At 30.8% G+C, this 144,179-nt stretch overlaps 1 protein-coding gene across 1 annotated transcript; it reads left to right on the plus strand.

The window, feature by feature from the left end:
* The first annotated feature begins 9,985 nt into the window (after nt 1–9,985).
* LOC129957449 (uncharacterized) lies at nt 9,986–117,953 on the plus strand. Its single transcript, XM_056069766.1, has 15 exons — nt 9,986–10,373; nt 75,776–75,953; nt 77,725–77,801; nt 77,997–78,095; nt 89,536–89,724; nt 90,967–91,076; nt 92,592–92,709; nt 92,926–93,133; nt 95,330–95,397; nt 95,932–96,012; nt 97,779–97,943; nt 112,195–112,289; nt 113,511–113,619; nt 113,745–113,912; nt 115,632–117,953. Exons 1-15 carry the CDS (start codon nt 10,307–10,309, stop codon nt 115,763–115,765), a joined length of 1,866 nt encoding a protein of 621 aa, XP_055925741.1. The 5' UTR covers nt 9,986–10,306; the 3' UTR covers nt 115,766–117,953.
* The last annotated feature ends 26,226 nt before the right edge of the window (nt 117,954–144,179 follow it).

The raw sequence follows: 144,179 nt of genomic DNA on the forward strand, positions 1-144,179 counted from the left end.
ACTAATTGGCGAAATCGATCCCGTTATTGAGACTCTGGTCTTTTCCTTTTATTTTGTAATATGCTTCGAAACTAGAAGGTGAAAGCAGGGGAAGAACAGGTGACTTTTGATGCCATGGATCATAAGCTTTTATATGAATTAAAAATTAGCGAACTATTTGCAATTGGGTTGTATTTCAATACTAGGACTGTAAAGTAACATGTTTGAACTTTCACTCAAAATGGACGGAAGGAGATTTTTAAGGATTGGAAAAAATCGTGTATAATCTATTTTGGCGCCAAAGTCGCCTAATGGTCACCAAGTTTGTCGCCAAGCTCTGGGACCTCCTATGGAAGCAGCTATGCTGGGAAGCGGCATCACAGGTTCGTAACAATATAAAAGCCATGAGCTGTGTTATAAGAAAAAGTGATGAAATCGGACTAGTATTTGGGGCTGGTTCATTGGTTCTGCTAATTTAATTAAATGTATAGATAAGATTATAATAGATTTAAAAAACACATATTAAATAAAAAGTAAAAAGAAGCTTTTTGCCAGATTTTCATTATTTTTCAGAAATGACAAAGCTGTTGCATCAGATGGAAGCTCTGCTAAAGCATTTAAAATGCAAAAGGCTCTGTCGTACCCAAAATTGATTAATCTATAGCATACTATATATATTTATAAAAAGTTAACATACGTGGAGCAGAAATAGCTTTTTATTACTTTTTGTATGACAACAATCAAATGCAAGCAATTCGTTTTACGAACATTTCAAACTGCTTCACAAAGCGTTTTACAACTCCACTTATTCAATGCTTCGCTCATTAATGAACTTTTAAAATATTATTAGAAATGCTTTGGAGCTCGCCGTATCACCAAAACCTCCATTCATTCAGAGAGAAAAAGATGTAAAAGAAATCAAGAAATGAGTGTCAAATAGAAAATTCAATAGGCTTCAATGTCACCAGATGAGTAACTGACGATGAAAATTGATGATCATATATCCAAAAATTATTATTTCACAAAAATGGCTTTTACATTATTTTAAAATACAAAAAATTACCTCTTTAAGGATACGAATTTCATTTCTATGCAATTGATTCTTCGCTTTTAATAACTAGCGGAAGTGGTCTTCCCAAAACTTTCTCGCATACTCTCTAATAAGCTTGTCCTGCCAGAAATTGTCTTGGATGGCATTGGCGTGTCATTGTCACGAAATATTAACCTTTGGGGTCCATTTAGCATCTTTTCTCGATCTTTCGTGTCATCATTGGCGAGTTATTTGGCGATTAATCCATGTCATGCAGTTAAAAGTATCCGAGGTCAAATTTGCGTTTTAGATACGTTTTTCTCCACCGAATGGTATAAAAATTTTATACAAAACTACACTTGTAATCACGAAATCCCATACCAAATTTAATTCGTTGCGTTTTTTGAGTTATCATATTTATATGTTTATGAAAGTACAGACCGACAGACGATCGACCCCCTCACCATATTTGACTCAAATTTTGAAAGGCTTCTACACTATAGATGATAAATTTGTGTACCGAATTTTATCTTTCTAACTCTCCATCTCTCTCTCTCTCTCTCTCTTTGGAGTTATCATGTTAACGTATGTTCGAACAACTGGACAGACTTTCTCTGAATGAAGCTTACTCAAAATTTGATAGAAATCTGCAAATTTGGTGTAAAGACCGTATACCAAATTTCAACAGCCTAGCTCAAAGCGTTTTTGATTTAGTGTTGTCGCAGACAGATGGGCGGGCATTTTTGAAAAATATGTTTTTCGAACTCAGGTAGGTCTACAACGTGGAACTTCGTCAAAATGACGAGTTCGAATCTTTTGATGATTACAATACTTTCTCTATATTACGTATACAAAAAAGTTAAAGTTTGAAAATATGATAGTAAATAAAAATAATAATAATAATAAAACAAAACAAAAATTTCTGAAGGTCATCTCTTCTAGCTGTTCTATAAAGATGAATCTGTCTTTGATTCTACCATTTTAAGCTCAATTTCAAACTTTTAACATTATTTCATGATTAGATTATTTTACACATATTAAAAATTAAGAAGTTGTGTCCATTTTTATTTTGTCGCTTTTATTTGATCGATCTTATAAAGAAAAAAATATTGGGTTCAAAATGGATGGAGACCAGAAAATTCAATTACATCGCTTATGTGATCTCAAAAACAGACAGAGTTTGTTAAGCGTCATTTGGCAACAACTGACACGTTTGAATTGTTTACAAACTATCTACAAAGCGGTAAAATGGAAAAAGACGTGTTTTTTTAATTGGATAATACGAAAAAAATTAATATAAATCGAGCTGTTTCGATTAAATACCGAAATAGTTGAAAATGAAAAGGGATAAAGTGAAGAATAGTGTGTTCCCGAGTTTGTCGCCAATATTGCAACCCATCGGATCGCTCTTCTAGTAACCCTAATGCTGTTTTGTTTACTACTTTTTGCAATGGTTGAGTTGTACATAAACTACAACTATATTATGAAAAATGTTAAATTAAAAATATTAAAATAATTATTTATTATAATTAAAAGTTTATTAAATAAAGAAAGTTAAGCTTATAATTAAAAGTTATTTTCTTTTTTCTTTTTTTTAATGTGAATACGAACAGAAAATATTTATTCTTTTGCAATTTTTAATTCTCAGTATGCGCTTTAAAAAATCGTCTGCATTCTCACTTTAAAAGACAGCTGCAATGGAATTGTTCGCAGTTCTCGTAATTCTTTTGGTGTTCTAACGGTTGGTTCTCTTCATAATTTGTTATGTCGGGAGTATTTCGAACCTATAGAATGGATGGTGAGTTAAATGTGTATATATATATTTTTTTACGAATTGATGAAGTTAGGAAAGGATGCTTGTTTAAAATTTTGTATTGAGAATGGTTTGATATCGAACCGGCAGAATGGATGAAGGGTGAGTGGAATATATTTTTTTACGAGTTTGATGAAGTTGGGAAAAGGATGTTTGTTTGAAATTTTGTATGGAGAATGTTCCTTCTTTCTCCGTTCTTTCTTTTCTTTTGGTTATGTACTGTTTCTGTTATCCACACAGTCCTTATGTTCAATGTGCTAGCGAAGCTACTAGGTTCCGGCTCCCACTTCTAGCGAAGTCGTAGGATGTTTTTTTTTAAGTTAAAGAATTCTGCCCGGTGCCTTCTACAGATAGGCATCGAGAAGTATGGAAAAAAAATACTTATCAGTAAAAAGTCCTAATTATATGGCGGGAAATGGTAACCGTAACTGTTCCACGGAAGTATTTGTTTATTTTGTCCGCCATCTTTATTGGCGACTTGGCATTGTTGGCGCAGCAGGGTGCACACTATAATTCACTTTTACCATGAAAAGTTAGGACAAATGAAAGTGTTAAAGAATCCTTCACGTGAAGATCCAGGCGGAATAAATCTATGCATAGTAAAAAATGAAGTCTCCTGAAAGCGTCTGTATGTTTGAAAGAGAAAAACTCGAGAAATATTTAACTGATACTGGAAATATTTGTACCATTTTGTAGGGCATTTATTGGGGAAAGAATTAGTATATTTTATAATTGTGATTTTATAATTTAATTTAGAGTTTTATAATTGCGATTTCAATTGCGATTTTTGCGATGATTATTTTCCTACTACGATTCGCGCATGCAGTATATGTTCTTTGCATTTATCCGCGCATGTGCGAAAGCCTCAAACTGCGCATGCGTAAATAGCTAGAGCTGTGGTACGCATATGTGATACATTTCTTTGTTTACATCTGATTTTAAAAAGCGATTCAAAACTCATTATAACCAAAAAAAAAAGGAAATCCAACCTTGGCCGGAGCACATTAAATGCCAAAACGCTTCGTTTGTTGCGCGATAATGAAAATGCTCCTATTGAGCGAAGTGACCGTCTCTCTTTCAATCGCACTACAATTGAATTACAGAGACAGAATGATTCAGACTTAAGTTGAAAGCTAATTTTTCCTCTTGGATGTTATACCACGAACAACGCTGTGCGGATACTGCAAGTAAATAAATAAATAAATAAAATAAAAATGAAATCTACAATCCCAAACTTCAAGTTATCATGCGAGAACATTATTGCGAGAACTCTATCCCCCCCCCCTCTCTCTCTCTCTTGGAGCTCGGCCGATTTTTGAGATGGAAAAAAAAACCCATCGTTTTTCAAAATATCGACGCATGCGTAATTTTATAGTCTCGTGATTGTTTCAAACCGGTTTAAACTGGTTAATGACTTAAATTCATTAAGACAATTCGTACACTGCGTAAAAAAAGTAGAAGGACACTTGATTTTCTAACAATAACCGAAAAATATTTTATTTTTACTAAAATTTTTTATTAGAAACATTTAACAAATATTTCAAAAATACAATTTTAACATCAGAATTATGATGTTCAAACATAAAATATTAATGGCAACAAAAATAGTTTCTCTTTTTTGAAGCTTTGTAAAAAAAGTAGAAGGACAGCGTTATAATGAATGAAAAAATAGTGACTTTAATAAGGAAGGGTCTTCCCATTGGCCTTTATAACTTCAAATATTCTGTTTGGAAGTGAATTGTATAGAGTTTGAATTTCAGTTTGACAAAAATTGTCCCACGAGTCATTCAATGCTTTTCGAAGCTGAGTTTGCGAATCAAATTGTCTTCCATCAGCATAAACTCGACAAACTAGCATTGTCCAGATATTTTCCTCTATATTAAGGTCAGGACTTTTGGCTGGCCATGGTAAAACATCCACATTATTTATTAGGAACCAATTTTTGACTCCAGTCGCGGTGTGAATGGAAGCTCCGTCTTGCTGAAACTTCCACTCTTCACCCCCCATGTCAGAGGCATAAGGAAGAAGCTCGGAATTCAGCACTTGAATGTAGTCTGTATGTTTTTGCCTACCATTTAAGAAAACCAGACTTGTCCTTCATCCGTATCCAACAGCCAACCAAACCATTAAACTCCCTCCTCCCATTTGTCGTGTTGAATAGTATTCGCCTTCAGTCCCCAGACAATGCCAGTAGTGCTGATATCCGTCTGGACCGTCTAAGTTAAATTTCTTTTCATTGGAAAATATCACAGAAGTCCATTCTGTAGTCCAGGACATGTGCTCCATAGCCCACGCTAAACGGTTATCAATGTGAGCTTGTTTCGACTTAGGATGATGTTTCCGTTTTTTGAAAATGAATTTTTTTAGATCTTTTAATATAGTTGTAAACTGTTTGTTTCGTCACATGATTAAGTTCTGCTTGATTTCTTGCCTTTGAAACACTTCCTTTGTTTTTCTTCAGCACACGAGCAAGTTTTCTTTCATCACGTGGTGTTAACTTCTTCGGTCTACCAGTCTTCTTTTTATTTCCATTTTTATAAGGATTTCTGATAAAGTTTGAAACTGTATTGGGGCTCACCTGCAACAATCGAGCAATCTCTTTGACACCTTTACCATCATTTTGATAGGCGGAAATTTGCCCTTTTTGCAAATCGTTCAAAGGTATTCCTTTAGGCATTTCTGAGAACGAAGAAACAACGTAACTTTTAAACAAATTAGATTTTTTTGACAGAAAAGGATAAACGAAGTACAAAATCACTATTTAAATAAAGAACAACTCACTAAATTAAATATATTAGCAAGTATCCTTCTACTTTTTTTACGCATCGGAAATTATATATACTAATTTTCTTAATAATATTAGTGGTAGATGTTTAATTTTTGCCTAAAATGAAAACAAAGGTCATTAAACTAAATCTGCATAAATATCTGGTAGTTAGGAGAAAATAAGAGATATTAATTGGCAAAAAGACACTGTCCTTCTACTTTTTTTACGCAGTGTAAGAATTCAGAGAATAAATAATTTGGAAATCAAGTTGTAACTTTAGTTGGCGATAAATCGCCAAATGTGACAAACATCTGCATTATTTTCTAATAACCCTAAAAGCGAAAAATGGATGCCTCAAAAGCGATAAATCACCAATTTGTTGCCTACGTATTTTGAGGCTTCAACAATTTGTTGCCTACGCATTTTGAGGCTTCAAAAACCTCAAACCAAAACAACATCATTTTCTCACATGATAATCAGAGGTGCATGCGTTTTAGTTCAAAGAACAAAATTTCCGCACTGTAGAAGCATTGTTAATTTTCATCGGCACTTTTGAAACACTCAGAATGCTCTATTATTGCTCAACTATAATGAATTGTTGTCTGAAATAGCTGAACAGTACAGTTCAAATTGACTACAACAGTTTGTCATAAAAATATAAAACATTATATATTTATTTATATTATTTTTATTGTATATTATATATTTATTATATTATTTATTGATTTATTTATATTATTTAATGATTTATTTATATTATTTATTGATTAAAAATTATATTTATTTTTATTTACATTTTGGCACAAGCAACTCAACTATAAGCTGTGGCCAGCTTTTTAAAAATTAATATAGTTCTGAATGCAATTATATTACATTGATATGTCGAATTAATTTAAAATAATATGAAAAAAATGTAGCATTTTTTCGATATAAATTGCAGTTTCACAAAGCTGATTGACATAATTAAATTTATTTTACTTATACTCAACATCTTCATTGATTATTACTATGTTATTAACATTATGTCCACTGATTTTGATGAAATACATCTTTTCAAAATAAGGGAAAAGAAATAAATCCAATTTTGATTTTTAAACTTTTTTTTTTTAGATTTACATTAGATTAATCAATTTAAATTACAATCTGAATTTGACAACTTTTAATTTTAGAAATTTATGATTTAGATTTGATGACCAATGGAAATAATACTAACAGTTCATGCAATTTAAATAATTTAACTTTAATTTTATTAATGAATATATTTATAATTTCTTATAACTAGCAGAAATGCATAATTACATGACGAACAAGCAAAACCAGTTGGGATCACACAGCGATCTTCAAAGAATCCCACCTTGATTCTTGATAGTTATTTTAGCGGAGCTAGCAAAGGATATAATCCACTAGCTCTGATTAAAAATTGAATTGTTACTTTAATTATTGTTTTTAAATTTAAAATTATAATATATTTAAGTTGGGCTACATACCACAACAATAAAAAGAAAATTATTCTCTAAGTCACCTTTGGATTCAACTATGTTAATAACCTTAACTTTGATTATCTCGAAGCTATAATTTATGATCTTATGAATTTTAGCTCTGAACGTCTTATCAATAAATCAAGTACGTTTGTAAGATAAATTCCCAATACAAATAAAGTTAGTCAATTTCATTTATATATGATTAGAAACTGATTCTATATTGTTATGAATTTGGAATATCGTTTACCTGCCATATAATTTTGTACTTGAAATGAATAATCTACAGAAATTATTAATAGATGCTGAATAGATAATTCAGTTCAATAAAACTTATCAACCCTTGGGAACTTGACGTGAACTTGGCAACAAGTTTTGAGAACTGCAAAAACTATGAACCTATTTCTATTAAGAATCAAGATCTAAAGATTCTTCTAGCGAATTTCTTGTGACATCATGTCCCATCAAGAGACTATATAAAGGCGAGGTGTTCATACGAAGATTAATTCTCTTCAGAATTGTGTTCGCAGAGTGAACCCTCGATTTGTGCATTCTGGCCATTATTACTGTATTCTATTTCACGATTTTCTCTCTGTCAAAATTCAGGAAAAATTTGAGTGAATGTAGTAGACAATTGGTATCATTAGAAAGAATTTTTTTTTTTAATTTTTAAATGATTTAAAGTTTTTTTTTTTTTGTGTGTTATATTATTTTCAGAAGTTATCGCTGAAAAACACAAAAATTCTGTTTAATTTTTAATTAATTAAAATTTCGAAAAAATTGTTCCTTGGTTTAAGTTAAATATGTGCCAAATTTGGTAGTTATAGATCGAACGGTCTGGCCTATAGAGCGCCAACACACAAACATACACACACGAACCACTCTAATTATTTCTGAACCACTCTAATTATTTGAATCTAGAAGGATGGTTCCATTTGGGGAAGTTGTTGCTTATTCATAATAAGAACAAATTTCATAAAGAAAGTTTTTCAGTGATTGTAATAGATTAAAAATTTGGAGCTAAAAAAGTGCTTTGACACCAAATTAGTTCAATTGCATTTAACCTGTTGTTGGAAAGCTTTTATCAGTCACATTCTCTCCCATCCTTTTTCATCAACATGCATTCAATACTTATAAAATTTAAGGATATAGCAGGAAAAGGTAAGGTATTCTTTTATCCCAGACATTAAGGGGAATTTATCTTCGTCTTTATCCGTCTTACCGAAAGGATTTTTTTTTTAATCAGTGTGAACATGATTGTGTTTTGAGACTCACATGTGTTTATTACATTGCATGATGCATCATGCAAAAATTGAAAGCTTAATTGCCCAGTAATGCAATGCTCTGCAGGCCAAGCCTTTATACCAAGAGCTACCAAATTTAGTGAATAGTTGCTTCTGGGACAATAGGAGCTCACTAAGGAAAGTGCTCTCAGAATGCAATGCTTAATGGATAGTATCATAACACTGCAAGCTAAACCCTTGCACCTAGAGCTATCAAATTTGGTACATAGTTAATTCTTGAAACATAGGAGATCACTAAAGAAAGTGTGCATAGAATACAACACATAGCGAATAGTATTGTAATTTTTGCAAGCCAAACCTAGAGCTACCAAATTCGGGAACATAGTTACTTGTTAGGACATAGGAGCTGATTAAGGAAGTTGTGCTCAGAATGCAACACATAGTGCTGAATGGAGAAATACTCTGTCCGGCAAACCTTTGCACTTAGAGCTATCAAATTTGGAATAAAGTTCTGCTTGGGACATAGGAACTCACAAAAAAAAAAAAAAGGTGTTCTCAGAATGCAAAGTTTAATATTGTAATGTATTAACAGTATTATAATGCTTTGCAAGCCAAACTCTTGCAACTAGAGCTGCCAAATTTGGTAGATAGTTAATTCTTGAAACATGGATCACTATGGAAAAAGTGCTCAGAATGCAACGCATAGTAAATAGTGTTGTAACGAGCCAGACCTAGGGTCACCAAATTTGGCACATAGTTACTTCTTAGGACATGATAAGGAAACTGTTAATCAAGGCAAAGGGCTTAGCTGATTAAAAAAGGTGCGCTCAGAATGCAACTCATAGAGCTGAGTAATGCAATCCTTTGCAGCTAGATCTAATAGATTTGGAATATAGTTGCTTCGCGGGACATATGGACACAATAAAGAAGATGCGCTTGGAACGCAAAGCTTTGTGGACCAGATCTTTGAACCTAGAGTTACCAAATTTAGCGCATAGTTACATTTTGGGTTATAGATACCCATTAATATAAAGGGTTTTTAAATTTCAAACAGATCTGTAAATCATTAAAAATTAAATTAATCAAATCTAAAACGTTATTACTAAATTCCTAACTAGAAGTGTCCCCCTCCCACCTGAGAAGAATAGGTTTTAATTATTATTGTTATTTTAGTAAGTAACACAAATAGAAATAACTTGACTTTTTTTCTTTCAGAAGTTCGGGTATTTGAACTATTTTAAAACCGCCAATAACTGACAACTCATGTGTCAAATATTTTTATAAAAACCGCACAATATATCTCTACCGCTTTGTTTTACCTCACATTGCAACATAGTTCACATACTCTCAAAAAGATGGCGCTATGGCTTGCAGACATTCTTCATCCACCACATCCGCAATATCACAGATGAGAAAGAAGAATCCAATAAAAGAACAAAAGAATCTTCCAGCTTTTTTTAATTGTTTTCTTTCAACCTGAAACAAATCAATCATCCCTGTTCCTCCACGCAGCAGACGTATGAAAATCACCTATTCAAAATAGCAAATCTTCTTTGTTGACCGGTGGGCCGATCTCTAGTTGCCATGGTCACCGGATAAGAAGGATTCTGAGAGGTTGGAGAATGGAGTGGGCGGAGTTAAGACGTAGCAGACGAGTTTTCTTTCAGCCGGCTTTTTCACGTACCTCACACAAGCACGTGGTCGAGCGTCTGATGAACAGACCAGGAAAATCGTCTGCTGGATTTATAAAAGAATCATTTCACTTGCATTCATTGATTTTGAGTGAAAAATCATAATACAACTGGCATATAAAATTAAGTGATAAATTTTAAAACAGCTTTGTTGAAGACGTGGGCACTTTTGAAAACAAAAAATTATTTCAGAAATATTGGAGACTGTTAGAAAATATTTTTCTTTAGATTAGATATAGAGTTTGAGGTGATACATTATTGTTTGATCTTTGGAATTGATTAAATTTATTCCATAAAGGACAGAATGTCCACCATGAAGGATCCAAAATGCCTACTCAGGGCAGTGGTCATTTTTGCTGTTTTTTATTCAGGTAAGAGTTTTCACTTTTTCATCAAAACAGCAACAATATTTTTCTAATTCTATTGTTTGATTCAACGTTTCTTTTTCTTTTTTCATAACCGAATCGGTTGTTAATTGAAAAACACATATTCGTAAAATAGTAAAATAAATGAAATGTTTCATAAGACTGTAATTTATGAGGTTGTTAAGGTTTAATTATGAACTGAAATTGAAGGATTTTACAAGAATGTAGGAAAAAATTTCGTTGTTAATTATTTATTTTTTTGTTCTTATCGTTTGCTTTTTTATTATTATTAATTGTTGAAATCAGAGATATGACGAATTTAAATTAGCAACAAATTATAAACATTGATTTATTGTTTTCATTGTTCCATATCTAACATATGTTGATGGAATAAAAAAAGAAAAAAAAATAGTTTTGTGTTATTCAGTTTTAAGATCACAAATATTTTTTTGAGAATGCTAATCAGGTTCGTAGAATTTAATAAATTATATTATTCAAAAGAATAAAAATAATAAAAAGAAATTACAAGAATAAATTTAAAGAACAATAAAAGAAGAAATAAGGAACGCATAATAATAAGAAAAAGAAGCTAAAACTTTTATATTATTCCTAGAAATTCTCAACGCCATGTTTAACTGTAAACTTCGAACAAAATTCGAAATTATACCCAATTCAAAAGCTAATTTACAATTCAAACCTGAACTCAATTTTTATTTTTAGTATTAAGAGTAAAATGCAACAAAGGCTTATCCTTTCACAAAGCAAGAAATTCTATAATAAATTGGAATTTTTCTATAAATACTTAAAAGATCTCATAATCTTTTCATTCATAATCTGGAAATTTGGATATTGAGAAAAGTCACCATTAAAGATATTTCTTTAGATTTAAATTAATTATTTTTGCAACACAGAAATAAATATCATATTGGGTTATGATTGTTTACAAAGCCAATCGAATACCTTTTCCGAAAAAGTTATATTCCTAATGTTTTACGCAAACTTCATACAATAAATGTGATTGTAAAAACTGCTTAATTTTAAGTGCATATCAATTTTATTAAATGACAATGAAAAAGACAATGAATTCATGAAACTAATACCAATGGTATTGATATATATCATTTAAAACTATTCTGATGCTGTGATTTGATTTTTCTTTTTTATCCTATTTTTTATAAGATTGTGCTTATAAAAATACATCGAATCATTTTTTTTAAAAAAATCATCAAAAATGTACAAAATTATTAGTACGAGAAATACAACTCCTCGAAAGCAGTAATCCATAGACATTAAAGAAATAAACGAATAAATATCGTTTTAAATTTCCCGGAAAAATTCGGATATATGGAAAATAAAAGAAAAAAATTGTCTTCCAAAATCGTTTGCATATTAGAATGCTCGATACGATAATTTTTTACTGCTTCATATTTTAAAGATAATAAAACTAAAAAGCCTTTTTTTAATTATTTTTGTAGAATTAATTTGAAATCATTAAACTAATTTATAAAAAATATTGAATTTATTAATGATGGAGCTTGAATTATTGTCTTTCACGATATTAAAAAAAGTTGCTTAAAAATTGTGCAATGTAAAGGAAAAGATTATATATATGTGATTTTTATTTTATGACGTTCTCGCAAATTCAGACTCATTAATTCATTTTAGTTGTTTTCCGCTGTTATAAATCAAAATGTAAAAAATCGCAACTAATGATTTAGCAATTTACCGGAATGTCACGTCTCATTGCGGCCGGAAGTTGATATTCTCAGAATTTTGTATAAATTAACTGAAAAGAGTTATGCGTCATCAATTTGCTGAAATGTGACGCCACATTACGACCGGAAGCTTATTCTTCAAAATTCTCGTATAAAAAATTGGTGAAAATATTTGAAAAAATAGAATAGTTGCTAGTTATTAAGAAAAGTACCTATTTTTGCATTGTTTTTGTTTATTTTAAAAGTATCTCGTATTCTTTTCTAACTTTATTTTAAGTTACTGAGTTAAATTGTCTTATCATTGTGAAAAAAAGATAAAATGTTGCTTTGTCCTATGTATGTTAGAAATTTCATGACTCTTGACATTTCTGCAAAAGTTTAGTGACTTGTGTTGGCAGTCAAAAATAGCCTCTAAGAGGATTGCCCCATTATGCAATCTGCGGAGGTTGCGATTTTTTTAAAACTCCGTCCTGAGAGCTATAAATTTGTCCTCTACTACCTGTCCTTACATTAACCTTTTCAATTACAGAAATATTCAATATTTATGTTCTGAAAGAATTTTGAGTAGAAAGATCTTGTTTTTCTAGTTGTTCGGAATTGGCAGACGATTGTTACAATTTCTTTTTCATTAAATTATGCGTCAAATTAACTGCTGTTCACGAACTAAAACTTTTTTTTGCAAATAATTAAATTGATTATTTTTTATAAATTTGTATTTTTGGTAAAAAAATATGTAGAAGAAATTCGCTAATGTAAAAATTTCAAATCAATTTTGCTTTCTGCTTTCTGAAATATATTTGTCTAACTTTCAATGATTTTATTGTGGAAAAAATATTTTTTAGTCATGTTGCTTTGGACTGTAGATTAAAAAAAAAATGGGAAAATGATTGCAAGATTTTTTTTTATTCGTTTGCGAATGCCATGGTAGATTGTGAAAATTTTTTAATTTGGATTTTTCTGATACTTAAAATTAAGGAATAAGCATACATATTCCATTGAAATAAAATAGTTTCTTCATAAAAAAGATTGAAATATTTATCGTTCTTTTTAAAAATTGCTTTGATTTTTTCTCATAATCGATTATAATTTATACTCATTTTAAAACTAACGCTCTTGCGAAGTGTTTCTTATTTGATTGAGAAATTTCTTGTAAAATTAATACTATTTTGAAGGGTTTTTTAAAAGTGTATACGTCTTAAAATCAAAGTAACTTTAATTGCGAATCATGCCCTTTAAATTCATCAATATTAGTTGACAAAATTAATCATGGGAATTAATTTTACTTAAAATATTTCGTTAAATTTTTCTTAATAATTAAATCTAAATTCTTCAAATTTTTCATTAGTTCCATTTTCATTTTATGGTGCATTTTTATAATTTTATTTTTAGTTATCAAAATTTGCATTACATTTTAAATACACAATATTTTTTTCTCCACTAAAAGATAGAGGCTCTTAAAAATATGTCCTTGCATAAGTAATCAGTGTAACTGGGGCTAAAGTCAAACCCAAAATTTAACCTTGGTAATTGGGGGTTGTCAAATTTATAATATATTTATAATGTCTGTTGCTATACAATGTGTGAGATTAAATAATAAAACCAGCGAAAATGAAATCTATGAATAAAGGTTTCCTTCATGAATAAAACTGCTGACCTTGCGCAAAACAGCGAACCACTAACACTCAGATTTTTATTTTCAGTGTCTCGTACATTCGTTCATGAGGGTTATTGTGCACGGATATCATTTTTTTTTGGGCCAAAAGGAGCCAAAATTTGGCTCACAATTATAATTTTATTAATAAGATCACATACCGTTTTTCATTTATCTAAATCTTGAGTTTTCGAGCGATCGTATTTACATACATAAGAATGCATGCACCGATTCTTAGTCAACTCTTTGACAAATATGGCTCATAATGATAAATAACTATACTTTGAGTGAGTGATAAGTCTCTGTACCAAATTTCATGTAGCTACGTTTACTTTTTACTTTATATTATACCAAGTACAGATAAAAAGTATTGTCACATCAAAAAATTCAAACTCGAGATTTTGACGATCTCCACGTTCCAAACCTCCCTGAGTTCGAAAAACACATTTTTGGCATTTCCCCTGCTCGCAGTCTGTATGTCTTTTTGTGAATATGATAACTCCAAAAGTTGGATGCCTGAAATTTGGAATATCAAATTTTTAAATTTCTGTCAAATTTTGAACGAAATCTATTAACAGAAAATTTATCTATCTGGCTGTTAAGAGTGTAAGTGAACTAACTTCTACAAGGATAAAACTCAAAAATAAAATTTGTTATACAAATTTATATCTAAAATATTGGGTTATCAAATTTTAAATCGAAATTATCAAACGGTGGATCATTTGTCGATCTGTACTTCCGCATGCGAGTAAACGCAATGAATCATAAATGCAAAAGATATACAGAAATGATATTTGGTATGTTGTCTTTTAACTGTAGTTATAGTTCCCTGTGAAATTTTGTTGTCATTCGGCCGGCAAAAATGCTTCAAAAATCGCCACTGATTTATTGAAAATGTTAAATTCTTGCCAAAGATCTATATTTTGTAACTATCGTTCACCAATGCCATCCAAGGAATTTAAAGCCTTACCTAAAATCTACAAGCTTATGCAAATGAAGGGGGTTTGTTTAGTTTAGTTTAGTTATATTAATGTCCCGTTTTAAAGCAGCATTAGTGCTATTTCGGAATGGACTTCGTAATTTTGAATCGTGGTCAGAGGATGGAAGGGGAATGAGATTTTTATTAGAGAGCAGGCAAGACAGTTTCGGGCAGACCACTTCCGCTGGTTTAAATTTGGCGACCCACTTTTTTAGAAACCGTTTCTTTAGCAGACCATTTTATCATTGGCGCATTTCATTTTTTCATAGATAAAAGGCTTTCTCATTTTTTTTTTTTTTTTTTTTTTTTTTTGTAAAATGTTATATGGGTTAAAAAATATTTTAATTCTTGAGGAATAAAAAAAACTTATTACTCAATATAATTTTGCAAAAAATTATTTCTAATAAAGAGTTTGATAAAAATTTTGATCCCAGATCACATTTTCGCAAATTATGGAAAGATATATATATATATACATGTATTTAAAATCTGGTCACGCTCATCCAGTGGGTTGTATAGCCCACAGTTCGAGTAGCTCTGAATTAGTTTATTTAAAAAAGCAGGAAAAGAATAAAGTCGCATAACAATATATTTTGCTATCGCTTTAATTATCTTCTCGTCATGTTGATTAATCTGCTTTAGGTTATTAAGGCGACCATAGTCTGTTTACATTAACTTATTAAAGCGACCATATTCTATCTAGATTAGGTTATTAAAGCTACCGTATTGTATCTACATTAGGTTATTAAGGCGACCATATTCTACCATTATTAAAAGTTATGAAAGAGAATTCTTCAAATGCAAAATGCAAATTTTACAGATTGAAATTAGTTCATATATATATTAATGTGAGATTTTCTTTGATAAGTAAAAATTGAGGAAATTCGAAGGATTAAATTCTAATTCGGGACACTTATTCAAGACAGAAAAAAAAAAGCTGAAAATTGGTACTCTCTCGAATAATTTGTGATGTCAAATCCCTTTTAAAATAGACAAAGTTGTTCATTTTAAAATTTGTTTCTTAACTTAGTTTATAAAAAAAATTATCCGCGTTATGTTTTTGAATCTAAAAATTTTACTTATAAGTAAATATCGGAAAAATTTGGACGCTTAAAAATTTTTTGGAACGGTTCTCAGTAAAAGACAGTTAAAATTTCTGATTGTTCCTACTAATCCTGAGCGAGTGATAATTTCATCAATTGTTTCATTTCTTCTTAATTTTTCTTTTTATATTCGTTTCTCATGTTTTGAAATGCGTATATTCGAGTTTAGATGTTCATATAAACATGTGATTTTTTTTTTTTTATTTTTTTTCGAATTGTCAAAATTTGGATGAATTTCATACCGTCTTTTCCGAAACGTATGGCTACTTAACAAAATATTGTCTATCTTAAATTTTTTATATCCATCATTTTTCCATTTTTTTTAAACGTATACCTTTGGTATTAGTGTCCATACGGTAGCTACTTTTTTTCGATGTTTTTTTTTTGTTTTTTGTTTTACGAAGTCACAGTGGAGTTTGATTCATTCGAATGCTTTTGCAAGTAAATTCTGTTTTTTTTTTTTTTTTCTAAACACTTAGTTTATTATTATTATTTTTTAGTTAGTTGATTTTATTGTTTTTTCTTGCTGTACATGTTTAAATTTTCATTTCTTAGATAAATTGAATTTTTAATGGGGTCCCGCTAATGACGAATTTGAAAATTTTCTTTGTATTTTAATTTTAATTATCTGTATTTCAAGATTTAAAATTCGTTTTTTCATTCATATACAATTTGGTTATAGAAATTATATTTGTTGAAATGATAAATTTTTAAACTGATTTCTCTTTCTGTACTTAATTTTTAGTTCCACTTTTTTCTTAATTAAAATTCAGTTATAAATCGAATTTTTACTATGGACCCATCGAATTCTGAAATTCCATTTCATGTAGATTTAACCACACGGTACTTGAAAAGCCATTATTTGCCCACTTATATCCAAGATCGGTTAAAAGATCATTACTAATATCTTTCTGATGACTAAACTTGCCTCATGACGACACATTTATCTATAACCTCGTCGATCTAATTGTAGATGTAGCAACTTACGAAGATGGAAAGCACGTGTTTTTCTGTTTACAGCGAATGCAGATTCAAACCGGGCATGCCGCAGCAATTCACGGTCGGCATTGCGACTTCCTTGGGAAAGGAGGTCTTACTCACTTTCCTATCTGACCTTTTTACCTAGTTTTCCTCTTTTTACCTCTCTCTTTTCAACGCCGGATCTGATTCTCAGCAAAACTGGACGGGTGTTTCGTCATACAAAAGCGATAATCGCGTCGTTTAAATGCGTGATTATTTAAAATCTCGATTCTTTTATGATTATTCAAGATTAGACTTGATTTGTTATTGTTTTTGTTTTTTCGAATGATATGTTAATTTTTATTTTTTAAGCAGAAAGTAGTTCTATTAAATAATCCAAAAATTTATAAAATAAAATGGATTAAAGTTTAAATAACTCTTTTAATATTTAAACAAAATTCTCGCTCTTTTAAAGTTTAAATAAAATTTGTGAGTTTAAAGTAATTCTTTTAAATAATCTAAAAATATGTAAGTTTAAGTTTATTTTAACATAAGCATTTTTTTTTGGTAAAATGTGGATAGGTCAGATTATTAAGTTGCCAAAATAGGCAGTTGCCTAGGGGCTCTAACTCTAAGTGGGCCCCAAGCATTCGAGAGCTTTTTTTCTTTTGTAATATTTTAAAAGTTATTGAATTTTGTTCTTTCACTTGTTTATAAAAACTACGCACTTGAACTCATTCATATTAAAATCAAGTGCTGTCTAAATTAAAATTGGAATATTATTCTAATAATATTCCTAATTAATTACTTGGAGTCTGTGTTTTATACAATTTTATTTTATAATTCTCAAAAAGGGGGTAAGATTTTATAATTTGAAAAATTACTAATTAAATTATTAAAAATTATGAACTATTATTAAAAATAATTTAAAATTACTATGATTCTGTTATTAAATATTATTTAGACTGTGTTAAAAAATCTTTTTTTTTCTTTTTTTTTTTACTATTTTACTACTTTACTTTTAATTTAGAATTAATTTAATTTAATTTTACTAATTACTTTTAAATTCAGCTGTGCAGTTTTTTATAAATAATATACTGGACCCAATTTCTTAGGAAATAATCTGAATTCAGTATTTGCTATTTGAAATTTTCAAAATGTGCTAATTAAAAATATTTGCATAGAGATTAAATTAAAATCAATAGTTAAAAAATATTTGGTTTTGAAAATTTGAAAGGAAAACATGGCGCTTAGATATACATTCCCTAACGGCTCCTAGAACGCATAATCCGACAGTGCATACAAGCGATAATCGGACCTTTTAATGCGTGATTATTTAAAATCTTGATGCCAACGATATGGTTATTCAAATTTAAATTTGACTTGACGTTGTTTTTGTTTGGTGGCATGTTTACTTTCTTTTCTAAACTGAAAATAAATAGATTAAATAATCTAAGAATTTATTTCTCTAATGTTAATTAAAAATATAAATTTTTACTAATTAATTTTTTTGGTAATAAGTTGGAAACATCTTGGAAATAATATGATTAAAACACGTCTTGTATAGAATTGATGCATTAAAGCGTAATATTTGAAAAATTTCAACTGACGGAATTTAATTCAGCAGGAATCTATCGATTTGACATTAACACATTTTTAATAGATAAGTCAGTAGCGGCTTGAAGTTCATAGATAACAGTATGTACTACATAGATACCACCAATTTTTCAATTCCGCTGTAGTTGGATTCCGCTGTATTTTTCGTTCCTAGGTAATGCACACAATATGAAATCCCTTTTTTTCCTTCCCTCTGACTTATTTGACTTTAAATTTCCAACAAGTTGACAAATTTTCAATAAAAATTCAATGTTTCTTCAATTAATTTTCATCGCTTTCGTATTATAATCTTTAAAAAATTGGAACCAGAGATTTTGACGAATCGTCATTTTCTATATATATATATATATATATATATATATATATATATATATATATATATATATATATATATATATATATATATATATATATATATATATATATATATATTATATATATATATATATATATATATATATATATATATATATATATATATATATATATATATATATATATATGTTCATTAATCATTGTCAGGGTTTCCATACCTCATAACTTTCGAATAAAAAATATTACTCAAAAACCGATTACGTATTCGTAAATTACAACTCAAAGAATTTTATTAATGATATTAAAGTGCAAAACTTGCACAATTTGTACTTTGTAGGCATTCAGCTGAAGGCGATTCTTTGAGTTGTACTTTACGAATACATAATTCTTTGAGTTGTAATTTACGAATACATAATTCTTTGAGTTGTAATTTACGAATACGTAATCGGGTTTTGCGTAATATTTTTTATTCGAAAGTTATGAGGTATGGAAACCCTGACAATGATTAATGAACACCCTGTATATATATATATATATATATAAGTTTTTATCACAATCCTCCAAAAATTGACTCGTGATCAATTTGTATCATGAGTCAACTCCGCTCTATATTACTACAATTTTTATTTTGTTGTGATGTCATTTTGGTACAAATCTATATTCTTGAATGATCGATTTTTGCGGAAGGAACATCCATAATAATGTGTCAACTCTCCATATAATTTCAAATCAATAATTCCACGTCAATTGCCGATGTAATTTCACGTCAAACTTCTCAATATAGAAAATTGATCGCAATTTATTTGAATACTAAATTAACAATGAAAAAAAAAATTTAAAAACCAGAAGTAGTTAAAGAGAATGGCGTGTTTGTTGTAAATCTGTTTTTCCATTCTGGTCGATTCGATTCGATGAACCATAACCACCTGTTGCTCTTTGTCCCTGCATTCTATGTCCTTTTTCAAAAAAGTCTAGTGCCGGTGCTGCTGCCATCTTATTTGTGAATGGCACGAAGATCGATCGATTTTCGAAAGAAAAAGAAAAGCAAAAACCACTTTAGCTTACCGCAAATCTCATTTTACGAAAACATTCCATTTTGCTCCCGAGTCCACCCCCTGCGACGCAACAGATTGCTCTTAAAAGTACTTTCTTTGCCCACATCAGTGCATCTACTAAGAACATAATTGTCTTAGCCGGGCGAATCCAAGTGTGAAAGATAATTTTACTCCATCGGAACTTTATGGGTAGGGAGGGGAGGGAAAAGAAAAGTTGTTAAAACTCATCTCTACGCTCCAAAGATTCGAACTACACCCCAAGACATTGTTTTCTCAGGTTCACTCGTTCGTGGAGGATAAAACAGAGTCAGTGATTGTGAACAGAAACAGCATTCTGGTGCTTTAGAACTTCTTTGTTCGTATCTTCTGCCTGCCCCCCACCTGTTGCTGGTTGTCGGAAGATCCTTGTAGATGGTCTCTGAGGATTACGCATCGATTATCGTTTGATGTTGCGTATTGGAAAAGGGGGAGGGACACTGAGAAATGAATAATCCGTTCCAAACGAAAAGAAGTCGTTTGTTTGACATTGCTTCGAGTTCACGCTTCTTTGGTAGCCCAGAACGAACTAAGTGGGCGATTATTTGGAGTAACTGTAACCGCTATGAGTGGGTTTATCTAATACTTAACTAAAGAGGATTCTACCAGTTCGTCATGGTTAGTAGTTTAACAAATTTCTGCATTGTCTCGGAATCATTTTCCCATAGGAAGATACGATATTATGAGAATAACTCTAAAATTGTTCTATCTAAAAAAAAAGAAAAAGAGAGAGGCTATTTCTGACTGCATACCGTAAGATGGCTGTCAAAAGATATAAAGGTTAAATATATCAAAATGAAATCTAAAATAAATTCGAATTAAGATGATTGAGCGATTTTTTTATTCATATAATATTCACTTTTCAAATTCAGTTTATTAATGATGCCAAATTTTGTTAGATAAGAGATGAAAAACATGGTAGATAATTTTCTTACTTTTTCGTATGCGTAGTATAGATAAAATATAGTAATCAACAAAAAATTCAAACTCGAGATTTTGACGAATCTCCACATTGAAAATTTACATGAATTCGAGAAATACATTTTAGGAAAATGTCTTTCTGTCTTGTATGTCTGTCTGTGATATATATATAACTCAAAAACGTTTTGAACTAAGTGGTTGAAATTTGGCTTACAATATTTATACCAAATTTACAGATTTCTGTCAAATTTTGAATAAAATCTGTTCAGAGGAAGTCCATCTGTCGGGCTGTTCGATTATAAGTTAACATGATAATTACAAAACGAAGAGATCTAGAGAGATAAGATTTGGTACACAAATGTAACATCTATAATATAAATACCTATCAAAATTTGAGCCATATCCAATAAAGGGTTGACTGTCTGTCAGTCTGCACTTTCAGAAATATGTAAATGCGATAATTCAAGCATGCAGTGACTTAAATATATCAAATTTGATATGGGATTTTACAACTACAAATGCAACTTTGGATCAAATCCGTTTCAATCGTTTGAGAAAAATGGGTCTAAAACACAAATTTGATTTTCGGATGCTCTTAACCACATGCCAGGGATTAATCGCCAAATAACTCGCCAAAGATGACAGAATAGATTTTAGTAAATATGCTAAATTTACGGGAAAAGTGAATATTTCGTAACTACTGTACGCCACTGCCATTTAAGGCGTTCTTTGGCATGACAAGTTTATTACAGAAAACGCGAGATAGTTTTGAATATCATTCTCGTTGGTTTTTGAAACGAAAATGCAATTTATTATTCTTCTAAAAATATGAATATGTTTCGAGGCAAGATGCGTGAGTGTATGCTATTCAGCGGATAATATATATATGAAGTCTATAAATCGCCAAAAGATTGGAATTTGAAATTTTGACAAATCTCCATATTTCAGACTTTCCTAGGTATAGCCGAATGCCAAGGATTAATCGTTGAATTTTGTCTGTCTGTTACACATCTGTGAGTACATTTTTGAATTATGTCTGTCTGCCTGTGAACATGATAACTCAAAAACGCTTTGAGCTGGACAGATGAAACTTGGTATATGAATTATATATTAAATTTATGTATTTTTTTCAAACTTTTTTGAATGAAAACCATTCAGCGGAAGTCTATCTATCTAGCTACTACAGTAGAAATGAACTGGATAACTACAAATTATAAAGAACTAGATAGACAAAAGTTGGTATATAGTTTTGGTGTCTAAAATATGGATTTTTTATCTAATTTAAAACCAAATCTGTCAAAGAGTTGACCGCCTTTGGTCTGTTTAGTTGCATGTATCGAAATGTGATAACTCAGAATTACAATGATTTGTCCAAAGGAAATTCGGTGCGTGATCTTGTAACTATAATTGGAATTCTTTGCTCAATTTTGGCATCCGAAATGTGGGAAAACGTATGTATATCTCCAAAGTACGTAATTCGTTTTCTAGCATTTGTAAGTTAGCTCATTAAGAGGCTCTTTAATAGCTGTTATTTCAAAAAAGCACAAGTACCGGTTTTCTTTACTATATTACAAAGCACAAAACTCTCATGCACGGTGCTCGGAAAATAAAACTGAGCTCTTGCTGCGTTCAAATCTGAGCCCTCATTATAAAAATTTTGATCACACTGATCTGCAATCAACTTTCAGAATATGATAAAAGCTTCTAATATTGAAATTCTGTAGTTAACCCAAGACGATTTTAATTTGAATACATTCGAGTACATGGATTTTCCACGTTAAACGAAAGCATAAAATTAGATTATCTCTTGCAAATACTCTAAAATAAACCTGCAACTCCATGAACTGTATAATTGCGACTCCATGTATTTCCAGATTACTAGATAAGTAATGTAGGTAACTACTATATCTTTTAAATTTCAGAACGTTATTCTTAGAATTCTTTTTTCAAAACTTAAGGATAAAATAAGAAGAAATGATACAATATAAATAAATATAAATAATTTCAGAGATTTTAACAGCAGTAATATTAAATTTAAAATGAATGAACAAAAGTAACCGGATTTGGATGTTAAAGAGAGCAAATGAATCCTCTAAAACTCGTGATGGTAATAATAATGCTAATGGTAATCCATAATTAGATATTTCGTTGTCTCATTACACCAAGTTATTTATTGCCTTTTTATTGCTTATATCTGTATTATAGAGTAAAACTATACAGTATAAATAAATATAAATAGCATAAACGGTTTTAACAGCATATAAAAATATTAAATAAAAAAACTAAATAGAAAAGTAACAGATTTTGGATGATGAAGAGAGCAAATGAATCCTCTAAAACTCGTGATGGTAATCCATGGTAATGATAATCCATAATTAGATATTTCGTTATATCATTTCACCAAATTATTTATTGCCTTTTTATTGCTTATATCTGTATAATAAGTTAAAATGATACAATATAAATAATATAAACGGTTTTATCGGATTTATGAATATTAAATAAAAAAATTAAATTGAAAAGTAACAAATTTTGGATGTTGAAGAGAATAAATGCATTGCCTAAAAACTCCTACCAGTAGTAATCTGGCCTGGATAAAATGTAGCCACTTCTAAATTAACACTTTAAATAGATGGACGAATATCTGAAAAGTCGAAGGCAGCTAGTTATTCGTAGAGTTCTAATGAATTTAGTTTCATTTACTGGTCCAAATAAAATAAACCATTGCCCAATGGCTAACAGGAGAAAAAATACTACAGCAGATACTTTTCCATTTCATTCTTTTCTTTTTTTCTTCAAGTACATGAAATCAAAGCTTTATCTGAAGATATTTTCCCAAGATCTTCAAAATCTTTCTCCGAAGAAATTCCCAACCACTTAGCAGATACCTGCCTTACCCGCATGCATGGGGGTGCGGCAGCTAGAAATGGGTTTTCAAGAAATCTCCAAACGATAAATCCGTGGTTCCCACACCCTCTTCCTCCTTCCACTACAACGCGTGTGGCAGTACTACGAGAGGAAAATATTAGGGGGGGGGCGGTATAAAAAATATCTGAGGAGGGGGGAATCAGCTGAGAAGCATTTCAGCGAATATCCGGTGGGGAGTTTTGGGTTACTTTTCTTCCGCCGTCTTCAGACGATTTTGGAAGGCATCAATGGAACATTTTTTTTTTCGCTCGTCCCCCACCAGTGTCTCCCAAGAAAAGTTATTTTTAGTTTAGTATTTATTTATATTTTTTTAACTTTCTCGTTTGGTACAGGAAATGAGGTTTTTTTTTTTGTTGTTGTTGTTGTTGGAATGAGGGAGGGGGAGGGGGGGGTCTGTCAGGTTAAATTGTAGCGGTGATAACTTGTTCGGAAGATGTGCTGAGGTTTTAGGTGGAAGAGCTTTAACCTGATGATGGGTTTCTAAATCGTAGTACCGGCTGCTAGTTTGTTTTGCAGCAGAATTCGAAGAAACTGGGAGATAAACAACATTTTAGAATCCACGCCATTAAAATATTTTGAATTCAAGTAAAAGCTTTATTTATTTAAATACTAGCTGAAATTCTCGCCGTTGCTTAGAATAAAGACTATTTTATGTCTTTTTTAAATGCATATAATGTTCTCATAATAAAATATTATAACACACAAAATTACATCAATTAAAAATTTAGTGAAAATGAGGATATCAATTATACCAAACGATTTTTCACCTTCATAGTCTCTCGAAAAATTAGAGCTCTTATAAAGTCATAAAAATATTCTCAGTTTAAGTAAAAGCTTTATTTACTTAGATACTATCGATTATGTCTGAAGTTATGTCTTAGGATAAAAGCATTTCCATATTTAATTTTTATAGGGGTATGCAGTAATTATAATAGTAATATAAAAAATAATTTTATACAAAATAACGAACATTTTTCAAAATTATAATGCTTTTCATTTTTTTTAGAATTATAAAATAACATGAAACTTGCAAATAGTAATTAGTTCTGAATATTACTAAAATAATCTATTTCTCTCTCTATATATATATATATAATGCTTACGTATGTCTTGCAGGAATCGAGCTTATTACTAATTGTTGAATGGCAGCATTCAGATGTAAACAAACCATTATACGAATTTCAAACTACTTCATTGAACGTTTTTACAAATGCAGTGAATACAGCGCTTTGATTAGCTAATTAATGGAGACGTAAAATAATATTAGAAATGTTTCGGACATGGCTCACTATGTCACCAAAAATTACATTCTGACAAAGTAAAAATGATGTAAAAAAAAAAAAAAGATAAAGGAAGAGGTTTTAAAGTGTAATCGAGCTCAAAAATAGGCTTAATCTCCGACAGATAAATATAATCTCTATGACTTGCCTGCAGAAATTGATGTTCATATCACCCGAAACAATTATCTTACAAAAATAATCTATATTATCTTAAGACTTAAAAAGCTAGCTTTTCATTGACATCAATTATCGAACTCATCAATCAAAATATTCAATCGCGTATTTTTACCAATCGTTAATTCCGTAGTAGGATTTTCATTTCCGCTTTTATTTCGTAATATATAAACTTTTTAATTTGTAATAAACTGATTCAATTAAAATCATGTTTTCAATTGTATCAAATAACGATGATGAGATGGGTTTTTTTAATGCATTCTATATTGATTATTTGACAGATTAAAATAAAAATCTATAATCTGGGCGAACAAACTGGTCGTCAAAGGCGTATAGTATTTCAAAATTAATGTAATCAGTACTTGATATTCATTTAAAGTCTAATTTTCCCGTGAATTATATTTAAATTACAGCACAAAATTTGATGGCGTCCTGGCATAGGGGTAGCGCGTCGTCCTCGTGATCTGGGTGTCCTGGGTTTGAGTCCTGGTTCGGGCATTGTTGTTCTGTGTTCTATCTGTGAGGTGTGTGAATCTGCCCCCCTGTAAAACGGGGTTGTGCAAGCGAATGTGTGTGATTTTAATCTTCGTATGAGCTAGAAGTCAGACTTCTGCCCTCGGGTGCTCAGGGGTCTTTACCCTCAGAAGCTACTGCACCCCCTTTCCGTGGTAACGCGGACACGACATCATCATCAGCACAAAATTTAATTACTCTCAGAATAAAAAAATATTTTTAAAATAACTCCTCTCGGCAAGTTGGAATGCAAAGACCTTTACATCAGACCTTTACCTCAGATGACCCTTACATCTGAGTTACTATCTGGCTGCAAAAATTGTTGATTTTAGAAACAGTCAACGTTGATGTTGTAACGCTAGGCCCATTAGGGCTTCAAAATCACTTTTCAATCTCTAACTCGAGTATTGCAGTTATAGAAAAACTTCAAATACAAAGGTTGTTCGTCTTAATGAAATACTAATTTGGCTGCTTATATTTATTATTCTATCTTCAGTATTAAGAAAGTTATAGCAAAATGAAAATTTCAACACCTCCCCTCATTAATACCACCCCGTTTGAGCTAGATGGGCCATTTACGAACTTGTCCGAGATTTTTACATTTCTAAAAACATGTTCCAAGTCAATTCAAATCCAAGCAAAATTATTCAAGATAACATGGGCAAAGTGTTATATGCATGTTTATATAAACCTTTGAATGGAGCATGGATTTGGGTTCTAGGGATCATGATTGGAAGAAGTGAAGAAATTTTCCCGAAGTCTTGTCATGAGGACCATTACAATAAGTAGTCTTCCTATAGAAATCTTTTTTTTTTTTTTTTTAAATGGAGGAATCAGTTTTTTTTTTTAATTTTGGGGGGAGGTCCTAAGTAATTGCCTACTTTGGCTGTTTAAAAAGTAACCCGGCTGTATTAGAGGGTGACGGAAAATTTTTCCTTCTTGGCTATACTATTTACAGACCTTGAACCATTTGAGGAACAAGTACTGTTCGTATATGATCTGTCACCTCCAGTTCAACAAGTGGTTTTTAAAACCCTATGAATGATTACAAGTATGAATCAAATCAAACCGCAAAGACGATTTTATCGCTTTTAGAATCAGAAAAATGGTTCTTTAATAAAACCGGTTGAAACAATGAAGAATTCTAACCATGCTTGACATGGAGTTCAAGAGCATTCCATAAGCTGCAGCTTGCACAGTTGGATTTTTATTAATATCATATCTTTAAAAAAAATCACAATTCATTGAAAGTTTACTGTTAAAAAGTATTTAAATAACATTTTTATTTTGTGTTTATAAAACTCTTCAATAATTTGAAAATTGCTTAATTTTGGAGTTGGGAATTTAATCGACTAATTTATAAATGATCAGCCACAATAGTGATGTTTCTATTTCAAGGCTACATATTTTTTGTTTCTGCTTAGTTTTCAATGACTTGTTTCTCTTTTTTTCTTTTCTTTCTCAAATACAAAGTACATAAAGAGAGAGTTTTGTAATTGTCTCCTCAAAATTTTCTCGCATGCTATCTAATAAACTTGTCAAGCCAGAAAACGCCTAATTTGGCACTGGCATGCAACCATTATGAAATATTAATTTTTGGCGTGAATTTACTATTGTCATCCTTACCGTATTATCCTTGGCTAGTTATTTGGCGATTAAGCCCAAGCATACTGTTAATAGTTTCCAAAAATCGAATTTCTATTGTAGACGCGTTTTTCCCAACCGATTAGAACAAAGATTTGACGCAAAACTGCACTTGTAGTCACAAAATTCCATACCAAATTTGATGTATTTAAATCATTGCATTTTTGAACTATTGCGTTTACATATTTCTGAAAGCATAGACGAACAGACAGGCAACCTGTATTGTGGTATTATAACGCCACTTTTTTATTCGTCTCGTAAACTAGACAAATATTAAATTTCTTCCTTAGCTTTCAACAAGATTCAGTGGTAGATAATAAAGCAATTTGATGAAACAATGAAAACGGTTTGAATTTCAGGGTAACAGTATAATCTATTGTTGGAAATCAGGCAAAAAAATGATAATAATAATTCGCCAAATATAAAGAAAATTACTATATAGCAAATTAAATTAACATAATTGAAAATAATTTTTTAAAAAATGAAATGATCCAAAGTTATATTTGTGCTGTAATTTTTTCAGAAGCTATCGTGGAAAAATAAATAATTCGCTTAGTTTTTAATTAAATAAAATTTTAATTAAACTTTAAAAAATCATTCCTATCTTTCAATGTATGTACTGGAGAACTCGAAAACACATGCACTTTCATCTTTATTATTGGAAGGGATTGAATTATCAGAGCAACAGTAATTTTATTTCAGAATTAAAAAAGTTTTTTTCCTCATTAGTTGCGATTCAGATTGCGAGCAATTTTCCATGTAGTCGCGTGATTGCTTTAGGAACAAATTCAGAAACCATGAAACAAATTGTATCCCACATTTAATTGCATTTATTCATGCAGAAATTCTAGCCCCCAAAAAAAAAAAAATCGCCAAAACACGACCTTCGGACAGTCAAGCCGCCTCCGCAATCGCGGCTTCAATCCAACCAACGCAACTAACTCAGCAGAAACACTTTTACCGTTCTTTTTTTCGCAAAACTTCAATCCCGCTAAGGTGGAAATAAACATTCCACTCAGGTGCGGAGGGGGAAGGGAAAGAATAAAAAAAAAAAGAAAGTAAATGAAAAAAAAAAAGAAAACCAACTCAGTCCGAAATAGAAGAGCCATCCAGTCGGGGAGTGCCACCGAAATATCTTCTCTCTCTCTCCATTTTTTTTTCTCTCTTTTTACTTCCATCGTTTTCCCATTGAAAATGCTCGTGTTTGCGGATTGTTGAGTATTTAAGAGGGGATGCCGAACGATTTCGTTCGATTTCCTGCTGCGTCCCAGCATGGCATCGCTTAATCCCACTTTTCAGCAGTTGGGCTGGGACTATTTTCGTGTTGACGTGTAGTTCTTGTTGAGAGGATGGATCTGGTTTTCCAAATACCGTGCTTATCTTTATCACTGGCTCTAGCTTCTTGGTTTTTATTTATTTCGTTATTCTCGGCTTTGAATAAAGATCGTGTTCTTGGGATTGGGTGCATATATCATCTGTTATCCGCCAGGAGGTGCTATTATGGATATTATATTGCTGGTGGAAATTCCACTTGTTTGGATACTATGTATCATTTAGATATATAGTGCCGTAAAGGGTTTGTGTTTAAAAAAATGTTGCGCCTAGGAGGATGTGTTTAAAATAAATAGAAATGAGTATGGAAATCTCCGAAGAACTTTTTACTTTCTCGTATAAAATGAAAGAATTGTAATTCACAAGAATTTCGAATTCAAGATTTTAATTTATCTTCATGTTTCAGAACTCACAGAATCCGAAAAATGCATTCTTGGAATTATATCTAGAAGTTATTTTATCTCTATATGAATACGATAACTCTCCAGAACGTTCTCGCATAATCTCTAATAAACTTGTCAAACCAGAGATCACATCGCATGGCATTGGCATACTATAGATACGAAATATTAATTTTTGGCGTGAATTTAGCATTTCTGCTGAATCTATCGTGTCATCCTTGGCGAGTTATTTGGCGATTGATCCTTGGTATGCGATGATGACATTCGAAAATCGAATTTTTATTTTAGATACATTTTTCTCAACAGACTGATAAAAAAAATTTAAACAAAACTGCACTTGTGGTCACAAAATCCCATACCAAATTTTCTGAAAGTACAGCTAGACAGACAGTCAGCCCATAGTTGGATTTGGCTCAAAATTTCACAGGTGTCTATACTATATATGTTAAATCTGTGTACACAATTTCATCGATCTAGCTGCCTCCGTTTTGTAATTATTGTACTAAATTATGTTCGAAGAGACTGTTATCTTCTCAACAGATTTTACTCAAAATTTGTTAGAAATCTGCAAGTTAAGTGTAATTTAGTTCAAACCGTTTTTTAGTTATCTTTGTTGCAGACAGACAGACGGACGGACATTTTTTAAAAATACGTTTTTCGGGCACAGGGAGGCCTGAAATGTGAAGATTCGTCAAAATGTCGAGTTCGAATTTTTTGAAGATTACTGTACTATTCTATACTACGTTTACGAAAAAGTAAAAATGTTTTGAACATGGCAGATAAAATTTCATACATGGACTCTTCAGCGACTTTGTAGATTTTTGTCAAACTTTGAACGAAATACATTCAGAGGTAAGATATCGTCTGTCTGCCTACATTCTATCAATCTCGGACCTCTATAGCAGACATGTAGCGTGCATGATCCTCATACACATTAAATCTTCCACACGTTTGGAATGGTATCATTTTCTTTAATCTTTCACATGTTTGGAATGGTATCATTTTCTTAAATCTTCCACATGTTTGGAATGGTATCATTTTCTTAAATCTTCCACACGTTTGGAATGGTATCATTTTCTTAAATCTTCCACATGTTTGGAATGGTATCATTTTCTTAAATCTTCCACACGTTTGGAATGGTATCATTTTCTTAAATCTTCCACATGTTTGGAATGGTATCATTTTCATCATTTGACTGTGGCTGATATATGATAATTCTTTAACAAATTAGACTTCCTATAAATTCTTAACAGAAGTTAATCGAACGAAGCTAAATTGAGAAAGACTAGATTCGCAACTGCAACTTCTGAGTTGATAGAATATTTTAAATCCTAATTTAAAATAATGATTAGTTCGCCACTGAACTCATCCAGTATAGCAAGGAAGATACGGTGTTGATATTTCATAGATGATTTTTATATACATAAAAGAAATTGATAAAATTTTCTCTGACTGAATGAATATGGCATTAGGCTTTTGCAGATAATGGTGTACGTATCTGTAAGAAGTGCCATATCGATGCACATCATAGAAAAATCTGTAACAATCTTAAAGATAGTCTTTATAAACCAATAGGTATTAAAACTTCATATCTTGAGCATACCTTATCTTAAATTTATTATTGATTTATAGCTTACGATATTTTATCAACTTTCTTAGCCTTCTGATTATCAGAAACTAAATAAACATTCTTCTAGGAATCATCCTAGACCGCCCAAGAGGGTAAACTCACCCTCTGGCCAATACTACCCGCTCTAATTCACTAGGTAACCGGTTGACTAACACTTAGCTTTGCGCACTGACTATTTAGTGTCCAGCCACTTCAAAATCACTTGGTCAACCCCGAAAATGTGACTGGAAGATTTCTTTTGTCCGAAACCGATTCTTATCATGCGTGACCTCCATCCCCATCGTCGACCCACAACCTCTGACCTCAGCTACTGAAAAAGAGAACGAAAACATTCTTTGGCGATTTCAAAGGGGTCTCTGTCTCATTCAACAGGTATTTCCGATAAGTTTTAGTCCCAGCTTGGGTATAAAGGAGTGGTGGCATTTTTCCGGTCTATTGTTGATCTTGAAGCATGCTTCTGAGATGCTATTTTTGGCATGGCATGGCAATCGAGGAATGCTTTAGTATTCAGTTTTCAAAGCTAAAGAAATTTTTCACTTCTGTTACCGATTATGGTTGACTTTGAGGTAGGTGTATTTAAGGCATTGGTTCTGCATATGAGGGAAGTGAGGTCATGTTGAAACATGAACACGTTTAAAATTGATTGCTAGGGTCATGTCAACTACCTGTTAAGGTGTAAACAAATTTGTGGATTTTTTTTTTTTTTTTTTTTTTAAGTTAGACAACTTTTTTTGTACTACGATGAAATTTCGTTTCACAATATGATATATTATTTATCATTATATATTATAACACTATATGATTTTAAAATATGGTTATATGTACCTGATTATTCATGCACAGTTATATACATATACAATGTACAATCATATACAGTACCATTAATTATATATATATATATATATATATATATATATATATATATATATATATATATATATATATATATATGTATGTATGTATGTATGTGTGTGTGTGTGTGTGTGTGTGTGTGTGTGTGTGTGTGTGTGTGTGTGTGATTTTTTAAAAAAAGTTCAAACTTGAGTTCCAGAAATGGAAATGAAACTTAATTATATATATATATATATATTTCGAAATATAAGGTGTGATAGAAAGTGAAAAATTTGAATTTTCAACAGCAACCGTTTACAATCATTTTTATTTTTTGCATACAATGATACTCTTTTTTTTTTATACAACGATACTCTTTTTTTTTTATACAACGATACTTATTTTTCCAAATTAATTAATTTGACTTATACGCTAATAACATGTTTTCAATCGAACTCCTTACTTCCCTTATTAGTCCATGGATATTACTTGGCTGTTTGCTTAATTGGAAACTTGTCAAAGTGTAAATAAATAAAATTTAAAAATATAGACACATGCTATTGTAATGGAGAAATTTCTCTTTTATTAAGTAACTTTTTAAAAATTAACTAATGACTTTTAAAAGGATTTATAGCAAAATTTTGTCTGTACGAAACATTTAATTCATATTCTAGATTGCCCCGACTAAATTAGGATGCCTCGTCACTTTAATTCGATATGTAGAATAATCGGTTCCTCAGTGGCGTAACGGAAGATGCATATCACCCGAGGCTTAACATTTATTTTCTCCGCTTTTCGATGTCTGTCATCAATTTTTTGACTTTTGAAATGTAAAATAAACTCAAAAATATTATATTAATGCCACTTTTCCAAATTAAAGACAGAAACTGAGGATTTCTATACCCTTTTTGCCCACCCCTTGCTATGCTTCTCAAAAAAAAAAAAAAAAAAAAAAAAACGAATAAATTTGGGGTTGTCTTTGCTAACTTTTGAGACAGAGCACCTTGTACTTTAATTGCGATTTGCAGTATAATCTGTCTCTCAGTGGCATTACTGTAAGTGGACAATATTTATTGTTACCTCCCTTCTTAGTCTTAAAAGGGTGTATATTTACTTTATAAATAAAATTTGTGTCTGTACAAAATATTTAATTCATATTCAAGATTGTCTCAACTAAATTAGGATGCCTCGTCGTTTAGGTTGTGTTATATAATATAATTAATTCCTCAGTGGCGTAACAAAGATGAATGCCACCCGAGGCTTAACATTTATTTTCGCCCCTTCTCGATCTCAATCTTCAACTTTTCATTTTTGAGATGTGAAATGAACTTAAAAATATTATATCAATGCCCCACCAATTAACTCATCACCAAATTAAAGACTGATGAATCTTAGGATCTCTATACCTCTTTGCTCACCCCTTGCTACGCCACTGAAATAAAATTTAATACTGAAAACATCTGAGATTGTTTTTGTTAACTTTTGTGATAGGTCTTGTATTTTAATTGCGATTTGTAATATAATATAATCCATTCCTCTGTGGCGTAACTGTAAATATCGCAGAGGGCTTAACATTTATTATTTTGCTTCCCTCTTGGCCTCATACGTCGACTTTTAGCTTTTGAAATAAAAAAATAATAATAAACTCAAAAATATCATTTTCGTACATCCGAAAGACTTAATCATCCACTATATCTTTAGGCGGCAAGTATCTGGATATATTCTACGATATCTCGTTACTTTAGTTGCAATATCCTTCGAACTCCATTCCTAGAAGTTGCAATACAATAAATTTGTCAGCAAGTAAGAACTTAATGGCCTCTTATCGAAAGAATAATAAATTCCAGAAGTCACAATCGAGAATGCCATTTCCGTAACTCATCACCGAAAGAGATTTTGCAATGGAAAAAAGTGTCAGGCATTCTCTTTTCTTATCATGGAGCCCAAAAAGTAAACACCTTCATGTAACTCATCACCACTTTTTTCTGCCTCAGATATGTTCCTCGTCGCTTCTCTCTAAAGAAACCGACATTTTTTGCACTGTCTTATTTTTTTCCCCCAACACATTCTTAAGCATACTTTTGAGTAACGCCTTAACTCAACACCAATAATTGCTTTTCCTTCCTTTTCGTCCAAAACTTGGCAGTAAGGGGAGAGATAACACTATGTCCTTCCCCCCAAAACACCATGGTGAAACACACCCTTGCATAGTTCTACTTGCACATTCTGTGCCCATGACTCCAGAGTTCGACCACCGTCAAAGATGCCCCCACCCTTAACTCATAGTTTTGCTGACTCACGGTTCTTTATGGCATTATGTGCTGTTGCCATTCGCGCCCACGCAAACTTGGGGAGAAGAATTCTGTGCTTTCCCACCCAGTGAAGAATGTGACCAGCACTTGTGACATGATTGGAATTTGAATGCAAGCAATTTATATGGTAATTGCAAGTGAAGATCGCAATTAACTGAAGTGAGGGAGTTTTGCAAGTAATTTGCGGACAATCTTTGTTCAGTCATGCACCTTAATTTGACTGCAAATTTTTGTTAACTAGGGTTGAGATCTCATTTTGAAATCAATTGATGTAAGCTTTAATTTCATTTAAGGTTATTTATGCTTTATTTCAAACATAACAAAACAATTATCACTACTATTATTTATCTCAATCACTGGATCGCTGGAATGAGTTTTTGTTTGTGAAATATTACTCATTATTCATACAAAAGTAATTTTATACATTTCGACATCTTAATTTATTACTAAAGCTAAATTGGAAGTTCAGAAACAACCATATAAACTCGACCCCAGAGGAGAAACAACTCAGCAAGTGCTTGCAAGCCGTTTCATTGGTGGATTTCCAATAAGGCGAACTAGGCAGCTGCCTAAAGCTGTTAGACTGGAAGAGAGTTTATTAAAAAGACATTATTAACTTATTCATCAAATGAATATATTTGCAAAACGTACAAATTCTTGGAATTAAAAGAATCTTGCGATAATATTAACACTTTGTCAAGTAATGTCAAGTTCCTATAATGTTCCTATAATTATAATGTTCATGCAATATTTATAAATATCGAGAGTCTTCTTAAATAATATGATATATAATTTTAATCATGATAAATAAATAAAAAAAATATATTTTCATGAAGTTATGAAAATATAAATGTAATCTAAAATAAATAATTAATTTGCTTATTAATGCAACATAAAATAAATCATTAATTGCTTATTAAGTTAAAAATATTCTGAAATATAAGACCAAGTGGATCAACTTATTTATGAAGTGGCTTCATAATGCGCACTACTTTGGATCGTAAAATGGCTAAATTCGCTACTGAGATGTCCTATTTTTTTTCTCAATATAAAATAAATGTGACCATTTTGCTACCAAGAAATCTTCCAAAGAGGCATTCAAATATCGATGATTAGATTAAGAGGAAAAGAAATCCTCAAATATATTTCTAAAACAGCTTTTCTCGCATCTGAGTGAGATTCTCTACTGGGTTATTAGAGGGCAAATAAATTATTTCTTAATGACTTTAGATAAAAGTCTTGGCTTGGAAGGCTTGATAAGTGTAAGAGTCCTCCATATGGAAAAGATAAAATTAAAATCTATTTATATTTGAAATGATGGGGTTGATAGGACATACGGTATTTTCAATATTTGTAATCAATTGATCATTAAATATTAGACATTAATTCATATGAGAGTAACTAAAGGGCTCCGAAAATTGGGGATTGAAAATACTGCAATAAGCTAAACCACATCTAATATAAATCCGAATAAGAAGGACAATTCCTATACATTAGACATTAATTCCATCTGAGAGTAACTAAAGGGCTCCGAAAATTGGGGATTGAAAATAATGCAATAAGATAAACCACATGCAATATTAAGTCCGAATAAGAAGGGCAATGCTTATAAATTTCATTACTATAAATTGAAATATGTTATGAATCGGATAGAACGGGCAAATTTTTGATTTAAAAAAATCTATGCTAATTAAGAAATAAAATACTCAACATGACTACGTCCCCCCCCCGAGTGAGCTGTGTCAATAAACCTATAAAAAAAGGAATAACTAATTTGTCAACAATTTTTTTTCCTCCTGGAATAAAAAAGAAAGAAGGGCGATTGGGAGGAATTTTCTGGTTTCTTTCGCAATAGCCCCTATGCTTACTCCATCGATATGATTCTTGGAACTTCCAGGTAGGTATCTAGCTCCGAAATCAGCGGTTCTTTTATGCTCACGCTTCCACTCAATACAGTCGTCTGAAGTCCCCTGACAGCCACCGGGGGTGACAAATCACCACCAACTCTTGTCACCTGCAACGCGGCAAGACACCTACCGAAAAAACGGTGACAAATACCATTTTCCGACCCACTCTCAGGTATTTTACGGCCCTTGAAGTGGAAAAAAGAAAAAAAATTTGGGGGTGGTTAGACCATTTCCTTTCTTAAACACCCTATGTGGGTACTCTCTTTTAGGGTTTTTATAGCGAAAGTGGTTCACTTTGAAGTATGCCTCGCACATACAGATTTTAAAAGGAGAAAGCAGTATTAAGGGTGGGGGTCCACAATTTATTGAGGATGGATCCGTTTTATCTTGTCACTCCTAGGCGGAGGTCGATTCTTGCCTTATCATTAGAGAGCAGGGCGTACGTGCAGGGTGTTTAACAACTTGGGAGAGTTTCACTGGCTTCTAATTTAATTCACTGAAGGAGACATCTAGAATGGAAATGTTTTTAGAAAGCATGTTTTTACGTGTTTATTTGGTTTTGTATTAGGTTCTGTCAATATTGGAACTTTGTTTTTATTTTCTTGTATACAACTATACAAAGAAAAATGATTGTAATCATAAATAATAATAATAAAAAAAAACGGAATTCAAGATTTTAACATATTTAAATGAAAAAACGTTTTGAGGTGGATGAATGATATTTATTGTATGGACTTAACTTCATTTGCATCTGTAGATTTTTACGAAATGTTCAGCGAAATCTATTTAAATGAAGGACTATCTGTTCGGCTGTCCGAATATAAGTTTACCCGATAATTACAAAACTAAGAGATGAATAAAATTCGGTACACAGATTTAAGATCCGATGTGCGTCCTGGCATAGGAGTAGCACGTCTTCCCCATGATCTGGTCGTCCTGGGTTCGGGCAAGAGTTTGTTCTAATTTTTGTGTTGTATCAGTGAGGTGTGGGAATGTGTCCCTTGTAAAAAGGGGTTGTGCAAGCGAATGTGACGCATGAAGTAGCTAAGCCGTACTCTTGACTCTAGTTGGCGCTACTGAAAATACAAGAGGCGCATACTCGGCTTAAATCGCTGACAGATAACTGTCAACAGGCTTGTAAAGTGCCATAAGTCCATCCATGTAGGGTTTAATCGTTTGTCTGTCTGTTCTTTTCCATGCACACAAATGCGATAATTCAAAAATGTAACAACTAAGATAAATAGAATTTAATTCGCAGTTTTAGAATCTAAAGTATGGATCTCATTAAAATTCTGAACTACATCTGTGAAAGGGTTGTCAAATAGCCCTAGTGTTGCTTCAAACGGGACATTAATATAACTAAACCTAACTAAACCAACCAAAGGGTTGTCGGTCTGTCACAGATATGCGAACGTGATTACTTCGGTAAAGTAAATTTGGTACGTGATGTTGTGACTTCAATTGTAGATTCTGTGTCAGACTTTAAATTCAATCGTTTGAGAAAAAGAAGTCCAAAATACATATTCAAATTTTCTGGTACTTGTGTGTTTCCACATTCAATGATAAATCGCCCCTCAAAATCACCAAAAATGGATGCCATTTGGCGGTTTTGCAACTATTGTTCGCCAATAACATGTGTCTAATTATACAAAGGTACATTTAGTAGAAAAATTGCTAGAAAGTTTCGGAGAAACGACTCATTTAAAGAAGCCAATTACGATCTAACAACGTATGTATTTTACTTAAGAAAGACTGGGGACTCTTAGATATTTTTGCGGATTATTGACTAAGGATTATGAAACGTTGTTTAAATGTATATCGTAATGTAAAGGCGTCGAATATCATTTCTAAAAATTCTCTTAAATTAAACACTTTATTACTTTTTTAAATTAAAAAAATTTTAGTATTTTGAAATGTTTTAAGAGCTTCAATTTTAACTCGATATACTTTCAATTTTAACTTGATGTTTTTATTATTATCTCATAAAGATAAATTAGAAGGAAAATTGGATATTTTTTTTTTTATAATTTCACATGTTGAGTTGATGTTCTGGAAATATTTCCACGCGTACGAGATAAATTTTTCGTGTTTTTCTCTGGTTCTTTGAAATAAAATTGGCTTATTACAATACGAAAAAAGAATCAAATTTAAAACACATGTCCGGGTTTTTTTTTTATATGAGAATAATCGTTATTATAATTTTTATATAATTATTTTATGCCACAAAAATTAATGCCTTAAATTATTCTAATGGAGATCATTCCGAAAAAAAAAAAGCATCGTTTGAAAAAAAAAAAAAAAAATAGAGATTAAAACATAATTTTTTTTTGAAATCACTAATTATATATTTGATTTAAAATTGCATATTTATAATGCTATTTTATTCTTATATGAGCCGCTCAGAAGCCAATGCGGTTAAGTCCATTTTTTGATATTTTCTGATTTTTGGAAATTTTGATGAAATAAATAATAATCTTCTTAGTTATTAAAGGATTTACTTGTTGGTTACTTTTTCTAGGTTAGACAGCCCTTTTTTTAATAGCTTCTGAATATATTGTATAATAATTTCAGAAGCCATTGTGAATAAGTCCACCGTTTATCAATATTTTTTTACATAAACTTTGAAATAAAAATTAAATTATTCTTCTTTCGATATTTGTTGGTAACACTGAAAAACAAGAAATCTATAGTAACTGTAACCGTTACTTCTAATTAGAATTGTTTGAGTTTTAGGCATGTGCGTCAAAACACAAAAATATTACGTTGAAGTGTTTGCGAAAATTATTGTGTTATCAAAAACATAAAATAAATTTTCTTTAATAACTGTAAAATAAACATAATAATAATAAACGAATAAACATAAAACTTATGACAATAAATGTTATTTTATTATTTTTACATAAATTTCTTATTTTTTTTCAGCTGCCAAAAGGTATAAGTCCTAAAATTTTTAAGATGCTGTCATTATTTCAATAAATACTTACGTTTTTATTTACACATCCTGTACATATCTTGTTTTTTTGCAGAGTTTACACCTCGAAAAAAGACTTTATACACTTTTCTAATTAAATTAATAAACCAAGAATTTTAAAAACTAATGTATCAAAAAACATTAATTTTCTCAATTTCTGTGTTTTGGACTTAACCGCATTGGCTTCTGAGCGGCTCAATATGCATTTATTTCGAAGATAAAGTGTTGAAACTAATTTTTTTATTTATTTCATATTGTGCACTATTCTCTTAATTTGCTGTATCATATCTTAAAAATGTAGATAAACATTATGATACATTAAAATTCTTCAAACTTTGTAGAATTTGCATGTATATATATGTATGATTCAATTGAAAAGAATTCTAAATCTCCTAGAAATTCAGCTACTCTATATATTGATTCCTAACTACTATGACAACCCTCATAAAAAGAATCTTAGAAAACCAGTACATGGCACCTCTCACTTTAACCTTGCACTCTAATGACAATGATTCATCATCAGTTATTTAGACCAGTGTTTCATTTTGCTTGAACTTCCTTGACCTTCACTTGCCCTTGATATTAACCCAAGCTATTATTTAACATTACCGGAGGGTTTTTTTTTGTTTGCAAATAAATAAATAAATAAAAATTCATTATATCTTTTATTCTATAAATATCCCTCTAAATTAACCACACTCTATCTACAACAAAGACCAGTTCTTCATTTCACTTAAATCTTCTTGAAATTCATATGGCTTTGCTTTTGGCATGCCCAAAATATTATATATTACCTTCCAAAATGATTGAAAAAAAAATCAAGGAAATATTTTTAATCATGATATTTGACCCTCAGTTCAGACTCGTCCTCTGAAAAGATGTCTGCGACAGATGATCTACCAACAAAGATCATTTCTCCAATTTTTATAAGCCTTGAACTTCATACGCCCTTGATATTGACCGACCCAAAGAGTTATGTAAACCCTTCCTAAATGACTCCTGAACAAGTCAATGAATGCTATTTTTAATCATGATAATTGATCCTCAGTTTATACCCATCCTCTTAACCCAGCGATAGATGATCTACCAACAACGATAAATTCTCCAATTTTTATAAGCCTTGAACTTCAATCGCCCTTGATGTTGACCGACCCAAAGAGTTATGTAAACCTCCCCCAAATGACTTCTGAAAAAGTCAATGAATAATATTTCTTAATTTAACATTTCAGTCTGACCAAGATAGTTGATCTTGGAGTCATATCCATTCCCACGCACTTCAACAGCCTCTTAATTGTGAATTAGCAAACGGAAAGTGCATTCTTGTGTTACATCCATACCACACGAATCCAGTGGGAAAATATTCTGAACAGCATGATACACAGCTGCTCAAGCTTCTCCAGCTATGGTGGGGGTTGATGCACCATCATGAGCGCCGTTCAGTGCGCCTATTAACAGAACTGAAGTTGAAGAAAAACGTGTGATCGTCGTCCACACTTCAACTCAGATCAGCCCTCCCACTGCAACAACCCTCTGTGTCCTAAACGTACTGTGAAATGTTTGCAGATGAACAAATGCAACCTCATGCCGGTTTGTGTTGTTGCTTCTTTTTTTTAAATTGCTTTCTGTCCTTTTTTTTTTTTTTTTTTTCCCTCTTCTCATGGAATGGGGTGTGATTCTTCAGCCGATTGTTATGCATTCGTTGAAGACCGTGAAAGGATATACGCCACGTTTGGACAGAGAGCGATTTATGCCTGTTATGTTTGATGGAGTTACTAACTATTGTGGGATTGAAATTGATGATGCAGCGAAAAAGAGTGTTCTTTTTTTTCTTCTGACGAAGGAGTCTTATTCTTCAAGTTTCATTCTTACATTTTTTTTTTCTTTTTGTTAAAATTTTTGTCATACTGGCGCTCCGAAGAAATATTGCCTTCGTGGTATTTTGATATGATATTTAGAAGTATTTATCAAATAAAATAGTTTTAATATTTGAGTGACGGTCGTTAAAAATCGTCACACCGATTAACCCGCATGATCAGAGGACGATTTATATCTTTCCGCTTGTTGTAGTTTCTAAATATTGTGGAACTGAAATTGATGATACATCCCCCCCCCCTCGATGAGTAAGTTTTATTCTGGAAGTTCCATTCTCACAATTCTTACATTTTTGAAAATAATTTTAAAATTTTGGCTCAGAAGAAATATTGCCCTCGTGATATTCTGAATGACTAATATGATGTTAAGAAGCGTTTTTTCTCAAATAAAATAGTTTTAATATTTGAGTGACGGCCGTTAAAAACCGTCACGTGGTTTACATCTGCATGACAAAAGAGCAACTTATGCCTTTACGTTTGTTGTGGTTTCTAACTATTGTAGTGAGACTAATTAATAATTCAGGGATAAGGGAATGATTTTTTTTTTTGCTATGATTTCTAATAAAGAAGTCTTATTCTTTAAGTTCCATGTTTTTGCGCTAGAGTAGCACTAATGCCCCGACGAAAGATTGCCGTCGTAATATTTTGAGTGACTGATATGTTTAGAACTGTTTCTCAAATGAAATAATGTTAAAATTTGAGTGACGGTCGTTGAAAACCGTGTGATGGTTTACACCTACCTGCATGAAGATAAATAGCGATTTGTGCTTTTACATTTATTATAGCTTCTGACTATTGTAAATTTGAGATTGATAATACAGCGAAAGAGAGTATATATTTTTTTCTTCTCTTTTTTATTTCTTCTGACGAAGGAGTCTTATTCTTCAAGTTTCATTCTACATTTTTAAAAAAATAGTTTTTGAAATACTTGTTCTTCGAGGAAATATTGCCCTTGTGATATTTTGAGTGACTAATATAATGTTTAGAACAGTTTCCCAAATAAAATAATTTTAATATTTGAGTGGCGGTTTTAAAAACCATCAGGTCATTTGTGTAATGTGAAAAACCATTCATTAAAAATAATTATCCAAATTATCTTGACAATTGGTAAGAATAAAGTAACATTTAATAATTTAATTCCTTTTATATTATGGCAAATACTATTTATATATTAATATAGTTTATTAAACTGCCATGGTTTTGAGAAAAAAGTGAAAGTTAAATAATTATTGAATGCAAACGCCATTTTAATACTATAAATAGAAAACGATTATTGTATTTTATGAAATTTATATTAACGTCCATTGATTTTGTAAATATCTTTCTTAGTTTAATTTTTTATATCAATATTTAAATAATTTTATAAGTAACCAAAAATAATTACTATACACTCTCGTATAACGTGAATTCGAATAATTCGGCGAAATATTGTGATAATTTCCCATACAATTTCATATTTTGCGTGAGATAAAATTAACATTTTCATAATGTTTCATTTTTTTTATTTTAATAAGCAAACCAAAATTCATTTCATTTATCTTTATTTATGTAAGAAAAGTAAAACTGACATCTTTAATTAAAGCATCATTTCATAAGTAATATAAAGCGATACTAAAATCTAATTCTTATCAGCAAAAAGGTATGAATATTTAAAATAAAAGATTAAAATGAATTACAATTTGCATAAGCCGAGAAAAAATTGCAAAACCTACGAATAAAATGCAATTATATATATCCGGAATTTAATAATTACCTCCGAAAGATATACACAAAGGCGTTAGGAAAGATAATAATGTTTATGTAACAAAAGAAACACTTTGCTCTGAACACACCTGCTCAGATCTCTTTCAAAAATCCAATTATTTTGTTAAGCGGCAAAGAGCTGTTAGCAGATGATTTTCTAGTGCTTAAAGGGTGGCTATCGGAATAAAAGTAATTGGCAAAACAATTAATGAAAGCGATTTTCTTTTAACAATGTAAGATTATATTTTGATGAATCGTGAGATACGTGGGATCGTATCTTTTGTATCATCTGTAACGCCTCTTTATATTCCATTCAAAAGGTTTGAGTATTGACTTGTTTGTGTATTGTAATTCCTGCACTTTTATTCATCAGGGCTTTTAGTTATATAATATAATGAAAGTAAATACATCAACTTTTTGTTTTCAGTTGATAAGGTGAATGTTTTGAAATTACGGGATATTTCAAAGAATATTGAATAAATATTTATTCATTTTTGAGACACAACATACAACTTATTTCACTCGATAAATGTTTTTTTTAAAGTAATGTTTAAATAATTTATCTAATGATTCCTAAGCTAATTAGAAAAATAAATAAATAGTTTACACGTGAAGCATTTTACAATCCTTTTTACTCATTTCGTAATATCAGTTTGAATCAGCATAATTTTTGAAAAATTATTAGATTTTTGAATAATGAGTAAAAAGCATTATTATTTATTTTCATCGCATAATTGTTGTACTGTGTGTGAGATATATACTAATGTCTAAACAACTGTATGAAATTTATTCCTTTATTTTTTTTTCTTTCGTTTCATGGAAAAGTATAATATATTTACCATGCATGATTAAATAAAGAAAACTAAATAATTATTCTCCAGTCATCGTTTTGTTCTAAAATAGATAAACAACAACAACAACAAAAAATTTTCCACTATTTTTCGACGATGAAAATTTAAAGTATGTGATTTCATCCTTTGTTCAATTAGATGAACTGAAGTAAGGATTGAATTAGTATAGCTTTAAGGTTTATTTTTGTACAAATGATCAAATTTTAAAACTGTATAAAAAGATGCCATAGAAATACTTTTATTTAGTTTGATTTGTTTCATGTTTCTAAAATCGTGATTTTGTAATCGATGAACTCACTTATGTACTAGAATTTTGAAATTCTTTACATTTGCACGTCCTCGATGATAGTACGTTATTTTAATACCTTCATGATTTAATTATGAATTAATCAGAAATTAATTAAAATTTTCTTGAGTATCAGTATCGCCATATAATATAGAACGTGAGACTAATTAGTGCCAAAATTAAATTCTAGAAAATAATTATATTAATAATTCCCTATTGTTCATTATGCTGGAATTATATCATTTTAACAATATACTTCATTATATTGTTTAAAGCAGCTTTTATCTAAATTTATTTTGTAATTAAATTTCTTCAGTTTTTCTATTTATTTCTTAATAGTCATTTTTGTTAACCAGTTGGTTCGCCGGGCATATTGGTTCCATTTAGTTACAGTTAAGTCGGTTAGCTATACTTTATATCTATGATTTGTTCAAACTGTTAGATACTAAAGCTATGTCATTTTAACTATCTTTCATATGCTCTAATTATTGTGTGCGTGGGCATTTCTTTCAAGGCCCTACTACCTAATTATAATTTTCATTAAATATTTAAACAATACTGACAAAACAAATTTCCAATGTCATGGATTTTTTAAAATTATATTATATATTGTCAAAATACTAGAAAAATACACGTATATTAAATTACCACCATATGTGTGTGTGTGTGTGTTAATTTTGCTAGAAACCGTGCGAAATTCATTCTGTTCTGTAATATTTTTTTAAAAAAAATTATACCAGAAAAGCGCCAAAGATCATTTTTAATTAATTAAATCTTTGATAAAAATTTAAAAAAAATTACTCCAAGATACATATACCCAAACTCTAAGATATATAGTGCCAAATTTCGTAGCTGTATATGAAATGGTGTGATTTGTAGAGTGCCAACGCACACTTATTTTTATTATTTGTAGGTATAGAGATTAGCTTTTAATATTTCAATAAAAATTGGGACATTGTATTCAAAATGACGAGGAAACTGAGATATTTCCTCAAACCAGAACAGGGAGAAATCGGGACAATTCCGGTTCATCCGGGTTGCCTGGTCACTGATGTTTTATTTTAATGAAAAAAAATTTGTTTCCGTTTTTTTTTTTTTTTTTTTTTCCAAGGATGCATGTTTAAGCCTTGGAAACATCTCAAAAATGTTGGGAAAAAGGTTACAAGAGCGATGTCAGAACGACATTCCATTAATAACGCTTTCATTATAGCTAGATTATGGGGCCCACGTACGCTTTTTTCAGACAAAAAAAAATAATAATAAAAAGGAAAAATAAATCAAGTCAGTGCTCAAACAATCGATTACCCCAATGCTGGTTACGGATGAAAATAATTACGACTTTCTCTTCCCCCCCCCCTCCTTGAAAGGGCTACCGATTTCGCAGACGATATTTTCAAAGATTGCTCCACCCTGGGGCTGTTCGTGATGCAAGGGGGTGCCCGAACACTCACCTGCACGCGCCAGGTGCACGTTTGAAACATCCCCTGTCCTACCCCCAAGGCGATGGATTCCAATCGGCGCGTTGTTTACAGCAAGTGTGCCGTAATTACCAACTATCACTCAATGACCGTCCAACCCCGATTTTCGGACTTTTATGTCGAAAGACCCGATTTTTTGGAGAAATAAACTTGTTGGTAAATTCAAAGAGGACAATGACCAGCTGTCCTCTGCATTATAAAGGTCAGCTGTTTGCTTTGTCACTCTTTTTTTAAAGATTAATGCCATACAAAATAAATCCATTGCCGCCTCAAAAGTTTCTTCATTTTTCATCGATTTTCACTTCAAAAACGTTCCACTAGTCCCTTCTAAGACTTAAAAAAAGTATAAATCCTATGCTTACATTTATTTCGAAAAGAAATATCTGCTATTTTGATGCCAAAACCTGAATAAAATTTTATTTGTTTAACTCAGTAACGGACGTAATGCATCCCGTTTAAAGGTTTCACCCGATTCCCCGCAAATTTTCAAATAATTTCGTATTATTGTAGTATTTATTATAATTAGTATAAACCGTATGATGAAATTAAAAAATGCATTCCCAATTTTTTTCATCATTTTAGTGTTAAATAAGTTTTAACTTATAAAATTTTTTCAGCCCTTATTGAATTTTATTGTCAATTGCTATGGCCTGTCATTTTTGTTGTTGTTGTTGCAGAAAAGGGAAGGGGGCATTCCTAAAAATGTTGGAACAATTTTGTTCAAATTGATTCTTTTTTTGAATCGCCAGACGTAATATCATTTTTTTAGCCTTTAATGAATTATACTGTAAATTTTGTTGGCCCTTCATTTTTGTTGCTTTTGTTAAAAATGAGGCATTCCTAAAAATATTGGAACAATTTTCTTTTTTTTTTAATTGTTATGTTCATAGATAGACAAACAGAATATCATTTTTTAGCCTTTTATTGAATTATACTGTCAGTTTTGTTGGCCCTTCATTTTTGTTGTTATAGTTGAAGAGGGAAGGGGGAATTCCCAATAATGCTGGAACAATTTTGTCCTAATTTATTTTTTTTAATCGTTTTGTTCAAAAATAAGCAAACGTGATATCATTTTTTTTTTCCTTATTGAATTTTATTTACACTTTTGTTGGCCATTCATTTCTGTAGTTGTTGCTGTCTAAGAGGGGAGAGGGCATTCCTAAAAATGGTGGAACAAATTTGTTCTAATTTATTCTTCTTTCGAATTGTTATGTTCATAGACAGACAAATATACTATCCTATTTTAGCCTTTATTGAATTATACTGTTAGTTTTGTTGGCCCTTCATTTTTGTTGTTATCGTTGAAGAGGGAAGGGGGAATTCCTAAAAATGCTGGAACAATTTTGTTCTAATTTATTCTTTTTTTTAATCATCTTGTTCATAAATAAGCAAACGGGATATCATTTTTTTAGCCCTTATTGAATTTTATTGATAGTTTTGTTGGCTATTCATTTCTGTTGTTGATGTTGTTGAAGAGGGGAGAGGGCATTCCTAAAAATGTTTGAAAATCTTTATTCTATTTTATTCTTTTGAATCGTCATGTTCATTGACGGACAGGCGCAATACCATTTTTTTTTTTTTCCGATTCATCAGAATTTTGAGATTTTTTTTTTTTTTTTCGACTTGCAATATTTTTCTTTTGTAAATTCCGTATAGGAGAAAGTAACATGAAACATTAATTATTAACAGGAAAAAAGAAGAAATTAAACTAAGCACAAGTTCGTTTTTACAGTCCTATGTCTCAGGCTGAAGCTTTATTCTGAATTGAGTGTCCAAAATTGCTTTGTTTTGCATTTACGAGATGGTATCAAAAAGTTGGGAACTAGTTCTGTAACACGTCAACAGAAATCAGTACAAAGCATAGTCATCAGTTACCAGAAGCACCAATATTCATAAATTAGTATGCCAAGATATATCGTATTATGCGATTTAGTAACTGCGCAGCTGATGGTTAAATGAACATGTGTTGTGCCACATCAACATGGATAAAAAATGTAATAAAAGTATGTGTGAAAAGTATCATTACACAGACATTGCACATGATGCATCCATGAGTATGCAAAGCGTTTTTTGGGTGGCACGTGTATTTCAGGAAAGGGAAATATCACTAGAAGATGATCACAGAAAGTTCCACAGATCACAGGGATCTAGTAGAAACATTTGAGGAAGATACATCCAGAAAATAGTAGAAATATTATATTGCGGTATAAAGAGAACACTTTAAAATCGACAATGTAAACGAGTTTATATATCAAGCAATTTCTTGACAGCACTTTGTTTTTTTAAACAGCTGAAACTGGAAAAATGTTAATAGCATTTGATTTTTTGCTAAGTTAGTGTCTGGAGATTTCCACTTCCAGCAAATATATCAGAATTAACCCAAATATATCAGAATTAACCTAATAGAATAAATATTCATGAATGGGTTCGTATAAAAAACAAAAATAGTTTTAGAAACCTAATTATTTATGCTTTTTTATCTCTTGATACATCTGTGAATTTAAAAAAAAAATAATATGCGATATTTTTACTAAACGAATTTTTTATAAACATTGTATTTATTCATTCAATAATTTACAAAGAGATTAAAAAAATATATCAGACCTGAAAATTGTAAATAAATTGTAATAAAATTGATTGTAAATAAAATTCTAATTTTATGTGTAAGAATTTGCAGACGATTTTAATAATTTCTTTTACACATTTTCAATCTAATAAAAAATATTTTCTTTATAAAATACTTCAAGTACCGGATCTTATTGAATTAAAAGTACCAGATATATATAAACAACTTTACATTATTTTCACTGAAAAATATAAATAAAAAAATATATAAATAAAATTCTCAGAATGTGAATCCGAGAAAACCGCAACTATTTTTACAATTCCATTTAAAATTATCCTTTATTCTTCTTTATAAAGCAGTTAAATTGGAAGGGCAAAAAATTTAAAAGAAGGAAAAAGTCACATATTCTAGCTACAATAACAGGAAAAGACATTTAAACTGAATAAACGAAGAGTAAAAGAAAAAAACCATTAGTAGAAGCGTAGGCAATTTTTTTCATAGAATTCTTAGAATTTAGGATGAAAATTTTTCATAAAATACTTATAACGCAAAACATTTTTCATATAATAATATTAAAAACAACAACTATTTTCTTAGTTAAATTTTTCTCGGAAAAGTTTAAAGAACAATTCACATAATTAACATAATTGATGTTTAAAAAAAACCACAATAGAATAAACAGCAAAATAACTATATGTATATTATTATATAATAAAAAGTAAGTTATTCACTCTTTCAAGGATATATTTACAGATCATTAGATAAAACTTTTAACGGAAGTTTTCTCTATTTTATAAAAACCGAAAAATAAAGTTTATGGTGTTACTGGATTGCACGTAAACCTCATTATAAAATTCGTGCCTTATTGAATATGATGCCTTATTAAAATAAACAAAGACATTGTGGCTGATTTTTTTTTTTTTTTTTTTTTTTGCTGGAAAACGTACTCTGTATTTTATTGCAAACCTTTAGGCTGTATCTTTAAAAAAATCTTTAACAAACTGTAAGCAGAATTATTTCTGAAAAAATCATCTACATTTCAATACTTTATTAAAATTTTTTAAATGGCTATTCGAAATTGAATTTCGTTTTATTTTTTCAATTATTAACGTTTATTTATTTATTTAGTTTTAAAATTTAATGATTGAATTTAGATTTTGCACATGAAATGATTTTTTTAGCAGCTGTAAGCAAAATTATTTTTGAAATAAATCGTCTGCATTTCACATGCTTTATTTAAATTTTCTGAATAGCTGTTAGAAATTGAATTTCGTTTTATTTTTTCAAATATTAACGTTTATTTAATTATTTATTTTTCACATCTGGCGGTCGAATTGAGATTTTGCAAATAAAATTGCTGCTGTGAATGAGAAGAGTTAAGCTTTTCTATTTTTTCAGGAAGTATGAAAATTTAATTTATTCAGAGCAAGTCAGCTTCTGGCATTTGTAGATAAATAAAAATTAAACATTGCCGTGATTTCACTCAGACAGATGAAAATTTTGGTCGATGAAGTTATTTTTAGCTTTTTAAATTCAAAACCGCAACTTGTATAGCCAGATAAACTTGTATCTATAATAAAATGACTAAGCTGAATTTATTGAAACATATTGTTGCACCTCTAACGTCGAAAAAAGAAAATTGTGTTGAAATGAAGATTATTATGATCCATGAAGCAGAAGCAAGAGTACCCATTTTTTCCGGAACATTTTTTTAATGATCACATTTCACATAAAACAAACACTAATATGAATGACAAGACATGACAAGATATTAACGCTCGCAACTCAACAGAACAGCATCTCTTCTCATTATAATAACAATCGCAATGCCCTATCGGATGCGTACCTAATGAGGCATCGCCATCCATTATCCAAAAGAGAAGATAGAGTAATGCAACTGATACAAATTTACATAATGTAACTCTAAAACTGAAGAATAATATCTGAAATTAAATTATGCTATTAGAAAAATGCACGCTATACTAAAATAAAAACAAAGGAAAAAATTTCATGAGTATCTATAAAATTAGCTCAGATATTTGCGATTAAAATTATGAGCTTTCCGTGACTAGAGGGAGAAAAAGGGTTCGTTCTAGAATGAAAAATGCTTTCTCTAGTATTATCTTACAGTTTACAGAGTTAAGCTACGGCGAAGTGAATTTAAATAAAGAAGAAAATAAACAAAAAATATAATTTAAAAAATCTGAACGATGCACTCAGGTAGGAGAGGTGGGGTGCAAAATACACGAGGGTGCCAGGTGTGAATGACTAAAGTAACACGTCAGCTAGTTTAAACTCCATGTAACGAGGAAGCGAAAGGATAATTCTTCTGTTGTTTGCTCTTTATGGTTCTCTATAATGACAATTTTCGGATCAATTAATGAGAGTGGTCTCTACGAAACTTTCTTGCGCAATCTGTAATTAATATATGCATGTTTATTATTAGTCGTGTGTCTTTGGCTAACAACAATTATGAAAGAGTCTATTAGAGAGCGATCTTTGACGGTTAATCGCTAAGATGCCATTAATTTAAAAGACCAGAAAACCGATTGCGTATTTTGGAGGCCAACAACAAATACACATTTTAGATTCTAAAACAATGTAACTAAATTTTATTAATCTACATTTTAGATTCTAAACCAATGTAACTAAATTTTATCAATCTAAATATTTAGATTCTAAAGCAATGTACCTAAATTTTATCAATCTACATTTTTAGATTCTAAAGCAATGTAACTAAATTTTATCAATCTACATTTTATATTCTAAAGCAATGTAAATAAATTTTATCAATCTACATTTTAGATTCTAAACCAATGTAACTAAATTTTATCAATCTACATATTTAGATTCTAAACCAATGTAACTAAATTTTTATCAATCTACATTTTTAGATTCTAAAGCAATGTAACTAAATTTTATCAATCTACATTTTTTAGATTCTAAACCAATGTAACTAAATTTTATCAATCTACATTTTAGATTCTAAAACAATGTAATTAAATTTTATTAATCTACATTTTTTTTAATTCTAAACCTTTGTAACTAAATTTTATCAACCTTTGTTTTGAAGTAGTCTAATCCACTTGTACTCGAAAAGCCAGCCAGAAAGACTCCCTCTGAATGGATTTTGTACAAAATTTGTAGAAATCAACAAATTTGGTTTCAAGTCTGCACATACCAAATTTCATCAGTCTAGCTAAAATTGCTTTCAAATTATCTTGTCCACGAATAGACTTAATTCCGGGAATGTGCTTTTCGGACTTGGTGAGGTCTGAAACGCGAAGATTCGTCAAATCTTCGCGATCGTCAATCGAAATATTTTAATTTTTTTTTTTTTTTTGTATACTTTGTGTACGAAAAAGTAAAAAGGGATGCGTTGAGAAAAATTCCTTTACTCCCCCCCCCCAAAAAAAGGGATTTTTTTATTTTTTTTACGTCTTTAGAAAGGTTATTATCTGCCTCTCCTCTACGTCGTGGGAGAAAGTCCAGAAAGCACTGGTACAGACCGTCAAAATAAACAAATCAAATTTGACTGGCTCCTTTCCTGTTTGAAGGACATTGGAAATAATTTATAGCCCTCCTTTTAATAGCCCATGGAGTCGAAATTGGTGAATCATGAAAAGTATAAACAATAAATCACTGCCTCTTTTCCTAAGAATCCGCTGCCGAATCGGTTCAAGATGTGGTCATCACATTCCATCTCTTAGATTGAACATTATGGAACGATCACGTGACCGTCCCCTGTGCACCGGACTGTGACAACCCGGATGACACCGTCGATTAACGTCCGGTTAGGCCAAAGACCCGAATGATTCGGGGGGGGTGAGGATCAGCCCCTGCTTCCTGTCCGTGTCAGGTTACCGGGCGATCTTTTACTCCACATTTTTTAGACGATTCCGAGAGGAAATCGAGATGGCGCTTGTTGGAGAAATAAGGCGATTACTCGATACGGATTTGTTGGACTGATTGTTTGATCGGGAACAAAGAGATAGTTTTGAATGAAATCGGAGAAGGAGAACGGATTTTTTTCTTTCTTTCTTATTGAACGGTTCGGTTCAGGGACAGGAAGTCGTTAACCTTTAAGGTCATAGTAGAGATTTTTACTCTTTGTTAAATTGTTTGTGTTCGATGATCTCTTTCATATATCCTCTTGAAGGTAAAATAGTAGTAAACGCTTGAATAAAGAGACTGTTAGTTCATTCGGTAGATTCCTATAGGAAGACAGCCTATGGCAATGGTTCTCATAACAAGACTTCGGAAAAATTTTCTTCAATTCTTTACCGATCATGATCTCAACAATCCAAAACCACCCTTCATTCAAAAGTTTATGCTCACACGCACGCACGCACACACACACGCAATCTTATGATCAGGATAACTAACCTAATTTTGTTTGGATTTCAACTGACTTGGAATATGCTGATAGAAATGAAAAAAATCTTGGACGAGTTCGTAAATGGCCCATCTAGCTAAAAGGAGATGGAAACGGTATATGTATGTTGTTAGAAATGTAAAACCCGCTATAATTTCCTTATTAAAGATAGAAAAGTTAATCAAATTAGCTGAATTAACACCTCATTAAGACGCACAACTTTTGTATTTAATGTTTTTCGATAAAAGCAATATCCTAGAGACTAAAAAGTGTTTTTCAAGCCCTATTTTTGACTATTTCTAAGATCAACAATTTATATTATCTAAAGTTTTGAAGAAGAAAAAATTAACTTCTACTTTTCTTTCATTTCCATAGTTTGAAATTGTTTAAATGCACGTGGAGTGAAGGTTAAAAGCTTGAATAAAACTAATTAAATAAAAATGAAGAAGAGAAAAATTTAATGGCAACATTATGTAAAAATAATGAACTTAAAAATTTTTAGAAGCGAAGCGTTTATTATTTCTTTATATATCTTTTTTTAATGAACCTTGTTTTTAGTTAATTAATCTACTTTTTACATAATGTTTCTGAGATCTTAATGTCTATCATCTTCTACAAAGTTTGGCATGAGATTTTTGTGACTACAAGAGTAGTTTTGCATCCATTTTTTTGTTCATTCGTTTAGAGAAAATGCGTCTAAAACACAAATTCTATTTTTTTGGATACTATTAACAGCATGTCAGGAATAAATCGCCAAAAAATTCGCCAAGGATGACATAAAATGGGCTAAATTCATGCCAAAGGTCAATATTTCATAACTATTGTAAGGCGTTCTCTGGGATAACAAGCCCGGATAGCATGGTTGGTAGGGCGTTGGATTCGCAGCCCTGTCCTGGAGTTCGAACCCCGCTGGCCTAAGACTTTCCATGTGTATAATGGCTGCCGCATGTATAAATCTGTTGTGGTCACAAAGTCCTCCATGTCGACAGTAATACCATTGGGAGGACTAGTTCAGAGGTGATTGTTCTCTGATCCAGGTCTAAATTACGATTTGAGGAGGAGTGAATGAAATGCATGAATGAAGTCCGTCCCGTGAAAAAGGGTGTGACGCGTGAGTAGCACTCTTGGTCCTAGATGGCGGTACTGTAAGACAAAAGACGCTCTCTCAGCTCAAAATCGCTGATCTAGTCAGCGGGCTTGTCTATGACAAGTGGCATTAGAAACCACACCACATCTGTATTAGAGAATATGGGCGAATGCTTTGGGGAGACAACTTATATAAAGCACTAATTTTTTTAAGCATTTGTATCGCTGTATTTTTCTAAACATTCAGTGTTCGTCTAATACTTGAATACTAATTAACACATTCATAACATTTGTATTGTTTTAATATAAAGCATATTATTAATGAATAAGTTTTCTATTTCATAAAAAGTTCTTTTAATAATAGCATTTGAATTTTTATGACTGAATCAGAGGAAATGATAAATACGTTAGTTAGAGAGGTCAACGCCATCTACTACATAGAAAGCTTTTATCTACTAATTGAAAATTATTTATACAAAAAAAAATTTTCTAGATCGATTGGAGTATTAAATTATAAGAATAACATCTGGTACTAAACGGGACTAAAAGTCTCTTAAAGACTTATAGAATGAATATCTTTGTGTTTTAATTCTACATAAAGCAAAAATAAGGAAATGGACAATTTCTGCGAAATACGAGCGATTTCATTCATTTTGTTTATCATTCCAAGTCTTGTTATGGTTAACCATAAACTGGATATTTCTTTTGTTTAATATAAACATATGATTTCTTAACATCTAATATAAACACAGACAGACTGACTATTATAAGGTTTAACAGCATCATAAGCATTGTTTGCATTTCATAATGTTGCTGTTTCTTATGGCACTTGCCATGGACAAGCCCGCTGGTACGAAGACAGCGATTTGAGCCGGTGGGGGAACGTCTCTTGTTTTTACAGTAGCGCCAACTAGGGCCAAGAGTACGACTTTGCTACTCACGCATCACTCATTCGCTTGCACAACAACTTTTTAGGGGGGGGGGGCACACATCTCACAGAAGAAGAACAACCATGCACAAACCGGGACTCGAACCCAGGACGCCCAGATCACGGAGAAGACATTCTACCCGTATGGCAGGACGCCGGCGAATTTCATAACTGAACCGTGTATTAAATGCAATAATTACGTAATTTCTGTTAAAGTCAAATATTTTCAATTTCTTAATTCGTTATTATTTTTTTTTGATGGAGGGTGGGGTGGGGTGGATGCTGTTAACAAAAATTTCAATGCGCTATTGAAGTGTAACGCATAGCATGTTAATGCACAAATGAGAAGAATTCTAATTGCAAACAATAAAATATATTTGCAAAGTTCGGTTTATCAAAAAATTTTACAAAGTCGTTTCTTATTTTAAGTTAGCATTGCTCTGGCAATAATTTTATTCGTTTTAAGAAAATGGATTATTTAACCAGTGTGACTAGTCTCCCCCAAACTTTCTCGCATACTCTCTAATAAAGGTGTTATATCAGAGAACGTCTTGCATGGCACTAGCGTACAACAGTTACGAAATATTAACCTTTGGCGTGCCGTAAATTTTGTACCAAATCCATTAATCGATTGAGTTTAGTTTGTGTTCTGTGAACGTAGTATCTCAAAAGTGCAACCAACTACAGATATGGATTGTGGTACATTTTTAGATATCCCCCAAATTTTGTACCAAATCCATTAACTGTTTGAGTACAGTCCTTGTTCTGTGAACACAGTATTTCAAAAGTGCAACAAACAAAGATATAGATTTCTGTGCAGCTTCCAGATATGCGTTAAATTTTGGACCCAATCGATCTACATGAAGAAAGTCTAAGATTATTATGAGAAGCTCAATATAGTTAAGCGGCAAATTTTGGAAGTATTCAAGAAAATTTAAGATGAGGCTGATTTTCATTGAATGATGCTATAAAATATCTAACGCCTCTTTCTGGAGTCGCTACCAAAAGTTAACAAGATAGTAAACCATACTAAAAATAAAAAATAAAATTCTATCAAGGAATAGAAATCGGGAATAAAACGACAGGCATTTTCCAAATGAGGGAGTTTTTTTTTTTTTTTTTTTTTTCTCAATGCCTCCTTTTTTTATGCCATATCTGCAATCTTCGACCATAATGTGTCTAAAGGCATTCATAAACCAATACATCATTTCATAGCGGAAGGTGGGCATTTTACTATCGTTAGCTCTCAACTAAAAAACGTGAGTTACATATTGAGCTATCACAGAACGCCCCCCCCCTTTGCCTCCCTGTGAACAATATCGTGATCACTGACGCGTGCAATGCGTAAGCGAAGTTGTTGGGAGTCCTCACGCAAAGTAAAGTAAAGATCGTGACTTGGTGATCAGCTCCTTCTCTTGACACCCCTACCCCCCAAAGGCGGGGTGGTTCATGAATCGGAATGAACTCTTACTTCCGATTCGATGGTTATGGAGGCATAGGATTCGGGTTGCGGGGTAGATGAAAAGGGATGAGCCGTGAACAATGGGTAGAGAGGTTTCCTGTTGTTGGATGGATACTTAGCATTGTTTTAATTGTGGCTAAATGGAGAGTTTACGAACTTCAAATTTATGAACACGCTAGATTTTACGAGCAAATATATATAGATATTTATGCATTTTTTTTTTGTCTAGTTAATGAAGATTGTGGCGAACTGGAGTCATCTTTTCCGCACTGTGCCTTTTAAAATCATAATCACCCCCTCCAACATTGGTTACCTAGTCATCAGTACCACTTCTTACTGATATGTTACATATAACGTAGTATCAATAAATTACTGCAAAATAGATATTTCTAAAGAATTGTAATAAAATAATAATTAAATCAAAATAAATCCAATTAGCCAAATTAGCGCTTCATTAAGACGAACAACTTTTGCATTTAAAGTTTATCTATCTTTTCCTTCTAGCTTGCCGAGAGGAATTTTTTTGGTTTCAAGTAGCCCTTAAGTTTGACATTCTCGTTTCAGAGTTTTAAGTTATATTTTTGAATTGCAAATAATATATTTGGAAACTTATAAGGTGTTAAAAATTCACCAGCACTTTTTTTAAATTTATTTTTGCATGATAGTTTCTTTTATAAGATGCATATAAAAATGCAGTATATACAATTTACTAATATGGGTTTTTAAATATAGCTTAACAAATGCTGATTTTTTAATACAAATTTTCATCGATGCTTAAATTAGAAAAATTTTGTTTGGAGCGTTCCAGATGGTTTCATCAGTGTAGTATTTCGTTTCCATTTTCGATTATAAATAATGCAACATTCTAGTCACACCGAATAAACTGTAACTGAACCTCTAAAGTGAAAATTTCTTATTGAAAAAAAAATCGAATTAAATTTTTATATTAAATTGACTGAATTCTATATATTGCTATTTCATTATTATGAGATTCAAAATTTCATTCGCGATTAAATGAATTAGTACGCATTATTGACTCTTAAATTATCGTTTGCAATTGAAATCGTGCTCCAAACCAGTTTTGATGAATGAAGAAATGACAATCATTATGCGGACGTTGATTTATTGCCAACAACCTAATGAATGAATAGAAAGGTCAACCGGTATTTATCGGTTACTCTCTGTAAAAAAATGTAACCGCAAGATGTAATTAATCTGAATTTGGGTATAACGGAGACCGCCGCGCAAGCTATAATTAAACAATCTTTTTCAGGTAACGGAGTATGCTAAAAGTATTTATTATCTTTCGTAGTCATCATCTTGTAGCATTAGGTAATTCGATTATTTTTAATTCGAATTCGTAGATAAATCAAATTTTTCTATGTTTTTTTTTTTAGTTTTGTTTTAATATAATATTATTTTTTATAAATTAAAATTGATTTTAGTAAGCTTGAAATCGATATTAAAAATTGTATTAAAAATATTTTTATTTCTGATTTGATTTCGTTAATTCGCTCTCGCCAGAATTACTGTTTTTAAACACACACACACACACACACACACACACACACACACACACACACACACACACACACACACACACACACACACACACACACACACACACACACACTAAAGAATAAAAATAAAAAAAGGAAATTTTGAAAAAATGATTTAAAAATATTTCATGTTTAAATTTTACATTGAATTAAGAATTGTAATTCTTTTTTTATAATCATATCATGTTGCCATCTAGGAATGTTAAATAACAGTGTGAGTGATTATGTTTATTTATTACTGTAAGCCCAATAATTCATAAACACAGAATCTTGAATCAATGAAATTCGTGTTATCAATGAAATTCGTAGTTACCTTGTAACTACAACTGTAGTTTTGAGTGAAAATTTGGGAAAAAGTCAATTGGCTGGTAAACAGGCGTCCAAAATACATATTCTTGCAACAGTTCAGTAAAAAGGCCATATTCAGGCTAAAGATCTATGTTTCGTAGCTATTTCTGCCAATGCCATGCAATTAGTTCATGGTCTTACCCAAGATTCGCAATTTTATGCAGATTGGATTGGATAGGATAGTGAGGTTTAGTGGCTCAAGAGCCATACTTGACTATACTGTGCCAAACATACGGTTACCAATTTATGCGGAGAAAGGGGGAATAGTTTCTTTATTGAAGAATACTCTAGAAAATTTCTTGGAAATTGTTCCCGCTGGTTAGTTTGAAAAATACATTTTCTTTTTCAGTATTCGTATTCAATTCCGAATTGTTCACAATTCGAATTTTTTGTTATATCTTTATCATCTTTAAATTTACTCTTCAAATCATCTTCGCCAACCATAACTAAAAACGAGTCCTTTTTTGTAAATCACTTTCTTAAATCATATTTAAAAACATATTTTATTCTCAAATGTATTCAAATTATATTTAAAAATGTATTCTATCCTTATTGGATATCTCTGTAGTATCCTTTCAATTAAGCTAATAAGGGGGGGGGGGAAGCCTTGAAATAGCAACACAATGCATGTGTGAAAGCATTTAAATAGTTTCAAATGCTTTTATACACTATGGACTAAAGTGCATTTCGCCACGTTTCAATAGTCTAAAAAAATTTATTAGTCCGAATTTTAAAGTTAATCTGCTTTACCATATTTAAAAATGTACTCCTCCTCCATTGGATATTTTCGTTGTTGTATCCTTTCAACTAAGCGAAAACACCAATACATGTTATAGCAGACACAATACATGAGTGAAAACAGCCAAATAGTTTTAAATATATTCATACACATATGGTCTTAAATGCTTTTGCCCACATTTCAATTGTCTTACTTTTTTTAAATTTTAAAATCCTTTATTCATATTAAAAGACATATCCTTTTAAATATCTTCTGTAATCACGTTTAAAAATGTATTCATTCCGCATTGGACATCTCCGTTGTATCCTTTTACCTGAGCAAAAACATCTTATAAACGCAACAGCTGTGTGAAAGTAATTAATTGGTCTTAAATGCTGTTGATGTTGATGATTTAATAATTTGTTTCAATGATTTAATAAATTTTATTAATTTAAACTTTAAAATTCATCTCCTTAATTATATATACAGATGTATAATTTTAATCATCTTCCTTAATCAGATTTTTAAATGTATTCTTTCCCCATTGGATATCTCTTTTGTATCCTTTCATCCAAGCAAAAACATCAGTAAGAGCAATAGCAAACATAATATGTGTGCATGTATTACAGCCATTTAAATATAATACATTTAAATGGTCTGAAATGCTTTCACCTAAGTATTAATGAATTTAAAAAATTATTAATTCGAATTTTAAAATTCATCTCATTAATCATGTTAGAAACATATCCTTTTAATCATCTTCCTTAATCATATTTAAAAATGTATTCTTTCCCCATTGGACATCTCCGTTGCATCTTTTCACCTAAACAAAAAACACCCTGCAAACGCAATACGTGTGTGAAAGCATTGGAATGATTTTAAATACTTTTGTCAGCGTTTCAATGATCAAAAAAAAAAAATTATTAATTCTAATTTTAAAATTAATCTGCTTAATCATATTTAGAAATACATCCTTTCAATCATCTTCCTTAATATCCTTTAATCATCTTCCTTAATATCCTTTCAATCATCTTCCTTAATATCCTTTCAATCGTCTTCCTTAATATCCTTTCAATAATCTTCCTTAATATCCTTTCAATCATCTTCCTTAATATCCTTTCAATCATCTTCCTTAATTATATTTAAAAATATATTCTTTCGCCGTTGGATATCTCCGTTGTATCTTTTCACCTAAACAAAAAACACCCTGCAAACATAATACGTGTGTGGAAGATTGGAATGATTTTAAATACTTTCGTCAACGTTTCAATGTTTTTTTTTTTTAAATATTAATTCCAATTTTAAAATTCATCTGCTTAATCATATTTAAAAATGTATCCTTTTAATCATCTTCCTTTATCATATTTAAAAATGTATTCTTTCCCCATTGGACATCTCCGTTGTATCCTTTCACCTAAACAAAAAACATCTCGCAAACACAATACGTGTGTGAGAGCATTTAAATGGCCCTGCAAAGTTCCACATCACTTAGCATCTAATTAGTTTTTTAGCATCGGGTTGATAAATTATAATTGGACGAGAATTTGTTACAAGTTATTAACGCGCAAACCGGATATTCCCAACAGCCAGAAAGGAACTTTTTCGTACTCGAACCAGATCTGGCGTCGAGGAATTTGACTTACAGATTAACCTTGTTAGGGACCTGGCCTTAACCCTGGGCCCACGTCTGAAGACGCCGAATTCACTGATTGGCTCCCTGCCTTGTCATCGTTCGAATTCTATCCAAATAACCTGCTGAGATCGGGGGTGAACGGAAATGCAATTATCTCTCTGTGAGAGTTTAATATTAAATTTAATAGTGTCTATCTCCCGTTTGAGAATATGCTAAGCAGATTTATACACGTCTGGGGTCTATACTGGGAGAGGCTGGATCGAACTGGAAGGTTCCGCTAGGCCGCCGAGAAGTTCTAGTTGACAATAGATTAATTTAATAGGTGAAGTTTAGAAAAATCTTGTATATTTCATTACAATTCTTGTATATATTAAAGTTTCAGAAAACTTGTATGTATTATACAAGTACTTGTATATATTATAATTGTATATATATACTTGCATATTGTATATACAAATTATTGTATATATATATATTGTATATTATTTTAGAAAGACTTGTATATATTATACAAGTACTTGTATATATACTATATATATATATATTGTATATATATATTGTATATTATTTTAGAAAGACTTGTATATATTATACAAGTACTTGTATATATACTATATATATATATATTGTATATATATATTGTATATTATTTTAGAAAGACTTGTATATATTATACAAGTACTTGTATATATACTATATATATATATATATTGTATATATAATTAGAATCTTAGAAAGTCTTGTATATTTTATTTTAATTGGTCGGATTAAATCTTGCAGAGGCTCTTTGACAATGCACGTTTTGAGGACACCTCTTCCTCAATTTCCAAAGCTTTTTTTTTCTTTTCGTATTTAAATAAAATATTTGTGTAAGATCTGTAACTGGGAAATAATTATGATTGATTGAAATATTAAAATATTTAATTGTGGATCGCCTCTAAGTAAGTTAGTTTCAGAGTGTACCGTATAAAAAGAATATTTTAAAATTTAAAAAAAAATTGCAAGCTTTTCAGACTTTTTAATCGCCTAACTGAATATTATAATGCAAATTTTCAAACATACCAACTGTAAAATAAATAAATAATAATTTCTCTACCATTAAGGTGCAAGCGAGTTTAGTTTAGTTTAGTTATATTAACGTCCCGTTGAAAAGCAACACTAGGGCTATTTTTGGGACGGACCTCGTCATTTCGAACCGCGGTCAGATGATGAGGACGATACCTGAGCTGGCACCCCCCTTGCAAGCGAATATAAAGACATGAAAAAAAACTACAAGAAGAATACTTTGAAATCTAAACAACTTTCGAATTTAATTCCAATAAATTCGTAAACTAAGCCTTTGTAAATAAATTTGAAGCATAAATTTAAATTCCTCTAAAGGCATAACAAAAAAAAAAAACCCCTCTTGCCACCGTTTTCTAGTTAGCAATTTTACTGAATCTAACGTGCAATCTTAAGCCATTCATTTTGACCATCAATCCTTGGCTTGCGGTTAATACACAAGGATCCGAAAATCAAATATATATTTCAGAGGAATTTTTTCTGGCCGAATGAAACTAAAATGAGACATAGAACTGTAATTGTAGTTTCATATCAGTTTCATTTAATTCAAACATTGCATTTATATGCACGTGAAAGTATAGACCGATAGACGATCAATACTATCACAGATTTGGCCCAATGTCTTATAAAAATCACAATTTTATGTGGTAAACTTGTGTACCAAACTTTATCTATCTAGTTCTTTCCGTTTTAAAGTTATAGAATACACTTGTATTCGGGCAGATTGAATGGATTCGTTTAAATTTTGATATAGGTTATTAACTCCATGAATCAAATTTCATCCGTCTTGCTCAAAGTGTTTTTGAATTATCATATTTCCAAAATTGCTTTTTCGGGTTCAAGTAGGTTGGGTTCAGGTTGGTAGGTTCAAGAGATTTTGCTTTTCATCAAAATCTCGAGTTTGAATTTTTTGAGGATCATAACGATTTCACTTTCTTCCATCACGAGAAATTAAAAATGACTCCTTAACCATTTAACACACTCACCCATGTTTTGAGCATTAGAAACGCGTGGTGTCATTTTGACCCCAAATTGTCTGGCATTTACCCCCTTATCTTATTGGCTTTTTGTATAAAAATAATATATGGTTCAGAGTACATAAATGTTTTTCCATGCAAATACGTTCTTATTTAACCCTTTCTAGGGCCGTGGGAAGAATGCTTCCCACCAAATGTATCAATCTTTGTATGAAATTATGTAGGTTGGCGTAAGTTCTGACAAATTTTTTTAGAAAGACAGAAACTTAGATACTTCCGTTCTTTATCTCACACAAAATGATGTGTCTTGGTTTGTCACTTAATTATTAATTAACCAAATTAATTAAATTAAATTTATCTAATAAGCTAAATGAATCCCTTTTCTTATTCTAATTTCAAGCCTAAAAGTATTTTAACATAATATGACTAGAAAAAAATGGCCCTTTAAAGGATTAAGATACAAATCCGATTTTTTAATAAGAAAAACTGGAGCCCCTTTACGGATTAGCCCCCCTTTTTTTAATACTTTTTCTGTATTCATTTTTACCTATTTCATTTATACAGAACATTATTTTTAATGTAAGTGGTTCTTTTTCCTTTGTTAAAATATTGGAAGATTAAGAAAATTTATATTTCACATACAATTTACATTTGAAATTTTTTTGGAAAAAGAAAAAAAAAAAAGAAGCTCAACTTAGAAAATATATAATTTTCGTCTTTCATTTTTATATAATACTCAAAAAAATACTTTCGTCCGCCGGCATCCTGGCATGAGAGTAGTGCGTCTTCCCCCACGATGCGGGCGTTCCGGGTTCGAGTTCCGTCCCGAGCATGGTTCTTCTGCTTCTGTATTTTATTTGTTAGTTGTATGAATGTGTCCTCCTGTAAAAAGGGGTGGTGCAAGCGAATGTGACGCATGAAGTAGCTAAGTCGTACTCTTGGCCCTAGTTGGTACTACTGAAAAAACAATAGACACTCACTCGGTTTAAATTGCTAAAAGATAACTGCCAGCGGGCTTGTAAAGTGCAATAAGTAACAACACTTCTTTTATAATTCCTCATTCAGAATAAAACGAATTATTAAATTTCAAGACGATTTATTCATATTATAAAAAAAGCATTTTATATAAGGATTTGCTACTTTTTTGTCCACGAACGGGAAAGGAATCGGTCAGATTTTCTAGAAAATTCAGAATCTGCGTTTTGTTCCGATTTTGATCACATTCCAAAATTTCCTGACTATATGAGGAATCTGAGCTATTATCATTTTGTTTATCAGTAGAAAGATTTAAGAAAAAAATCTCTGAATCTGCGCCTCACTTTTGTTATAGCCATAACATTAAAAGTATCTGAAATGGTAGCACACGCAGGGGTCAGTTTGACCCCAAACCTCTTGTAAAAAATAAGGTACATTGTTTCATTGTTTTCTGTTGTTCTAATCATCTTCTTCTAGTTCCCCCATAAAGATGTAAGAAATAACAGGTGCACACTTTTATAAATTCCTAGGATATCCAAATAAAAATAGAAATGGTGAGGCCAAAAAGTATGTTGACGGGTTCAGAAAGAAAATTACCAATCCTTCATTTGTCTGTTAACTTTTTGAATCACCTCGTTCACTTACAAATATCATTCCAAAAATGGGGAGGTGATCGGACAAACAAAATCGAAAACGAGGCAACTCATCATAATCTCTATGCCTAACTTCTCGACGATTATATAAAAAGGGAAAGAACATACGATCCATAAACGCAACTGAATAACCCTACTTTCCCCAGTAGCATATTTTCTTTTTTCTCTTTATCTCCAAAACGCACTCAATCGCAACTTAAGCATCACAAATGGGAAAAAGATGTTCCATTCTGTATACTACTGCGACATCAACTTAACCATCTCCATCAAGTAATGGAGGTCCCAAAATCTGTTGCATCCGTCCTCGAAATGCTACCTCCACCTGTGTATTAGATCTCGATACTGGAACAAGATATTGTTCACCGAAGCATGCCACTTTTCTGCTGTCTCTTCGGTAATTGCTTAGTGGGGTGGGGGTGGGGGTTCGGGGGCGGATGGCGATCACTTTTGCAGACTTATCTCCACCATTTTCTCACGGTTTCCGTTTACCCTCAATGTCACCTCTCAACAAGAGAAAAAAGAAAGAAAAGAAAAGTGTCTTTAAATCAAAAGTCTTCTTTGCCTTACTTTAAACATTTTTTTTTCCCCTGCAAATTCATTCTGGTAATGCCTTCATGGATCGTTGTGTTCGGTTTTTATCTGTTTATTTTTAAATGGGAAGTTTGCCCTTTGAGGAAGAGTTTTGCGGTGGAAATTTAAGCAAACCGGACCTAAATGATTAAGGGGGTGATTTGCCATCCTGGCTTCTATGATGCAGTGAGAAGCGGTGGGAGGTCAGTAGAACTTCTGTGGCAGAAATTCGATTTTTCAATATAAACAAGTGAGAGTGACCCCCATCCCACCCTAAAGAACTTCCGCGGATACTCCTAGATAAAAGTGGGAACGCGGTGGTCAGTTGGTAACGTCTAGGCTTCGGAATTCGGAACCGGAGGGTTTCAAGTTTGAAACCCAATTGCACCGAAGGATTGCCGTGTTAGAGGGCCTGGTGCACGTTAAGTCCCATTCCAACGACCTATGAGTGTCTGCAGACAGGCACATTTTCCTCTCTCATGTGGTTTTCCGGGATTCTTTGATGTCTATTCATTTTGCTGACAATTTGCGGGAAGTTTCCGGCCGACGTCCACAGGTGGGGGTGGTCATACAATGGGTTAGTTGACAGATTTACGACTGTATCCGTAAAGGCTACAGGCTTTAAATCCGATGGGGGCAATTGCCCTCCCTCTGGTGTGGTGAGGAAGTTTGGCGAGGAGGGTGCCGACTCTGGTGCCTTTCTCATTATCTGAACGCGGTTCAAAAGTACGAGCTCTGTCCCTAAATAGACATAGTGTTGCTTTAGAAACGAGACATCAATATAATTGAATTGAACCTAGATAAAAGTACTATCCCCCTCCCTCTCGCATAAAATATCTGTATCTTGGACAAATCTGTGAACGTTACGAGTGCTTAAACTTTCAGAATCAGTAATTGTTTGAGTGCGAAAGTTTAGTGAATAGTGTAGTGAATCCGTAAGTAGTAATAGTGTAGTATGAAAGTTAGTGTAGTGAATCCGTAAGTAGTAATAGTGTAGTATGAAAGTTAGTGTAGTGAATCCGTAAGTAGTAATAGTGTAGTATGAAAGTTAGTGTAGTGAATCCGTAAGTAGTAATAGTGTAGTATGAAAGTTAGTGTAGTGAATCCGTAAGTAGTAATAGTGTAGTATGAAAGTTAGTGTAGTGAATCCGTATCTTTTCGTCAACCATTTGAAACTAAGGTTTGATTACAAAGCTACAACGTTAGTAACAAGATACAATACAAAATTTCATACATCTAAACAAAAGGGATGGAAATGGTGGGGGGAAGGTCAAAATTTTCATTTCGCTATAAGATAGAAAAATAAATTCAATTAGCAAAATTAGCGTCTCAGCACGACAAACAACTTTTGCATTTGAAGTTCTTCTATAATTGCAATATCTTAGAAGTTAGGAGCTGAAAATGATTTTTCAAGCCCTAATTTTGCCTGTTTCTAATATCAACAATTTATGTTGCCAGATTGTAATTTAGATGTAAAGGAAATCTACATTTGTCTTCCAGCTTGCAGAGAGGAATTATTTTTATTTGTCTAGATATTTGCGTTTTGTAGTTATTGTACTCATTTTCTTTTGGGGCAGGCAGACAGACTATTATTCTTATGAATGGATTTCATTCTAAATTTCACAGAAATCTTTAAATTTGGTGTTAGGACCACATACCAAATTTCATTCCTTTTTACTCGAAGCGTTTTTGAGCTATTATTTCCACAGGCATTCAAAGCGGCACATGGATAGCCGAATTCCAACAATGTGTTTTTCGAAATCAGGGAGTTCTGGAATGTAAGTTTTTTTTTAAAAATCTCGAAGTCGTATTTTTTATCGATTGCAATATTTACACTTTGTATACTTCGTATATGAAAAAAATAATAATCTAAATGTGATAAACTTACACAAACATCCATTAAAAATATATTTAAAAAAATCCAGATGTAGACATCATTGCATTCCGCAAATGCTCACATTCTGAATTTGTTTACTTGTGTATAGTCTTCAAAGTCCCCCAAAGGAAGTTTTTGAAACAAGGAGGACTAATCATAAAGCAAAATGAATTTCAATAACTTTTTATGAATTGTTTTCAAAACAATAGCAGAATGGAGAATTTCCCACCATCACGCAACGGAATGATTAAATTCCATATAAAAAAACAATATTTACACTTTGAGTACTTCGTATCTGAGAAAATGGTAATTTAAATGTGGAAATATTTAAATCGAGATTAAACAATACGATTATTTTAAATAATTAGTAAATTCAAAATAATCTATGCCAAATCTCCAAGTATTCGAAATGATTTTGGGAGAAAATAAAGGAGATTCGAATCTCTAATCCGAAAAAGGTTCCCTGTTTTAAGCTTCATTCGACTATCTTTGTATTTTTTTTAAGTTACCATAATTATAGACAAGAAAAAGTTTACACAAAAATATATTGAATATCTGCACATAAAGAATGTGAAAGTTACCGTAATTATGGCATGGGAAACGTTTACACGAAGAATATATTGAATATCTGCACACAAAGAATGTGAAAGTTACCGTAATTATGGCATGGAAAACGTTTACACGAAGAATATATTCAATATCTGCACATAAAGAAACAAACAATAAAATAATCTCAATAATAAAAAACAAAATTGTTTTTTATAATCAAGAAAAAAATCTATTCTCGTTTTCGACTCTACAGTTTCTATCATTTCTAAAATTCCATGCAACAATTTACAAACTCATAATTTCTAATCTTTCTTAAAATAGATTATCAGAATGATTAATTAACATCTTTCACAAAAACTTTTGAAAAGGAATAATTATTTTTTGACAGAAAAACAAATCGAAAATCATTAACCGGCTGATGACAGGTACTAATGTAAAATGTCACCAGTTTTCGTGACATTTTCAGAAAATAAAATTAACTACATCAAAAGCAAGTTAAACGTAAAAGGAATTATATATAAAATAAAAACTTCATTAATCTTTAAATTTTTTATGCTTTACTTTTTATTTTATGTAATATTTTTCGAAAATTGACCTAGGAATTACTGAACTCGCAGCTAAGCAATATTTAATTAATTATTTAACATATGACAGTTCGGATTTAATGTTTTTGATTTTTTATGCATGCACATGTATAAGAAAATCTAAAAATGTTATGCGTTTCCATTGTTTCTGTTTTTTTTTTTCTTTTTCTTTATTTTTAAATCAAATTTTTAAGAATCCAATGTCAGATGTGATTCTTTTTCCGATGAACAGAAAGGAAAAAAATGTCACAATCCATTTTTCAGACGATTATTTTACCCATTATAATATTTATATGCTAAATACTGATTATAATTGTTTAATACGATACAAAAATATTTAAAATGTCGTAAGAGAAATATTATTAGATCTTTAGTTATCGAATTTTATAGTTATTTCTCGGGCAATAAGCGCCCATTTATTCGAAATTGTAAATAGAATTTGATCGAATTTTAGAGTTAAAAAAAATCAGACTAGTCATATTACTAACACTTTCCCAAGCATAATCATTCAGATTTCTTTTTATTTCATTACCTTCATTTTACTCTTACAGTATTTATAAACAAGGAAAATCTTTTTGAATAATGTTGTACATACATAGATGTTATGGAATTATAAAACAAAGTGCATAAACAGACAGTAGCACATACATTTTCAAAGCATCTAAATAAAATAACTTAAAATAAATGATCCACATGTTGATTAAGTTAAAAGATATATTGAAATTTGAAATTTAAATTGACCAGATATTGAAAGAGGAAACTCAGAATGTAAACAGACTCAAAATGTCTAAATCTGTTCATTTTCCTTTATGTAAAACAAAATTACAATTTTTATTATAGCTTTACAAACCAAACATTTAAAAAGAATTTTAAACTTCCATTAATTTGAAATTTAAACTGGCCTGTTTTTGAAAGAGGAATTTCTCAATATACACCACTCAGTGACTCAAAATGTCTAAATCCGCTATTGTTGATTTTCTTTTATGCATAACAAAATAACAATTTTTATTATCTCTTTACAAAACGAACGTTTAAAAAGAATTTTAAACTTCCATTAAATAAATTTAAAGAAAAGAAATCCATATGTAAACATCATTCCTTTTCACAAATGGTCACATTCTGCATTTGTTTACTCCAGAATAATTTTCAATTTCCCAAAGGAATTTTGTTTGAAACAAAACTATTAATTTGAGGGCTAATCGTAAAACAAAATGAATTTCAATAACTTTTTATATTCTATTTTCAAAACAATAGCAAATGGAGAATTTCCCACCATCATGCAATGAAATAATAAAATTTCGTATAAAAACATTACTGCAATATATAAATATCATTCCATTCGTCTTTGTTACTCATTGAGGTATTTCCTATTGGAGAAAGAGGAATTTCAATAACTATTGGATCATGTTCTTTGAAGAATGCCGCTATTTTTTCCCCTTGTAATTTGGCAATGGAAATCACTCAAGACTAAACACCTGAATTGGTTTTTCTTTAAAATAAAGCTAGATGAACAATTCAACAACAACAATAAAAACAAAAAAAGAAATAAAAAAAAAAGAGTGAAAATAAAAGAAAACCCATCTGCCATCAGCGAAACACGAAAGTCACTGAAGCATGTTAAAACTTGTTTATAATAGAGCTAAAAGATTTCAAACCAAAATTTTCTCCTCTTTAGAACTTTCTAAGAAGATCTACTCAACATGAAAGAATTACACTTTTTTTTTTTTTTTGGCACCTCCATGAATGATTAAAGATGGAATTTGTAAAAAAAAAAAAAAAAAAAAAAAAAAAAGAAGAAGAAAAACAATCCCTGCTTATCAAAAGTCTTTACGTTTTTGTTTCTTTTTTGTAATGTGTGAGTGACGTGATGGGTTTATTGAATGCAAATTTCTGTTTAGTGGAAAGATGTATCATGTTTAATTGTAATATTCTTTGTGGGGAAAAATAATCGTTTGGAATTTTTTTTCTCCCTCGCCGAATTCAGTGGAAGGAAAAAGATGGAATTCTCTGAAAATTTTTTATAAATTTGTTAGAAATTCTTTATTCCTCGTTGAGAAGTGCATGTTTTAGAAAATTATTATTATTATTTTTTATTTTTTGGCTATACATAATTTGACTTAGTATAATATACAAAACAATCCTGATTTTATTTTAAAATGCATCCATTCTTTTAAAGTAATTTTCTTTGTTTAGTTAATAATACTAAAATACGAATAATAATTTTCTTCGAAAAATGAATAAGGTTGGAGTATATCTGAACCAAGGAGGAGTTGGAGCATTTCTGATTCATACATGCAACAACATATTTATGATAATGGCAACAAAAAGTTTAGCATTTCACTTCATTACTGAAATGCCAAGCATCTGATTGTTATAAGGTTAACATTTTACAACACAATGCATAAGAGTCTGATGTTAAATTCTGTATGGGATAAAGCACCTTAAGGGACAAACAGTATGATGTGAAAATTTAGTATAATGAGATATCCAATGAGATGTTGTATTCATTCACTACTGTGCTGTCTATAACTAATAATCATTATATAGATAGAAAGCTATATAGAAATGTAATAGATCTGCCGCGTACTAAAAATATTATTCTGCTTTAATTAAATCATTAAATATTATTTCATGCATATCAAATTCAAAAGTTTTCTCCCGTATGAATGGGTTTTAAAATTCGCTGAATCTTTCTTATGCTTCCATTTTTGAAACCAACTTTTGAAATAGAACTAATATTTTTAATATATAAAGGATTACAATTTCACATATCAAATCAACTGTTGCCTATTATGTAATGTAAATATAATACACAGAATAATAAAAAGTATGCTAAAAATTGGCATTTCATGGAATGGCAATTTGCAAATTGCTAAGCACATTTATAAATTGCATACATATAACATTTTAGTGAAAAATATTAAATATAAAAATTATAATTCAGAAAGTTTTATTATCTTTTGAAGAGTTTAACATGAAAATTCATTTGAGCCAAACGATTTTTTAAAAAATAGAGGAAGAACTATTTCTTATTACACGTTGTTCGTAATTTTTAAAGAATAATGCAGAATTAAATAAAACATTGTAAACAGCAATTTAGGAATAAGCAAATAAAAAATTTAAAAAAATATTTTTAGTACTTAAAGACAGCACGAATGACAAAACTAAAGATAATTTTTAAAAATAGATGTTTTTGATTAAATAAATAATTCCATTATTAATTGTCACATAATCTCTAAACTTTTCTATGCGTCATTTCCTTACATTTATAATCAAAATTTGTAGAGAATTTACTGATGAGTTTATCTGTGTAGTAGAAAATCTATCTATGAGCTTATAGCTCTATAGCATATATACAAACCATCTTTAAATTTCATTTTTATTTTTATAAATACGCTATTCCTTAAGTTTTACCCTTATGAGATAAAATGACTTACATTTTGATAATTTATATTTTCTTTTTATATATATTAATTTTTAATAAATTAATAGCTAATTTGTATAATAATATACTTACTACATTATTGAATTGAAAAATAAGGTAATTAAAATTTTTAATCAAGAATTTAAAATCTATTAATAAATATATAATTAAAATTTGAAGATGAAGTTATTTTCTATCAATTTTTCAATTTTTTATATATTTCATACACTTATTTCTATTAATTTATATTTTGTTTTTGAAAAATAAAAAAACTATACAATGCAAAATTGAATTTGTCGTTTAAATACCCTTCTCTAAGTTATTATTTTTTAACTTTTTTAATTGGGGTTGAAGAATTTTTCTTGATTTTGTATGCATGATTACAACTTTCTTGATTAGTGCTAAAATTCTTTGTCCTTTTGGAATGTCGTTTGAAATGTTTTCAGTTAATTGAATGATGCCATTATTTTTCTGAAAAACGTACTGACTATCATGTCAACAGAATATCTGAGCCACCATTATTCATGTCTTAGCTCTAAAACTGACTCATAAAATAGACGTTAAAAAAAAAATCCTCATTGACATAAAAGAAGGATCTGTAAGTGATTTTTCTTTCTTTCTTTCCCCCCCCCCAAAGGTATCATCTCGCTCAGCTCATTAAGAGTCTGTCTTTTAAGCGTTGACCTTCAAAAACTATCTAAATGGGATGTTGATCTAATTAATCAGATCAAGCAAGAAAATCAATTAAATTCAACATTTTGTTTAATAAAGATAATGAAAGATGTCATTAAAATGCTTTATCTAGCTGAAAACATAATACAAATTAATAAAAACAGTTATTAATGTACTTTAAATAACTGAAAAATGGAGGGAGCTAGTTGGATAAAATTTGGTACACAGATTTAAAATCAAATGTTCAAATAATTTTCAAATTCGGAAATAAATCAGTCAAGCGGTTGGCCATCTGTCTGTCTGTACTATCACAACTACGTAAATATGAAAATGTGATAATTCATAAACTCAATGACTTAAATCAATTATTTTAATTAATCAATTAATTAATTATTTTATTAATGTATAAAAGTTATTAATTATTTTTAATGTATAAATTTATGTAAAGTTACGTATAAATTTATGTAATTTTTTTTTGTAGTGCATCTTTAAAATAATATTATAGCATTTTTTTTTTAAATGAAATAACCTTTAAAATAGCAAAACAATGTATCAAAATTTTGTAATCGGTTCACATAAAGAAACTGTTTTCTCCATTGAAGCGTTGTTTTAATAAAAATAAACTAAGATTTTATTGATTACCGATTTTTCTGTGTCAAATATATGTTGATACTGATACTCGATTGTAATTGATAATCGCGTGCCTGATACTTTTACCACATATTTTCGGACCTGATGCAGCTGATATCCGATTCTTCTCCCGTCAGATACCGTGTATTCGGTAGATTACTGATAACTGTACTGTAACTGATGCTGATACGAATGATTCAAAGCTGGAATCTGATACGAATTTGATGCTGATACGAATGTGATTTTGGAAGAGTTAATGTTTCCATGATTTTGACAGCGATTGATGGATGGATGGTAAGAGGAAAGGAAAAAGCTTTGTTGATATAGTAATTAACAGAGAAGGCAGAGATTCATGAATGGTATGCGAACCGTTATATGAGGTAAAAGGCAGTTGTGGCTTAGGTATAAACATGTATAATTAAAAAAGAAATTCTCACGCATACTACTAGCGCCACCAAGAGCGTATTGAAAATTTGGCTATATCGATCTAATATTTTGTATCAGATTGATATTACACAACCCAACAACGAATAAGATCGAGGTGATTATTAATCAATTTCAAGAACTGACACCGAGTAACTGATACTTTTAGCATATATCAGTTTTTTTTTAGAGTTTGGGGAAACTGTTTCAGTTATACCTGATAGTTTCCCCAAACTCTAAATTTGCCCAATAATTTCTTTATGTACAATTAAAGCAAAAGTAATTTTTAATTTTCAAATTCACTCTAGAACACCATGTATGGGCTTGAGAATAACATTATAAAGCAATCTATCTTGTGTTCCACTTCTATTTCTTCCAGTTGGAATATTTTTGTTCTTTTTGAAGAAGTATATGATATTTTTAATATTACTTTGTTGTGTTTCTTTTTTTGTTTACTTTCAATTTATGAGTCCTACTAGGTACTTTAATTGCTTTCCTACGGAAGATGGTAAAAACGTTTAAATAAAACCTCATCCACTTTAAGCTAATATTTATGGTTCAATCTAAGCAAATTTATAGGAAGAAAATTAGAAAAAAATATAATCTAGCCTTATCTTTAACGATTTTCATACAATTATTATAGTAATCTATAGCCAAAAAAAAATCCTCTGTATAATAACATCTTTTGATACTTGCATTAAAACTATTTAAGAGCTATTAGTCTTTTGTTAAAATATTTAATTCATGGTATCCAAATATAAACAGTTACTCTCAGACTACAAACACGTGTCACATCCCCCCCATCAAAAAAAAAAAAAACTATTTCGTAAATTGTATTGTAGAAGCATTTTGCTTATTTTGTAATCCGAATATCTAATAGAATTCAGGTTATCACAACGGTCCAATATTAGTGGAATCCAAATAAAATAAAAGTCTACTATATGTATACATATATCTTTAAAAATTTTGAACGGAAAACTGGCATAAATGAAAAACCGTTCTTCAGTATTTTTATGGTAAAAAAACCTATAGTAAAGAAGCAGTAATGTCTTTCATTTGAACAATATGGCAATTCTTAAAGTTTATAATTATAGCTATTTAATTTCGTTCAATTGTATGATTTTTTTTTCGACTTTTGAAAAGAAGCTCAGTTAATGTTCAACAACCATAATTGGTTTGTTTTACTGTGGTGGTTTTTGAAGTGGAACGCTGTCGCCGTCGTTCTGAAATAGATACTGATTACCAGACCAACGGTAAATTTGAACCAGAGTTACGCATGCCTTAACTCTACAAACCGATTCGAAGAATTGATCTTTAAAAAAAAATAAAGGAGGGGAAAAAAAGATCCTTCTGATAATGAAAAAGTAAAATGCGGTGCCTTCAAAGATATCGCTCGCCAAGAAACCATCCAACAACAGTCCTCGCAACCTTGACCTTCAAAAACGACTAAAAAAGAACATGAAATAAATGAGATAAAAGAAAAGATTTGAATAAAATAAAACGATCGTTTTCTTTTTCTCATTGAGTACTTGGTGGGAGTGTGGAAGGCATACTATCTGATAAATGGGACACTAAAAAAATACCAACAAATAAATAAAACGAGAGAAAGCAAAAATTGCAGAAGTCGAAATGGTTGCAAAAGCAATTTTCGGTAATGTTTTCCATGGATATAGGAGACACGGAAAGATAGATCTGAGGAATTTCGAATGTTCTACAGGTTCCCACACCCCCCATCGTGGGCGTGGAGTCGAAGAGGATGCGAAGTGAAAACATTCATGTGAATGATGAAAAAAGTTTGCTTCGCTGGGTCATTATTTCTCTAATTTAAAAGTATCTTATTACAGAAAGAGTTCTCGTTTTTTTTTTTTCATACAAAAAATAAATAAAACGAAAGTGAAGAGTTGTTATTTGTTTACGAATTCTTTTGGAAACGTTCTGAACTTCCATGTCAGTTTTTATTTTTCTTCATACATGGAAAACAGGACGATTGCATAAATTGATATTGTTGTCTTGTCTTAACAATTTTAGTAATGTAATGTGACAATAAATTTATAAACTATAATATCCAATGCCAATTTTTTTCAATGATTTTTTTTTATTTATTTTATCGAGTTTATAATTACCACGTTTCCAAAGTTTTTGTTTTCAGAAAGTAAAAAAATTCTTTCCTTGCATCACAACATATGGCAGCTGTTATTAGGGCAGCTGCAAGCAAGGAATCGCATAGCGGAAATTTATAAGCATTTTAAGTAATACAGTGGTTCTACTTCTATACATTCGTTTTTCGGCATTATTTTTGATGTGCTTTATTAAAATTGGATGCTATGCATTTTATTGCATAACAATTTAAAAACCTTTCTACTCAAAAAGAAAAGTCACGATATCTTTAACTTCTTTAAAAACTTTTCTGTACAGTAAGTTTAAATTTTCAATATTGAATAAAAATAAAAGATAAACAAAACGATTGATAAATTAAACATAAACGAAAAACTTAATAACTTTTAATAAAATGCTTTATTATGAATTTATCAAGTTTTACTAATTGAATAATATACAAAAATCTTATACAGGACAACCGCTTCAAAGTTGTTGTGTCAGAATTATATTCCGGTCCAATTTTGTGTTAGATTAGAAATTTCAGAATTCTTGTTCTAATAAAAAGATAAGATTTTAAAAATTCTTGTTCTGGTTATTTTTTGTATCCTTATTATATATCCTCAAATATCATTACAGATTCCATTTTTATGTACTTCAAAATATGGAACAAACGAGTTTCGTATTTTTCAAACATTTTCAACGTTGCCACTTACAAAACATAAGCTACTGTAAAATTTAAAATAATATTTAGAATTTATGCGATTAATATTTAGAATTTTAAAACATTTAAACTATTATATAATAATAAAAGATAAACAAAACGATTGATAAATTAGACATAAACGAAAAATTTAATAACTTTTAATGAAGTTCTTTATTCTGAATTTATCAAGTTTTATTCATTGAATAATACACAGAAATCCTATGACGGACAGCCGTTTCAAAGTTGTTGCGACAGAATTATATTCCGATCCAATTTTGTGTTGATTGGAAATTTCAGAATTCTTGTTCTAATAAAAAGATAAGAATTTTAAAATTCTTGTTCTGGTTATTTTTTTGTGTAGGCTTTTTACATCCTAAAATACTACTTCATCATTAACATATTCCATTTTTATGTACTTCAAAATATGGAATTAACGAGTTTAATATTTTCCAATCATTTCAATGTTGCCACTCGTTAGCAAGACGTTATTATTTCTATTCTTAATGGAAACAATAATGAGATCAATTGGTCTTTAAATGATCCGGAGTTCATCTTGGTCTTTTAAAAACACTTTTTTTTATATAGGAAAAAAGTTCCTACCTATTAGAGTAATAGTTATATTGACATTCTAGTTTAGTTTCGTTAAATTAAAAAAAAAGGATTTATTTACTGATAGTAAAGCATTTAAATCGATGCTATTATGGTAATGCATACATCAATATATTTTGCTCCTTGAGAAAAAAAAAATTAGCATTTTTGTGATAATCAATATTTTTGTAGGAAACAGTATAAAATTTTTTTCTTGAAGTTATAATTAATTTCTTAATTATCTGACCTTTAAGCATATTATCTTATACCAATATGTTAAATGTTATGTAAATTAAACATAGAAATTCTGTGGTTCTTATTTGGGAAAATTTTACTACTTATGTCAAATAAACTGAATACAACTGCCACACAATAGAAAATATATCTAAAGAATTCTATGATATAAATCTACATTAAAGTAATAAATATTTTATTCTTTATTTCAGTGTCTGGTTCCTGCTATTTTCCGATTGAATATTTAGGGACGTATCTTATACAAACGCAAGCAGAAGGATTCGGCCATGCTGCTACTACGTTTTCAGAAATAACTTTCGAATCCGATGCCATTCCACCTTGGGGAAAATGCTTCCGCAGAAGAGGAAATAATGTCATCCTGAAAGACAGGTAATGGACAGCTCAACTCTTCCATATATCTGCTCTTTGTGGCAGATTTAAGGTGGATTTATGCCGGGTTTGCACTTGGACAGTTATAAGACGGCAAGTAGACAGCGCATGCGTAGAAAGGCTAAAAAATGCTGTTCGGTCCATGGCAAGTAATTGTCCCAATGGGACAACTACAAGCCGCTCTATTGCATTTTTTTTTACTGCGCATGCGATTGTAGAATTTGGTGGGGTTTTTTTGGCGTGAAAAATTTGATCACTTATCATAGATTAATTCCGACATTTTTTGCTTTTTCTGATGCGAGGTTGTGTTCTTTTTTCATTTCATTTTCCACTTCTTTTCTATAGTTTTCCAAATTTAGGTATCCATTTTGACGTCCATGAATTTTTCTTTTTCACGGCGCATCGTATTAAAATAATGGATATTTACACAAAAGCCACGGTAAAGTAAAAAAGAAAAAGAAGTAGGGAAAAAAAAAAGGTCAGCATACTTAAATTTGGAAATTATAGAAAAAAAATGGCAAATAAAATGAAAAAAACAAAAAACCGCAACCTCGCATTAGAAAGAACAAAGAGCAAAAAATGTCGGAATTAATCTATGATAAGTTATCAATTTTTTTCATGCCAAATTCTACAAACGCATGCGCAGTAAGAAAAAAAAAATACAATACAGGGCATGTTGTTGTTCCGTCAGGACAAGTACTTGCCATGGACCGAACAGCATTTTTCAACCATCCTGCGCTTGCGCTGCCTACTGCCATCTTATAACTGGTCGTGTGTAAACCAACCTTTAATTTAAAAGAAAAAAACTGGAACATTATGTGATTTTATTGTTTCCGGTTGTCACTAATAAATTAGCAAAATAAAATTCGATCAGACCACGGAATGATTTTAAAATATTTTCATTTCATTCAGTTTTAAAATTCATTACTAGCACGGTTAGTTGGCGATTTTATGGTCAGTTTCCGCCTTAAATGCAACTATTCCTCTGTACTTTGGCGAATTTTATCTAGGCCTTTATCTTCTTATATACGTATAGTAAAAATTGATTCGAAAATTATAAATAATTGTTCTTTACAAGTATAGGATAAGAGTAAGTTCTAATTAATATAGAATTAACTCATTAATGCAGTAAAATAATTCTAATTAATGTAATTTAATTACAAAGTTATTCGAAGGAAAAAGGAATATAGATTTCATAAATAACAAATTTTAAAGTATCATTAATTATCGTCTGCCCGAGTTTATTTTGTCTAATTTTCTCTCTTATAAATAAACCATTTAGTTTCCGGTCATTTGCTTTAACAGCTAATGTATGTTAGTTCTCAATGCTAAATTGGACGTCTCAGTTACCTCTATGAATATAATTTGTTTCCTTGTATTAGTTACGGTGATGGTTACTATAGTTCATAAATAGGATGTTCACTATCTTTGTAATACAAAAAAATAATTAAAAAACTTTCGTTATTAATTGTCACGTAAGAGATGTCACGTAAGGAAGGGAAAATCTACTTTAGTTTTGTGAAAGATGAGTTTATAACAATTTAAATTTTTTTCTAAAAGACCGTATGCGAATACCGTAATAATGTAATAAATACATTCCTATTGTGTAATAAATATATTACCTTATGTGTGACAAATATATTCCTGTTATGTAATAGATATATTGCAGTGTGTGTAATGAATATATTACCTTATGTGTATTAAATTTATTCTTATTATGTAATAAATATATTACCGTATGTGTAATAAATATACTCCTGTTGTGTTTCAGTACTGGAGGTGAAGATTGCATGAGATGTTTCCATTTGACCTTGAAAGCTCCAAACATTATTCAAATTCATACGGAAGGTAAATAATGTGTTTAGGCATTTCTGTTAAACTGTATTAAAATAATTTTGTAAATGAATTATTTTTAATTTTTTTAAAATTTATATGTTATGATAGTTTATTGATATATATATATATATATATATATATATATATATATATATATATATATATATATATATATATATATATATATATATATATTTATTTCGACAGGCCTAGGAAAATGCTATACTAAAGAAGAAGCTGTGAAAGCCACATGCCCGGATGATCGCGCTGTGCATGAGAGGAAATTCAAAGAAATCATGCTCTATAGTAAGTTTGAATATTAGAGTCATTGGAGTTTATTTTAATCATGGCCCGAAAGCTAATTCTTTAACCATTAGCACTAAGCATATATTTCCAGTTGGTTAAATCCTCTAAATGATATAAAGAATTACATTTTTTTTAAGTTTGAGTCAACAAACGTAATACTGAAAAAATTGCGAAATATTAATATTCATATAATCGAGTTGCCCTATTAAATAAAATATTCTTAGCATACTAACATTTTACAGGAAAGAAATTTCTCTCTTTTACAACTAAAACTGACCAAGTTATGAAGCTTTGAATTTCATTCATTTTAGACAATTCAATGGCTTTTTCGAGGAGATGTTGTTAAGGGATTTTTTTCAAAGCGACAAATTGAAAATTAGCTAAAATAATGATAAAAGAGCGGTAAGATCAAAGTAATCTAAAATAGTGGTTTTCAAGGTTTTATTAACTCAATCAATTTCAGTTGCAGAAACGTGGGTTTTTTATTTTTTTTGCTAAACAATTTTTGTGCTATGAATATTTCGCTTAATTTAACTGATATGCCTTGGGAAATTGTACATAAATTTTGATTTCGTATTTTTACAGAATTATTTTTGTTCACTGAATAACACAAAATATAATTATGTATGTTATTTGGAGTCTTTTACCTATTGGAAGTCTTTGTCTATTTCTAAAGACAATTATTGTTTTACGATTAAAGTGGACACCTTGTATACTCATATAAATTTACGCTTTATATTACATAAAAAGGATGTCGTAATTAATTTCTTAAATTAAATTAATTAATTAAAAGGGTTACGAAATTAAATTAATTAATTAATTAGTAATTAAAGACTTCCTAAATCTTGGAGTAAGACTGGATTGTTTACGTTGTTTCTTTTAGCAGCCCTATTTTAGAAAGAAGAAACAGCGTGACTTTTTTTTTCTTTTCCCGAAACTTTTTTGCGATATCAAAATGAAATTTAGCTTATCAATATACACAACTTTTTTTTTTTTTTTGAAACAGCAAAATAGCTGTTCTATCAATGGCATTAACCGCATGCCAGAGATAAATCTCCCCCCCCCCTTCTCCCAAATAATCACCAAAGTTCGAACGACAGATTCAGTGAAAATACTAGATTCATGTGTAAGATCTTTATTTCTTAACTAGTGTTCGCCAATGCCAAGCAATGGATTCGTGACCTTGTGGTGAAAACTTATAAGCCAATTAACAACTACGCTGCACGAGTAATTGCTTTTGTATCGTGGTCCTGTTACTGGGCTGCGAACCACAAGGTCCCAGGTTCTATCTCCGCTCATTACAATCTTCCACATTGGTGACCTCGAACGATGAACCTTCAACCTTCGTACAGCTGTTGTGGCGCCATCTGCCTGCAACCAAAGTCGTCAGACTCACTTGACGCAGTAACCCAAAAGTCTTTAGATTCACTTGACGCAGCAACAGCATCAGCAACCATACATGCTCACCATAACGCTTGGCGCTACTGAAATGGGTACAGGCCCATTAAGACAACAGCTAAATACATCACCACTCAACAGCCATATCGTTCGTCTCACCTGCGACTCACTGGAGGGAGAGTCCGTGGTGAAAGCTTATAAGCCAGTTAACAACTACGCTGCACGAGCAATTGCTTTTGTATCGTGGTCATGTTACTTTGCTGCGAACCACAAGGTCCCAGGTTCTATCCTCGCTCATAGCAATCCGCCACAACCTTACCCAAAACTATAATGTATGCAGGGGAGAGAGTTACAACTTTATAAAAGCGTATGCGAGAATTTTTCGGGCAGACCATTTCTATTGTTTCAATTCTCAGTTGATTGAGAGTCTCCTGCGATTCACAACCTACTGTTATATTTGATTTATAATAATTGGCTTCATCTACGCGAAACCATTTCTCGAAGATAAGTTTCTTATCTTAAATTAGAGTCATTCTGAATTTAGTGTATTGAGTACAATGCGGGTTATCACCTGGTAGCATAATTTTTAATTGATAGGTATATAAGTCAATGTAGATATGCAGAACTTTCCATTCTGTCAAGTGTGGTAATGACTAATTGTTCAGCTATTTGCTATTGATTCTCTTGATTTGATAATACACACTTCTTGGTCAGTTTCGGCTTCTTCCCGATATGTTCTCATGCTATCTACTTCTTCATTGGTTAGTACTTGTGATTGTTTTTGACATAATTGGATAGTTATCTGAGGGTAGATCTTTCTTTTACCCATTCTTTGGGCAACCTTGAATACTGAAGATGGATTTTGTTTCGAACAACCACAAAATGCATTTGTCTTTTCTTATGTATTTGACATTTTTTGTTTTTATTTTGACATCATTGTTTGTTTGTTTGTTTCTTATGGCACTTGCCACTGACAAGCCCGCTGTTACGAAGACAGCGATTTAAGCCTGAGGGGGAACGTCTCTTATTTTTTATAGCAGCGCCAACTAGGGCCAAGAGTACGACTTTGCCACTCACGCATCATTCATTCGCTTACACAACCCCTTTTTACAGGAGGGCACATTCACACATCTCACAGATAGAACAACAGAAGAACAACCATGCCCAAACCGGGACTCGAACCCGGGACGCCCAAATCACGGGGAAGACGCGCTACCCCTATGCCAGGACGCCGGCATTTTGACATCATAATTACTCGTAATGCAGCGCTACTACAGCAACAGTGTTGCCACATCAAAATGTTTAATTTCATGTTATTTCTGAAATCCTTTCTTTTGTCACATCTCTTAAGCTAAAATTGTGAAGTTTGGAAAAACCCTTTTCCATTGAAAATTGCACAAGATGCCTTGTAGTGGAATAAAAAAAATTCAATAATTTGCACACATTATTGCAAAAAAAATCAGGGAAATGGTTAAACAGAATTCACATAGAGTATTTTTTTTATACAAGCATAATTTAATGTTCTTGTTTCTTTTCAAAGATTTTTTTATTACTTTAACAATCTTTGACATCCTCTCAAAATCTTTGAAATTTCACACCGCCAGCTAATCGAACTGTCAGATTTTTTAAATTTAAATATACTTTGGCATAATCGTCTTTGTAAATATCTCTCAGATGTTTTATTGGATATTCCATTCACTTCTGAAAACTGAGACATATATATATATATTCAGGGTGTCCCTCAATTTATGGGCCTAAATTTTAGATTAGGTAAAATACATATAAAAAGCAATTTTTCCATAGCAGTGTGGGTTCGGAAATGAAAAGACTAGGCCGAATAAGTAAGTGTAGGTATGTACCAGCAAAGCGAAAGAATGCGGTATTTACGCGATCCCAGTTGATTCCCATGAGTACTACATTGCAAAACTTTTAATTGCTGCTGCAAACTGTTAGTGAAACACGTGACATCTTCGAAAGAGTACACCAATCAATTGCTAGATGCTAAAAGGCCTGTATCAAAGTTAGGAAACGCACATTTCTGAATTTACGTAATATTATGTAAATAAGGTGCTCACTTTTTATTTCCGCCATTTTTGTTTATTACCGCCAAATTTTTCATTTCCGATTCCACATTGTTATATAAAAAATTCTTCTTGTACATATTTACCTAACCTTGAAGTTCGGTTCATGAATTCAGGAATGTCCTGTATAAGTAACATAATTTTGTATATGTAGCGTAGCTTAAAAGAAGAAACTTTTTAAATTTTAACTTCGATTTATTTCATCCGGTAGAATAATTTGTACATTTAGTTTAGTTATATTAATGCCCTGATTTAAAGCAACACTAAGGCTATTTTGACCCGATGTCAGGTGACGAGAACGACGCTTTCACGATGCATCTTGGTGGAATCGGATCTTGAACCTGGAACCTTCCGACCTCCCTGCTGAAATCTTACCACCAGACCAGCGGGCGCTGTTTGGGCAGCAAAGAAGCGATGATAAAAAGACGTCTTTTCCCATCGCGATACAAGAGCAAAAGTGTCAGAATTTTTCCCTTTAGTGATTTTAATACAAGATTCCGATAGCTAATTTGTTGACACGCTTTGACTTAGGAAAGGGAATCTTAGGTATCTTTGAAAAGCCGGCATAGGCGTCAGGGATTCTTACCCTTTGCCATCAGCATGAAAAAAGCAGAGATAAAAGCATTTTCAGAGCACATGTTGGCAATGATTAAATAAAAAATAAGTGGGGCTCGGATCAGAAAATAAGAGATTTTAGAATGAAAAAGGACTGATTTAAGTTCAAAAAAATTAGGAAATTAATTAAGAATTAAATTTATTTAAAGAGATATCATTACACACGTACGCACACACATACATACTCTCTCTATCATACACACATATATATACATGCTAAATTTTTATTACCTTTAAAAACTTGCTAAAGCTAGACGAATTCTTAAAATATTACTTAAATTACGCATCATCAGTTAATTGGGCTGCTAGGTTTTTTAACACAAATTAAAATTGCCAAAATCTTCTTTACAATTATCTCTCAGGTGTTTCAATAAGAGAATGTTACATTCGTGCCTGGTTGCTCTGCAAAGAGAGCTTAGCATTCAAAATGAGTTAACATTCACCATTCCATCATCCCCCTCAACGAAAATAAAAAAAATAAGAAACAAGTAAATGAATGAAAGATGCATTCCAACACCATCTCGAAGACCTTACTCTGTGGGACGTTGTAGATCCTACTTCCCACGTTCCAAAAAAAGTAAAGGTCAGAGCCATCTCTGGTCCACCCCGCCCGGACACAATCCGGGCATACCGGACTGCAAAGCTGGACACGCCCAACCATACGCTGCAACAAAAGGGATCCGCTTGCAGATGGGCAATTTCACCCACACAAACTCTCTCACCCTGGAGACGATCCTTCCTTTTTTGGATTGTTTTTCTATCAGAAACAAAACAAAGAGAGGGTGAGCCAACCCTTTCCTACTCCCCTTCTTTCAAAGAGGGAACTTATTGCAGGTTGTGTGTGTGACCAGAGTACACCAGCTGAACTCTACCCGGGGACTTGACGGAACCGAGCAAGAATTCCGTCGTCGTCTTCTTTATTTGTTATGAATTCTTTTTGCACTCATTTAGTATGGAGCGGAAAACTCCCTGTTTTTGATTTCTTGTTCAGTTTTTTTTTCTCTCTTTTTTTTATTATGGTCTTTTATGAAACATTCCAGACGGGATTCCTGCGTTTATAGTTTGTTTATCATTTGTGAATAAAGCCTCTTGGAAGGGTTGTATGGAAAATAAGTGTGTGTGTGTTTTAAAGAAGTGTTGGTAGTTGGTTATTGATAAGGTAATAAATCGGTGGTGAAATAGTGATACACTTTATGATTATTTGTAGATTTGTAGTTACTAAAAAAAAAAAAAAAATCTTTATACCAAAATCGAACCACAGATCTGTTCCGACTAGCAGGTCAGAAGTCAGATTTACATAATGTAATATTTATTACTCGGTAAGCTTTTAAATTGCATCATGGGATATGTATGAAGTAAAACTGCGATATCATCAAATTGGCAGGACAGAGGATCGCGAGAAAATCACGCGTAATACATTTCAATGTTTTACAATGTTGGCAGTTGAATCTAGAACTATTAAATTTGGCATGTCGTTACTTCTTCAGCTGTATCTATTAAACATAAAAAAAGATCTGCAAACTTTTTATTACATTTTTTTAAATTTAAGATTAATAAAAATTTTGATGTTTTTCTTTAATTACTGCGGAGCATATTTTTGCATTCCTCTTTCAAATTCCAAATCATTTTGCATCACTCCCAGAATGTAAAAAATAATTTTTTCTTCTATAAAAGTTTATTCCATTGCAATTTTCTTCTAATTATTATATATATATTTTTTAAATATTTCACATATTATCTTACCTTGACTTATTTTAACCGCTTAACTGTCTTGCCCGAGTGCCATACGTGCATCGATTTATCGAATTTTGATAGTTGTAAGCAAAAAATAAACCATTGATAACGATTTCAATTCAATATTAAAATTACTTCGAATGCATAGATTAGTCAAGTATTCAATGGATTTCCATTTGAATCAAAATAAGGAATTATTATTAGATAGCAAAGAAGATGAAACAGTTAAGTGGTTAATTTTTTAATATTCAAGAGTATCAAGAGAGTTTCTTTTTTGCTTACGTGTATAGTTATTAAAGTAAATTTCAAAAATTGACGAATAAATGAATAAATAGAATAAAGAAAAATCAAAATGAGGCGATAAGGATAGATGAATTAAATATGAAACATTATCATCTTATGTTCGGGTCAGAAATTTGAATCTCCTTTTAATGTTTTATACTATTATTTTCATTCAAAATTATCATAAAATTGCATTGAAATAAAAAGGAAAAAAAACCAAATTTATTGATGTATAATTACTGTAATTGTATGTTCAAGTATTCTTACTGTGAATAAAATTGTAACCAAAAATTAATTTTTATTTTGATGTGTGAAATTTTGATGTGTAATCTGTATAAACTCATCCTCTTATATAATTCGAGGAGAAATGTTGAATTAGGTTTTATTTTCGTTAGAGAATTGTTTAGAAAAATGTTCATAGGTCACATAATATTTCATCGTAGATAATTCGAAGAGAAAGTGACTAATAAGGTTCCATTTTCCCTCAGGGCGTGGTAAAAAGAAAAAAAAAAGTCATAAGTCACATATCTCATCGTCGTAATTCGAGGAGAAAGTGCTAATTAAAATTATATTCTCCCCAGTCCATTGTAAAAAACATAGCAATCCATTAAGGACACTAAATCTCGTCACTTCAGCTTGCGGAGAAAAAAAAATCGTAGATAACATATCTCGTCGTCGTAGGTAATTCGAGGAGAAAGTGCTAAATAAGGTTTTATTTTCCATAAAATAATCATAGGTCTTATAACTCGTAACAAGGAAAAATAGTTATAGGTCTTATAACTCGTCATCGTAGGTAATTTGACGAGAAATTTCTATTTTGTATTCCTCAAAGCACTGTTGAGAAAAATGTTCATAGGTCGCACAACTTATCGCAGCAGAAAATTCGAGGAGATGCTAATAAGGCTTATTTTCCTCAGAGTATTGTAGAAAAAATAGCAATCGATTGAAGACGCTCAATCTTGTCGATATGAATTTTAGAAATCGCAGAACAAATGATGAAACAGCATCTCCAATCAATCGATTCAATTTTCTTATATACTTTTCGTAAATGATGAGTTTTATGTTTAATACTTTTCGAAAATACAATTTTTGCCTTTTTTCCATTCACCGATTTGTTCCAAAATTGCACATAGGTCTACAATTCCGCCAATACGTAAAATTTCACACATGTGGCTTATCATAATTTTAATTATCGTGTTTGTATGAAAATGTACAAATAAATAAGCAAACTTTGTTCTACAAAAATTTTACGCAAATTTTAATTTTGCTTAAGGATCGCATGCGCAGTTTTACTCTCTTAGCTTCTTTTTTTATTTTTTTTATTTATTGTGTTTGTTGACTGGCAGACAGATAGACATATTACAGGGAAATATAAAAGGCAAAGATTTATAAAAATCAAATTTTTTTGATGTTTACAATATTATTTCTTCTATATTATGTATAAGAAAATGTAAAAATCTAATACTATTTTTCTCAAAAGAACATTAAATTCCCAGCTCCGAATGATATCATATCTAGGTATTATCAGTCTTCAAATGAAATAAAAAGTGGCGAAATCGAAACTGGGAAATAGGTCCTTTGATTTTGCCAATTTTTTTTTTAACTATACAGATGTGCTGTGAAACGTATTGAAGATATTTTAGTTCCTCTTTAAGACACATTAAATAATAGTTGATTTCATTGATTATTGCTTCTAACTATTTTTGTTTTGATAATATTAAAGAATGCGATTGAAAAACCGCAAAGCTCCGTGTAGTTCCAAAATTCAATTCAATATCCGCAGTTTAAATCTTGATTTAAACTAATGGATTTTGTCATGTATTATCAGTTGCTGCTTTTTACATTCCCTTTCGCCTGCACACAACTGATCTTTAAATCTTTAAAAAAATAACCGCAAACGATTCTTTAGAAGGTTATCGCACAAAAACTACCGATAAACCACATCAACTTCCTTCCACGAAAGCCACTCTAGAAAACACCAGAAAAAAAATCCATTTCCAATCTTTTCTGTCACAGATCCTTTCCAAGTTCGATTTGCACCCAAATAAGGTGGTTCGGGAGTCGAAATTAGAGAGAACCGGGCTACTGCGATAAGGGTGATTTACGCACTGAATCCAAAGAAACGCCGAAGGTTTGTTCGGAGAAGGTGTGGCTACCTGCTGGCGCCGAAGGTAGTCATTTACAGCACCATTTGCAAAGTCCGCCTGTTAAGTATGGGGGCAACGTGCCTACCTCTAGACGTAAATTGTCCAAACTGAAACCGGAAGTGTGCAGGGGCATAGATTGGAACAGTGGAGGGTTGTTTTGCGGGAACACTTCCGCCACCCAGAGATTGCATATTGGAGAAAATATGCTTTTGGAATTCATGTCTTATTGGGAAGATATGATAATTTAATTTGATAACGGTTTTGTTCAATATGTTGTCAGAGTGATCCTGGATCTTTTAGCATTAGAGACAAGTTCTTCGTATCTGCATTTAAATCAATGCCTGTCAGTTATTTTTGTTGAATATCTTCATATCCATTGAATTTAGGAATTTAAAATTGTTAACATTAAAATATTTACATTCATTTCCTTTAAATAAGATTTCTCTCTTAATAATAATAATAAAAAAAATATAAAGAGTTATTATTTATTTATTTTAAAAAATTTTGTCACAGTGGTTCTGGAATTTTTGGCATTAAAGATAAATTTTTCGTATCTGAATTTTAGTTATTTTCAAACTCTTCTTATCTGCAATGCAATCATTGCCTTCCAGTTGTTTTTGTTTATTATTTTCATATCCACCGAATTTAAGAACTTAAACAGGTTAACATTAAAATATTTATACGTGTTTACTTTAAATAAGATTTCACTCTTAATAATAAAAAAAATTATCAAAAGTTATTATTTATTTTTAATAATTTTGTTCAATATGTTGTCACAATGGTTCTGGAATTTTCGGCATTAAAGATAAACTTTTCGTATCTGAATTTTAGTTATTTTCAAGTTTTTCGTATCTGCATTTCAATCATTATCCTTCCAGTTATTTTAGTTTAATATCTTCATATCAACCGAATTTTCGAATTTCAAATTGTTAATATTAAAATACTTATATGCGCTTACTTTAAATGCTATTTCACTCTTAATAGAACAGTTACTAAGAATTATTATTTATTTAATTATTTTCAATAATTTTTTTCAATATGTTATCACAGTGCTTCTGGAAGTTTCGGCATTAAAGGCAAACTCTTCGTACTTGCATTTTAGTCATTTTCCTTCCAGTGATTTTTGTTTATTATCTATATATCAACGGAATATAAGAATTTTAAGTTGTTAATATTAAAATATTTATACGCACTTTTTTTTATCTAAGGTAATTTTTTTTTAATAAAGAAACAAATTTGTTCAAAATGTTGTCACGTACCACTGGATCTTTTGGCATTAGAAAAAAACTCTTCGTATCTGCATTTCAGTCATTTTCCTTCAGTGACTTTTGTTTAATATTTTCAAAACAACCGAATTTAGGAATTTTATACGGTTAGTATTAAAATATTTACACATACTTAATATTTTTATTAAGAATAAAATTTTTTATTTATTAATTTATTTTTAATGCTTTTGTACAATATGTTGTTACAGTGATTCTGGAATTTTCGGCAATACAGACAAATTCTTCGTATCTGCATTTCAGTCATTTTCCTTTCAGTGATTTTTGTTTATTATTTTCATATCAACCGAATATAGAAATATTAAATTGTTAATATTGAAAACTTGCATGCGTTTACTTTCTTATCGAGGATATTTTTTCATATTTATTTTTAATAAATTAACAAATTTGTTCAAAATGTTGTCTATTCTGGATCTTTTGGCATTAGAAATCAATTCTTCATACCTGCATTTCCTTTTTCTATCAGTAATTTTTGTTTAGTATCTTCGTATCAACCAAATTAAATAACCAATATCAAAATATTTATAAGTGTTCCTTTTTATTAAGGATAAAATTGTATTTATCTCTTTAATAAACCAACAGTTTTGTACAATATGTTAAAATGGTATGCTTCATTGTACTTATAAATATATTATTTCTCAAAAAAAATTAAAAATATTAACCAGAAAATGTTATAATAAAGCTTCATAAGGACTCATTTTCTGTAATGTTTTGTAACAATAAATATATTTCAAAACTTTTTATTTTGAGGCAGCTTGCCAAATGTTGCCAGATGCTAATAGAGCAGCTGTTTGCATGTATTATAAAATTTATGTTACAAATTAATGCGTTGATCACTACTACACAAAAAAATCGTCTGGGCTTACTGGAATACGATAAATACCGGATTCATTATTGGATATTTTTTATGCGAAATCATTAAAATATTGAAATATTAATTATTAAAAAATATTTTCCTGACAAAGCTATAAAAACTATTCTTTCTGAAATAGAAATAATTTTTTTTCACTGTTGTTTTCAGTTAATGGCGCAGTAAAGAGCGTAGTAGTGCAATATGAAATTGTTCGTACCACAATTTCTAGTTCAAGATACGATTTTGTATATTTTAGAAAAAACGTAGGTAATTACACAAAGAAAAAGCAATGTTTTTTCTTGAAATTAATGTACGTTATGTTTACTATTAGATAATGAAGAGGATGAATTATGAGATTTCAAGGAAGTTAATAATACTGATGTTATAATGTTGTTATTGCTACTGTTATTATTAACTTCCAGTTAATAATTATGAGGAAGTTACAAGTTAATAATACTAATAACAACAATGTAAAGTCAAATGGTTTATTTTGTTCGGTAAGTTATGCTTTACCACTTACTGATTGAAGGTCAATTTGAATTATCAAGGTGTTCCGGATAAAAAAAATGTTTTCTCGTGAAGCATATGTGATTCATATAGCCCGAACGAATTACTTGCGAAACCTACTTGCTTCACGTGGTGATTAGTATGTTAAATTTATTTAATTAATTTCCTTATTGTCTTTAGAATTATTGAAATATATTTATTTTTATATTTGCGTATAGGAATGTTTTCTCGTGAAGCATATGTGATTCATATAGTCCGAACGAATTATTTGTGAGACCTACTTGCTTCATGTGGCGATTAGTGTGTTAAATTTATTTAATTAATTTCCTTATTGTCTTTAGAATTATTGAAGTATAATTATTTTTATATTTGCGTATAGGAATATTTTCTCGTGAAGCATATGCGATTCATATAGTCCGAACGAATTACTTGTGAGACATACTTGCTTCACATGGCGATTAACGTGTTAAATTTATTTAATCAATTTCCTTATTGTCTTTAGAATTATTGAAATATAATTATTTTTATATTTGTGTATAGGAAAGCAAGATCTCACCAGTACTTTGGCATCGGATCATACATTCTGTCCAATCAGCGGCAAGTTCCGTTTCACATATACGGCAAGCAATGGAGAGTTCCGATGCGATCAGACGATGTCCGAGCTGTCCAATTGTCCGGACGGTAACACATTGGGTGTGAAATTCAGACAGTGCTCCTTCCCTGACATGGGTAAGAATATGTAATTTAATACTGTTTTGGTGATGTTAAAATTTAATAAAATCTATTGCAACTATTTGGGCATTTAAATTCAGAAATTATTTCAGACTAACACAATAATTATAGAAATTATTACTTTCTGGCGACCGATTGTTTGTCAGCCATACCAATAGCATTAATCTAAATAAGCCAATTAATTTTGATGAACTACATCTTATCTTAACAACCGAATGTACTATTTTAAATTATACTTGAACAATAATATTGGGCATTCTGACTTATTAGAAATATCTCCGATCGACAAAATGAATCTAATTGTAAAAGTTGGAAGTTCTGCTTATATCTCTTGAAATTGTGGTTTGGTTTGGTTATATTAACGTCCCGTTTGAAGCAACACTAGGGCTATTTTGGGACGGACCTCGTAATTTTGAACCACGGTTAGATAACGAGGGCGGCACCTGGGCTGGCGCCACCTCTCCACACCACACCATACCAGCGGGAGGACGTTTGGTCATGACGGATTTAACGTGCAGCAGACACCCTTACACGACGGTTCTTCGGTGGAATCGGGTCTCGAACCTGAAACCCTCCGGTTCCGAAGCCGAAACCTTACCACCAGGCTACCGCGGCTCCACTTTTGAAAGTGTGAGAAGGTATTTAGTAGGTGCTCATCTATGTCTATCTATTTCATGCAAAGTAGGTACAGTACAACTACCTGTAACCATAGCAATGACTTTAATTAATGAAATTTGACGTTTCATCTTATGATAAAACTGCAGTTTCAGGTCAAATTTTGATGCCACTCGTTCTGAAAAAAGACCGAATATATATAAATAGAACGCATGAAAGGTCCCAAATACATATTCTTTCGATTGATTCAATAAAAATGCTGGATTCGGGCCAACTCTATTTTGTAAATATCGTTCAGTAATGCCGTGCAATTCGCGGTCTTATCCAAGGTGTATAAAGGGAATATATTGTGAAAGAAGGACAAGATCTTTATTAGAAAGTATGCGAGAAAGTTTTGGAGAGACCACTGTTGTTGGTTTCTTATGGAAAAAGAATCTTATTTTTGTAAATTTCTATTTAAAATGTACGTGGTCGGAAGATAAGCGACCTTACTAACATATCTAGAGGGTTTGAGCTTTCGCATGCAAAGAAATTTGATGAAATGATTGGGGTATTTTTTATTTTTCTGATTTTTTTAAATTTATAGATTAATTAATTGATTAACAAATCTAAATGGTATTTCAGACATCAATTTCCGGTGCCTCGGTGATTGGGAAGGAACGAATAATGACAGATACCTCGCTCTGATGGATCTGAGGGGTGTAGGCGAAGGAAAGCCCAGATTCCGATGTGGAGTAAGTGTTTTCAGATGTTTATTAGTATTTGAAATGAGCTGCATTCGGCGATCGTATGATCGCCCATCATGTGAATAGCATCGATTTAGTCACACCAATCAACTTTGATAAACTTTATCTTATCACCAAAAAAAAAAAGAATTTTTGTTTTAAATGACATATGAGCAATAAAAAAGGAGCATTGTTATTGGCTAGATGTACCTGAAAAGTTATGAAATTAATTGACGAATAAAATTGGCGAAATCGACTATGTTATTAACCTTGGAAATTATGCCAAGAATTTATTTTGCATTATGTTTTAAAAATAGACAGCAGGTGAGTATTGATTGAGGTGAGCATTGATAACTTATCTAACCGTCGTGTGCTTTTAAATGAAACAAAAATTGGCAAAATCGGTACTATGGTTGTAACTAGCGAATTTTGTAAAGGCTTTCCCCTACAGAGGATATAGAGTGAAATGGTATTTTCCGGTTTCTTTTGAAAATGAAGAACGGAGCAGGAAGAAGTTACTATTATTGATATATCTCGGAGGTCCAGTTGGCGAAATCAGTACAGTGTATTTGTCTGGGAATTTTATCGTGTTCCAAAATGAATGTATAGGAATTAATATTTAAAAATTTCCCATGAAAATAGTGCGTTGCGGGATCCAGGCAACCATTGATGATTTATGCAAAAATTGATCATTGTTTAAGGCTGTAGAACAGTGTCCTTGGACTTCTTGAGTGCTTTTAATACAGACATATGAATAAAAATTCCTTATATCAAATTTTTGATGTTCATAAAATTTATATATATATATATATATATATATATATATATATATATATATATATATATATATATATATATATATATATATATATATATATATATATATATATATATATATAAGTACTTTTTAATTGCATCATAGAGGAGATCTATTAATATTTTAAAGTACGGCATTAACTTATTAAATAACTTATATTTGTTGAGGTATTTATGAAAGAATAAAGTCTGAAGAATGGATAAACAAAACCTCTGCAAAATTGAAAATATGTCACTTTTTAATGCTGTTTTCTGTCGTTTGAAACTCCGTGCACATATTTTGATTCTTGCGTATATATAATTCATCTTATCTATTAAAAAAACAGATAAAGATTTCTTGTGTTTTTCTTTACATTCACCACCTGGAGCACGAGGACTAGAAGTTGTTTTACCAGAAAGCGGATTATTGGTTTCCCTGTATGTAAAATAATGGAGTTGCTTCTAATTCACCTTGCTATCACACCTCCTTTTGAGGTTCTCATGTTCGAAATGGTGACTATAGTGACTACAGCGATTCGGTCAATAAATTTATATATTTACTATATGCCTTTTTTTCATTCCTTTTATTTATATTGATGTTCCATTTCTTCATACTGTACTACAGCAACATGCATTTATGGTTTTAGCATCATAATCAGAAGCTCACAGATTTCTTGTTTTTGTATTTCAAGAAGTATAATTTTCATTTAACTCTTCTCTTCCTTTTAGATGTACCGCGTAGATCCACTCACGGGCCGAGTGTTCGTGTCCCTATCCGCCGATTCCACGTGCTACAATCAACTTCGATCTGCTACGGATGGCTACGAATCACTGATTCTCACTCCTTGTAAGTAAATCTATAGAAACAATTAGTGTATTGTAATACATCTTCAGACAACTACGCCAAACACACACACATGCACACACATTCATTTTTATTATTAGTATAGATACATTTTACTTTTTTGAATACAAAAGAAAAGTATTGTTAGGATAATTCATGACTCAAATATAAAGTTTGCCAATTTGTAATTCGAATATGCAATTCTTTTCTATTTTTCAGTCCCCGAAAAGAGTCCACCAGGACCTGTCCTGCACGCCCACTGTCGATTCCCGGATTGGGTTCAAGGTCAATGGGAAGGCATGCAAGTCCTGAGGAATGTCCTGATCTACAAAGACCACTCGAGACTTCAGAGACTGTCTTTGACTTGTCTACGCAGAGAGAACGACACTCCTGAAGACAGGTTCATAGTCTTCTCCTCGACTCATTGGTGAGTCCACATTCCTCTTGGTTTATATTTGCTGAATTTGATACTGCGTAAAAGAGCGCAATAGTTAAGCACGGGCTTCTTAAACTGGGCTTTATTGACCCTATTTGAGCTTATGAAAACCCTTTAATTGCTTTCAAGGCATAGATTGTCAATATTTGTCAGCAGAAATATTTTTGAAAACTGTCTTGATTCTAAAGATTTCATAAATATTGGTTGATTCTCTATAAGAAATTGATTTCTTTCGGTTATTTTAACTTGTTACTTATGTTTAATCTTTTTATTTTCTCATATGCGTAGTATAGAGAAAGTATACTAATTGTCAAAAAAATTCGAATTCGCGATTTAGACGAGATCTCCACGCTTTAGACCTCTCTGAGTTCGAAAAACACATTTTTGGAAAATGTCTGTCTAGTTGTCTGTGATAAATATAACTCAAAAACGCTTTGAGCGAGACTATTGAATTTAGTATATCGTCTTTACGCCAAATTTATAGATTTCTATCAAATTTTGAGTAAAATCTCTTTAGGGGAAGTCCGTCTGTCCGGCTGTTCGAATAGGATAGTTCCAAAAGAAAAAAAAAAAAAGAGAGAGAGAGAGAGACAGATAAAATTCGGTACACAGATTTAACATCCATAATGTAAACACCTATCTAATTTTGAGCTAAATTTAATGTAAGATTGACCATCTGTCGGTCTGTATATTCATAAACATTTAAACGCGATAACTCAAAAATGGAATGACTTAGATATATCAAATTTGGTAAGGGATTTTGTGACTACAAGTATGTATGTCTGAGTCAAATTTTGGGTCCATTCGGTTGCAAAAAACGCGCTTAAAACTAAAATTCTATTTTTCAATACTATTAACACATTCCAGGGATGAGTCGCCAAATAACACGCCAAGAATGATACTAGTATTATTATAGATTCAGTAGAATTCATGCCAAATTTTAATACTTCGTAACTATTGTACGCCATTGTCATGCAAGACGTTCTCTGGAATAATATCCTTATTAGAGAGTATGCGAAAAGCACGTTTGTGGAAAATGTCCGTCTGTGTGTCTCTCTGTGACAAAGACCATTCCCGAATGTTTTTGTTACATAAACGCTGTTAAAAGTGCACGATGGGGCGGAAAATCTTTCTCGCGCCCTCAAATTCTCTCAAAGTGAAAAAAATGAAGTAAGAACCAGCGGTAGTGGTCTTTCCAAAACTTTCTTGCATGTTCTCTAACAAATTTGTCATGCCAAGAGAATGTCTTACATGTCACTGGCGTACTATAGTTACGAAATATAAACCTTTGAGTGAATTTAACATTTTTACTGAATCTATCGTGTCATACTTAGCGATGTTTTCAGCGATTAATCCCTGGCATGCAGTTAAAAGCATCCGAAAATCGAATTCCATATTTAATATATTTAATTCATTGCGTTTTTAGCTCACATTTGTATGTTTTTGAAAGCACAGATGGCTAACCCTTCCTTGGTTTTGGCTCAAACTTTTATGGGTGTATGCGCTATAGATATAAAGTGTTAAATACGTGTACCGAATTTTGTCTATATAGTTCTTCATTTTGTAATTAACGCGTCAACTTATATTCGAACAGCCGGACAGACGAACGTCCTCTAAATATATTTCGCTTAAAATTTGGCAGAAATCTACAATTTTGGTGTGATGGCCGAATGCTAAATTTCCTTTGTCACAGAGAGACAGACATACGGACATTTTCCACAAACGCGCTTTTCAAACTCAGGTAAGTTTAAAATATTTAGATTCGTCTAAATCTCGTTCGAATTTTTTGACAATTACTATACTTTCTGTATACTACGTATACGAGAAAGTTATGAAGACTCAATCAGCAGCAGAATAAAAGAGATTAGCAGTGGTTAGTTAAATTTTAATGAAATATGTACTTCATATCAAGATAGATTTCTGCATTCATTTTGTTTGACTGATTTTGACAAATCTAACGGAAGCAAGATACGTCTACAAGCATTTGACTAAGCTGCCAATGTTATATATAATGTTCCTAGAGTCACACCAATAAATTGAGAAATCGTGATCTAGATTATGGAATCATAAAATATTGGCAATAGGAGTTAATATCAGAATCGGAAATCGATGAATTTATAAATAACAATTATGCGTCATACTTTATTCTCTGCTAAATTATGATCTGAAACTCATTTTCTACTCTAGTGGCGAGGAGTCTTACAACTGCGTTTGGCTTAAAAGAAGGAGCCTGAATGTAATGGAATTTCAAATAGGTAACGCAAGATTTTCCTTTCATTTTCAAGCACTTTTATTAAGTTGAATTATTTCATGTTTGTATAAACTTTTGCATTAAATTCCATTCAATTATTGATGGCAATATTTTTTGAAATGCTGTACAATTATGTATTTTAAAGACGAATCCTTTTTTAAATATCTTTTTAACGCTTCATAGTCATTTAATCGAATAATTCAATTAAAAACCGCATTTTATGTATTATATATTGACGTGTCTTGAAAATGAATTTGAGAAAGAAATTGGTTTTAAAAATTTATAATATTTATAAAAATGAATCGTATATTAAAAAATAAAAAGTAGAATATTATGAAAAAAATAATTAATAATTAGCATTTTTAATAATAATTAAATTAATTATTGGTAATAAATTTAATAATTATAATAATTAATTATAATAATCATAATAATTTTAATATTTATTTTTCTGTTGAGAGAAATATAAATTTGAAATAAATATCGAAATTTATTTTATTCATTTTACATTCTCTTATGTTACTCCTTTTTTTTCCAGGTTCCCAGCCTAGTCACATGTATTCTGACACATTGTGTCACGATCTTCAATTTAGCGATGATGCCTGGACGACTCAAGGACGTAAGTCAACATTTCTATTAGTAAATTACAACATTTCCGCAGTTATCCTTCGTTGCTGTGATTAAAGTTTGACGATGTCTGAGCGAAACATTACTTTTTATCAAAGTTTTTAATACCAATGTTAAGTTATAAAATAGATTAATGGATATGGATATGATGTTAATTTTCAGTACAAATTTATTCTGATCAAAATGTCTGAATGTGTCTTTACTTGGGTTAAAAAATTAGCTATTGGTAGTAATAGAGTCAATTAAGTTTAGACATAGTCATGAGAAAAAAATTATCAAGCCATGCCATCTTGTATTTAACTTTACTTTGAACTTTGACGTTTCTTTTTATTTTCTCATATACGAATAATAAAAATAGTATTATAATCGTCAAAGAATTCCAACTTGAGATTTTATAGAATCTCCACGTTTCAAACCTCTCTCAGTTTAAATAACACGTTTTTGACATTATGTATATCTATCTGTTTGTCTGTGAGCACGTAAACTCAAAAACGCTTTGAGCTAGACTAATGAAATTTGGTATTTGAAATACCGATCAAATTTGTAGATTTCTATTTGAATGAAATCCATTCCCAGGATATCTGTTCTGTATCTCTATTCAATTATGAGTGAACTCGGTAATGCCAAAACGCAGAGAAATTTGGTTCACAGATTACGCATTTAATTATAGATTCTTATAAAATTTTGAACCAAATCTATCGGCCTGTCATTTCGAATGCATGTAAACTAAATAAGCGATTAAATACAATGTGTGATCTTGTGATTATAACTATAATTCCATTTCAAATTTCGATTTCATGCGATCAGCAAAAAGACATTCAAAACACACGTTCGCGCGATAGATTTAGTAAATATGTTTAATTCATATCAAAAATCAATATTTTGTAATTAGTTTTCGCTCATGACATGTAAGGCATTCACGGCTTTATCCACGGCCCCTTAATTTTATTCAGAGGGAGGGGAGTGAGATTTTAATTGAGGAGTACGCGAGAAAGTTTCCTGGAGACCATTTCCAACTAGTTTCTTGTACAAATGTGAAATGGATTTTAAAATAAAAGTGGCACAGTGCGTTTGGAAAGTATCATGTGAGCATCAATTGATTACATTAGATTTTGATTTCATACTAATCAATCACAATCTGGAATAATTTGTTAATCTGAAATAACACACTTGACTTGTTACTTATGAATTCATAAATCCATTTATAAATCTAATTGTTGTTATAAATGATACGGGATTCTTTGGCGCAAAAAGTATTGTTGGCTGAACTGCACCAACCATCTTATCAATAAACCAAGAAGATTATTAAAATCAAATTCGACAATTTATTTAATTTAACCCTTTAAAGGGCCAATTTTTTTCTAGTCATATTATGTTAAAATATTTTTAGGCTTGAAATTAGAATAAGAAAAGGGATTTATTTAGCTTATTAGATAAATTTAATTTGGTTAATTAATAATTAAGTGACAAACCAAGACACATCATTTTGTGTGAGATAAAGAACTGAAGCATCTAAGTTTCTGTCTTTCTAAAAAAATGTGTCAGAACTTATGCCAACCTACAAAATTTGATACAAAGATTGATAAATTTGGTGGGAAGTATACTTCCCACGGCCTTAGAAAGGGTTAAAAGAAATTATTCTTCCTTTATAATCACTGAAACGTTTTGAAAATTGAGTTTATAATATTATTTTCACAACATTTTTCATCAGTATTATTTTATCTTACTTATAGTCCAATCTTTCTCTTTTTTTGTCAGGTGACAAGCCAACTCAAATGTTCCCATGTCCCATCACGGGAGATTACACAGGAATTTTGCCGGAAAACCCCGGACTTTGCGCCAAAGTGGCGTCAGACTGTAACAATCCGGACGTCATGTTTTATACCGTCAGCAACTGTGCGAATAAATCACAAGTCTTTGAAGGTAAGGATTTCAACGTTTCTATCCCTTATTTTCAATAATTTGCAAGATAATGTATTGAGTCATTTATGGTCAAATGTTATAATTTGACTCTATTTTATTATTATTATTATTTTAGAAATTTTGCGTTAATTTTTAAAGACAATAGAAATAGAAAAAATGGTGTTTTATGTAAATTCTAATAAATTATTTGTCATCAAAATTAGAATAAAAAATTAACCTCTTCTTCTAGATTGATAGTTTGTTGAATTTTATAATGATAGCGTTTATAAGCGTGATATTCTATCTTTAGAGTGCGTCATGTGAAGTATGATATATATGCTGAAAAAGATGTTCACTGCACTCTGCAGGATAATAAAACCGCAAACTACTAAATTAAACTACTAAATTTGTCACGTAGTTATTTCTTGAGTAGCAAGTGCTCAATAAAAATGGCGCCTTCAAAATTTTTAGTAGATATCTTTAAATGAATTTTTAACTAACATTTTAATTTTCTCGTCAAAACTTCACATTCTGTTATTACATCTAAAAAAAATATATTTTTTTCTCAATTACTCAATTTTTTTTTTTTTTTTGAAAAAAACCCCCTTTAGAAATACGAATTTTTCATAACATTTTTTCTCCAATTTAAATAATTTTTAATAATAGTTTATTGTATATTTTATAATAATATTTTCTTTTTTTATAACTGAATTTATACTCACTTACGTTGCGACAACATTTAAAAAGTTGTGCGGCGTGTGTGTTTGTCTGCACGTTATTTAATGAATGCTCTGAATTAAGCGTTATATAGTTTAGAAATAAAATAAAAATAAGTTGTAATTTAGTTTTTTAAGTGATTATAGTTTTAAAAATAAGATGAAAATAAAGAAATCAAGACAAAACATTATTTTAGTACGATATTTCGGATTAGAGATTTGATTTTCTTTCTTTGCGATTTTATCATAATATATGAAGAAAATATTTTTTATTTAAAATTCAACTTAAAAAAAAAGAATTTACCAAACAATTTACTGTTTTACAGGAATAAAATAATTTGAACTGCCATTGCTTAAATGTTTCACATTTACAATGATATTTTAATTCACGACTAAGCTTAATGATAATTCAACGGTAACAACTTTCACAGAATATAAATGCAATATCTTGCTATTAACCCCTTGACCGACGGATCCATTTAACTTTCTAATTAAGTGAGGCATCTTATTTAGGGTATTTATTGCTATATCAGTTGCTCTCCTATCCTAAAAAGGTACTAAGGATATTTAAGCTTGTTTGTTGTCGAAATTAATTGCTGTTTCGACATTCTTACAGATTTAAATATCCAAAATCCATTACTTCGAGGCATACGCTAAGCTTACTTTGTAGGCGAATATACTAATTCTAATGCTAATAGCCGAATTTGGAAGCTATTACTCTTTGGAGGTAAGGTATTTCTAAAAAAGGGTATGGGCTTAAGGTGGACAAGAAGTATTAACCTAAATAAGAAGCGCTAAATCCTAAGTAATTGCATTTTTCTATCTGTGTGGCCACAGAAACTGAAAAAATTTCCTCTAAGCAGTATCATCCGGCTCAAGTTGTACGATTCGTCCACGCCCACTTTCATTCCTTGGCAACTTAATTCGTTGCCTGCAAATCAATGGCTGTGTCCGCCTTCATAAAAACCGTCTTAATTTCGTCATGTTCACTGCACTTTTTTTTGTATGAATTCCGAAAGATAAAAAAAAAAAAAAAAAAAAAAAAAGATTTTTTTTTCTTTTCCTTTCTTCCTTTTTGTGCCAGAAGATGTTTTGTTGCAAGCTGTAGATTCGACGTTGTGCAAATGTCAGTCGCAACACTTGACGTACGCCGAAACTCATTACGTTGGTGTAATTGTTTGCCTTTAATATTCCAGGTGATAGAAAAAAAAACCGAATTACTTTCCCATTTATTACACATGACCGCGCACAGTGAAGGGACGGGGCTTTTTTTTTCCTCTCTCTTCTTTTTCCTTTTTGTAGTAGCGGTCATGTTCTGCAGCTTCATTTACCGACCTTGTCTAGTATATGATGATGAAGACAAGTTCAAAGTACTAATTGCTCGCTCAAGTGTAACACTTGGTAATAGACCTGTCTTCAACAAGTGTTTGCTACTGCCTTTCTGGAACTTATCAATGAGAACTAATTTGTGGAAAGGGGGGGAGGCGTCTTCCCCACCCCCAGCGGCTTGCTCTCTGATTACATTACATTATCTAAGACTCTTTTTTTCCCCCTTCGTTCTGCAGATGGCATTTTCCTTCCGCTCAAAACAAAAATGTAGTCGAATAAGTGGAGGGCGGATTAGCGACTCTGCAATTCGGTTTCAAATCTGTGAAAAGGAAAAGGAAAACGTTATTTTCTATCTGGCGATGAATTTTAGAATAATGTTAATTTTTTCAAAGCTTTACAATTGGTATTCTTCATCCGACAAGAGCATTATGAATTCGTTTGAGCTCGGATTATTGAATGTGCATTTCAGTTTCTAATTTGTGGAAAGATAAAACAAGACTCAATTTAGAATTAGCTCTACTATTTTAGATTCTTTACTTGTTTATTTTTTAGTATCTCAACTTGTACTTTTCATCCGATGACAGCTTTTTGAATTAGAAAACTTCAGATGAGCAAACTAGTAGTTCGGTCTGTAGTTTGCGGAAAGCGAAAATAAAACTTCTTTCCTTTCCGTCCTTGAAAGTGCTATCCGAATATATTAGATTATTTGGAGGGTTTTTTTTTCTTTTGTTTATTTATTTCTCTGTTATTAAAATGCAGTTATTAAAAACATTAAGAATTATTTTAATTAGAATTAACCAAATTACGAATCGGTTTCTTTTTTTCAATTCCCACAATTAGTTCACACTCTCCCTATATATATATATATATATATATTGTTCAAATTTTCAATCGTTAATAAAATACTTTTTATTCATCCACTCAAGTTCAAATACATTTATTTAAACTTGTAGTGGATCACACTTGATGTTAATACAGTTTTTTTTCAAATATTAATTAATTAATTGAATTGAATTAATTAATGAAGATATGGAAAAATAAATTTTTAAAGATCGTCATATTAAAAAAAAAAATCTCTTTTGCCACTTAATATTGTGATTCTGCCATATGTATATAAATATTTATATTAATTGTCATTATTTAATAAAAAGTAACTAAAATAAAAATTTTCTTTGTTGACCTAAGTAGGAATTGACTAAAAAATTTTTATATATATTACTTGTTTGCAGGAAAGATAAAGAAAACTCTTCTTACTTTCTTGTATATGAAATATAGAGTATAAATATAGTAACCGTACAGAATATAAGTATATATAAATTAAAGTAAGTTCACCAAAAAATACGAATTTTTATATATCTTACTTGTTTGCAGGAAAGATAAAGAAAACTCTTCTTACTTTCTTGTATATGAAATATAGAGTATAAATATAGTAACCGTACAGAATATAAGTATATATAAATTAAAGTAAGTTCACCAAAAAATACGAATTTTTATATATCTTACTTGTTTGCAGGAAAGATAAAGAAAACTCTTCTTACTTTCTTGTATATGAAATATAGAGTATAAATATAGTAACCGTACAGAATATAAGTATATATAAATTAAAGTAAGTTCACCAAAAAATACGAATTTTTATATATCTTACTTGTTTGCAGGAAAGATAAAGAAAACTCTTCTTACTTTCTTGTATATGAAATATAGAGTATAAATATAGTAACCGTACAGAATATAAGTATATATAAATTAAAGTAAGTTCACCAAAAAATACGAATTCGAGATTTTGACGAATCTTCACGTTTTAGACCACCCTGAATTCGAAAAACACGCTTTCAGAAAATGTCGTCTGTGTGTCTGTGACAAAGATAACTCAAGCACGCTTTGAACTAGACGATTGAAATATGGTATACGGTCTTTGAACCAAATGTGCAGATTTCTGTCGCATTTTGAATTCAAAAAATGAAGTTTTGCAGCTGGTATTTTCTATTCGGTGAAAGTAGTACTAATTACTAATATTCGGATTAGCGAATTTGAAGAACACTTGCAATGTCTAAAAACGAAAATGTATTTTTCCATTATTATGTCTAGCACTCTGCATTGAAATTCAAAAAATAAAGTTTTGCAGCTGGTATTTTCTATTCGGTGAAAGTAGTACTAATTACTAATATTCGGATTAGCGAATTTGAAGAACACTTGCAATGTCTGAAAACGAAAATGTATTTTTCCATTATTATGTCTAGCACTCTGCATTAAAATTCAAAAAATAAAGTTCTGCAGCTGGTATTTTCTATTCGGTGAAAGTAGTACTAATTACTATTATTCGGATTAGCGAATTTGAAGAACACTTGCAATGTCTGAAAAAGAAAATGTATTTTTCCATTATTATGTCTAGCACTCTGCATTAAAATTCAAAAAATAAAGTTCTGCAGCTGGTATTTTCTATTCGGTGAAAGTAGTACTAATTACTATTATTCGGATTAGCGAATTTGAAGAACACTTGCAATGTCTGAAAAAGAAAATGTATTTTTCCATTATTATGTCTAGCACTCTGCATTAAAATTCAAAAAATAAAGTTTTGCAGCTGGTATTTTCTATTCGATGAAAAGAATGGGAATTACTGGAGTTCGGATTAATGAATTTGCAGTTTGGTTTCTAATACTTGGAAAGCATTAGCTTATTAAGAACTAGGATTTCTTATTTGTTTTCATGGTTGGTATTTTCCGCTAAATAAAAATATCAAGCATAAGAATTAATTGAATTCGGATTTAGAGATTTGCTGTACGTTTACTAATTTATGGATCGATAGAAATACTTTTTTTTCATTCTCTTACTAACAATGATTACTTGAATTTTAAAAAAAAAAAATCATTGCTGAAATTTTCTATACTATGACGATACTATTCATTTAAATGAACGAAATTCGGATTAGAGAATCTAGAAAGTCATCACAAGTTAAAAAAATAAACACTTTTCATGAAAATTAATTCTTATTTAAAATAGAATGTCATTGATAATACATTATCTTCCTTATCTTTAAATACGGAAATGATTGTGGCAAAAGTGGTGTGAAAAGTAAACACAACAGACTAAAAATAAAAGAAAGAAAAAGAAAAAACGAGCTACTTGCTTAACTCTTCAACAAAATCTCTAAAAGTATGCTGACATCAGTTACTTTGTTTGAGCAGCGAAAAATAAAATATCCGTAATTATTTTCCAGCCGAATAGAAAAACAATGGAAGTAATACCATACCATTCCGATACATAATGACGTATAAGCTGATAAAGTTGATGACTTCGTCGATAATCTTACGCGGATGTTCGACAGAAGATCATCTATTGTCTTTCAGTTCTTGCCCCGCCTCGGGGATTTTCATCTAAAAAGAATAATAAATATTTCTGAGACGAATTTAGAAGAAGGACATGGATGCATTCGTGTTGATTGGAAATATCTGCCCGATTTTATACAATAATCAAACGGAATTAATTTCTATTTTTGGTGTACTAAATACCGATTCCAGTACTAAATATATCAATATTTATTATATACCTGTTTGTATTATAGTCTGTCAAAAACTGAACGGATTTTTAGACGAACGCTTTATTGTTCTGGATTGAATGTAAAAAAAAGATAGATTAACTTTCAGTGGAGAAACATTGAACAAAAATTTATTCTACTCATCCTAAATAAAAGTCATTGTGGCCATGCATGCGTATTTTATTGCGTAATATTTAATCGTGTAATTTTATTTTATTGTATAATATTTAATCGTGTTATTTTATAGTATAATATATAATCGTACAATTTTATTTGGGCATTAAGTGCTTAATCATATAATTTTTTTATAGTACAATATTTAATCGTGTAATTTTATTTTATTGTATAATATTTAATCGTGTTATTTTATAGTATAATATATAATCGTACAATTTTATTTAAGCATTAAGTGCTTAATCATATAATTTTTTTATAGTGCAATATTTAATCGTGTAATTTTATTTTATTGTATAATATTTAATCGTGTTATTTTATAGTATAATATATAATCGTACAATTTTATTTAAGCATTAAGTGCTTAATCATATAATTTTTTATAGTGCAATATTTAATCGTGTAATTTTATTTTATTGTATAATATTTAATCGTGTTATTTTATAGTATAATATATAATCGTACAATTTTATTTAAGCATTAAGTGCTTAATCATATAATTTTATTCGTACAATTTTATTTAAGCATTAAGTGCTTAATCATATAATTTTATTCGTGCAATTTTATTTTATAGTGCAATATTTAATCGTGTAATTTTATTTTATTGTATAATATTTATTCGTGCAATTTGATTTCATCGTTTCGTATTTAATCGTATAATTTTATTCGTGCAATTTTATTTTATAGTGCAATATTTAATCGTGTAATTTTATTTTATTGTATAATATTTATTAGTGCAATTTGATTTCATCGTTTCGTATTTAATCGTATAATTTTAGTCGTGCGATTTTATTTCATTGCATTATATATAATTGTGTAAGTTTATGACATCGTTTCGTATTTAATCGTATAATTTTATTCGTGTAATTTTATTTTATTGTATTATATATAATTGCATAAATTTATGTCATCGTTTCGTATTTAATCGTATAATTTTATTCGTGTAATTTTATTTCATTTCATTATATATAATTGTGTAAGTTTATGACATCGTTTAGTATTTAATCGTATAATTTTATCCTTGTAATCTTATGTCATAAGGTACGATTTAATAGTGTAATATTATTTTGTTGTATAATATACAATTGTGTGAGTTTATGTCATCGTGTAGTATTTAATCGTGTAATTTTATTTCATCATGTAGTATTTAATCGTGTAATTTTATTTTATTGTACGATTTTTGTTAAATTTTATTTCATCGTGTAGTATTTAATCGTGTAATTTTATTTTATTGTATGATATTTAATTGTGCAATTTTATTTCATCGTGTAGTATTTAATCGCATAATTTTTTTCATGTAATATTATTTTATAGTGCAATATTAAAACGTGTAATTTTCTTTAATCGTGTAATATTTAAACATAAAATTTTCTTTTATTCTTCTAAAAAAAGGTTTCTATTTAATATCGGTTCAAATTATTTTTGTATTAATAAGGTGAAGTAACTCAAATACAAAAGTTGGAAAATGGATAGAATGGAAAGCAGTGTTTTTGATAAGTGCTGTGATGTCGTGTTTCTCTATAAAAATGGTTCATATGTACAATGAATAGATTAGGCTTAAGGCTATTTAAAAAGTACACAATGGGCGTCACAATTTTATATTTAAATGTATTTTTACAAGAATCAGGGATTTTAAGCTATGCATAAGAGAATGAATTGAAAATAAACTCGGCCAAAATTCTTAACAAACTAACTGGATGTCTAAGCTGAAGTTTGGTGAGTTAATAATAAAATTTAAAATTAAAATAAACTATAATGGAAAAATTTTAATTGTAAAACTATATATATTTGCATTCTAAAGACTCTATTTCGTTACAAGTTTCAAACGCTGGTATTAACGAAGTTGATGCACATTAAGAAGAATGCTGTTTAGAACGCTTTAGGCTACGAAAATGATGAATAGTAAGAATGCTGTTTAGTTGCATTTTTACGAATGTGGTTCTTGGAGTGCAGATAAATTATTAAAAACTCCTTGGAATTTTTAATTTTGTTTGGGAAAAAAAATTATCATAGGCAAATGATTGCAGAATTCCAGATTTTAATTTATTTGCATTATTTCGGACAGAAACATTGTTTTGTCGATGACAAGTGATTTTTTCGGGACGGTCTTAAATAAAAGTATTATTAATTTTTATTTTCTAATTGTTAATAGTAGCTGTCTATATTTGTTTCTTGTTCTCCTCTGGATTTTGCCGTGTAATGGCATAATATGGCTTGTTTTATTTTGAGTTTCATTGTTTAGTGACAGTTGCCTTTACGCAATGCTCTCTCTCTCTGTGTGTGTAATGATATTTTAAATTTTAAAATCTAATTTAAACTTAATTATTTTTCTAATTTTTAGTTTAATTTATCCCATATTAATTCATTCTAAAATATTCTCTTATTTCATGATCCCATTCCACATTTTCTATTTAATTAATGCAATGAAAGCTCTGAAATTACTGACATCGTCAAGTTCCCGCACTCAGAGTGAAGGGATAAAAAACATTGTCAACCAAGCGAATTATTTTTAAAAGATCCCTATGAGTCCCTCGCCTAATCTCATAGTATATAAGCACTGGGGAAAATATACCCTCTCTCTCGCTCTCTTTCATGTTTCTTCTGCTTTTGTGCCGCATTGTGAACGGACGTATTTTGTCCTTGCTTTTTGTACATTTAATCAGGTCTCCAGAGATGAAATAAAACGAAGATAAAAATTCAAAGTGTTTTCTCAGTCTTCAGCCACGATTTTGCTTTAAAAGTGATGTGATATAAGATTTTAGTTCAAGGTATTTTGAGGTACGCCCTCATATGAAAAATATGAAATCAATGAAATGAAATGAATTATGAATCATATGAAAAATAACAGTTACGATTACAGTGCCAAAATCTTGAAATGGCAACACCAACTTTTTTTTTTTCGAATGTGTTCTCCATAGCAAAGGACAATAAATAGCGTTGGAATGGATTTGTAGCGGGAAAATCACCAGCGCTAGACAGACTAAGAAGAAAATAGAAAATGACCAATAACAGTAAAGAAACAACAGAGAAAAGCATTTTATTGCATTTCACAAAGTTTCTTATTGACTTGCTTCAACCACGATGACACTTTGCATGCGGCAGATGGTGCCTAGAACCTATCTATATATATATATATATATATATATATATACCATTAAATAGCGAGTTTTGCCGAATTGAAATAGCAAAATACTAAATTGCATATCATTTTTTAAAGCACCAGTTGTGACGTATGAAAAAATTCAAACATAAATAGTGAAATAAAATGAAAAAACTTTTTCCCAACACAACTTAAAAATAATATTTAATTATTAAATTGCAACACTTTTTTTTAATTATACGGCACTGCATTCGTTTTTACAATTATAAAATAACATAATATAAAATCATCATTTTAGCAATATAATTAACTAAGAATATTCCTAAAATGATGATCCAAAATTAATTTATAAAATATCTGATTTTAATTGTAATTAATTAAGTTTAGTCGTACTGCCTTTATAATTAAATAAAATCGCAAAATTAAGTAACTATCGTAAAAATTCTTGTGAATTCGGAAGTTTCTAAAGGCGTGATTTCACTAAACAATGGTCTGGATTTAATAATAAGGCCTTGACAGTAACGAATAAGAATTGAGTATGAATTTTTGATCTTTTTTATTTCGAAGACTGAAACAAAAATTTTACCGCAGATCTGCAATTTTAATGGCAAGACTTTATGGCAAATTTCATTCAGAAAGCACAATTCAGAATATACAGTTTCAAGGTGTAACATACGTGAATGTGGTAGTGCGTGAGAGTATTGCTGATAATGGCAGGAAGCTCGGAACATCTAAAAATTTAAAACTAGTCGCCTCAGGTGACTAACTGGTTCCCTGGGAATATTGTTTATATTTGATTTCAGATAAATAGTTCAGAAATAAGGTCATGTCTATGTTTCTACCAAGCTGTCTGGCATTAAGGTTTCTTATTTTATATTTTTTATTTAATGTGTAAATGAACCTTTGTAATGGACATGGTCTCTCGCAACATCATAGCGCTATTAAAGGTTTAAATATCCAGTATATGTCTTCTAAATTTCGCAATATTCTAAAATTGCTTTTTTATTTATCTTGTAAATTACACACACACACGCACGCACGCACACACATAAATATATATATATTAAACATAATACTTTATAATCTTATACTTTTATTTATCTTTCAACATTGATGGAAAATCACGTGATTAGATTGATGAAAAAATCAAAAGGGTTTGGACATCAGAGACAAAATTGTAATTCACTTTTGGAAATTAGCGAAAAATACTTTTAAAAAATTTAAAAAATGCCAAAATTTAGAAAATTTGTGGGGACTATTAAATTAGAGCCTTTAAGAAGACAATTTTTAAAAATTTTTGAATGGTGTAAAAATTATCTTTCTGCATAATTTTTTGAAACTATTGTACAAAAATAAATTAAAACAGTTTCTGAATTTCACTTAATTTTTAATTAATTAAAATTATAATTACAATTTTAAAAACATCACTCCGAGGTGCACATTCCCACCCTCCAAAGTATATATGTGCCAAATTAGGTTGCTATAAAATATACGGTCTGAACTATAGAGCATCAACACACACTCACACACACTTTGGTTTTTTTTAAATTTTATTATTGGTAGAGGTAAATTGCAAAGCCATAATGCCCCATCTGAAACTATTGTCTGATTCCGTCAATTTTTATTTTATATGAAATGTCATGACCCTTAGAGATATCATCACTTGTAGCCCGCAATATTTTCATGCTATCCTACTAGAGCTTGGAGTCTATTTCTTATTATTTTATTTCGACTTTAAAGAAATGCTGAACTGATGAAGCCTTGATATACGTAGCATAAAATTATAATTTCACATACTTTTCATCTCAATTGAAACATCTATAAGCTAATTCCAACCTGTTGCCTCTTGAAACGCAATGAAAAGATTACCTCCCCCCCCCCCCCTTCTCTCTCTTTGTTGAAACGGGAGAAATCGTCGAGCAACAGGTGTGTTAGGATGTGACAAGTTCCTTCGAGATCCCTATTTTGCAGATATCCGTCCACAACAGTTGTGTGACGGACCGGCCGAGAAGCCCTTCGGGTTGAGTGATCTGTCTGCTACGGTTCGGTGATCACGCAAACCACCCTCATTTGAAACCACCTCTCATTCCCCAAAATGCGTCAAATAACTGCTTTGGAATGTGGACCGTCACCTGAGGGGAGAACAAACACTGCTGTCGGAATTCCAACCTGTTGATGTAGACCCGGTTCGAAATTCTGGTTCAGTGTTTAATATCCATGATATTGATTGCTGTTTCGCTGACTTGTTTTGAGTTTTCCAATTCTGAAACCCTTTCTGCAAAAATAACTTTTAACCCGATGAATCAATTTGCTCGGGTTGTCAAATATGCGTGAAAAATTATACTTTAGATCGATGTTGATATGCGACGACTTTTCCAGCTGAGTTAGCATCAGTGAACTCTTGGATGGGTTTATTTGTCTTTTAGTTTTACTTTACTTTTTTTTTTTTTAACTCGTAATGGACTAGTGAAAAAGATAGCGAAATATAAAATTCAATGTCATTTTTAATGTCTTAACTAACCGTTAATGGCATTGATAATATTATAATCCGGAAACCTAAAATCGGAAGAAAATCTGTTTTAAATGAATCAGTTTATTCTTTCCTGACGCATATTTGATCTAAAGAAAATGATTCGTTTAAAGTAATCATTAGGATCATTGGCAAAAGACTCGATCGCTTCATTTAACTAATAAGGAATTTGAATTTTCTTTTGAAGAATTTTAATTTTTAATTTTTTTACGGATTTTGAATTTTTGATTTTTGAAATTTTTGAATCTTAAATTTGATGCAGGAATATTATCGGAAATTTTTATAATTTGAAAATATAGAATCGGAAGAAAGTCTGTTTCGAATGAATCCATTTCTACGGATTTGCTTTCCTGGCGCATATTTGACTTCAAGGAAACGATTCATTTAAAATAATCATTTGGATGATTGACAATAAACTCGATTGCTTCCATTTAAGTTCTAAGATACTTCGAATTTTTTTGAAAGCAAGAAAATGTTTGTTAAATCTTAAATTTGTAAATAGGGATGTCTTCGGAAATATTTGTGATTTGAAAATATAGAATCAGAAGAAAAAAAATCTGTGTTAAACGAATCAAATTTTTTCTTCGAAATTACTATCCTCACATATATTTGACTTGAAGAAAATGATTCATTTAAAGTAATCATTTAGTTGATTGACAATACATTCGATCGCTTCATTTAATTACTGAGAACTTTTGAGATTTTTTTTTTTTTTTTTTTTTGAACTACTGAGAATTTTTTTGAAAGCAATAAAAAGTTTTGTAAAAAAGTTGTAAGTGGAGATATCGTCGGAAATATATACATAAAAATATAGAATCGGAAAAACAATCTATGTTGACTAAATCAATATTTTTCGGAATTACTTTTCTCACGTATATTTAAGCTAAAGAAAATGATTCATTTAAAGTAATCATTTGGATAATTGATAATAAATTCGATTATTTCATTTAAGTACTAAGTAATTTGAATTTTTTGAGGGCAATAAAAAGGTTTATAAAATCTTAACTTTGTAAGCAGAGATATTATCGGAAATATTTATAATTTTGAAAATAGGGAATCGGGAAAAATTTATATTGAATGAGTCAACATTTTTTTTTTTTTTTTTTTTTTTGGAATTACTCTTTGCATATACATTTGACCGGAAAAAATGACCTTTTCATTCAGTTGGATGACTGATGGTCGAACCGATCGCTCGATTTAATTTAATATCTTTGAACATTGAACTTTTGTGAGTATTAGAAACCTTTGTACAATCTGAAATTTGTAAAAAGCAATATCATCGAAGGTATTTATACTTTTAAAATTGGGAATCTGGAAAAATTTCTTTTGAATGATTCAAATTCCTCGAAATTGTATTCCTCATTCTTACTGATTCGTTTAAATTGGATGTTGACGATGGAATCTATCATTTCGTTTCATTTATCTTCTGAAAATTCAGAAATTTTCAGAGCAGTTGAAAATTGTAAAATTTGAAATGAGTAAGGCAGCAATGTTATAGAAAATGTTTAGAATTCAGAAACTTAGAATTGGAATAAAATTTATTTTCAATAAATTAGCTTGCCCGAAATTTCTTTAAATAAAATGATTTTTCTGGTCGAATATGCATGAGAAATTATTTTGATTATCAGTATTTGGTTAATTGTTCCATTTTTTTCAACTTCTGAAAACTTTCAAATTGATTTATTTATCAATTATTTTGAATGATAGCTTTGGTTTGGTAATGGAATCTTTTAAATTCTTGTATAGATGGCGAATGTCGCTTCTTTTGTTGCTTTATGATAAACTATTTGACCTGTCGCTTTCGGTGACCAACTATTCATTAACCATTTTAAAAGTATTCATTTAATCGTGTCAAACAATATTGATGAATTGAGTCTGATCACAACAAAAAGAAATTTCTATTCGAAATTATATTTCTAGAATAAAAATAGAACATTGCGATTGAGTAGTTGTACTTGCAAAGTGATAGAACTAATTATAGAAATATCTCCAGTTGTAGCTGTTTTTTTTTTTTTTTGGCGACATTTTTCGTATAGTGGAGGAGAATGGGGATAGACGTCCCTTGCTGATACATTTAAGGATCATGCGTTTCCATTTAAAATAAAAAAAATGGCGAGTTTGTTAGCTTTTGTTGCTTTATTATGTGCTAAATGGCGAAACTAAATCTCTCATTTATCCTATGCTTTAGAGTAGCAATTAATTATTAAAGATCTAAAGAGATCTAAAAACTCTTGAAGGATTGGACATAAAAAATTCGAAAATTATTAGATGTCAAAGAATATGTTTTTTACTGTTCCTTGCAAATAAATAGAATAAATAAACGCAGGCTTAACGGAAGTATATTGCTTTTTTGTGTGACGTTGACCCACTATTTTATTTCGATAGAAGAGAAACTTCCAAAACCTATCCCACTCGCAGTTGACAAAAGGCACATCAGTCTACATTTTCTTAAATAATGGTTAATACACCAGAGTATTGAATATATAAATTTCTTCTTTCTGGTACATCACATGTCTCCTGGCCATATGATGATTTTGTCCACAAGACCGTGATGACCTAGTACTAATATCTTGACTTCGGAACCGGAGGGTTTGAAGCTGAAGACTCAATTCCACCGGGTCAAACGTCCTTCGGTTGATGCATTGCGGCAGTTTTGAGATTGCGTTGCCAGTTCAGGTATTGTCCTCGTCATCTTATCGGGGTTCAAAAATTAGAGATCCTTCTCAAAATAACCCCTGCCTTCAAACGGAACGTTAATATAACTAAATTAAACTTATCCCTATGGGTTACTGGTGGGCAATGTAAAAATGCTTTACTGCATGTGATTTAAAATGATAAATTGTTTAGTTGTCTACATCATTTTGCTCATGGTGTCGCATTTCTTCTTGCAGAGCGTGAATATAGATGCTTGGGAAGTTGGCAGGAACCTGGCGGGGTCACTTTCACGTACACACAGAGGAGGGAGATGGATGGTTTTCAGTGTTTCGTAAGTATATTGTGCAGTTTGTTTACTCTTTCTGATTTATGTCATCAAATTCTGCCACAATAAATTGCTATTAATCTTCTTGCTGTTTACTTTTTTTTTTTTTTTTTTTTTGCAACTTAAGTAGTGGAATTGAAAATTACAACTATGCGATGAACTTACTATCTATTACATAAATATGATTTTATTGATTAAACATTGTTTTGTTTAATCAATGATCACTGATTTGCTTGACTGAAAATGAACATTAATTGGAAAAATTGAATATTCATTTGTTTGATATGAACACTGATTTGAATGGTTGAAAATAAATTTTGAAGACTGATTTGAACGATTGAAAATGGATTTGAGCGATTGAACATTGATTTGAGTGGTTGAACATGAATTTTGAACATTTATTTGAATAATTGAACATTTATTTGTTTGAGTGAACATGAATTTCGAACATTGATTTCAATAGTTGAACATATATTTCGAACATTGATTTGATTGATTTAACATAGATTTGTTTGATTGAAAATGAATTTTGAAAATTGATTTGACTGATTGAATCTGAATATTAATTTGATTGATCGAACCTGAGCACTGAGCATTCATTTGAATATAAAACGTTTTTGCACAAATTGTCGTATTACATATTCGGAAATGAATAGTAATTATTTACTGTTTTCGTTGAATCGTTATATTTTATTATATTTGGTTTAGTTTAGATTTATGTAGTATTTTAATTTGGTTTGATTCCTTCAAGATAACAGATGGCACTAAAGCTTCAAATATTCAAGAAAAAATGCCCTTTGCAATCAGGTGTCCTTTACATAAGAATGAAAAGGACACTTAAGGCATATAAGTATGTCCAATTTTCTTATAAATCAACTACGATTGCTGCTTAACAACAAATGAGAAAATCAAAAATTCTAAAATTAAGTGCACCTGAAAAGTATATCTTAGTAGGCGAAGCAATAAAATCATTCTTTTGCCAAGTTGGCACGCAAGTTTTATTGCCAAATTGATTTAACTTTCTTTTTCTTTTTTTTTCTGTCACTTTTTCCGTTTGTAAGCTCATATTTTCTTCCAATTCTGTACAATTCACTTATTAGAGTAAATTCTATGTTTGTGATGAAAAAGAGATACTTGTTCCGTAATATTTTTTTTCTAAGAATGAAATGATTGATTGTATTGTTGTGTGACTGACTTCCTTACTTTCTTTTTTTCACTCCTTTCTAGTCTGGGAAAGTGCTGCAGGGTGGAAAAGAAGCTTACATCAAAGAAGCTGGTCACAGTTGCATCAGAGGCGAGGACCCTCTTATTTATGGCATGAGAATCACAAGGCATGGTAAGTAAAACATATAAAATAAAAGAACATTAAATTAAAAATATATATATTATTTTATTATTTATATGCAATTTTAATTTTCAAATGTAAAATTCAATAGCAAATGTTTTTATTTCTCATTTTAGCAACATGCCCTGATATTGGACTTTCAGTTTCTAACAGACCGCGTTACCCAACTATACCACCAGAGGGCCAAGAAGATCCTTACTATAGTCCAGTACCAAATGATCCTTATTGGTACCAAAAAGAAAACGAGGATGATTCTAGTGAAAAGAACAGGAAGTCACCTACACGTATGTACCATTTCCAATTTTTTTAATACAATTTTTAATATGTTAATATCTTGAATTATGCAAACTGTATGTCGCGGTGTTTCTAATTTCTTGCCTGGCGTTCCAAATATATCTCATTTTATACTGCTTGAAAATGTAATAGTCACAACAATATAATTACACCTGATGCAACAAAGGGCACTGGCACGTTTTGACTAGGTGAAGTAGGCAGCTGCCTTCGGCCGCTCGGCTGCGTTATCACACAAATAGATCGATTTCAAAACGTTATTTTTTAGCTGTCAAATAAATAAATTGCATAGAAATTACAAATATATTAATTATAAAGTACCCAGGATAATATTAATTCTTTATCAAGATAATTAATCAGGTACCAATATGGTTCAAGATAATATTAACATTTAATCAAGATAATTAGTCAGGTTCCAATGTTTCAAGATAATATTAACACTTTATGAAGATAATTATTCAGAATCCGATAAGTTTCATTTCCTAATTCTTATAAACCTCGAACTTCCACTTTAATATTATTTGGTATAAACAGGGATACTGCACAGTTTTCCATCAAAATAAATAAGTATAAATAAATCATCTTTCATAAAGGTAATGAAGTGAACAAATGAACCTAATGTAAATCCTTAGTACGTTGATTAAAAAGTGAAGTTAAATTGAAGAACTTATAAATTAAAGGGCCCTATAATATTCAAGGTCTGGCTCCAGTAATAACTTATAATGCTTATAAGCTATTAGGTGTCTTTCAATGTAACCATCAGCGTTCAGTACAGCTTGTTTTCAGTAATGTTAAATTTGTGGAATACCAGAATCTGTACCAATTCTTTTGATGTTTCGAATGGAACGATCTATTGAGTAAAATTCGTTGGTAAATATGACAAAGTGGTTCCTTCTTTTCCAAATCAAAGCCAGATGGTTTTTGGATAAAGTAAGTTACAGTCGCAGCGAATTATATCTGATAAAATTCCACAGCAGATTGTTACCGAACTTCACATATTTTTAGATGAATACATCTTTCCGAGGTCGCTGATTCTGTCTAATTCAATTATGGGCATCATAAGGAATATGGCTCTGTAGGTTTAAAACAAATCAACTAATTAACAATTTAATAATAAAGTTATTATACCGAAAACTTCTCATTTTTATATTTGAGGATATCCCATTTTGGGACAAGGGATGGAGAAAATCCATTGATTTTTTCATACTCATACTCTTTCTTTGTTTCTTTCTGTCTCCCCATCCTCGGATTCTAAGTGATTCCATTTAAATCAATTATGGCCATCACAAGGAATATGCCGGCGTCCTGGCCTAGGCGTAACATATGTCTTTGATCTGGGCGTCACGGGTTCGAGTCCTGGTTCGGGCATGGTTGTTCTTTACCCTGTGTTCTATCTGTGAGGTGTGTGAGAGCCATCCTGTAAAAAGATGTGCAAGCGAGGAGTGTCATTTTCATATGAGTTAGAAGTCAGACTTCTGCCTTCGGGTGCTCAGGGGTCCTTATCCTCAAAAGCTACTGCACAAACTCGGCTGAAATCGCTGACTTCTTCAGGGGGCTTGTACAAGTGCCATAAGTAACAACAACAACAAGGAATATGTCTTTATGGTTTAAAACCAATTCACCATGTTTTAAATTTCATTTACTCTCTGTTATGCATTGAAATTTATGTTTGACATAGTTTATTTATACATTTCTTCTTTTTTTATTCACAGGCTCTACTAAAGAAGAGGAACACCACAACCTCGCATCCTCTATGACCGGAAACATCGGGTCTTTGCTCACGATGGTTGTTTCCACATTCTTTTGCTGGAGGTGGATACGCTCATGCGTAATCGAAAATGTGTAATCTCTCCAACAATACAAACTTATGACAAACTCAACATTTCGTGTGACAAACACTGCAGCGTTGAGCGCTGCCCAGTCTCCTTTTTATATATATTATATGCTTCCAAGTTGGTCGAGTGTTGGAGTTATTTGTGCGTAACTAGTGACCGATGTGCTAATACTCAAGTTAATTTCATTCTGATTTGAAAGCTAACTGGATTGAAAACTTTCAGGACGACAGTCTTGTCTGATTGGAAGGAATCATGTAATACTCAACGTATTGTAATCATCATAGTTTTACTTTTAATGTGTGAATTAATTAGTAGCTCAAAGACTGTGATGAAAAAGCCAGTCTGTTAGCTGTTTTAGCTGCGTTATATAGAAGCGTAGTAGAGGTATTCAGTTACCCTCTGCTGTTCTTCTGGTCTTGTAGATGTGCCTTATTGTTAATGTATCATAGAAATTTTGTATATTATGTATATTTATATTTCGAGTACCTTCTATTTCATTACTTTCAGTCAAATGTGGTAAAAAATATGGAATTTTCCAGCTGTGCTACGCCTAGTTGAACTACAGACATGACTGTTCCTCGGTTTCTGGCTGTCCATGTCCAACAGTAAACGTTTAGTCATTAAAAAAATGGAAGTAATTTTAGCAGCAACCAAATTTTATATTCAATTTTTGTTCTATAAGACAATAGACTCAAATGTCTTAGATAAATATATCTAATTTTTATTTTGCTTAAATGTCTTTTTCCATGTTCCTGATTTCACAAAGCCCTAAAATTTGATTATAAACTACTATTTGATATTAAATTTGCATTTCACATGATGGAATTCATCCAATAAACATGCAAAGTTTGAAATTAGACATTACAGAATTTGATAATAAACAAAAGTTAGTAGTAAATACTTCACATTTAACTCTTTGACTACTATGGGCGCGTATATACGTCCAGCAAAACCCATCGGTGTGGCCTATGGGTGAATATATGCGTCCAGCAAAAACTATTGCTGTGGTCTGTGGGCCCGTATATGCATCCATCAAAAACTATGGGCGTGGCAAAAACCATCGGTGTGACCTATAGGCGCGTATATGCATGTAGCGAAAACTATTGGTGTTGTCTATGGGAGCATATATGTATCCAGCAAAAATCAATGATGTGATCTATGGGCGCATATATTCATCCAGCAAAAACCATCGGTGTGGCCTATGGGGGAAGATAAGCGTCCAGTAAAATCAATCGGCGTGCCCTATAGGTTTATGGATGCATCCAGCGCAAGCTATCTGTTCAATCCTCAGTGATTATTACCACTGGCCGCTGACGGAAACTTAGAGCAATTAGTAGTAAAAGAGTTAAGAAAGAAAAAAAATTCGTGAGATTTCATAATAAACAATGCAGGATTTAATAACAAAAATTGATAATAGGCAATGTAGATCAATGATAAACAAGAGTTGATCAGAAACAATGTAGAATTTGTTGATATACAAGAATAGAGGATAAGGAATTTAGAATTTGACAATTAATGGAAACTGATACGTACCGTTTGATAATCAACAAGAGGTGGTAAAAAGAAATTTAGAATATACCAATAATAATCCGAAATTTGATTATTAAACAGTGCGAATTTTGATAATTATTAAGAATTGATAATAAATTATCAAGAATTTGATATTAAACAAAAAAAATTATAGTAAACCAAGTAAAAATTGATAATTAATACGAATTAATAATAAACAAAAAAAATTTTGTAAGCAAGTATTGATACGAACACAAAAATTGATGATTAACGACAAATACCGCTGTTGTACAGGGACATCTTCTGTGCTCAAGCCAGGGACAACCTTGACTACATCCTATATTTTCCTAAATGAAGGAACACAAAATTGTGATAATACATCGTAGTTCCTACCATCAAAATCTAGTGACATTTAGGAACAAAGGCGGCATGTAGGCTAGACTTCACTGGCCTCCTCTATAATGGAAGCTTTGTTAACTGTCTTCCAGGTCTTGTCAACCGATCAAAGAATTAAAGTTCCTATAAGCAACTAGTTTCGTTTAAAGACTGTTTCATGTACGTATATTTATTTTATTATCGCCGATTCTGGCCCTGTATGTATGTAATGAATTAACAATTTATGTAAGAAATTGCTAGAGAATCTCTGAACTGTATGTATGAACGCTAATAAAATATGATTTTACATTTTAATATAGTTATGTGTCATTTCTTGATGTATGAGTATTAGTTTATTGATATAGGAGTAAAATAAAGTTGTACTGTCCCAATCTGAATACATGATATTTATAAATGAATATCCCAACTTTTCTGGACTATTAGGAGAAAATTAAAAATATAACATGGTTCTTCATCAGAAATTACAAATAACAATTGAAATTTTGTTACATGCCTTTATATAAATGTAAAGCATGGTTATAAAAATTAAAAATAAATAGATGAGTTCATTAAAATTAAATAAAAAATTGCATGAAAATAAAGCTTGTAGCTCTAAAAATTTAATTTTCTTTTTTCTTTGAAAAATTGTGAAAAATCATGAGAATTTCGTGAGCAAGATCATGCAATAAACTTCAATGTTTCGGGCCGTAACAAAACTGATGGAATAAAACACACCAAAGAATACCGCAATGTGTCAAGCACTTGATATTTTGAAATCTGAACTGCAGCATCAGTCTACAACATTTTAAAAATAATGTGGTTTAATAATCATAGACAATATGTAAGTAAACTGTTAAAGAATAATTATCGATAAGCAACCATTAAGGAATGTTTCAATTGTTATTTTTGAAATAAACTATAAATGCCCTGAATCTTGTGTTTTTCCTTCTTTTTTTCTCCTTGATGTTATAAAATTGGTTAATTTTATCTTATCGATTTGAGAAGAGTGAAGGAGCGCTTGAACTCAAAATTCTTAACCTCCGGACATAGCGGGTGAATGGAATATCAACGAAAATTATTTATTAAATGATTCATTTTATTTCATTCTTTTCTTGTATCAATAGATTAATGTTAGCCAAATTCTTAAAGGCCGTAATTATCACATTAAGGGGTGAGTTACTGCATCAGTATTTTGATAACTCTACGCAAATCCAGATTTTTCACGGCATAATAAATTATATACAAGATTTTTTTTTTTTTGAGATTTTATATTTATTAAATAGACAAAATTGTCTGTGAACCTACAAATTGTCTACGAACATAAATAAATCTTCGAAAACACGCAATCATTTTAATTTATAAGCAATTATAATAGCAATTTATTTGGACAAAGTAAGAAAAACATAAAAATGAGGTAAAATTGGGTAAAGCCGCAAACGCCTTGCATGGCGTTGGCGAAAAATTGTTATGAAATATTGATAAATGTAAATCTAACATTTTTACTAAATCTATCGCAAAGATATCTACTTTGTACCCCTTTTTACAGACCGAATAACACCAAAAACTGACACAGAACTACATTTTTGTCACAAAAGAACGCACCGAATATCCATTTTTTTAAGCCCTTCCGTTTCTGAATTACTGCGTCTATATACACGCCAAGAGCAAACGGACAGATGGACAATCTTTTTAGAGACTGTTCCAAAATTTGTTAGGAATCTATATTTTAGATGGCACGTCAGTGCACCAAATTTTACAAACGCAGCTCTTTGAGTCTCGGAATCAGCGAGTTCACTTGCAATCGAACTGACAACCTTTCTGTAAATGCATTTCGTTCAAAATTTGACTGAATTTTTGGTCATTAATCCATATATGAAATTTCATATATCTATTCGAAGCGTTTTATGCCAACATGCCAAAAATGCTACATGTATTTTTCAAACTGAAGAAATGTCTGAAACGAGGAAATTCGTCAAAATATCGAGTTCGAAATGTTTGACTATTACAATATTCCCGCCAAATTTCGTATACAAAAAAGCAAAAAAGAACCAAAGGGACTGGTCTCTCCAAAACTTTCTCGCATGCTCTATAATAAATTTGCCATGCCTGAGATGATAACGGCGTATATAGCTTCACTTTTGGCGAGAATTTGGCATTTTTACTGAATCTATCGTGTTATCTTTGGCGAGTTTTGGTGATCAATCCCTGGTATGCGTTTACAGTATCCAAAAATCGAATTTGTGCTTTTAACACAAATAACTTTTTTAACTTTAATTTTCACAACCGATGGAAAAAATGGACTCAAGATTGCACCTTATTTTTCCAAAATTCCATATCAAATTTGATATATTTAAGCCATTTCGTTATAGCTTAACGTTATACTTACATTAAGTCGTTTACGTTTATGAGTTATCTATACATGTTTCTGAAAATGCAGACCGACAAATAATCAAGTATTTGTTAGATTTAGTTCAAATAGTAGCGGGTGTCTACACTATAGATGCTAAGTTTGTGAACCAAATTTTATCTATCTAACTCTCTTCATTTTATAACTATCATGTTAACTTATATTCGAACAACTAGACAGACAGACTTCCTCTGAACGAATTTTACTTAAAATTGGATAGATATCTGCAAATTTGGTGTAAAGGTCGTATACAAATTTAGTATTCTGGATCAAAGTACTTTTTATTTATCTTCGTCGCAAGACAGACGGACATTTTCGGGAAATATGTTTCTCCAACTCAGGGAGATCTAAAAATATGAAGATTCGTCAAAATCTCGTGTTGAAATTCTTTTGATGATAACTATACTTTCTCAACACTACGTATACGAGGAAGTGAAAATACGAATCAATTTGGTACATCAGAATAAAATGTTGAGCATATCTGAACTGCTCTCGGATGTAGCCATATTAAATCACAAGCGGTGAAAGCAGAAAACACGAAGTTTCACGACAAACGTTATGTGTTGTGCTTAAAAACTATGCCTCCTACTCTTCTAGATCTGCGACATCGAATTGTTACATCAGCGAGTTCAATAACCAGTGGACCAGTTACTTCACATGCAACAAGCAAATGGACTTCCGATTTGATGTTTGTCGCATAACAATAGGGATCATGCTGATTGCATAAACTAAAACTTTGAACTTTTTTCTATATAAATATTTGTTGTATGTGTCCCTATCTATTGTTGTTGTTGTTGTTAGAAATAAATATTTTAAATCTGTCCCCTTTTCTTGAATAACTCTGTATTGTTTGTCCTTACATGTTATGCTCGCAGGACACGCATATTAAGCATCATGATAAGAGCTTGTTTAAAAATGAAGGCTCTATTATAGATGCAATGTTGAAATAAATCGAAGGAAAAAAGATAAGTGAACATGCTTTTGGGGTCTTCAAAACATCCAGCTGCTACTTACGCTCAATCTTTCTCGTGTGCGAAATAAACTCAAAGAAAATAATGTAATCATAAAAAAAATTCGTATTCCAGATTTTTATGAATATTCCCATTCCAATCCTGTTGCACAATATTATATTATTTAATTTAATATTTAACAATATTATACAATATTGTTCAATATTATATTATTTAATTTAATATTTAACAATATTATTCAATATTGTTCAATATTATATTATTTAATTTAATATTTAACAATATTATTCAATATTGTGCAATATTATAATATGTAATTTAATATTTAACAATATTGTTCAATATTATAATATGTAATTTAATATTTAACAATATTATTCAATATTGCGAATATTATTTAATATCATACAATATTGTACAATATATATATGTGCTAGTTAGAGTTACAGATCACCCTGAATTTAGAAAACACATTTTTAGAACTATTCCTTTCTGTATACCTGTGTGACGATAACTAAAAAATACTTTGAGCTAGGCGGATGCAATTTGGTATATGATATCCTAACTCAAACTTGTAGATTTCTGTGAAATTTTGAACAATTTCCAATATAACAGAAATAAGCACAAAGGAAATATTGTAGTATCAGAAGAGGTATGTCTGTTTGCTTGTCTGAATATAAGTTAATATGACAACCACAAAATGAAAAGAGTTAGATGGATAACGTTTGGTAAACATATTAAACATTCAAAATGTAGATACTAATAAAATGTGGAAGAATTGACCGTTTGTCAGTCTGTACTTTCACAAACATGCAAACACGATAACTCAAAACCAAAATGATTTAAATGAATGAGATTTGATAAGTGGTTTTGAAATTACAATTGAAATTTTGTGTAAAATCTTTGTTTATTATTTGACTTTTATTATTAAATTTCTTTTTATGGAATTCATCTTTCCAATACATTCTACATCTATATTTGAAATTCGGGTGCTTGTTTATTGTTCTGTCCTTGTCACAATCCCCAGCTTATGCAAACTTTCGAAAATCATCTTGGCATCTTATGTGTGATGATTACTCCAATATCGCATCTTGGCGATATTAGAGTAATCTGAAAATCGCGAGGTAAACTCAAGTATCCTTCTTATTTTTTTTATCAGTTACCCTCCTATGTAAGACCTTTATTTAATTAAGCACAACAACTTGCTAAGAAATCTCAGTGCCATGCTTCTCTAATCAGCTGTTTTACCCGAATATTAAGAACCTGATGTTCAAGACCTCGATGACACACTTCTCAAATCAACAAAGTATCCTTGACGTAATCTGAAAGCCGACAAATAACCTAGAAATGCAATCATTTTGGCAAAATCTTGTCATTTTATGTATAATGGAGCTTGTTGATCTTGATGTAATCTGAAAATTACCAAATAAACACAGGAATGCAATTGTTTCGACAACCTCTTGGCTTCTTATATATAAAGGAACTTGGCGCTGTAATCTGAAATTCGCCAAATAAGGTTAGAAATGCTATCATTTTATCAAAATCTAACATCTTATATATATCGGAGCTGAGCAATCGTCGCCCGATCTAAAAAGAGGAGAAAAAACAAAACAGGAATGCAACTATTTTGGCACCTTATTTTTAATGAAACTTGGCGATCTTGGCGTATTTGAAAATCGTTAGCTAAATCCGGGAGCTGTAGAAATAAACAAGCACCGAAATTTAACAGATATTTAGTATATTATCATTCTGCGATTTTTCGGATTAGTTGTTTGACGCTCTTTCCATTTTTTTCTATTTATGATTAAAAACAAATCAATTTTTTTTTCTATTCTATTTTCTATTTTTCTATTGATGATTATTGACCTTAAGAAAAGAATTTCAAAACTCTGGTTTAGACATTCTTTGTTTAATGCATTTTCATTCTTTCTTATTTCTTGAAATCTATTTTAAATGAATTTAAGGGTACATTTGATAAAAAATATTTTATTATATACTAAATATAAAGTTGCAAACAGTTCGAGTACAAGATTTTATCGAATCTTCATATTTCAGATTTCTCTTGAACAGAAAAACACATTTTTGACATAATATCTCTGTGTTTGCTTGCGAACTCGACAGCTTAGAAACCCATTGAGCTAAGTGGCTGAAATTTGGTATTGACTGACCACTCTATTTGCAGATTTCTATTACATTTTAGAAGAAATCTATACATAGAGAATCTGACTGGCTGGATGCCCGAGACCAAAATGTAACAAGTCAGATAAAAAAAATATATATGTGCAACATTATTTTGATTGCAACAGAAAGCAGGTTTGAAGACATAGACGAGACGATGTATTTTTAATTTCGTTTTATTCTCTCTCGGGAGGCAAGCATGGTTATTTACAAGAAGGCGCAGCGCGGCACAAAAGCAGAAGAGAAAAGGGACGAAACCAATGATCACTAGTTTTATATAACATGGGATTTCCGGCCACGCGCCAATTCAGTACACGTGTTGAGCTTTGAGAAGGGCAACGGAAGTATCACTTTCATTTGATATGTAGAAGTGATTACGCAGTAATTTTTACTCAGCTTCAGTTGAATTAATTAAACAGAAAGTCGAATTGTATCAGGAAATAAGAATGAAATTACTATGGGCTAAATTAAGATAAAGTTTTGGAAATTAATTTGGTTTAAATTAAGAATTTAAAATATCATTATCACACACACACACACACACACACACACACACACACACACACACACACACACACACACACATATATATATATATATATATAACTCGATTATTCAAAAATACAATGAATTGGATAAATAAAATTTGATGCACAGATGTGTCAGCTAAAATGTAGATTATATCAAGATATAATGTAGATATTATCAATTTTAAGACTAATCTGACAAGAGTTTGACTGTCTGTCGGTCAGCATATGTACGTGCATGTAAACATAATGATTTAAAATCGCAAAATCTTAGATACATCTAATTTAGGTGTTATTATTTTTTTCCATATTTTTTTATTGTGCGTTAAACTTTGGTTCCATGCAGTGAAAAATTATTTTTCAAAAGTATATACTGAACTTTCTTTACCATACTATGAAACACAAAACTTTCTTGGCGGGAATTTGGCAAATTTGTATATTTCTATCATATTTTGAACGAAATCCATTCAACGGAAGTCTATGTGTCAGACTGTCTGAATAAAAATTAACACGATAAATAATAATATATAAATAAAGATTTAGACAGATAAAAACAGGTACACAAATTTAACATCTAAAACGTAATTCCTTCCCAAATTTGGAATCAAATCTGACAAGGGGGTTGGCCGTCTACATGTTTGTACTTTCGTAAGCATGCAAATGTGATGATTTATTAGCACTTTGACTTTAAATAAATGATATTTGGTATGCAGTCTTATGTGTAGTTTTAGATGATATTTTTGTTTCGATCTATCTTGGAAAAACAGCTTAGAAAATACGTAATCGATTTTCTGATTCTTGTGTAATGACCTCTCACCAGCGATTAATCGCCTCTACTCCCTAAGCAAAATATCTCCAAAGATCGCATACTAGATTCAGTAAAAATGCTGGATTCACTCTAAAGAATTGTAACTATTTTTTGCCAATGCCCTGTAATTAATACGCAAATTACTGACCTTCTTTAATATAATGTTAAAGGGCACAATTTTCATGTATTTGGCAATGAAAATAAAAATCTGAGCATTTGTTGTGTTCAGATCCTCGGCGAGGATTCAAAATTTAATACAATAATTTTTTCTGCTGAACATTATGTTATTTTAATATTTAATTTTATAAATTGAAACTTACAAAAATCTTCCTTGGAACAAACATTATTAAAAACTAAAAAACATTTTTTTGGAATATTTATTACTTACCTTAGAAAAGCCCCTGTAATTCCATTTCTACAAATGTTTAAAAACCACCCACAGTGAAAAAAATATCTTTTTTTTTTTTTTTTTTTCTCTTTTTTCAAATCAAGATCAGTGATTTGAAGAAAGAAAAATCTGTAACTGACCATTACCGTCAAAAATACCGAATTCTTCGGAAAATTTATCTACATACAATTACTTCTAAGATAAATTAGAAGGCACTTTTTTTTTCTATTTTTTCAAAATAGCATTCTCAATTCTATCTCTTACACAACTTTCATTAGACGAGGGAAAGAAAGAATTTTTTTTTCTTTCTAAAATAAGAATTATTTCCTTTTTTCTTCTGGCAACATTCCGAATTCTTAATTAATACTCGCAAACGTTACAAGTCAACCGTATGGAACTTTTAAAGGTACCAATTTACTTTCCAACCTACCATGAAGAGTAGAATTGAGTTGATTCTAAAGTCCAGTTCCCACACCTTTCTTTACGAAACGCCGGAAGAAAACACCTGCATTCCATTTCCTCACAAAGTTTTTCTTTCCTTTTTTTTTTTCTTCCTCCCCCCCCCCCCTTCCTCTAATTCGAATCAAATGAAGCGTATTCGGCTCAAAGCAAACAAATGCCTCTAAAATTCCAGTTGGTCAGGATGTCGAGACGATTGCACCCACCACGTGAGGTCGTGTTTCTCAGACGATAATGCATACTTCTGGAGAACCTGCCTGACCCCTCTTTCCACCCTCTTGTTCTTCGAGCCATGGGATGGGCTTGCGAAATAATCTTCGATTTCGTTCGATTGCGGCAGATTTTGTTACCTATTGTTTGATGGCATTTGGTGATGTATCTGGTGACGAATAAAAAACTTGTTGGAAAGGATATTGGCCAAAAAAATAATACTTCAGGAAAATTTAACAAGGCATGGGATATTGTTACTACAAGGCTTCCCATAAGACAAAGCACGGAATACTGTTACCCCCTCCCACACTCCTACCCAAAAAAATTTTGAAGATAAAAAAAAATGATCAATGGTTTTTGCCGTTGAAAAATTGCATAATTTTTACATTCTATACATCTTACTGTAATTTTTACCTTTTAATTAGTATAGACAAAATATTGCAATCGTCAAAAAATTCGAATTCGAGATTTTGATGAATCTCCACGTTTTAGGCCTCCCAGAATTCGAAAAACATATTTTTGGAAAATGTCCGTCTATCTGCAGGTCTGTTTGTGACAAAGATAACTCAAAAGCGCTTTGAGTTAGACAACTTATATATTTTACAGATCTTTATACTAAATTTGCAGATTTCTATCGAATTTTGAGCAAAATAAAAGAAGTCTGTCTGTCCGGCTGTTCGAATATTAATTAACAGGAAAACTGCAAAATGAATTGAGCTAGATAAATAAAATAGTGTGCGCAGCTATCAAAGTTTGACCAAATCTAACAAGTGGTTGACCATCTGTCTATCTGTACTTTCAGAAACATGTAAACACGATTTTGTGATTACAAGTGTAGTTTTGTGCTAATTTTTTTTCAAATGTTTGAAAAACCACGTATAAAACAGAAATTCGATATTTGGATACACTTAAACTCAATACCAGGGATTAGTCGCCAAATAACTCGCCAAGGATCACATGAAAGATTTAGTAAAAATGCTAAATTCATGCCAAAGTGTTATGTTTCGTAACTACTGTTCGCCCATGCCTTTCAAGGCATTCTCTGGGTTAATACTTTTATTAGAGAGTATGTGAGAAAGTGTGTGGCAATTGAAGCGTAATTGCGTAACTTAACCACTAGACAAAAGTGATCACCTCTGTCCAGAGGCTGTTAACTAGCTTAAGAAGGTAGCACCACAAGTGTTATGGAGATCACACACGTTGATTTACTTCTCGTATACGAAGTACAAAATAGTGTAATCTTCAAAAAATTCGAACACCAGAAGATTCTGACGATTTTTGCGTTTCATGCTTCCTTGAATCTGAAAAGCACAATTTTCGCATTATATCTCTCTGTCAGCATGATTCAAAAATGTTTTAAATTAGACATTTAAAATCTATTATGCGGAATTACGACTAAAGTTATAGATTTCCGTCAAATTTTGAACAATATCCATTCAGAGGAAATCTATTGCAAATGAAATTGATACTTGCACCAAATATCAATGCCTTTTGACGACATATTTGTTCAGATTTATAAGAGAAAACGAATAAAAAAATTGTTTATTTAGAGCTTCCCTTTGAATTTAAGTTCATGTTATTTGTATTGTTTATTTTGAATTTTTTTTTCAATAAAATTGCCTGTGAGCTTTCTTTTTCTTCCCTAATGTTTGTATTCAAAGTTAAAAAGACAGATGTAGAAAACTTCAAAAATAATTAACAAGCATAAATAATTATAGTAAAAAAAATTTAAATGAATATTCATTTATATGATCTGTATAACCGCTTTCTGGGAATATAAAGGAGTCTCTAGTTTCGTTTTAAGTTATCGAGGTTTATATCAAAGGAGCTAATTTTCTTTCTGGGTCTCGTAGAAAAGAAATGAAAACAATTTTGGAAACTTAAAAGTATGAGCTTTCAAATAAAACAATTACAAAAATTCTAAAATTTCGCCGAAAATTGATTTTTTACGTAATCATATAGTTCTTAACATTTTTTTTTTAAATCTTGTATTTGCGTAGCATTGTATAATTATATTCTGTTAATGGATAAACAGAAGTAAATAGCTTTGATCTATGTGTAGAGCATTATAAATGGATAAAAGATTTCATTGAGAAGAAATAAAGCTTATTATATATTTACATCTAAAGTATATCACAAATGATAATCTATAACTATATAAACACTATTGTTCGTGGCCCTAAATAGCTCTTATTTCTTACTGTGAAATGGCAGCAGTCAAATAAAAACAAATCAGCATAAGAAAGTTTGAGATAAATTCATCGAAGTTTTTACAGCTGCATTTAGTTCAGTATTTCATTTATAAAAATTGGCTCAAAGTATTATTAGAAATGATCTGGATAGGGCTCTCTGGACCAAACACTCTATTTACTTAGAGGAAATTATATGTGAAAGAAATAAAAAAAGGGAGGGCTTTAAACAAAGCTTACTTTTCGTGAAAATAATCTTAATAATTGTCAAGCGAGTTATCGCTATGATTTACTTATGGAAATTGATGATCATATTTAACAAAATTATTACTTCCCAAAAATAACTTTTGAATTATCTTAAAATTCAAAATTCGAACTCGGGATTTTAACAAATTTCCACATTTCAGATCTCCCTGAGTTTGAAAAACGCATTTTTGGAAAATGTCTATCAATCTGTGACAAAGATAACTTAAAAACACTTAGAACTAGATGATTGAAATTTGGTATACGGTCCTTACATTAAATTTGTAGATTTCTTTCAAATTTTGAGCAAAATCTGTTCAGAGGAAGTCCGTCTGACGGACTGTTCAAATATAAGCTAACACGATAAGTACAAAACGAAGAAAGCTAGATAGATGAAATTCATAATGCAGAATTAACATGTATAGTTCAAACACCTGTCGAATTTTGAGTCAAATTCAAAAGGGAATTGTTTGCCTGTCGGTCTTACTTTTAAAAACATATAAACGCGATAACCGAAAAATGGAATTAATTAAATATATCAAATTTGTATTGGATTTTATGATTACAACTATAGTTTTGTGTCGAATTTTTGTTTCAATCGGTTGGGGAAAAACTCGTTTAAAACACAAATTCAATTTTCGGATAAGATTAATCGCCAAATATATCGCCAAGGATGACACAATGGATTCACTAATAATGCTAAATTCACGTCAAAGGTTTATGTTTCTTAACTATTGTACGTCAGTGCCGTATAAGGCGTTCTCTGGCATGACAAGGTGGTTAGAGAGTAAGCGAGAAAGTTTTGAGGAGCCCACTCCTGAGAGTTAATTATATCAATTTCATTTCTGTGCAATGTTTTCTTCCATTTTAATAAATTTTCGAAATATAACATACAAATTGTAACAATTAATTTTTAATGAAATTTAAACTCCTCCACCAAGACAATAAATCGCGTGTTTTTGCGAAAATCAAAATTATTTTTTTTAATTATTTTCTTGGGCCGTAATTTTGAAGTAAGATTTTCTCTCCCGCATTTATTTTACAGTATATGGATTTTTTTCAGATGCATACGTTATAATTTTTTTTTTTGATTTATTGAAGCAAATTCACATTTTTTCGGTCATATCAATTAATAAGATGGATTTAAAAAAAAACATGCATTCCACTTTAATGTATAATGTCCTAAAAAGTCAAAAATCTGGGTGAACAAGCTGGTCGCCAAAGACGGCTAGTTTTTACTACAACTTTCGCGAGTTTCACATCTGCTGGTTCTAAATAAACGCCAATACTTAGCTTGTGTGACGTCAGTTAAGCGTTACTTCCGCGTTATCCATATAAAGGTTTGCAGATTTTCCATTCAGTCTTTTTTTAATCATTTATCTTCTCACATTCCATACCTGAGATGCTTGAATTCTTTGTCTTAGAAACTAAATTTCATTTTCCCGCCTGCAACCGCAGACATCTATTCTTATCTTGCGGTTTTTTCCTTAACTGTAAATACTTACAACTTCGGTTATGGTGCTTAAGACGCTGCGTTTGATATCTGATTTCTCTAAAGTTAAACAAAGGCAGCAGAGGCCATTCTAACCATAGTTGGTTGGGTTTTTTGAAAATTAGGTTAAACTATCCTTAAGTGTCAATTAAAAATAACACTCAATTAAAAAAGAAACTTAAAATCTATATTTGTAGGGATTAGTATTTGCGTGTATGTACTTTATTTACATATAACCACAGCTTTCGACTGATTTCTGATGAAAATAGACACTCGTGCACTTCTGTTTTTGAAAAACCCAAAATTTAATTGAAAATCAAGTCAAAGTACTTGGTGTCTTTCATCTACCAGAAATATTATTTCACAAAAATAATTTCTGAACTATTTTAAAATCACCTTTTGAATAATTGTAATTAATTCATTCCCATATATTTTCCTTTTTAATTTTAATGACGATATCGTGTCTACTTTACCACAGAAAAGGGGTGCAGTAGATTCTGAGGGTAAAGACCCTGGGGCATCCGAGGGCAGAAGTCTGACTTTTAGCTCATATGAAGATGATATTTACACACTCGCTTACACAACCCCTTTTCTTTCATGCACCTCACAGAACACAAGGGAAGAACCACCATGCCAGAACTAGGACGTCCAGATCACGGGGAAGACGCGCTACCTCTAGACCATGGCCCCGGTTATGACTTCAATAAATTTATAAATTTTATTAGATTCACAATCTAAAATAATATTTTCATTGTTCTGATGAAATTCTCATTTTTCCATCAAATAATTCAGTCGCGTGTATTTTTAAGTATTAAAATAAAGATTTAAAAAATTGCTTCCTTTGGACCTGAATTTAAATGTAAGATTTCCTTTTTCACTTTTATTTCGTAGTGTACACAATTTTTTATCCTCTCGTATACGAAGCATAGAGTCAGTATTGCACTCGAACTCGAGATTTTTATGAAAAATTTGAACTTGAGATTTTGGACGAATCTCCATGTTTCGAACCATCCTTAATGCCAAAAAAAACAACATATTTTTGGCATTATGTCTGTCTGGCTGTCTATCATTCAGTGTATTTGTGAACATATAACTCAAAACTCTTTTAGCTAAACAGCTGAAATTTAATATATGGAAAATGATAGTCAATTTTGTAAATTTCTCTCAAATTTTGAACGAAACCCATTATTGACAGGAAATCTGTCTGTCTACCTGTTTGAGTACAAGCGAACTCGATAATCAAAAAACTGCAAACAGCTAGTAAATAAAACTTAGTACACAGGTTTAACATCTAAAATACAAATACTTTTTAAACTTTGAACCAAATCCTTCTTACGGTTGACCGTCTGTCGGTCAGTACTTCGGTTGCATGTAAATTCACTAACTCATAAAAGCAACAACTTAATGAAATCGAGTATGCTTGCTGCCTCGTGACTACAACCGTAATTTTGAGTCAAATTTTGGCTTCATACTGTCGGAATAAAGGAGTTTTACTACGATTACAAAGTTCCATGTCAAGTTTTGGATCAATCGACCCACAAATAGACATTCAATATAAATACTCTTGCAATAGATTCAGTAAAAGTGCTCAATTCATGTCAAAGATCTATAGTTTATAACTATCTTTCACCACTGTCATGCAAGATATTCACGGTCTTGCAGAAAGTCCACTATCTGATGCGGAGACAGGCGGAATGATGATGATGATTGATGATAATGTCGTGTCCGCGTTACCACGGAAAGGGAGTGCAGAAGCTTCTGAGGGTAAAGACCCCTGAGCACCCGAGGGCAGAAGTCTTACTTCTAGCTCATGAAACTCACACACATTCGCTTGCACAACCCCTTTTTACAGGGGGGTACATTCACACGCCTCACAGATAGAACACGGATGAAGAACAACCATGCCCGAACCAGGATTCGAACCCTGGACGTCCAGATCACGAGGAAGATCCGCTACCCCTACAGGTGGAAAAAGACCTTTATTGGAGAGCCTGTGAGAAAATTTCGTAGAGACCACCCCTGCTTGTTAGATAAATGCGTTAACATGCATGCGAAAATACAAACCGTTTGTCGGTCAACTATTCGGTTGATTTTATTCGAAATTTGATACGGTTAGTTTAGTTGTATTAACATCCCATTTTAAAGCAACACTAGGGCTATTTTATGACGGACCTAGTAATTTTGAACCGCGGTCAGATGACGAGGACGACACCTCAGCTTTCACCCTCTCTCCAAGCTTCCACACCACGCCAGAGGATAGGATGTTTGACTCCAACGGATTAAACGTGCCCCAGACCCACTTACACGTCGTTTCTTCGGTGAAATCAGATGTCGAACCAGAAATCCTTCAGATTCGAAGCCGGGACCTTACCACCAGCCGGACCCTCGGGGGGCACCTCGAAATGAGGATGAGATACTTTCGGTATGGTGGTTGGATCTCGCCACCCTGGAGGGTACACAAAAAGGTGGGGGATTTGGCTCCTTCCATCGATGACGGGACGTATTTCCTTCGGGAAGGGCTATACCGTGGCCGGTGATGGCCTTAGGACTCAACCACAGTTCCCGCCAGTGTTGCTATAGCGACGGTACGGTCATTCAGTATTTTTACCCGTGTACCTTCGGGCGGGTCGGAGAGTCAGTGATATGGCTTACCACCAGGCCGCCGCGCCCCCTGAAATTTGATAAGAATATACACTGTAGATACTAAATTTGTGTACCAAATTTTTTCCATCTAGCTTTTGAAGTTTTGTATTTATTGTTTTCACTTATACTAGAGACAATCAAACATATTCTGAATGAATTTTTTTCAAAATTGGATAGTAATCTATAAATTTGGTTTATAGTTTGCATATCAAATTTCATATATCTAATTAAAATCTTTCTTGAGTTATCATTTCCATGGTTGACAGACAGGCAAGTCCAAAAATGTATTTTCCGGACTCAGAGAAGTCAGAAACGTGGAGATTCGTCAAAATTTCGAATTCGAATTTTCCGACGATTATAATATTTTTTCTCTGTGTACTTTGTATACAAGAGAGTTGAATTTCGACATTAAGTACTTATGATTCTTCACGTTTCATATCTTTAAGATATCCAACTAGGTTGAAAACCTGAGCTGGTATGAAAATTCACATTTTTATTTATTTATTTATTGCAGTTTCAAAAGACAGGTCCGTTATGATAAACCAGTGATATCTTTATTTTGTCTCTACAATAATTGAAAGCCAAGTTATAGTTAACTATTGATGCTAAGTCATGCCTCTTTATAATCATTTAAAAACATTAAATGTCTTGTTACGAAATTTCCGGGGTTCGTTTGGATAGTGGGAGTGATATGGTGTGGAGAACACTCCATCAGCAGTAGAAAATAAAACAACGACGTTTATTTACACGAAGACACACAGGACAGCACAAAGACGACAACTATATACAGCACAGAAGACGATTATCTTCAGCCGAGACGTGCAGCATACAACAAGACTACTGCAGACAGTAGCGCACAACTTAATTCAGCACTCACTTGAATCCGTCGCTGCTCCGCTAATCTCTGGAAGGCCAGTTCTTGCTGTCGATTCCGACTACTCTTCGACTCCACTGGTTCACGACTCAATTCACCACGACGACTCTGGTTCACTCTACTCTGCTCTGTCGCTTCCGACTTCTCCTCAATTCACCGCTGCTCGGCAGCTGCGGGTGCTTCCTTTTATAAGTCTCAGGATTCGGGGCTAGAAGCCTCTCAGCCAATCAGGAACGTTCGAGGCGTAACTCCGTTCCTACTGAACGGAACGGGAAAATTCTCGATGTTTCGGGTATAATCTATTTTGGCGCCAAGTCGCCAAATTCGTCGCCAAGTCGCCAAATGGTCGCCAAGCTCTGGGATCTCCTATGGAACCCACTATGCTGGGAAGCCGCATCACAGGTTCGTAACAGTATTTTTAGAAGAAAGAGTTTTTTTTTTTTTTTTTTTCATAATTCTACTGCACGTGTATCGCCATATCTCAAAAAATAATCAAGATACCTTAATGAAATTTATAATTAGGGCCTGATATGTTATTTAGAACGTAATGAACTATGGATTTAATGTTGAATGCTTTTGAGGCGAATTTATGATTGTTTAATACAAATATTATTGAAAAATATTCCAAATTTCATTCATACATTTCGTGCAAAAATTTTATTTTTGAATATAATTCTTATATAATATTGTTAGCCAACGGATTCCACGCTTTTGCGCATGCGTTACGATGGATTTAATTCGGCAAAATAGAGGAAAGAGGAAAGAAGGAGATGTTTACATTTAACAATATATTTCAGAAATGGCGCACATCCTTCCGTGAGTCACCCCTTAGTGAAATAGAATCGTCGAAAAGTGGTCATCTCAGAATACTGAAACGAACAGTAGTTACACATATAATGTTACAAAGAACAATGAGAAATTGTAACATTCTTTTTCTCTAGAACAGTCCTTGTTATTGTAAACAAATACTAAAATTTACATCAAAATATGCTTTTTCTTCAAAAGTTGCTTATATATTTAAATCATTTTAGTTTTTTTCATCATTTTATCCTTATATTAATAAAAAAAACCATCACAGAAACAATAATTTTTTTTTGAAAAATCTCTACCGAATTAAGTAGGAAAACTTAAAATAAATTCTAGAAAAATAATGCTTATAGGACGGTATAACATCTGTAAATTGCAATATGCATGTTTAAAAATCCTGCGAAATGCCTTATATGTCAGATCATCTGACATATAAGGCATTACATTTGGTTAACCGTTACTTCTTGGGTAACAGGCACACAGTAAGAAATGACTTTTTTAAAGTTAAAAAATAATATCAAAATATTAACGGTTTTTTCACGATTGATTAATCATCATAATCATTTTTATATCACTTTTAAATAAAAGAAAGCTTTAATTTCAGGGAAATTAATTTTATTTCTGTACATTAAATGTATTACTTTAATGTACTACTTTTTAATATCAATTAATACTAATTTCAATTTAAATTATGAATATTTTTATATTAATATCCTTTATTGATTTAATTATGGGATATAATAATTATGAATATTTAAAATAAAATAAAATAAAGATAGACTATTAAGCCCTACCCCATCGAGGAGCACCTCGATGTAAAATAGATTCTTTTCAAATTTCGAACTAAATTCGTCGAAGGGTAGACCGTCTGTTGGTTTGTAAATCATAGTAATGACTTAATGACTTAAATCATAGAAATTCGCAATGTGGTCTTGTAACTACAACTGTAGTTCTGTGTCAGATTTACATTTCAATGAATTAGACAAAAAGATGCCCCGAATATATATTCACACGATCGATTTGGTAAAAGTGCAGGATGGTTTCCTCCTATTTTCACAATTTCCTTTTTAAAAATAGTTATTATTATTATTATTTTAGAAGCGCGGTAACTTAAATAGAATTTTTTTTTTGCACATATGTATAGTGAAATAAAAACATCTACATTTTTCTAACAAAAAAAGCGAGAATTTTTATTCGAAATAAAAAAGACCAGTAGAAGTTAAATATTCAAAATTTATATATTCAATAATATTAGCTAGCATACTTGTTTTCTTCAAATTTTCCTATTTCCTTTGAAAAAATTAAATTTTACTGCAGAAACCGTAACTTTACTGGACTGAGTTGTAAGGTAACTCAATAACTAAAAGTATATACGATACTTTCATTGAATTGATTGGCAATCTGTAGATAAATTTTAAATTGCAGAAATTCGAAAAGTTTATAATATTTTCATTCAACATAACTAACAACTAGTATGTCAATAAAATCCTATAATTTTAGCATTTTTCAGAAATATTTCAGATTATTAAGGATTTTAGGGATTTAGGGCAGGGATTTTAATAATCGTAATTAATTACATACAAGTAACGCATACATATAGATATTATTTATTGAAAAATGCATTTTAGTCAGGGATTTAGCCTATTTTAAGTTTTTGGCACTTGATAAAAAAAAAAAAAAAAAAAACTCCATCAAAATAGTCCAAGATCTCATTATTATGATTCAAATGAATATAAAATAAAATTCATAAGAAATAATAAATAGAGCATCAAGATGTACTGTAATGTGTCACTTCATCATCCTCATTTCTTCAAGTTGCGCAATGGATTTCAAAATTTATAATGATGCAATATACATGGAGTGGAGAAATGAGGTGCTGCAATTTGAACTATTGAATAAAAAATAGCAACAAATTCTGTTCACAAACCTTTTAAATCATAAAGAAAATTTCGATACTATTAATTAAGTAGGTAATTTATTATTAATAAAAACGACGAGGCAAGATATAAAAATATTTTATATTTAGTATTTTATTTCCATTAAATGGAAATATTTATATTTTTTCTGCGAGGTTTCTTCGCAACATTTAATTACATTTTGTAACATTTGAAATAAAATTAACAAGCTAAGGAAAAAATATTTTTTTCAGTTATTAAAAATCGTTTGACACAATACGTAATTCCTCTTAAAATTCCGAGATTTAAAAAATTCCTTCACACAATGATATTCTATTTTAGATTTTTAAAAAAATAAACGTGCAGACGATAAAAGACAAAATAAATTATGAAAGTATTTTTATCCGAAGCAATGTTGGATATAACATTTCGTATAAGAATATTTCTGAAAAAGAATTTAAAAAAAAATAGGTTTTTTTTCTTTTTCTTTCTGACTCATAATTTTCGCCAAACTACTAAATTTGGCAGTAACGACATTTTTATAACCATCATCATGATTATTTACATTTACATGATTTTTCAAGAGCACTTACTTCTAAACACCTTTTAAAATGCTACGCTCTGTAGAATATGTGATTATAATGATTTCATTCATAAAATGATACACTTAAAAAAATGCTTTTCATATAAAATAATTCGTGACTCTGAAAAAAAGAAGTATATTCACATAGGAAGTATATAAATACATGTTTTAAATCAGCATTCATTGTAATAAAATTGAAATTTTACGGGATGCAATGTTTCAAGGAATAACAGGTTATTGAACTGAATGTAGAAATCAAATACTGTGACTTGAAAAAAGGGAATGAAAAAAATGAAAGAAAAAATAAATTCCATTTAAATATTTGTTTCCCGTAATTCGCTCGTTTCTTAATTTATCGCAATAGTAAAATAACAAATTTCCGGTTGTCGCAAGAAACAATCGATTTTATTTTTAATCATCAAATTCAGAGGATGTTTTCACATTCTTTAAATATTTTTACTGGAATGGGTGATTAATCGTTTGGATTAAATAGTTTTATTTTTACTGAAATTATCCGATCAGATTTTCCAATTATCGTTTGATGTTATATAGTTTTCTTTCTTTTCAAAATGACGTTCGTAAATAAACAATATATCGAAGGCTACGTTTTTTAAAATTTTGTTTATCTAAAAGAAATATTCCTGTTATATTATTAAAAAATGATGAAAAACAATGGTGTCTTTATATTCAAATTCAGAATAAGTAAGAGATAATTAATAATAAAATAAACAAGCAGGTAAAAATTGGTAGTCTAGTTAGGAATTAATAATATAAAAAAAAAAACTCGCATATTTCTGATAATAATAACTTTTGATTAAAATAAAGTCTACCAATTCAAGAAATTGTTCAATAATTATTGACTTAACCTAATTTGAGCTATAAAACAGTGATTTATTAGGATATTAGGATATTTAATTAAGCAGCAAAAATTAGATAAATTTCACAGTTTTTTGTTAATAACTCCGGAAATATTTATCACCTATGAAGGGTATTTACATTATTTTAGAAAGCAAAGAATTATATTTTTAAACACTGATTTCATAATGGTACATTCTCTGTGGAAAATTCACTTTAAATGCTTGCAGAAATTATTTTCTAACCAAATTACTGTTTTATCAAACAAGACAATTATAAATATTCCGTTGCTAGGCAACGGTGAGCCTATGGACTAATCAATCTTTCTTTCTTGATATTTCTCTTTTACTTTTTTAATATTTTTGGCAACTTTTTATTCGTTTTCAAAAGAATTTTAAAGTTTATTTAATTACATTTAAATACCATGGTCGTTAAATTCTTATCTTGAAAGTTCAGCCTATTGAATATTTAGAAGATTTTTGGAGTTTTTCTACAATATCTTCAGAAAATATTTCCTTTCAAAATTTATTTTTACACTATGTATAAGTTCAATAAACCAGCCTTTCAGTGATATAAATTTCATTTGCATCACGATTTGTTTCTCTAATTTTAAGAAATTTTTAAAAATCAATATATTAAAAAAACATGACGTTATTTTTTTAATGTTTAAGCACAAGAATATATAAGAATTGTTACAAGAACATATTAGCAGAATTCTGGCAGAACATTAAAAAAGAAGTTCAAAAGCAGACGATAATTATATCATGAATAACTATTGATTTGATCCATTTTCATGCTTTATTTAATAAAAATTTAGCTATTGAATTCACAGTCTCATTAAGTTTATTAAAATCTTTCTTATAGTTTAATATTTGATAAAAAATGTGACGTACTTTATCAATACCAACCTGAGGAGCAATTTAATGGCATTTTTAAAAATCACTCTATTTATCAGTTAGTATCATTTCTAATAAAAAATATCTGAAGTGATAAAAGAATTCTATGTATTATAATATTTTATACAAAAATAGTTTTTACATAAAAAAAATATCAATTATATAAGCATTTAATTCCAGGATATTGCTGAATATATCAGTTAATATAATTTTAAAACTAGCATTTTTTAATATTTATGATGTTTAGTTATTTCTTAGATAACTTTATATATTTTTTCAAAATAATTTTATTAATATGTAATAGAATGACTGAAAACTTTTTACAGAACACTTTATGATATAGATTTTCCAAGTTTTTCTATAATTTTTTTTTATTTCATACATGAATTTTTGCATATAACATTTTTGTATGAAATGTACAGTCAGTAATTCTTTTGTCAAGGGAAAAATTAATCTCTGTTGTCTCATTTTTTTTTTTTCATTTGAACATTTTACTTTTTAAATCCAAACCTTAAAAGCATTATATGTACATAAATATTATGGAGTTTGGATAATTTATTATCACCATATTAAATGTAAACATCATCTTCTTAAAATCTAGTTCATATTAAGGAATCAAATTATTTTAGAAAATTGCGTTTCCATACTCTTAACTATAACAAAATATTTATTTAAATTAACTGTCGAAAAAACTGAGCCTGAGAAAATACAAGTGAAGCTGCATTAAGAAAAACGTTCTATATTACAATCACAGTTAAGTTGATGTTTTAGTAGCGAAGCAAATTTAGTAAAGTAAGAATTACACAGAGAAATAAACAGTTAATAAGTTAAAAGGAGTTATTTTTAAAAAAATTTTTGTTGCTATTTTATCTGCTGCAATATGTTATGGGAATAACTGCAAACGATTTTTTTATCAGTAAAAATTTAAAACAGAATATTTTTGTTGTCTTTATTTATCTCTTTGAATGGTACGAGATTATTCTAAATTTTCTAAATTTTTTCTAAATTTTTAAACTGTATTATTTTAGCAGATAAATTGTGGCAAGAATAAAATAACTAGTTTTTCATTTTAACAATGCAATTCTTCTTAACTACCCAGAATTGAATAATGTGTTTATTCATTCAGTTTGACATGTTTTACAACAATTTTATTGATATTTATACAGTGGCTCCCAAAAGTGTTCATACACTAAAGAAATTTGCAGAAATTGCGTCCTATACGTCTTAATAAAGCATTTTATTAGTTGGTTTTTTTAATTAGCATCTTTAAATAGTTCCTAATAAAACTGAACAAATATTTTTATAAAAAAATCAAGTAGTATTGTTCTAAAAAATAAATAAAAAAAATGTCACAAAATTAGAACACAAAAGTCTTCGTACATCCAAACATTATTTATTTAAATTCATCATAAAAATATCTTTTGCGGCTTATTTTTCTTCTAATTGAAAAATACACTAAAATCGTTTGATTTCAGTATTTAATATCACAATTATTTATTCTATTTACTTTATTCTTAGATATGACGTCCATTCGTAAAGAAACGAGTTTAGATGTACGAAAATTAATTATATTTCATTTTAAAGCTGGAAAATCAATTAGAGGCATTGCAACTATAACTAATCTACCTCATTCAACGGTGCAAAGCATAATAAAACGTTACAGAGAGGGAAAAAGTATTGCAAACAAGCCTCGTAATGGTCGCCCTCAAATTCTGTCAGCTAGAAGTCAAAGAAATATTGTGAGTAAATTTCTAAAAAATCCACGTCTGAGTGCAATAAAGTTTACTTCACAATACAATGAATCAAATGGAGCTTCTATTTCCTGTGAAACTATTTGCAGAATTCTTCAGAATGCTGATATACATGGCCGCTCTGCACGAAGAAAATTCTTTGTAAGTCAGAAGAACAGAATTGCTAGGCTTAAATTTGCCAAATCTATGATAAACCAGCCAGAGAGCTATTGGAATCGTATCTTATTTTCAGATGAAAGTAAGTTTAACATCTTTGGGTCGGATGGAAGAATCATTGTATGGAGAAAAAAAAAAAAAAAAAAAAAAAAAAAAAAAACTTAATCCCAAGAATTTAGTTGGAACAGTAAAACATGGCAGTGGAGGTGTCATGGTTTGAGGGTGCATGTCAGTGGCTGGAGTAGGCAATTTAGTATTCATTGATGGTATAATGGATCATAGAGTTTATATAAATATTCTCAATAATAATTTAAAAGTGTCAGCACAAAAAGCGGGCATTTTAAACAACTTTGTGTATTACCAAGACAACGATCCTAAGCACACGGCCATGAATGTTCGTCCTTTTTGCCTCTATCATTGCCCTCAAACCCTTAAAACACCAGCTCAATCACCGGATTTAAACCCTATAACAACATATTTGGAAAGAATTAGAGGTGCGAATAAGAAGTCACGACATTAAATCGAAAATTCAACTGAAAGCAGTAATGATCGAAGAATGGAACAAGATCGGTGCAGAAGTAACCGACCGTTTAGTTAAATCTATGCCCAAACGTTTAAAAACTGTTATAAAGAATAAAGGATATCCTACTAAATACTAAACATTTAAAAAAAATTTAGAAAATTTCATATTTAGTGATGTTTTTTTTAAAGTGTATGATCACTTTTGTGTTCTATTTTTGTGCAATTTTATTTATTGTCATTTTTAAAAAAAATAATTTGCATCGTAATTAAAATTTATTCTGCACTGCTTTATTAAGAACTGTAAAAATATGCTATGAAAAAAATTTCATGTAAAAATAAGAATATATAATGGTAAATAATGAGGTTTTTAATTGATTCTTGTTGGTGTACGAGCACTTTTGGGAGCCACTGTATATTCAGGGAGAAAAATATTTAACTTTAAGTATAGATTGGAATATTAAAAGATAAATGATAAATTGTCTTTTTTTGAAGAAATTATTTGGCATTTTTCCTTAACATGTTTTACTCAAGATGTTATTAATAACTTTTTTTGTACAATTATAATTAAAAAAAATAATCGGATATAAAGCGTTGCCGAAATCTCTACTTCCTGAAAATGATCTTTATTCACGGTTTATTAGTAATATTAATTTACAATGACAGTTAAACAGGTGAATATTTCACAGTTGCGATTTAAGAAATTCTGCTATAACCAAATACTACTTGTAAATCATAAGCAATATACATTATGTCTGAATTCAAATACGACAAAGCCTATAGCGACGAACAAGAAATTAATTTTTTATTAACTGATGACATAAAATACAAAGTTTGCATTTAAAAAATTCTTTTTTAAAAATTTAAGACATATGAAAAGTAGAAACACTATAGTCATTGTGGTGAATTGATATTTGGGCTTAAGGATATGAGTGAACATTAGTAATGTTTTCTTAATGCTAATTAATCACTCACGTTTAGACAAATTTTAGAGTTTATTATTGAATGTGGTAGCCCTGTAGTCTGTAGTCTGCGCTGCCTTTTTATGGCATTTTTAAAATGAGCATACTACTTCCTTACTACTAATAGCGATAAATGTGTGTTCACTTCTGTGCTAATAATAAAAAATGTGTGTGTGTGTATGTTTGTGTGTGTGGCGCTCTACAGGCCAGATCGTTTGACCCATGGCTACCAAATTTGGTACATGTATACATAGAAGAGTAGGAATGCACATGAAGCAATTTTTTTTAGAAATTTATTAATTAAAAATTAAACTCAGTTTTGGCATTTTCTCTCGATAACTTTCAAAATTATTTTAGCACAAAAATGGATTTCAAGATGAACGTTTCAGTTGAAAGCGAATATCAGAGAAGTGTAATTTGCAATCTGTAGTTTATAGAGTTTTGATGTTATGAAACTGGTCTCCATTAGAAAGGCTCATATACAGAATATAAAGAATAAGACAATTAAAATAACATGGCTTTAATGTCCGACAATTTGACTGAATCCTACATGAAGTTATATCTATGCGATTTAACTGAAATTAACTATAACCAACATTCTCGTTGAACCAGCTGATCGTTAAAGGCGACTATTTGCTAATGAAACGTATTGAAGACACTTGTTATCCTTAGGAAAATTATTCCGGTGTCATAGCTCTTTTGTGTAACTTTTTCAGGTATTATTAAATTTAATAACATTTTGATATCAGTTACCTAAAATAACTAACGGATAAATTCAAAATGACCACAGTTGAATCACTGTGAATTGCTAACACATTGAAATATATTTTCTGTTTTGCAAATGCCATTCGCTGAGTATTTCATACCGAAAACAGAATAAAAGAGAGAATCATTCTTCATGGAAAGAAGTTATACAAATGAAAATTTCGAACAGGTCTCCTAAAAACAATTAATTAAATCTTTTAAGCAATTTCAATGGAAATTCAAAATTCAAAACCAGTTGTATGTTAAAATAATACCAACATCGTGTACCTAACATTTAAATTTTATTAATAGAAATTAGTTTTAGCCTATGTCGGAATTATGCAATAAAATAAACAAACACAGATATTAACAGTAACTCTACTAATTACTTACAAGTAAGCTTAAGAATATGCATTTTGTGTTTAGCTTCGAAAATGAGTGCAAAAAATTGTTACACATTAGAATTCTTTTCTTCGACAAGAAAATGAAAATGAGCAGATGTAACTTTTTTTTTTTTTTTTTTTTTTTTTTTTTTGCAAAGGGGCTATAAACGTCCTGATGGATGGTTGCAGTTAAAAATCAATTGCTCTTTTTCCGAATGATAATTCGTCCAGATCCCTGAGGACACACAAAAACGTAGTCTGCTTGCGTAAACTCCCTATCCAGTTAGTCAAGAGCACTGCTGTTGCCACTCCAAAAAGTAAATAAGTAAAAAGAGCGAATTTTATTTCGTGTTAATTGCGGCGTTTTCCAAAACGGAACGCATGCCCTCACATGCTTCCAACACCCCAGGCAAAATAAATACCTCACCTGCCAAACGTACGCCCCTGCCTTATTCGCAACCGCGTCGGCATCGTTTAAGAAGTACAGAATGACGCAGACGAAAATCCGGAACCTCTTCAAGCGGGCTCCACCCAGTTATTCCTTCCCTGCCCCAAAATCGTCTGCAGCATTCCTTTGTTTCATCCTCGGCAGCTTCTGCCCAGAGAAAGAAAAAAAGAACAGAAAAAAAAAATCGAAGGTCAAAGTTGAAATTTTTTTTTTATTGCTATTATTTATTTTTAATCTTTTGCTGTTATGGGTGCGACTTGTTTTATTTTTATTTTATCGTCTGTTAAGGGAAAGAGAGAAAAGTAACCAACGAGAGAAAAAGTCGTCTGCTGGCTACCTCCCACGCCACGATAAGAACATCTGCGCTAAAAAAAGGGTGCTAGTTAAGGTGCCGGATGGGATACGCAGCTGATAATACCTCTCAACGATAGGTTTAAGCGAAAATAAACACTTGCGCGAGATATTTTAAATAAACACAGTGTTTATTCTCTATAAAATTGATTCGAAAATAGCGTGGGAAAAATTTAGAACAAGGAAATCAAGAGACGGTTAGCTTTAATTTATGGTTCTTTTAAAAAAGCAAAAAGAAGATGGCGAAAGAAAGGCAGAGTGTCAAGGATGGACGAAATGTGACATGAATAGTTTAACTGAGGAATGACCAAAGCTGTTAAAATGTATGCCGATGAATGTTTGAAATTTTAATTCCAAGACAGCAATGAATGGAATTTAAAATTCAGAATGAATAAAATTTTTTCGTTTTCTCATTATTTGGATGTTAATAAGTCTTTTTTCGTGATTTATTAACTTTAAGTTGTGAAATTGATATAAATGGAAATGTTATTTTTTTAACTGACATAGATTAATATACATTGAAATATAACTAGATTTTAAAAAAATTTGAAAATAAATAAAATTCCAAGCATTTTATTTTATTTCATGTTTCTCAACACATTTTTATAGCAATTATTTAAAAACATGTTTTGATCAAGTCTGAATATTATTCTGCTATTTCATATAAAAATCATATTTCTAAGAAATATTTTTATACATTCGAATAGAATTTTTATCGAAATTTTGTGTTTATTTTAGCTAAAATTGACTTTTAAATAATTATGAGTGGTTGATCATTAAAACGGATGCCCAGCTTTATTGC

This window comes from Argiope bruennichi, chromosome 11 (genome assembly GCF_947563725.1).
Source record: "Argiope bruennichi chromosome 11, qqArgBrue1.1, whole genome shotgun sequence".
Taxonomy (NCBI): domain Eukaryota; kingdom Metazoa; phylum Arthropoda; class Arachnida; order Araneae; family Araneidae; genus Argiope; species Argiope bruennichi.

Coding starts and splice junctions, on each gene's coding strand:
- LOC129957449 (XM_056069766.1), top strand. CDS start 10,307: ATGTCCACCATGAAGGATCCAAAATGCCTACTCAGGGCAGTGGTCATT. Junction 113,620..113,744: donor CATGAGAATCACAAGGCATG/GTAAGTAAAACA, acceptor TTCTCATTTTAG/CAACATGCCCTGATATTGGA. Junction 113,913..115,631: donor GAACAGGAAGTCACCTACAC/GTATGTACCATT, acceptor TTTTATTCACAG/GCTCTACTAAAGAAGAGGAA.